The sequence below is a fragment of the Haematobia irritans genome, chromosome 1, assembly GCF_050003625.1.
Source record: "Haematobia irritans isolate KBUSLIRL chromosome 1, ASM5000362v1, whole genome shotgun sequence".
NCBI classification, from domain to species: domain Eukaryota; kingdom Metazoa; phylum Arthropoda; class Insecta; order Diptera; family Muscidae; genus Haematobia; species Haematobia irritans.
Window position 1 is genome coordinate 66,383,182 of NC_134397.1, and position 144,179 is coordinate 66,527,360.

At 33.9% G+C, this 144,179-nt stretch overlaps 3 protein-coding genes and 2 long non-coding RNA genes across 5 annotated transcripts; 2 read left to right on the forward strand and 3 right to left on the reverse strand.

Moving 5' to 3' along the window:
- Positions 1 to 6,106: 6,106 nt before the first annotated feature.
- On the reverse strand, positions 6,107 to 35,771 carry Ubc6 (ubiquitin conjugating enzyme 6). Its single transcript, XM_075290665.1, has 3 exons — positions 35,503 to 35,771; positions 6,495 to 6,780; positions 6,107 to 6,407 (listed from the first exon to the last, which is right to left on the reverse strand). The coding sequence occupies exons 1-3, from the start codon at positions 35,544 to 35,546 to the stop codon at positions 6,282 to 6,284; spliced, it is 456 nt and encodes a 151-aa protein (XP_075146780.1). The 5' UTR covers positions 35,547 to 35,771; the 3' UTR covers positions 6,107 to 6,281.
- Positions 35,772 to 40,883: 5,112 nt separating this feature from the next.
- Positions 40,884 to 41,371, reverse strand: LOC142221114 (uncharacterized). Its single transcript, XR_012717953.1, has 2 exons — positions 41,222 to 41,371; positions 40,884 to 41,157 (listed from the first exon to the last, which is right to left on the reverse strand). It is a non-coding gene; the product is annotated as an uncharacterized LOC142221114 (long non-coding RNA).
- A 2,590-nt stretch (positions 41,372 to 43,961) lies between these two features.
- LOC142221115 (uncharacterized) lies at positions 43,962 to 44,454 on the forward strand. Its single transcript, XR_012717954.1, has 2 exons — positions 43,962 to 44,183; positions 44,241 to 44,454. It is a non-coding gene; the product is annotated as an uncharacterized LOC142221115 (long non-coding RNA).
- A 1,950-nt stretch (positions 44,455 to 46,404) lies between these two features.
- Positions 46,405 to 50,176, forward strand: pasi1 (septate junction component pasiflora 1). The gene is made up of 6 exons (XM_075310640.1): positions 46,405 to 46,566; positions 46,930 to 47,047; positions 47,112 to 47,272; positions 49,461 to 49,560; positions 49,636 to 49,686; positions 49,747 to 50,176. Exons 2-6 carry the CDS (start codon positions 46,934 to 46,936, stop codon positions 49,828 to 49,830), a joined length of 510 nt encoding a protein of 169 aa, XP_075166755.1. The 5' UTR covers positions 46,405 to 46,566; positions 46,930 to 46,933; the 3' UTR covers positions 49,831 to 50,176.
- Positions 50,177 to 117,038: 66,862 nt separating this feature from the next.
- LOC142225579 (uncharacterized) lies at positions 117,039 to 122,309 on the reverse strand. The gene has a single exon (XM_075295367.1). The coding sequence runs from the start codon at positions 122,307 to 122,309 to the stop codon at positions 117,039 to 117,041; it is 5,271 nt and encodes a 1,756-aa protein (XP_075151482.1).
- Between the last annotated feature and the right edge of the window lie 21,870 nt (positions 122,310 to 144,179).

Below are 144,179 nucleotides of genomic sequence, written 5' to 3' on the forward strand. Positions count from 1 at the left end.
TCCATTTGAACGCCTCCTTCGTCAGCCGAAATCGTCCATCGTGACTTTCTAACAGTGCACACCATTTCAAACCCATGTACTTACACCAATAACAATGTGCACTTTTATTCCTTATTTGTCGCCGAATTCTTTTATATTCATCTCATCCTCCAATTAGGAAGGAATTCGGACGAATGTAAAAAGAGATATGGGTCCATAACATATAATGCAATACAATTTACTTTTTACTATGAAATCTTCAAAAATATGTGTTTTTCTAAATTCTATTTTGTGCGGCTAACTTAATTTTGTCATTTCATTTGTTCTGCTTCGTTTTTTGCTGTTGGCAATACTAGAGAAATTGCATCAAATTTCGATCGAATGCCATGATCCAAACTTTTAATCGTATCGACAATTTTTTCGATACGATTATGAATTCGATATCGTCGATATCTTGGCGTCGTTCTAAATTGATCTAATAAAGCACCTAATTATTGCAATGATGAGAAACTTTTTTGTAGTAACTTGGCGTCGAACAACTTCTCAATAGTGACGGCGCTTTTCCAACGAGTTTTTGATGTCGTATACGATTGTTTTCGACGTGGTGGGGATTCTCAGTAGTGCCGTCAAATTCAAAAAATGTTGCCAGGCATATCTCTTTTTACATTCTTCCGAATTCCTTCCTAATTGGAGGATGAGATGGATATAAAATAATTCGGCGACAAATAAGGAATAAAAGTGCACATTTGCCAAGCTAGGATGCTCGCTCCCAAACTCGACTATGACCAATTTTTGTTTAACTTTTATTGGAGTTGCATTAGTCCAAGTATTCAAAATATGTTCATTGTATGTAAATTTACTACAAATTACAACAACCCAGGAAAAAAGCGTCGCCATAAAAGTAGTGAAAATGTTCTTTTTGTATCCGGAATTGGTGAAAAATTGGCGCAGAATCGATGAATTTAACATGGGCCTGTCATAGGACAGATTAATCATTCAACCGTCGAACGGAAATGACGTGTTTTTTTAATAGCGGATAAAATCATCGTAATAAGTACCTACTACGAATTTCAAGTGTGGTGGGATATTAGGCCACCATGCAAAGAAATTCAAAGACATCCACTGGGTTGCTAACTTCAGGGCCCAGTGGACGGGTATCGACTGGAGTTATAAATTTGGGCAATGACCAAGAGTTAGGCCCAATTAGTCGACCTGTAGACGGGTCGACAGGTGGCGACACTTTGACAAGTCGAACCTTTTCCAACGGGTAACGGCATCAAAAGGAGGTAATCCCTCACGAAAGAGATTCAAGGAACGCAGAAATGCTTTGTTTATCCTAAAGAAATTAGGATCAGTCGACCCAAACACGTTGTCGGCTAAACAAAGCGATTCCTTAAAATGGGCTCAAGGAATTCTTGAGGCTGGAAAAAGGGAACGATCACCGGATGAGCTGCCATCCTCTAAAATGGATCAACGATCGTTTGCCTCAGTTGCTAAAGACAGTCTTTTGATGGCTATCATTAATAAAGGAGCATTGGACGGTATGGTTCCAAAGCAAAAATGGGGGGAAATTGAGAATGCTTTGTCTGGCGTCTACTCACAGGTGCTGGAAAAGTTTCCCAGCCCAGATCCTCGACACCAAGAGGCTGGTTGGTATCAAGGACGATTTAAGCTAGTCGCATTTGAGGGCAAGAGGTCTATAGAATGTTTTAAAGCCGCTCTGATACTAATTGGTGAAGTTTGGGAAGGAGCTGCTCTAGAGTTAGTCGAGAAGAAAGACCGGCTAGACCTAGAGCACATGCGTGTATACCTGCAAACCCTCCTGACCCTGAATCTATTTTAAATAGACAGAAACAATGCAATCCAGATCTTCCAACAGCTGATTGGAAGGTTGGCCGTTTGGATGAAGTGGATGGACCAAGACGGCATGCAGTGTTTATATTGAACACTCAGTCTTTGCTACATCTAGCAAAGTCTCAGGGCCGTGTATGTTATGGCTTTCATTATATACAAATGAAGGTATATAAAAACGATCAGCTAATGGATTCGGAAATCGACAAGCCTCTGTCTGAATCAGAAATAAGCGGATCCTCTTGCGAAGTCGAGGGAGATACCAAAGATGCAGGTTTGGATAGTCACCGTATGCAAGAGGAGGCTTCTATTGCCTCAAAACTCACCAAACTTGAACCTATGGTTATTGCGAGAGTCACCGAGATCTCTGAAGAGGATATTCTTGATGACTCGATTGAAACGGCTGATGTGACGGTTGTTGAAAATCTCGATGGTCCTACGGATCCTCCAGATAAATCTTCACCATTGTAAGGCTGCATGTGCTGTCTTAAAAGTTCTCCTGATGAAAGGGGACATAGATATAGTTCTTATTCAAGAACCATATGTTTATAGAAACAAAATATGTGAATTAAGTACTCCGGGGTTCAAACTATTGCAGTATACTGGTAATGATGTAAATCGAGCCTGTATAATTGCTAAAAACGAGCTCAACTTGTTTCTGCTTTCTTCAATGTACAATACAGACACGGTCGTTGCCAGTTTAGAAATAGCCAAATGCAAATATTGGATATCTTCGGTCTACATGGGACATGATAGGGAGGTGCCTCCATGTGCCGTTAACACCTTAGTTGAGGAGTTATTGAAAACAAAGACAAAACTCATTATGGGATGCGATGCAAATGCACATCATAGTGTATGGGGAAGTGGTGACATTAATACAAAAGGAGAGTCACTCCTAGAGTTTATTTTGCATACTAATTTGGTAGTTTGCAATAAAGGAGATGCCCCAACCTTTCTTACTAAAAACAGGCAATTGTAATGGAGAATTGTAAGGGTTGTAACGACACCAAGCAAATATGGCCCCATTTAAACTTAAACCGCACTCTAGATATCCTAGTGTTCTCGAGACGCCAGATATCACTCCTGATATCTGCTATAACGGATCGCTGCCTGATAGCCGATTTTGCAAAAACTATTGACGCGAAGTATAATGACTATTGTATGAGCTGTCATGATGCGGAGGAAAAGGAATCAATAAAACACCTCTTGTGTGAGTGCCCTGCATTTTGTGTAAGGTGTTTAGGGGCATATAGCTTGAGATTACTGGCGGACCTGGAAAACGTTAACTTAAGCAGTCTGCTAATGTTTTTGGAACAATCTGGTTGGTTCAACAGAAGAAAATAATCGAGAAGGTTCAACGGTTAAAACTAGAAGTGCCCATATGTAATAGGTACTTTTAGTTAATGTGGTATCACAATGGACTGAATAGTCTAAGTGAGCCTGAATCTTAATCGGGCTGCCACTTTAACCTAAACTAACCTATAGGACAGATGTCCACCATTTTAACAGCCGTTGCACTGAATTTGCATCGCTTCTTAAGGTGTGATGCGAATTCAGTGTTTTGGTTGTGAATTAAGAAATATAATGATATTATGATAAATAAATCACCCTTCTTCCTGAAGTCACCCTCGCCGTCGCTTTTAGTCTGTCGCCACTAATTGGTATTCCGTTCGTCTGTGCAGCTAAAATAAAGAACTTCTTTGGGATGACATCTTTGGAAGTGCAATTAAAGTTGTGCTTTTAGAAGAACTTCCAAATTGTTTTGCTGGGAATTCGAACTAAAACTAATATATTTACTATTCGAAGTGAAAAAGGTTTTACGATTGCAATTTACCAATCGAAAAAATTGTCGATCAAACAAACTCGATATCGACTCCCGTGATCCGAAAAATTTAGATTTCGATCAAGTTGTTTGGATCGACAATTTTTTCGATTGGTAAATTGCAATCGTAAAACATTTTCACTTGTTTTTTTACATTGTTTTCGCCATATATTAATAGTAAATATATTAGTTGTAGTTCGAATTGTTGCTAATTTGTAGTAAATTTACATAAAATGAACATATTTTGAATATTTAGGACTAATGCAACTCCAATAAAAGTTAATCAAAAATTGGTCATAGTCGAGTTCGGGAGTGAGCATCCTAGCTTGGCAAACAACCATATATAAAGTGCATATGCTAGATCGATATCCAAGAGATTGTGATCAACCAAATACCGTACCATTCCGTGACAACATAACGCTTCTGGACCACCTTGTAAGAATAGTGAATTATGAAGGCTTCCACTCGCAAAAATTGTAAGACGGCAGACAATTGTAAAGTGATAGAATTGACGTTGACATGCCACCAAAAATTATTTTCCATTTGAACGCCTCCTTAGTCAGCCGAAATCGTCCATTGAGCCTGCAAAAGGTGACTTTCTAACAGTGCACACCATTTCAAACCCATGTACTTACACCAATAACAATGTGCACTTTTATTCCTTATTTGTCGCCGAATTAGTCATCTCATCCTCCAATTAGGAAGAAATTCGGAGGAATGTATGGGTCCATAAGATATAATGCAATACAATTTACTTTTTACTTTGAAACCTCCAAAAACATGTTTTTTTTTTCTACATTCTATTTTGTGACGCTAACTTAATTTTGTCATTTCATTTTGTTCTGCTTCGTTTTTTGCTGTTGGCAACGCTTAAGAAATTGCACCAAATTTCGATCGAATCCCGTGATCCAAACTTTTAATCGTATCGACAATTTTTTCGATACGATTATGAATTCGATATCGAATGCCGTGATTAGCCCCCAGGTCTGTGACGGTGTAAATTGTAGTGCGGAACACTTCTTAAGTGTAACACTTCACGAAAGCGATACATGTGTGTACACCAACGTCATTTATTGGAAAAATCACGTTATTTATATTCATTCTTTCCAATAAACCCACAATAAAAACGCAAGATATTCTATTCTTTACCATATACTTTAATAATGATGATTTGATTCAGATTTTATTTTATTACTTCTTTTTTTTAATTACATTTATAATAGTAATAATTATAAATTTACTTTAACATAACTCTAAAAATAAGATTGAGAATAATTTAAAAAAACAAAAAATATATAAAGAAATAGAAATATAGGCAAATATTTCATTGCGAGAATTGAGGTTCTAAAACCAGGGAAAACATCATAATACAAAAAATTAAGTGTAGATGCTAGAAGATAAACAAAAGATTTTAGGGTAGAACGAGATAAATTATAAAAAAAAAAAAAAAAAACAATAATAGGGGGGCAGAAAATAGAGAATTCAGTAGGCAAAAGAACAATGTTTTTTAAACTTTTCTAAAATAATATGTATACTATATCAAATAAAAAAAAGATAAACGACAAAGTTTTACAACTAAAGCTAAGAAATAATGAACAAAGTTTATTATTGTTTTCCTTTTTTGTTTTGTTTGTAATTTAAATATTTATATATATAGATTGAATTGATTTTGTTGTTGCTTTATTTTTTTTTTTAATTTAATTCTTCTTCATCAATATATTTAAACATTAATATTTTATGTTTTAATGTAAGTTTATAAAGAGTGAATGTGGGTAAGGATAGAGGAGGGGTGTATTTGAATGTATGTCTTATAAGACTGTTCATTGTTTTTCGTGTTTTTCACTCATTTATGGTAGGGAGTAGGGACATTTATGATTTTGTTTCACATACTGTTTTCTTTTCCTGTTGCCATTTCGCAATTTCGCATATGTATATCCTTCCTTTGAATATATGATTTAAGATTTATTTTTATTAAAATAAAAGGCGAGTATTCACATCTCTCTTCCCTCCATTAGTAAGTATTGCTATTTAATAATTGCCTTTTTAGGGTGGGGGAGGACTGAGGAATTTTTGAGGTAAACCAAGAAGAGTTCTCATAAAATCAAAAAGAAAAACCAAAACTATAGATAACTAGGTATAGTAGTAATCGTAGTTATAAGCTGCTTATTTTTTTAAAAATTTTATCCATTTGTGTATTGTGTTAAAATGTTCCTTTTTTCCTTATTTTGTTTGTTTTTTTTTTTCTTTGTTTGCTTTTAAAGTATTCGATATTTTTGCTTTTATAATTAATTTGGATTTTCAACATTTGTTTGTTTTTGTTGTGGGTGAAACGACGACTACGAATAAAACTGTATACTTATATATTTCCTCTTTGGGCTCCTATATATATATATCTATATATTCTGTACTGTACTGTCTGCGCGGAAGGGACGCGAGCGAGAGTGAAAGGAGGGATTGGTTTTTGGTTTATTTATTGTTTGATAATTAGCATTTTTTATAAAACTGAATGGATTGTGAAAATGAACTCCAGGTGAAAATGTTTTTGCTGTTGTTGTTGTTGTTGTGGTTGTTCTTTAAGATTAATTTTCATTAAATTAAAGGCTTTAATAACGGCGGCAACGGCGAATGGCTAATCGATGAAACTTTGTTCTACACAAGCTTTCACTCGTTTCTCGTATTCCCGACGATTTTCCTTATAAAGTTGGGCAGCTGTCGAATTAGCTGGAGAATTAGGATTTGGATCACTCAATAAAGACTGTAAATGTGGAAAAAATAAGAATAAAATAAAATAAATAACACTTGGCTCTTTGATTACTATTTTTTTTTTGTTTTTTCATTATACCTGTATTGAAGTTAATATAGCTGATACATCATATGTGGGACTCCATCTGTTTTGTAAAATATCCAAACAAATGCCTCCATCAGCATAAACATTGGGATGAAATACTTTTGATACAAATCTAACCGTTGGCGGTTTATTGGGATATTCTTCGGTGAATTCTATTGTTAATTTGAATGTACCATCTTCGAAGGGTGTGTCATGTGGACCAAAAATCACAGCATTCCATATCATAATATTATTATCTGTGGGCGCTCCAGAAACACCAGTTGGTGGATCTTCTTGAAGTCTGAAATTCATACAAAAAAAAAATTGAAAAATTAGAATTTTGGTATTTTCTTTATGTTATTATCTAAAGGCCGAGCACAATTTATATTATAACAAAGGCAAAAGACTAAAGTAAAATTATGACAGTATAAGACTTGCTGCTAATAACTAGTTCACATGAAACACTTAGGGCGATTTCGTCTCTGTGAAAAAAACTGTGACTTTAGTGTTACACTACTTTTTCCCCCACTATCAGATTCGAAAATGCTTAGGGAATTTTGTGCTTGAATTTCTGAATTAGGAATTTTAATGAGAATTAAAAAATTAATATTTATGATTTAGAAATAATCGACTTTGCGAACTTTTCCATTTTGCCAGGCCGAATCTTATGTACACTCCACCATGGATTGCGTAGAAACTTCTACTAAAGACTGTCATCTACAATCGAATTACTGGGGTTGCGGTAACATTTGCCGATGACAAGGTATCTTAAAACTTCTTAACACCGTCTTCTAAATTCCCTACGGGAAATTGGTGCAAATTGGCGGACCCATCACAGAACTGGTTCCGATGCTCCAGTTAGTTGCAATTTTTAAATAGTCGTATTTATTGATTTCCGTAGTCACTTGATATTAAAATCTTTTTGGATCTACACATTTGGTGAAATAAAATTATCAGAATAACCTTTTGTTCGACATATTTCAAATGTTTTCAAATGTTCGAATGCGATTCGGATGTCCAAACTGAAACAGATTTCTAAGAGCCACCGTGAGCCACCGTGGTGCAATGGTTAGCATGCCCGCCTTGCATACACAAGGTCGTTGGTTCGATTCCTGCTACGACCGAACACCAAAAAGTTTTTCAGCGGTGGATTATCCCACCTCAGCAATGCTGGTGACATTTCTGAGGGTTTCAAAGCTTCTCTAAGTGGTTTCACTGGAATGTGGAACGCCGTTCGGACTCGGCTATAAAAGGAGGTCCCTTGTCATTGAGCTTAACATGGAATCGGGCAGCACTCAGTGATAAGAGAGAAGTTCACCACTGTGGTATCACAATGGACTGAATAGTCTAAGTGAGCCTGATACATCGGGCTGCCACATAACCTAACCTAACCTATCCTAAGAGTTTGTCCGAGTGTGAGTCCTGAGGACCTGTCTATGGTGTGCTCCTGCTAAATTGTCCCAGGACGTGTCCTTTGGAATGAGTCCAAGACGTGTCCTAAAGTGTAAATTTACGCCGTCAATGACAAACCCATGTTAAAGTGACCGATCCCTTCCATACATTTTGACCAGAACTGGGACTGGTCCATACAAACCAGGGACTAGTCCTGTACCGGTCCTGTGGTTGTTCCATTTCCCGTAGGGTTGTAAGTTAGTCCATGCGGGGTATATATTAAACAAAAAAAGGCCGATTAAATACGTATATAATTCAGTTTGACAAAATTTTCTAGAGAAATAAAATTTTGACAAAATTTTCTATAGAAATAAAATTTTGACAAAATTTTCTATAGAAATAAAATTTTGACAAAATTTTCTATAGAAATAAAATTTTGACAAAATTTTCTATAGAAATAAAATTTTGACAAAATTTTTTATTTTGACAAAATTTTCTATGGGAATAAAATTTTGACAAAATTTTCTATAGAAATAAAATTTTGACAAAATTTTCTATAGAAATAAAATTTTGACAAAATTTTTTATAGAAATAAAATTTTGACAAAATTTTCTATAGGAATAAAATTTTGACAAAATTTTCTATAAAAATAAAATTTTGACACAACTTTCTACAGTAATAAAATTTTGACAAAATTTTCTATAGAAATAAAATTTTGATAGATTATTTTTGGCGATTTGGACCAATGTGATTGATCCAACGTGATGTGATTGGCCATCGGCTATATATAACTATAGACCGATATGGACTAGTTTTTGCATGGTTGTTAGTGGCCCTGTACTAGCACTGGGTATCGATTTATATGGGGGCTATATATAATTATGAACTGATATGGACCAATTATTGCCTGAAATTTCAATCACTGAATTTGACTGAAATTTCAATCACACTCACGCACATTCACGAAACAAAATGTTTATTCACGCACGATACGTTTGGTAACCACTCACGCACATTCACGAAATGAAAATCAGTCACGCACGAACTACTTTTAAAGAATCACGTTCACGCACGATTCAAGACGATTCTCGTGATTCACTAGCCTCACGACATTTTCCAAACGTAAATCAGCAAAGGTAATAAAATTCAAAAATAGAATATACGAGTAGTTCGAGGGCTAAATTAATTTCAGTTAACATACGAGTATGTATTAAATCTTGATTTTTTTCGTGAGCGTGATTTTGCAGACATTTTATTCACGCACATTTCCGAACCGATTTTATGTATCACGCACGACTCATTCACGCACATTCACGAGACTTGCTTTGGATTTTGGTCACGACTCACGTGATTCACGTGTGAATCACGCGTGTCACGAGAATTTCGTGTCACGGGCATACCTCTACTCTGGAGGTCAGATCTGGGGATGGGTTTATATGGGTGCTATATATAATTATGAACCGATGTGGACCAATTTTTGGATGGTTGTTAGAGACAATATACCAACACCACGTACCAAATTTCAACCGAATCGAAAGAAATATTCTCCTCTTAGAGGCTCCGCAAGCCACATCTGGGGATCGGTTTATATGGGGGCTATAAATAATTATGTACTGATGTGCATCAATTTTTGCATGGTTGTTAGAGACCATATACCAACACCATGTACCAAATTTCAGCCAGATCGGATGAAATATGCTTCTCTTAGAGGCTCCGCAAGCCAAATCTAGGAATCCGTTTATATGGGGGCTATACGTAAAAGTGAACCGATATAGCCAATTTACAATACCATCCGACCTACATCAATAACAACTACTTGTGCCATGATTCAAGTCGATAGCTTTTTTCGTTCGGAAGTTAGCGTGATTTCAACAGACGGACGGAAATGCTTAGATCGACTCAGAATTTCACCACGACCCAGAATATATATGTAGTTTATGGGATCTTAGAGCAATATTTCGATGTGTTACAAACGAATTGACAAAGTTAATATACCCCCCATCCTACGGTGGAGGGTATAAAAAAAGTGATGATTTTTTAAATTTTTAATTGAAAATGTATTTCAAACAATTAATTGTTAATCAAACTAAAAAGCCAATTCAGAAAGTAATTGAAAATAGTTACCGTTTTTAATTAAAAAATTAATTGAGTTTTGCAATCAACATCAATTAAAGTTTTAATTGAATCAATTAACAAATTAATTGAAATTTTCTAATGGAATCAATTAATTTTTTAATCAATAATTTTTTATATGCACAATTAAAACTGTGATTGATCACCTATCATTTTCGTGATTGAAGACATTTCAATTAAAAAATTAATTGGATCACCCAGCAAAAAAAGCGTCTCCAAAAAAGTAATGAAAATGTTCTTTTTGGATCCGGAAGTGGTGCAAAATTGACGTAGAAGCAATGAATTTAACATGGGCTTGTCATAGGACGGAAGTCCTCCCTTTCAACAGTCGTTGCACTGAATTTGCATCACTTTTTAAGGTGTGATCCGAATTCAATGTTGTGGATGTAAATAAACAAATTTTGTTACATTTTGTCAAATAAATAATTTTTATAATTTTTTTATAATTTTAAAGGATTCTAACGCTTGTCGGAAACGTTTGACTACAAATATTTTCAAAAATTCACAATTTTTTCAGATTGGAATTCGAATTTTTTCGACAAAATTTAAATGATTTCTACCATTTTATGAATTCTTACTCTGTTTTTAACCTATTTGAAACAAAAAATTTTAAAATTAACCATTAAAGGTATGAAAAAACCAAGTTATAAAAAATTGAACTAAAAGAACTTTCTGGTTAGTTAAAATAAAGAACATCACTGGGAGTGCATCTCCTGGAAGTGCTTTTACCCAGCAAAAACTAGGTAACCACATCTAATTACAATTGACATTACCAGAAGTAAAGCTGTCATTACACGTTGCATTACATTGCGGCGAGTTATAATGACTAACTTGTAATGACAATAATAAATACTTCTCGGTAATTTTCGAATTGTTATTCTCAAATCTTAGGCAGTTGTAGTTAACGAATTAATAAAATAGAATAAATGATGGTACCATTAGGTATAATTATTCACATAATCCAGCACTTACATAAAAAATCAAAAAGAATATGTAATGTAACGGTAATTCTGAAAATTTTTCCGTTAAGAAATTTTTACCACAAATATTTCATAATAATTGTGTTTAATGACATTATCATATTATGTTTTAAATAAATGCTTTCTTATACCTCATTCACATTACACTTCCAAAATGCGCTTAAACTAAATTTCAAATGCCATTTGCCTTATAAAAAAGAGACTTAAAATCCACTTTTAGTAGATTTCGAACCTTATGTGAATTGGCTATTGGATATATTATAACGTAATTCACCCATACAACTCCCTTAAACAACCTACATTTATTTCTATTTTAAGTGTGAATATAATTTTTGTGTAATCTTATTTAGATTATTTATTAGATTTTTTGTTTATTTATACAATATTCGTTTCTATTCATTCGCCCTATTTGGATCCATTGTAATCGGCGATAGAAACCAATATTTTCGAGATTTGGTTGCCTGAGACAATAAGTGGCTATTTTGCAAGCTTTGGTGTATCTACGAATAAGTCATTACATATTAGGTGATTATATGCTTTAAATGCACTACTTATTTTATCGCCGAAAGTATGCCTGGGGAGAAGTACTTTCCTTCTAGGACATGCGTATGTAAATGTAATCCGAAGCGATGCCAATTAATAAGTGGTTATTAATTTTTAAATAGGCTTACCTACAGGATTACCGGGTAATGAGAGTTTTTGCTGTGTAAAGTTGTGCCTTTGGAAAAACTTCCAAATTTTTTTGCTGGGGAGTTATAAAAAATTGACTCAAATGAACTTCCTCTGCAGTTAAAATAAAGAACATTTTTGGAAGTGCTTCTAAAGTTGTGCCTTTAGAAGAACTTCCAATTTTTTTTTGCTGGGCAATTAATTTCGTGATTGAATCAGAAAATTTTTTTATGTACATGTAAATATTTCACAACTAGACTGACACATCATTTTGCATATTAGTAAACTGACTTAATAATCAATAAAAATCATTCAACTGCATCGAATGATAATGATTCAGAATCTCAGATAGTCATACTATAAACTTAAATTAAATTGTTATGTTATTTTCTTAACAAAAAGAAGTCATCATCATCATCATAAAATTAATGCGTCATTTTTTTAATTTTAATTTTATTTTTTTTTTTTTTAGTATTTTTGCGTCATTTTAATAGTTCTGACAAATTTGGAAATTGTTAAATGTTTACCGCTTTCGCTACCGGGTATTGCTTAATGTGGTGGTTATTGTTGTAACAACAACAACAACAAAGCAATAATGAAAACTACGATAATAGTAACAAGAAAGCTTAAAAAGAAATTGCTTTTTGTTGCCACCACTTGAATTAAAAAAAAAAAAAAAAAAAAACAAAAAACGATTGCATCAGGTGCTTACTTTTTCGTTAGTTTTGTTTGTTGCCTTTATTATTTATCTTGAGAATGGAAGCGCATAGTGAAACCAAATGGTGGAGAGGTTGTATAGTGTTTAGGAATTGGTTTTTATTTTTTTTGTATTTGTTGATGGTTGATTGGCTAAAGGCCAGACATTATTTTTCTACTTTTTCACTTTTGTTTTTGCCATCTCAAAACGTTGAACTTGTTATTAAATGAATTTGCCACGACAATGTGGCTAGAAGCTATTAACGTAGAAGCAGAGTACAAGAATTCTCTATATATGTGATTTGGATTTGAATAAATCATAATGCTCAGGGTGGGTTTAATTTATTGATGGTAAACAATGGCCAATAATTTATGACCGAATTATAATAATCCATAATTCCAACACTTCGATTGGATTTATAACCACCTTCTTTGCACAGGACGTTAAACATTTCCAGCTTACTAAGTTAAAGTAAACAAGTAAGTAAAGTCGGGCGGGGCCGACTATATTATACCCTTCACCACTTTGTAGACCAAAATTTGTGTTACCATCTCAACTCCTTCATGAAAGTTTATATTCCCATATACAAATATTTATATCTTAACCGATTTGTGGGTATTTTGACCTAAATCGGAAAAAACATATATATGGAAGCTATATCGAAATCTGAACCGATTTCAATAAAATTTCACATGCATAGTTACTATGTTAATTTTACTCCCTCTGAAAATTTTCACGTAAATCAGAGTAAAACTTTTGCCCCTGTGGTCATATTAGTCCAAATCGGGCGAATGATATATATGGGAGCTACACATGTGGTCAAAATAATAAGTACAAGTTGGCATTTTTTCTTTTTTGTCCTAACTCTAACATATTGTTTAATTTGGTGTTGTATCTACGTCATGTCACTAAAGTTCAATATTGGCAGCACTGATTCAATAAGAAAATTATACCCTGTACCACAGTAGTGGTGAAGGGTATAAAAACGCAAAAATTTCATTATTTTTGTTTCCTGTATTATCTTGTGATGAAGCGCTTTATTTGGTTGGTCAAAAAATAAGTACATTATGCGTTTTTATATGAAAATGTTTAAATTTTGTAAAAACTTTGTTATTGTGTTTTTAGTGGCGATGAATTGAATGCAAATAATAAAAAATTAATAAAAATTCGTTACTAGATAAACCGAAAAAGTCATTGTAGTAGAAAAGAAAATACTGGGGTTAGCTCTAAGATTTGAGGGAAAATCTCTTTGAACGACCGTCAAATCTTTTAAGAGATCGTTACTTTGTGTTCAAAAAGACCTACAGAAAAGAAGTTCTGCGAAAACACGTGGAAAACCAAGCAAGACACTTCGAAAAACAGATAATCTTTTTGTCACTCTTCCAAAAAAAAGACCCTTTCAAATCATCCAGACAAGTTTCTGCTGAAATAGGCAATGCGATATCTGCACGATCTATTTGGCAGCGATTAGTGCATGCGAAATTACCCATCCGAACAGTCAGAAATCTTCCTACGCTACGGAAAAAAAATTTTTAAGATGAGACTATGCCTCATCAGAAAACATTATAGGTGGTCAGGAACGGTAGGTGAGAGAAAACGGCGCAATATCCTGTGGAGCGATGACACTAAAAAAAATATTCCGATATGGTACTAGTCGTAATGTTCGTCGAACCCAAGGAAAAGAATTTCATATGTGCTTCACAAAAATGACGGTCAAACATGTGAGCGGGAACATAGTGATATGGAGCTGTTTTTTTCTGGTATGGCCTAGGTCGAATTTATCGCATTACTTATAAAATGACCCTGTTCGAATATAGAAATATATTGGAGAATACAATGCTGCCTGCCGTACGCAGAAGAAAACATACCTCTAAGGTGGGTGTTTCAACAAGACAAAAATCCTAAACTCACTTCTCGCTTTATTAAAAATTGATTCCAAGACAATGACATAACCCTTCTATATTGGCCTACTCAGTCACCAGACCCTAAACCCATTGAAAACCTTTGGGGAGAGTTAAAACACAGAATTGGGAATGAAACATTCAAAAATAAACAACAACTTTGGAATTTTGTGAAGATTACATGGTAATGACAACTTAGATGAAACCAGTCGGAAGCTTGTAAGCAGTATGTCAAAGTGAGTATAAAATGTTATCAAAATAAAGTTGGATACACTGGTTATTGATAATGTAACAAAATTATGTTCAATTTAAACCAAAAAAATTTCCCGCTTTTTGGAAAATGTACTTATTATTTTGTCCATTCATTTTTGACTCTTACTTTGCCTTATTTGGATTAGCTTTTCATTTCACTTGTCTTTCCCAGAAAATTATTTACTTTTAAGTTAAATGTACGTCATTAATATGAATATTATAGACATTATTTTGCTTTTTTTGCTATATTTCTTAAATTTACCATGGAACATAAAAAAAAACTCTACTGTACTTATTATTTTGGCCACATGCGTATATCTAAGTTTGAACCGATTTCAATAAAATTTACCACACATAGTGAAACATTTTAAGCAAATCAGGACAAACCTCTGGCTTTTGAGGCCATATAAGAAAGATATATATGGGAGCTAAAGGGTGATACGGTCAAAATTTGGTCAAGGGAAAACGCGTGTAAATCGGTGAAATCATTTATTTAAAAAAATCAAATTAAATTTCTTTTTCAAGTTCAATAAATATAGTATAAAATTCAGGAAAAATATTCAGTTAGGCTTTCGCTTTTCCAAATCCGAATTGCCGGGCCTCACGCTTGGCACCTGCCATCAGATTTTGTACAGCAACCTTGTCCACCTTTTTCGCCGCAGAAAGCCAGTTTGCCTTGAACTGCTGCTCGTCCTTAGCAGTTTTTTTGGTCTTCTTTAGGTTCCGCTTGACAATAGCCCAGTATTTCTCAATTGGGCGGAGCTCTGGCGTGTTGGGTGGGTTCTTGTCCTTGGGAACCACCTGCACGTTGTTGGCGGCGTACCACTCCATGGCCTTTTTACCGTAATGGCAAGATGCCAAATCCGGCCAAAACAGTACGGAACAACCGTGTTTCTTCAGGAAAGGCAGCAGACGTTTATTCAAACACTCTTTCACGTAAATTTCTTGGTTGACAGTCCCGGAAGCTATGAAAATGCTGCTTTTCAAGCCACAGGTACAGATGGCTTGCCAAACCAGATATTTCTTTGCGAACTTTGACAGTTTTATGTGCTTGAAAATATCTGCTACCTTTCCCCTTCCTTATGCCGTATAAAACTCCTGTCCCGGAAGCTGCTTGTAGTCGGCTTTGACGTAGGTATCGTCGTCCATTACCACGCTGTCAAACTTCGTCAGCATCGTCGTGTACAGCCTCCGGGATCGCGCTTTGGCCGTCGTATTTTGTTTATCATCGCGATTTGGAGTCACTACCTTCTTGTAAGTCGATAGTCCGGCTCGTTTTTTGGCTCGATGCACGGTTGTAGACGATACACCCAGCTTATTTGCGGCATCTCGGAGAGAGAGGTTAGGATTTCGCTTGAAACTACCGGCAACTCTCTTTGTCGTCTCAGCGGCTTCCGGTTTTCGATTTCCCCCGATCCAGACTTCCTGGCTGTCGACAAACGTTCCCCAAATACTTTAATTACATTTGTAACGCTTGATTTGGGAACTTTTAGCGATTTTGCCAGTTTTGCGTGTGAGTAGCTCGAATTTTCGCGATGCGCGAGCAAAATTTTGATACGCTGCTCTTCTTGCTTGGACGGCATTTTGACAACTGAAGAGTGAATTCCAAAATCAAAATAGGAGCAACATTCTACACACACACACCTTCAAAATGAGGGTTGTTCAGGTTTTTTAAATGCAAAATTGAAAGAAATACGTCAAGTTTATATTGACCAAATTTTGACCGTATCACCCTTTACTAAATCGGAACTGATTTTAATCAAATTTGGCACACTTAACGATACTATTAAACGCAATTCTTGTGCAAAATTTTAAGCAAATCCGGACAGAACTCTGGCTTTTGTGGCCATATAAGTGCAAATCGGACAAAAGATATATATGGGAGCTATATCTAAATATGAACCGATTTGGCTGATATTTTGCATATTTTACGAGAGCCGCAAACCATATGGCTGTACGAAATTTTAAGAAAATACGTTGATAAATACGTCAATTATGGCCAGATCGGTGATAAATATATATGACAGCTATATCTAAATCTGAACCGATTTTTTCAAAATCAATAGCGATTGTCTTTGAGCCAAAGTAAAACTCTGTGCCAAATTTGAGGACGATCGGACTTAAACTGCGACCTATACTTTGCACACAAAATTACATATACAGACAGACAGACGGACATCGCTAAATCGAATCAGAATTTAATTCTAAGCCCACCAGCAGTATACTAAAAGGTGGGTCTATGACTAATATTTCTTGGTATTACATACAAATGCACAAACTTATTATACCATGTACCACAGTAGTGGTGAAGGGTATACATATTGTGGCATTATATCGCCAACTATAAATTGCTAGTTAGAAGATTTATAGGCATTTTTCCATTATTTCCATAAAGTTTGGACTTCTAGTTTTCTCCCCATACCCTTCAGTTCTTGGGACTGGTCCCAAACCGGTCGATTCACCTGTCCTTTATAGCCGGTACAGGTCCTTTAACTGGTTAGGTGACCGGTGAAATTAACATGGGGTTGTCATAGGAAGGGTCAATTGACCCCCACATAGATACCTACAAACCAATCCTTTAACCGGTTGTTTTCAACCCACCAATTAACCAGTTCAAATAGACATGTTAGAGAGACAGCTCTAAAAAAAACAAATTTTTCCACCAATGTTACTTCTTATTTCTATCAATGTTTTTTTATTTGTCTTATGTTATTTTATCTAATTTTTACAATTTGAAAAACTTTTTCGCTCCGGCCAGGTTTTGAACCTGGGTTTACTGGCAGCATAACAAAACGCCTTAACGCATTCAGCCACAAACGCCATTGAACACCCAGCGTTGAAACGTCAATTTAAATGTTTGTGATATTGGTAGAAAATGAACAAATGTAGGGAAAATATAACTGAAAAAAAAATCTAAAAATAGAACTGTCCCTGTTATAGATGCAAAAGGGCCAGAAATGTGTTAATTAACCCTGTGATAGAGACATTTGAACCGGTTAGGGGATGGGTTCATTGTGATCTAGAGACAAATTCATGAAGTGGCTACCAATTGGCTAAATACAACCAGTCCCATGACCGGTATAAAATTCCAATTGCTTGGAAAAAGGGGTCAATTGGCACCAAAAAAACTGAAGGGTAATGAATGACAACAAACACACACGCACATTATACATATCTGTCTGTCCATCTGGTAAAATAGAAAATGAAAAAAAAAAATAGTAGAAGAAAACCTTACCATTGGCAATGAACAATGAAAAAGTATTATTCATTGCATTAAATGAGAACGTAATTATTTCACTTTTGTTAGTCTACCATACAGTCTACATATATACATATTGTACAAACATACATACATATATCTATTGTAGCATCTAATTATAATTTACATTTTTTGTGTATAGAAAAATCGAAATGAACACAGGAAATACTTCTGCAATACACAATGCAAAATATTTTCAAAATTGTCATTATTTGTTGTGTGAACACACATCACACATTCAGTAAAGATTTATGATCATTCTTCTATTGTGATGAGAGGAATGAACTGTAAATGGAGGATCTCAGTTCAATATTGAAGCAACAAAAACAAGGAAAAAGCATAACAACAATATTTGCGTTTTAGCAAATAAGTTTATTGGGAAATTTCTTTGAGCATCAACCAAACAAAGAAAATCTATGGGAAAACGATTTTCAAAAACAAATTTCAAATTTCATTCCTTATTTTAAAATATAGTAAACTATTTTGAGGCAGAAATTAAAAGATGTTCCATGTGCCTCAAAGAGATGCTCTATCAGAGATTTTTCCATTTTCTATGACTGGATTAGTGCCCGGTTCAAAGCCCGGACATTTATGGGGAATTATAAAAAGAACAGTTTTCGGCCAGAAACCCTGAAATTGAAGCATCATTATGGAAAATAAGAAAGTTTGAATGGTACAAAATCACCCTTGACCAATTTGTCTCTCTTGTTCATTCAATGGGTAGGTTAGGCTAAAGTGGCAGCCCGATTAAGATTCAGGCTCACTTAGATTATTCAGTCCATTGTGATACCACATTAACTAAAAGTACCTATTACATATGGGCACTTCTAGTTTTAACCGCTGAACCTTCTCGATTATTTTCATCTGTTGAACGAACCAGATTGTTCCAAAAACATTAGCAGACTGCTTGCCCACGGGAGCCACCGTGGTGCAATGGTTAGCATGCCCGCCTTGCATACACAAGGTCGTGGGTTCGATTCCTGCTTCGACCGAACACCAAAAAAGTTTTCCAGCGATGGATTATCCCACCTCAGTAATGCTGGTGACGTTTCTGAGGGTTTCAAAGCTTCTCTAAGTGGTTTCACTGCAAGGTGGAACGCCGTTCGGACTCGGCTATAAAAAGGAGGTCCCTTGTCATTGAGCTTAACATGGAATCGGGCAGCACTCAGTGATAAGAGAGAAGTTCACCAATGTGGTATTACAATGGACTGAATAGTCTAATGGCGATTTCGATTGGGAAAAAAGGTGCAACATTCTCGAAAGTGATTGCTATATACGAAAGACACTGTCATAGATTTTGGATCCCGTATCCCTCACAATATTATGAATTAACAATAACTTTGGAATGATACTATCATTTGGGCGAAAATACAATGAGGGAAAAAGTAGTGTCAACATATTTTTTGCGAATCGAAAACGCCCTAAGTGAGCCTGATACATCGGGCTGCCACCTAATCTAACCTAACCTAAGTTAACGTTTTCCAGATCCGCCAGTAATCTGAAGCTATATGCTCCTAAAAGTTGCTTGCGCTTTACACAAAATGCAGGACACTCACACAAGAGGTGTTTAATTGATTCCTTTTTCCTCCGCATCATGACAGCTCATACGTCATTATACTTCCCGTCAATAGTTTTTGCCTATCAGGCAGCGACCCATTATAGCAGATATCAGGAGTGATATCTGAAGTCTCGAGAACACTAGCATATCTAGTGTGCGGTTTAAGTTTAAATGGACCATATTTGCTTGGTGTCGTTACAACCCTTGCAATACTCCCATCGAACAATTGCCATCATAGGTTAGGTTACGTGGCAGCCCGATGTATCAGGCTCACTTAGACTATTCAGTCCATTGTGATACCACATTGGTGAAATTCTCTCTTATCACTGAGTGCTGCCCGATTCCATGTTAAGCTCAATGACAAGGGGCCTGCTTTTTATAGCCGAGTCGGAACGGCGTTCCACATTCCAGTGAAACCACTTAGAGAAGCTTTGAAACCCTCAGAAATGTCACCAGCATTACTGAGGTGGGGTAATCCACCGCTGAAAAACTTTTTGGTGTTCGGTCGAAGCAGGAATCTAACCCACGACCTTGTGTATGCAAGGCGGGCATGCTAACCATTGCACCACGGTGGCTCGTAACAGGCTTCTCACGCTGTATGAGCTTACAGGTAGCCAGGGACATACCAACAGATTCTAGGTCCCCTAGAATATGTAAGGTAGTCCCTAGCCTTGCCAACTCATCCGCTTCGCAGTTCCCCGGTATGTTCCTATGGCCTGGCACCCATATTAGATGAATATTGTACTGCTCAGCCATCTCATTGAGAGATTTGCGGCAGTCGATTACCGTTTTCGAGTTAAGGAACACAGAGTCAAGGATTTTATTGCAGGTTGACTGTCTGAGTATATATTAATGCCAACATATTTTGGAACATTATTTCTCAGCCAATTCGCCACCTCTCTTATTGCTAATATTTCAGCCTGAAAAACACTACAGTGATTAAGTAATCTTTTTGCTATTCCAAGTTCCAGATCTTTAGAATATACTCCGAAACCCACTTGTCCATCCAATTTGGAGCCATCATTGTAGAAATCTATATATCGTTTATTCCCCGGGGCCTGTGTGCACCACGCCTCACTGTTGGGAATTAGAGTTTCAAACTTTTTGTCGAAAAGTGGTCTCACCAAAGTATAATCCACTACGTTACGCACATCTGGCATTATTTTGGGGAACGATCTGTGACAGTAACTTTTTTCCGACCACAGCGATAGCTCGCGCAACCGCACAGCCGTTGTTGCAACTGACTGTTTGGCCAATATGTCTAAAGGCAATTGATGCAGCATGACATTAAGGGAATTAGTTCCTGTCTTGCTGAATGCGTCTGAGATGCAAAAGCACGCCATACGCTGAACTTTGTCTAAACTTGTCGGCTGGTGAAGTGCCGGCCACCAGACTACAACATCATATAGCATTATAGGTCTAACCACACCACAGCCGTGTATAGCCAATGTACAATTTTTGGTTTTAGTCCCCACTTTTTTCCTATTGCCTTTTTGCACGAGTACAAAGCTACCGTTGCTTTCCTCGCCTTTTCTTCAATATTACGCTTAAAGTTCAGCTTCCTGTCCAACATAACGCCAAGGTATTTTGCACACTCACCAAAGAGAATTTCAATACCCCCTAAGGAAATGGGCCTAACATTAGAACACCTCGAATAGGAATCCTCAAAATATACAATCGGTGTACGGCACTCCAGATGGATTATCCCACCTCAGTAATGCCGGTGACATTTCTGAGGTTCTCAAAGCTTCTCTAAGTGGTTTCACTGCAATGTGGAACGCCGTTCGGACTCGGCTATAAAAAGGAGGTCCCTTGTCATTGAGCTTAACATGGAATCGGGCAGCACTCAGGGATAAGGGAGAAGTTCACCAATGTGGTATCACAATGGACTGAATAGTCTAAGTGAGCCTGATACATCGGGCTGCCACCTAACCTAACCTAGTTCAAAATACAACTGATCGAAAAACGGAAAAAATTGGTGGTTTTGAGCATTAAGCTGAAAATTTTCCGACTTAATATATTCAGCATTTTTGTTGGCCGAGTCTACAACGTTGCTGAAGACAACGTTGCTGCAAAAAAATCACCGCATTTTTCGAGCTATGGCCATGCGAAAAATATAAAGAAAAAAGAAAGAAAAAACTATATAGGCTCATACGAAAGGCAACCAATGTAGCAAACTCCAGAAATTACTTTTCTCCTCTCATCGAGTCCTTCCGGCTGGGATAACTGATTTTTTGACTGGAGTCAAAAAGTTGAATATTGCGCCACCGGGCCTTTAAATTGACTCAAAATACTCCGCGTAACAGTGTGCAATGGACTTGGTCCCCAAAGAAGTCGACAAAATCCCTTCGGATCTTCGATGGTCTAGTTGAAGACTTACGTTTCATCCTAACAATGTAGTAAAATGATCTTGGTGACGTCTATAGCAAGCCCTTGACCAGAGAATGAAGCCGACCCATTTTTGTCGGCGGCGGCTGACACTAAATTTTTGCCTCCGGCTTGACGGCTAAGCCGATAAAAAATTGTCTATTCGGCGGGGCAAAATTATCTATTATAAAATCAATTTGAAGTTTTCCGAATTGTAATGAGACTAGTTGTACAACCAATCTTACAATCAAATTTACATTTCATTTAATTTTTTTTAGCTAAATTTTTGTAAAACTATTATAGCAACTTGATACTAATTGATTGAAGGTGGTGAAGTTCAAAACTTTGGCAAAAACTATAACAAATATTATTAAATTTTTCTGATATAAATCAATATTTTAGATTAATTGGCGGCTAAATTTGAGTCGAGAGGAGTTGACCATACGTTATATAGAGAACTAGCGACAGAGTTACGAGTATAATCGAAATCACTAGTCTAGAGATAAAGGGATAAAGTTTGAAATTTCAAAACTATGTTCTGATGGCCAGAATTTTAATCTGAAAGAAATTTAAAGAAATACATGCGAACGGTTCAATACAAATCCACCATATAGTCCTGAGATGGCACCGAATGACATTTTTTATTCCCGTACGTGAAAAATAAAATAAAGAGTCTACGTTTTTCAACACCTGAAGAAGCGATCGATACGTTTAGAATGCATGTTTTGGAGATACCTCAATCAGAAGGGCAAAAGTGTAGACCTTAACAATTTTGAAAAAACAAAAAACAAGTATATACCGCCGTAAGTTCGGCCAGGCCGAATCTTATGTACCCTGCACCATGGATTGCGTAGAAACTTCATCCACAATCGAATTACTTGGGTTGTTGTATCTTAAAACTTCTTAACATCGTTTTCTAAATTGTGAGTTAGTCCATACGTGGTAGAGAGCCAGAATTGAAATATGGAGGTCGCTTATATGGGGGCTATATACAATTATGAACGTGATATGGACCAATTTTTGTGTGATTGTGGATCGATTTATCTGAGGTCTATATATAACTATAGACCGATAAGGACCTAGTTACGCATGGTTGTAACGGCCATATACTAGCACAATGTACCAAATTTCAACTGACACGGATGAAATTTGCTCCTCCAAGAGGCCCCAAAACCAAATCGCGGGATCGGTTTATGGGGGCTATATATGATTATGAACTGATATAGACCACTTTTGGCATGGCTGTTAAATATCATATACTACCACCACGTACCAAATTTCAACCAGATCGGATGAATTTTGCTTCTCCAAAAGGCACCGGAGGTCAGATCTGGGGATCGGTTTATATGGGGGCTATATATAATTATGGACCGATTTCGACCAATTTTTGCATGGGTGTTTGAGGCCATATATTAACATCACGTACCAAATTTCAACCGAATCGGTTGAATTTTGCTATTCCAAGGGGCTCCGGAGGTCAAATCTGGTGATCGGTTTATATGGGGGCTATATAATTCTGGACCGACGTGGACCATTTCAGTAGAGACCATATACTAGCACCATGTCTCTTAGAGGCTCCGCAAGCCAAATCGGGGGATCGGTTTTATGGGGGCTATATATAATTATTGACCGATGTGATCCAATTTTTTCAAGGTTGTTAGAGAACATATACTTACACCATGTACCAAATTTCAGCCGGATCGGATGAAATTTGCTTCTCTTAGAGGCTCCGCAAGCCAAATCGGGTGATCGGTTTATATGGGGGCTATATATAATTATGGACCGATGTGGACCAATTTTTACATATTTGTTAGAGATCATATGCTGACACCATGTACCAAATTTCAGCCGGATCGGATGAAATTTGCTTCTCTTAGAGCAATCGCAAGCCAAATTTGGGGGTCCGTTTATATGGGGGCTATACGTAAAAGTGGACCGATATGGCCCATTTGCCATACCATCCTACATCAATAACAACTACTTGTGCCAAGTTTCAAGTCGATAGCTTGTTTCGTTCGGAAGTTAGCGTGATTTCAACAGACGGACGGACGGACATGCTCAGATCGACTCAGAATTTCACCACGACCCAGAATATATATACTTTATGGGGTCTTAGAGCAATATTTCGATGTGTTACAAACGGAATGACAAAGTTAATATACCCCCATCCTATGGTGGAGGGTATAAAAATAATAATAATAATAAAGCGATTTTCGATGACTAATACTTGTTGTCCTATAATCCCGAAATATAAAGGAATATGTGAAATTGTACTTTTCCTAATAGTATCCCAGCAAAACAGAGAAAAAAAGTCGCCAAAAAGCAGTGGAAATGTTCTTTTTGGATCCGAAAGTGATGGAAAATTGGCGCAGAAGCGACGGATTAAACATGTTCTTATCATAGGACGGATGTCCAACATTTTAGCAGCCTTTGCACTGCATTTGCATCACTTCTTATGTGATGCATGATTTTTAACACATTCTAACGCTTGCCTGCCTGAAACGTTTGACCTCAAATATTTTCAAAAATTCGCAACTTTTATTTTTATTTATTTTATTTTATTTCCATTTATTTAAACAATTCAAAGCCTTTAAAGGACCAATTTAACGAATTAAAATGTACTACTCTAATTCTAGATTGGATTTAGCATTTTGTTCGACAAAGTTTAATAATTTGTACCATTTTATTATTTATTACTCTGTTTTTAATCTATTCGAAACAAAAAAAGTTAAAATTACCCATTAAAAATATGAAAAAACGAGTTATAAAAATCGAATTAAAATAACTTCCTATGTAATTGAAATAAAGAACATCTTTGGGAGAACATGTTAAGAAGTGCTTTTAAAGTTGCTCCATAAGAAGAACTTCCAAAATTTATGCTGGGTAATTTAGGACGTAATACATTCATCCTGCACGACTTAAGTATTCCATGGGTTGCCTTCAACTAAACCTCAACTTCACTGACATTTTTATGATCCTATACATAGTCTGAATAACATATATCTCAATTTATATGAATGATTCTATTCACTTTATTTGTATGTTATGTATGTTCTATCTTTTACAAAGAATTCTACTCCACACCTGACGCAATTTCTATCAATTTGATTATTACATTTCTTTTGCGATGATTTGATGACCTTTTTCTGATAAAAAAACTATTTTACTCAAAATATCTATTTAGATAGATGTATTTACGTGAAGATGTCCGTGTGCTTCACACTTGGGAATGTCGTTTATTTTAGTGTATCATCGTCAACGATATCGTCGTCGTCATCAATGTGGTGTATGAAAATGTTCTTATATAAATTGCGTGTTTGTCTTTTATAAAACAAAACAAAAAGATGGAAGTGAAAAGAACGAAAAAATAACAAACGTACAATATTTGCAAACAAAAATAAAAGGAAATCGATAAATTATATTATGGTTTGTTTATAAGAAGAAGCTCATCTAAAATAATGGTATGAAACATGAAACAAAAACTTTCTGAGAGCGCTTTAAGAGTTTCCAAGTTAATAAGTAAGTTTTTAAATTAACATATTATTAGAATGTCTTAAATTGTTGTTATATTTTCACCCTTTAAGGAAAGAGTTTAGCTACTATTTTCTATAGAAATAAAATTTTGACAAAATTTTCTATAGAAATAAAATTTTGACAAAATTTTCTATAGAAATAAAATTTTGACAAAATTTTCTATAGAAATAAAATTTTCTATAGAAATATAATTTTGCCAAAATTTTCTATAGAAATAAAATTTTGACAAAATTTTCTATAGAAATAAAATTTTGACAAAATTTTCTATAGAAATAAAATGTTGACAAAATTTTCTATAGAAATAAAATTTTGACAAAATTTTCTATAGAAATAAAATTTTCACAAAATTTTCTATAGAAATAAAATTTGGACAAAATTAAAATTTTTACAAAATTTTCTACATAAATAAAATTTTGACAAAATTTTCTATAGGAATAAAATTTTGACAAAATTTTCTAAAGAAATAAAATTTCGACAAAATTTTCTATAGGAATAAAATTTTGACAAAATTTTCTATAGAAATAAAATTTTTACAAAATTTTCTATAAAAATAAAATTTTTACAAAATTTTCTATAGAAATAAAATTTTGACAAAATTTTCTATAGAAATAAAATTTTGACAAAATTTTCTATAGAAATAAAATTTTGACAAAATTTTCTATAGAAATAAAATTTTAACAAAATTTTCTATAGAAATAAAATTTTGACAAAGTTTTCTATAGAAATAAAATTTTGACAAAATTTTCGATAGAAATAAAATTTTGACAAAATTTTCTATAGAAATAAAATTTTGACAAAATTTTTTATAGAAATAAAATTTTGACAAAATTTTCCATAGAAATAAAATTTTGACAAAATTTTCTAAAGAAATAAAATTTTGACAAAATTTTCTATAAGAATAAAATTTTGACAAAATTTTCTATAGAAATAAAATTTTGACAAAATTTTCTATAGAAATAAAATTTTGACAAAATGTTCTATAGAAATAAAATTTTGACAAAATTTTCTATAGAAATAAAAATTTGACAAAATTTTCTGTAGAAATAAAAATTTGACAAAATTTTCAATAGAAATAAAATATAATTCTAGTTTTTATTATGACTCTCGGCTAATTGTTATAGCTTGCAAGTACAAATTAGTATGGAACTCTCGTTGCATTAAAAATGTCTCTTTAATATCTGATAGAATATAATAAATGAATTCTCAGTGGATTAAAGCGCAGATAAAGTCCATACTTCCTGAATTGCTTTAAAAAAAGTAGAACCACACATGATTGCCATCAAATGACTAATGCGAGGCATTAGTGTAATATGAGATGTAACCAAATTCGCCGCTGGGGTATGTCATCGCTTTAAATCTTTTGTAATTATAATCAGAATAGTACATGCTAATACATACAAATTTATATATCGCCTAACTCAAATTGAATATACTACAGTATGTATCCATGTACTAAAGGAATCTTATATCTTTAGCTGCTTCCTTTTCCTTAAGCTTGTTTACAAAGATATACATTTCCTTGTTTACGCACCTCTTTTGCTATTCACAGTCGCTTTTGCATGCCCCTGTAAATGTAGATGATGTTCCCTTTATGCTTTGCAAATGAAATTGTATTTGATGCTTTGTGTTTTCTACGAAAAAAATTGAGGTTAGTAAACATCATACGTTCAAACTTGTACTACAAACAAATGTAAAAGTGAGCGGTGTTACACATAATCGTCAATGACAATATGATTTATTTGAAATGTTCTGAATGAATTTGATTTGAATGAGTTATATTTGTCTTGACATAAAGAGAGTGAATTTGGCTAAAAGAAAACAATTGTACATTCCTTTGGAAAAGTGTATTACTCATGTTCCAAAGGAAAATGATAAGCATATTAAGCCAATGTTGTGAAATTACTATACTAATTTGAATGAGTAGCCGTTTTGTTATTGTTTTTGCTTAACATCTTATTACAACCACTCTTATGCGGGTCTGGGTAGATTAATCATCGTACTGGGGGAAATACACTCCTAAAACTCTTATACACTATCCGATGTATGATCATGAAGGCGTAAAGAGAAAATAAACCGGACAATCATATTTACAATACGTTGTGGTCTACGAAAGCAAGTCAAATTTGGACCTTATACTATTTCTCTGCAATTTTTTCTTATTTATTTAATCAATAATATTCAACATAAAAATTATGTTAAAGTCGCAGCCCGATTTGATTCAGGCTCACTTAGACAATTCAGCCCATTGTGATGAGGTTAGGTTGAGCTAAAGTGGCATAAAATAAAAATTACTTCGCACCCGCGAAATATAGAACTTGTATGCAGGGATTATTAAATAATTATTATATACCAATATTAGATATATTATTTAACAAATATAATATTTAGCTATATACAAAATTTTATGTTATTTACATATATTAACAAGTATATACGGCCGTAAGTTCGGCCAGGCCGAAGCTTATGTACCCTCCATCATGGATTGCGTAGAAACTTCTTCTACAGAAATAAAATTTTAACAAAATTTTCTATAGAAATAAAATTTTCACAACATTTTTTATAGAAATAAAAATTTTGACAAAATGTTCTATAGAAAGAAAATTTTGACAAAAATTTCTACAGAAATAAAATTTGAACAAAATTTTCTATAGAAATAAACTTTTGACAAAATTTTCTATAGAAACAAAATTTTGACAATGATGAAAATTTTATTATGAACCGAATAAAATTTTAACACAATTTTCTCTAGAAATAAAATTTTGACAAAATTGTCTATAGAAATAAAATTTTGGTAGATTATTTTTGGCTCTAGTGGCAACCATGATTATGAACCGATATGGACCAATTTGTGTGTGATTGGACCAATTTTGGTATAGTTGTTAGCGACCATATACTAACACCACGTTCCTAATTTGAACCGGATCGGATGAATTTTGCACCTCCAAGAGGCTCCGGAGGTCAAATCTGAAGAACGTTTTATATGGGGGCTATATATAATTATGGACCGATATGGACCAATTCTGGCACGGTTGTTAAAGATCATATACTAACACCATGTTCCAAATTACAACCGGATTGGATGAAATTTGCTTTTCTTGGTGACTTCGCAACCCAAATCTGGGGATCGGTTTATATGGGGGCTATATATAATTATGAACCGATGTGGACCAATTTTTGCATGGTTGTTACAGACCATATACCAATATCATGTACCAAATTTCAGGCGGATCGGATAAAATTTGCTTCTCTTTGAGGCTCCGCAAGCCAAATCTGGGGATCGGTTTATATGGGGGCTATATATAATTATGAATCGATGTGGACCAATTTTTGCACGGTTGTTAGAGACCATATACAAATATCATGTACCAAATTTCAGGCGGATCGGATCAAATTTTCTTCTCTTTGAGGCTCCGCAACCCAAATCTGGGGATCGGTTTATATGGGCGCTATATATAATTATGGACCGATGTGGACCAATTTTTGCACGGTTGTTAGAGACCATATACCAACATCATGTACCAAATTTCAACCGGATCGGATGAAATTTGCTGCTCTTTGAGGCTCCGCAAGCCAAAATCTGGGGATCGGTTTATATGGGGGCTATATATAATTATGGACCAATGTGGACCAATTTTTGCATGATTGTTGGAGACCATATACCAACACCATGTACCAAATTTCAACCGGATCGGATGAAATATGCTTCTCTTAGAGGCTCCACTAGCCAAATCTGGGGATCGGTTTATATGGGGGCTATATATAATTATGGACCGATGGGAACCAATTTTTGCATGGTTGTTAGAGACCATATAGCAACACGATGTACCAAATTTCAGCCGGATCGGATGAAATTTGCTTCTCTTTTAGGCTCCGCAAGCCAAATCTGGGGATCGGTTTATATGGGGGCTATATATAATTATGGACCGATGTGAACCAATTTTTGCATGGTTGTTAGAGACCATATGCTACCACCATATACCAAATTTCAGCCAGATCGGATGAAATATGCTTCTGTTAGAGGCTCCACAAGCCAAATCTGGGGATCGGTTTATATGGGGGCTATATATAATTATGGACCGATGTGGACCAATTTTTGCATGATTGTTAGAGACCATGTACCAACACCATATACCAAATTTCAGCCGGATCGGATGAAATATGCTTCTTTTAGAGGCTCCACAAGCCAAATCTGAGGGTCCCTTTATATGGGGGCTATACGTAAAAGTGGACCGATATGGCCCATTTGCAATACCATCCGACCTACATCGATAGCAACTACTTGTGCCAAGTTTCAAGTCGATAGCTTGTTTCGTTCGGAAGTTAGCGTGATTTCAACAGACGGACGGACGGACGGACGGACGGACGGACGGACGGACGGACGGACATGCTTAGATCGACTCAGAATTTCACCACGACCCAGAATATATATACTTTATGGGGTCTTAGAGCAATATTTCGATGTGTTACAAACGGAATGACAAAGTTAATATACCCCCATCCTATGATGGAGGGTATAAAAACATATATAATTCAGAATTGTATTCATTCATTGCATAGATATTAAATATTCCTTTTTCTTTTTTTCTTCTATAACCGTTCCTTGTCTCGATAATATCTACTGGCATTGAATTGAAAATTCTTGGCAGTTGTACGTTAAGGGAATGCTTTCCGTAAATGCTTCTATAACTTGGTACATGAAATTTCCCAGCTTCTCCTTTTCTTGAATTATACGAATGTTGTATCGGTTGCAGTAATTGATCGTCAAGAAATTCATTCAAAATTGTCGCCTTGTGTAGGTTTTTATACCCTTCACCACTACTGTGGTACAGGGTATAATAAGTTTGTGCATTTGTATGTAACGCCAAGAAGGAAAAGTCTGAGACCCATCGTTTAGTATACCGATCGTCTAAGAATTAAATTCTGAGTCGATTTAGCGATGTCTTTCTGTCTGTCCGTCCGTCTGTCTGTTCATGTATTTTTGTGCGCAAAGTATAGGTCGCAGTTTAAGTCCGATCGTCCTCAAATTTGGCAAAAGGTCGTTTTTTGGAACAAAGACAATCGCTATTGATTTTGGAAAAAATCGGTTCAGATTTAGATATAGCTGATATATATATTTATCCCCGATCTGGTCATAATTGGCGTGTTTATCAACCGATGTTCTTCAAAATCAGTACATCCGAATATTTTATGAGTCTCGAAAAACTTGCAAAATATCAGCTAAATCGGTTCAGATTTAGATATAGCTCCCATATATATCTTTCGTCCGATTTATACTCATATGACCACAGAGGCCAATTTTTTGCTCCGATTTAGTTGAAATTGTGCACAGGGAGTAGAATTAGCATTGTAGCTATGCGTGCCAAATTTGGTTGAAATCGGTTCAGATTTAGATATATCTCCCATATATAGCTTTCGCCCGATTTACACTCATATGACCACAGAGGGCAATTTTTAACTCCGATTTAGTTGAAATTTTGCACAGGGATTAGAATTAGCATTGTAGCTATGCGTGCCAAATTTGGTTGAAATCGGTTCAAATTTAGATATAGCTCCCATATATATGGTTTTCTGATTTCGACAAAAATGGTCAAAATACCAACATTTTCCTTGTAACATCGCCACTGCTTAGTCGAAAAGTTGTAAAAATGACTCTAATTTTCCTAAACTTCTAATACATATATATCGAGCGATAAATCATAAATTAACTTTTGCGAAGTTTCCTTAAAATTGCTTCAGATTTAAATATTTCCCATATTTTTTTACTAACATTGTGTTCCACCCTAGTGCATTAGCCAACTTAAATTTTGTGTCTATAGATTTTGCAAAAGTCTATCAAATTCTGTCCAAATCGAGTGATATTTAAATGTTTGTATTTGGGACAAACCTTTATATATAGCACCCAACACATTTGACGGATGTGATATGGTATCGAAAATTTAGATCTACCAAGTGGTGCAGGGTATAATATAGTCGGCCCCGCCCGACTTTAGACTTTCCTTACTTGTTTTCATATTCAAAGTTTTTTTTTTGGTTTGTAAATCTCTAAGTTTACCCAACTCACCACCAGATCACTCTGGACACGCCCCAGCCAGTTCGAGAGTTTCTTGATATGGATGTAAGCTGATGTACCAAAGTATAAAACAAAAAACTGATGAAATCACAAAAACAACTGTCACAACAACATTTCAATAGGAAAGATGATTCTATAAGCATTGATCTTTATATTCAACTCAACTTCATCATTTGTATGATAGGAGAACAGGGCTTTGGTTTTAGATTTATAGACAAATCATTCTCACAACCCCACCGTCTAACATGCTTAAGGACAAGATTAATATTCATTTCAAGTTGCGCTAGGATTACCATTTATGTGGCGGGATTGGTCAACCCTAGTGCTGCAATCTGCCAAATGATTGGTCTGTCGTAAATCTTGACATTTTTGAGGTTATACACAGAACGTTTGTTTAGAGCAACTTATAAGATTCGTCTCGCCCAAAAATGGAATTAAATTGTGAACATTGTCGTTCGATTATTTTTTTACAACTCTAGACAGTGTTGCCAGTATTTTTCTGGCTCTTGTCCCCAAATTATGATGTTTGCATCCCCAAAAATCTCGCATTTAAATTTAAATTTCTCACAAAAATTCCCAATACATTTTTGACATTTTTTTATTAAAGAAAAGAGGCTCTGCTGTAGAAAATCACTAATAAGCTGCAATAAGATCAATATTTCGAACCACAACACCAAGATACTGCTGATCGTCTTCCAAATGCTGGAGGTATGGTAGTAAAAGTGGGTGGTAGACACGTTGCCAAAGTTGGTAGAATTCTAACAGAAATTGTAGATTTTTGATGTTTTGGTAGATTTTACAAAGAAGTACTTCTTAAATTTTCTATATAGAAATAATTTTCTGTATAAAAATAAAATTTTGAGAAAATTTTTTATAGAAATAAAATTTTGAAAAAATTTTCTATAGAAATAAAATTTTGACAAATTTTTCTATAGAAATAAAATTTGGTCCAAATTTTCTACATAGAAATAAAATTTTGACAAAATTTTCTATATAGAAAAAAAAATGGCAAACTTATTTATATAAATAAAATTTTGACAACATTTTCTATATAAATAAATTTCGACAAAATTTTCTATAGAAATAAAATTTTGGCAAAATTTTTTAGAGAAATAGAATTTGGACAAAATTTTTTAGAGAAATAAAATTTTGGCAAAATTTTTTAGAGAAATAGAATTTTGTTAAAAAAGGATTAAACCGATTTCACGAAAAAATCCCCACAAAAAACCTCAAATTTCACGAAAAAAATCCCCACAAAAATCCCCAAATTTATGGAAATTCCCCACCAAATCATCAAGTTCCCAACTCAAAAAGTTCGTCCCCATTCACGAAAAAATATCCCCAATTTGGGGAAAAATCCCCAATACTGGCAACCCTGACTCTCGACGTGAATTAACTCAACAACAGTGCATCGATTAACTTAAATAAATTTTTGGCGATTACGCTCCTTCAAGGGCCAATGTTTATCGATGGTATGGTGAATTCAACCGAAATCGAGAGATGGTTGTTCGCGTTGGAACCCACACAATTTGTCAACCGTCCCAAAAATGGTCGTTTAGATTGGTCGAAAGAAATGCTCCAAAAATACAAATACAATTTGTCAACCATCCCAAAAAGGGTCGTTTCGATTGGTCGAAAGAAATGCCCCAAAAATACAAACGCGGTGACTCGAAACACGTCTATTACATCGTGGCGGTGAATTTACGAGTATAAGCTCGAAAGTAAACACCACTCGACTCTTCGAAGAGGATGATGCGTTCAGAATGCATGTTTTGGGGATACCTCAATCAGAGTGGTAAAAGTGCATCGACAATTAGTTCAATTGCATGCAAAGGTGTATAGATGTTAAGCAAGATTCGTTTGAAATAGTTTGAAGGCCATCCTCATAAAGTTAACACACTACTGATACTATTTTTCCAAATAAGGAAAATGTATTAAGTCGACATAATTTAAGAAACCTTGTAGATGTTGTTGTTGTAACAGTTTTAATGTGGTTTCATCCATTTTGTTCTATGCATGTGTAGTTCAACTTGTAGCCAGATCAAGGAACTCTGCGACAAGGATGGGGTGTGTCCAGAGTGATCTGGTGGTGAGGCGGATAGGCTTAGCTGGGCAAGCAAAAAGGTGACGAGTGTCATGTGGCCCTTGATTGCAGATGGGACACACGTCAGCTACACTGCTATTAATCACTGATAAGTATGACTTGTATACACTTGTAGATAATTTGTTGTGTCACCTGTTCCATTTTGTTCTAGGGAAAACCAGATTCCAATTTTTAGACAACCTTGATACCCCTCTATAACTGTTCATGTAAAATGGATACACGCATCACTAATCGGCTATACTAAAATCGTGATTAACATAAACTGAATCAAAGAAGGCAGCAATGGATATCACTACTGCTTATAATTTACAGCATCCCTCCTTATTTTCGGGAATCTATCCGATGGCCAATGTTTTAATCGAACCAAGACTTGGGTACCTGTCAATATTGTTTTTCACCGCTTGACTCAAGATGTATATGGAGATCTAGCAAGGAAGTCTCGTGCGCGATAAAAGAACTCAACATACCAAAACGTATCATAAAATATTTTAACGTACATCATTGCATACTAAATGCGTGTGTGAATGAAAATGGGTCTTCCATTTTACAGTCTACTCCAAAACTATTTAGAAAAGCTTTGAGATTCAGAAATGTCACTTGAATTACTGTGATGATGATATGCAGGGTGGACATGATTAGCTCTTCGGATATGTACGACGTTTCTCAACTATCAGATTTTTTAACACGTGACCCACTGAAAATGTCGACTTTTCAACTATCACAAATGTCGAATTTTGTAAAAGTAAACCTTTGCAGAAGTATAATTTCATTTAATTGAGAAGATCAACGATTGCAGAATTGAGCATAGATTTCTTTCAAAAAAATCCATAAGTCGACATTCTTTCCATACTCCGTTTGACACATTGGTCGTACTCGATTATAAGAAGCAGTTCCAGTGTCATAGTGATGAATATAGAATGAGATTACACTCATTGCTATGGCTAAAATTCCCTTAGGTTCTTCTTAGGTATTAAAGGGAAAAATCAACCTTTTTGTACATAGTCACTAACTTCGTTGTCTTGTGTGCTCCAATTGCATTCCAATTGGATTTATAATCACCTCCCATAATATAAATCCTGCACAATCTATACCCTTGTTATAGACATGTGTCTCTCACATGCAAGTCGTAATCATTTCCCATGGGTCGTTTATTCCAAGGCTGATTAATTTTCAATAAGAAAATGTAAAACAAAAATAGCTAAAGCTTGGTATTAGGTATAAATTAATATGTTTAAAAATGTAAACGTACGCCTCAAAACAGAAAATACACAACATTTGCAAATGCATTTCAATGACCTTCACTCTTGAGGTAGTGATGGTGTGGTTGTGATGGCGGCGGTGTTTGTGTTTAATAAACAAAAATCAAAAAGACCACCATCACGACCACCCCAATATAGGGGAACCTAGAGGATGACAAGGTAAGTACTGTAATGTAATTAACATAATATCCTTGACATTTTAAGGATTGGCGAATGCTCATCACCAAAGTTAAAGGAAGTTACCGAAGCTGTGTGTCTACGTGTGTTTGCGCAAGGAAGAGATAAAAAAACACCCGGAAAACAATAGCCAAAGAAAGCAAGTGTACTGGTGGTAGAGTTTATGATGATGATGGACGAACAAAAATAAAATAAACAATAAATGGGGTAAAGCATACCAGAAGCAGGGATGAGTCAACAGTTCTGTGAATGTAAGTGATTTTTTTTGTTTTATTTGCAAAAATATCCAAAGTTTAACCTATTATTATTTGGTTACAAATCCATTTCGCTGCCACTAAGATAACAAATAGAAAATTCGGGAAGTAATATTTTTTAAGAAAACAAGACGCTAACGTTATATATATATGCTACAACAACAACTAAAAACACATAGCATTGAAATTGGAGGTTGTTTTTTCTTCGGTAGCTTGGCAAGCAAGCAAGCAAGAGTTGTCCCGAACATAATCGCCTTCACGTAGTCAAAATCCCACTCCCAATTACTTTAAAGGGCCGTGTGAATTACATTTTAATATTTGCAAGACCGGGATCCCATGGCTTACATTGTTCATAACCACCATGAGGTTCCAACTTTTTCATTTCTCATCCATCATCAATCACTAGAAAGTACGTACCTTTTAAAATCTCTCATTAAACGTCTTCGTGCGGGAGTCGACATTTTTTACACCTCAATTTCACAATAAAAACAGAATTTTCAACGTTATTGCGGGATTGGCTTTACAATTCTATAAACTCCGTTCTTTTTATTTAACAAAGGTAACTTTTAAAATATTCTTATTGCGCACTCGAATGTTTTATTTTTTCAATTTTCTGTATATAATTGGAACTTGCTCTGTCAATTTTGCCCTGCTATTCTGACTGCGGACTATGGGCCAACGACGTTGTATTTTGCATTCGACGACTTTGGGAACAAAAATAAAAGAAATTCACAATGAAAGCGCAACGGCATGATTTGTAACATATATGGCTCTGAAGTAACATATACGATAAATCACAATGGATGAATAGTGTTGATTATTCACAATGGAGTCATTTGCGCATTATGTGCCGTTCAGACTAAAAGTTCATGTGGACGGAATATTTGTGTTTGTAAAGAATCTTTCAATGTGACCGAACGCAATTGGTGTTTTCTCCAAAACAGAGAATGAAGCCGCCGAGTCGCGCCGCCGATTTCAGTCGCCGCCGACGATTTTTGACCAGTCGACGCCGCCGCCGAATATATCGACTAGGGCTGTCGTTCGGGATCGATTTTTAAAAATCCCGGGATTCGGGATTTCAAAATATTGAATCCCGGGATCCCGGGATTTTTCGAGATTTTTTTCGGGATCCCGAAATTTTCGGGATTCTTTAAATATTTTAATTAATAACAATTTACAGCGCCAAAAAATTGTTGTACATTAAACCAATTTATTTAATTAATTCAATTTTATTAACAACAAAAGAACATAAGAGTAAATTTAAAAGCAATTTTAAATTGCTATCATACTTAGCGAAAAAAAAAATAAATGAAAAAAGCCATTTCTTATCGCAATCTTACTCAGCAAACATTTTAAGGATTAGGTAAGATTAGGCGTATTTTCGTATACTTGTGATAATCCTTTTGTACTTCGATTTAAGTAAAAATATCGCAGCATCCAAATTTTTGTCAGATAATCGCGATCTTGTCATATTTTCGACGGACCTTTTATCATTGCTTTTTATTTTATGTGGCACGAATTCCATTTCACATGAACTCATTATTCAAAGGTCCTTCTCGTTCATTTCGATTTTTGATGAAATTGTGCTCTTTAGTATACCTCATGTATAATAAATTCTTACTCAAGATGTTTATTAACTCAATTTGTCGGTTATGAAATCTAAGGGCCGTTTACACTGAGTGAAGACTCCAATTTATTAATAAACAATCTTAAAAAACCACAATTTTATCACATTGGTATTATTTTTTCGGGATCCCGAAAAATCCCGGGATTCAAAATAAAAAATCCCGGGATTCGGGATAAATCCCGTCCCGAAAATCCCGGGATTTCGGGACGGGATTTATCCCGAGTGACAGCCCTAATATCGACTCATCTCGACTCAAATTTAGCCGCCAATTAATCAAAAATATCGATTTAAATCAGAAAAATGTATTACTAATTGTCGTATTTTATTCCAAAATGTTGAAACTTCCACCCACAATCAATCTATTTCACACTGCTATAATAACTTTGCAAAAAAATTTGCTCAGAAAATTTGAAGTCAATGTAAATTTGATTGTAAGATTGGTTGTACAACCAATCTCATTACCATTCGAATAACTTCAAATTGATTTTATAATGGATAATTGTCCACCGCCGAATGGAAAAATCTATATCGGCTTAGCCGTCAAGCCGCCGCCGCCGGAGACAAAAATTTAGTGTCAGCCGCCGCCGACAAAAATGGGTCGGCTTCATTCTCTGCTCCAAAATCGTCCCGAGATGAATCGTTTGTCTATAGTGAAACTAAAATAACATTACTTTGCCAAATAACAGGTTGGCTGATAAGTCCCCGGTCTAATGCGCTTTACAGATTATCAGTTATTCCGGACGGAATGTCGGTGTTTGTAAAGAATCTATCCAACGACTGGAATGCATAGACACAGCTGATTTCTGGTTATAAATTCAGCTGTTTGTTTCGATTTCAGTCGATCGATTGAGCTCGTTCGACATACAGAAACAGGCTGTTACGGTGTGTCGAATCGATACGACTTGTCGGCGATGACTAAATAATCGGTAAATGTGTTATCGATCCCATAAACATGCAGCAGTATCGATTAGGCCTTCGGACTTCACTTATAATGTGCACAATATATGGGATATGTTCGACACGAGCACTGTCGTCCGGAATAACTGATAGTCTGTAAAGCGCATAACAAAGGAAAACAATATATTTTGTCAAAATTCGTTTTTATTATTCAACATAGTTCCCTTCAAGAGAGATAAAACTATTATAACGACCTTCCAATTTTTTGATACCATTTTGGTAGTACTCCTTCGGGTTTGCCTCAAAATAGGCCTCAGTTTCGGCGATCACCTCTTTATTGCAGCCAAACTTTTTCCCTGCGAGCATTCTTTTGAGGTCTGAGAACAAGAAAAAGTCGCTGGGTGCCAGATCTGGAGAATACGGTGGGTGGGGAAGCAATTCGAAGCCCAATTCATGAATTTTTGCCATCGTTCTCAATGACTTGTGGCCCGGTGCGTTGTCTTGGTGGAACAACACTTTTTTCTTCATCATATGGGGCCGTTTTGCCGCGATTTCGACATTCAAACGCTCCAATAACGCCATGTAGTGGTCACTGTTGATAGTTTTTCCCTTCCCAAGATAATCGATAAAAATTATTCCATGCGCATCCCAAAAAACAGAGGCTATTACTTTGCCAGCGGTTTTTCCACGCTTCGGAGACGGTTCACCGGTCGCTGTCCACTCAGCCGACTGTCGATTGGACTCAGGAGTGTAGTGATGGAGCCATGTTTCATCCATTGTCACATCTCGACGGAAAAACTCGGGTGTATTACGAGTTAACAGCTGCAAACACCGCTCAGAATCATCAACATGTTATTGTTTTTGGTCAAATGTGAGCTCGCGCGGCACCCATTTTGCAGAGAGCTTCCGCATATCCAAATATTGATGAATGATATGACCAACACGTTCCTTTGATATCTTTAAGGCCTCTGCTATCTCGATCAACTTCATTTTACGGTTATTCAAAATCATTTTGTGGATTTTTTTCCCTGGGGCCCCTGCCAGCATTTCAAAGTTCCATTTCATCCAGTGCTGCCGCTAGTGAAAAATTGAGTGAAGTAGATTTTGGAAAAAAGTGGAGTAGATTGAATAAAATTGAAGTAGCATACATTTTTGAAAACAAAACAATAGAATTCATTTTATTATATCCTCCACCATAGGACGGGGGTATATTAACTTTGTCATTCCGTTTGTAACACATCGAAATATTGCTCTAAGACCCCATAAAGTATATATATTCTGGGTCGTGGTGAAATTCTGAGTCGATCTGAGCATGTGCGTCCGTCTGTTGAAATCACGCTAACTTCCGAATGAAAGAAGCTATCGACTTGAAACTTGGCACAAGTAGTTGTTATTGATGTAGGTCGGATGGTATTGCAAATGGGCCATATCGGTCCACTTTTACGTATAGCCCCCATATAAACGGACCCCCAAATTTGGTTTGCGGGGACTCTAAGAGAAGCAAATTTCAGACGATCCAGCTGAAATTTGGTACATGGTTTCAGCATATGATCTCTAACTACCATGCAAATTGGTCCACATCGGTCCATAATTATATATAGCCCCCATATAAACTGATCCCCCGATTTGGCTTGCGGAGCCTCTAAGAGAACCAAATTTCATCCGATCCGGCTGAAATTTGGTACATGGTGTAAGTATATGGCCTCTAACCACTATGCAAACATTGGTCCACATCGGTAACAATTCAATGATTAAAACCGATATGTTCATCGTAATTAAAGGAATAGGAAAAACAATTAGGTAATATGGGGAAAAATTTAAAAATTTGAAGCAGAACAAAAAGTGAAGCAGATTTTTAGAAGAAGGAGTGACGAAGTAAATTTTGTGAAAATGAAGCAAAATACTTCGATTGAAGTAGTAGCGGCAGCACTGATTTCATCCTCATCGCTACCACAGACTCGTAAATGTCACCACAACCTTCGCTAACTGTGATGGGGGAAGCATATCAAAAAGTACAATATGTACATGAAAGTATTTTGCCATCACTACTGTTAGAAGAGCCATTTTATTTTTTGTGAAACGCCAAGCGCAACCAGCTTTTTATATTTTATTTAAATAAAAACGAAAATAAAGTTCTGAAAACATAGATATTACGCTTAAAATTGTGAAAGGTATATGGTGAACAATTTTCGACTTTCCAAATAGAATAGAGTGATCGTTTTTCAAATATTTTTCCAGACACGCTGCCTCCATTGGGAATAAAAGCGCTGGCTGATAGACGCTATAACATGTAACTTGCAACTTGTAACTTAACGTTAAATGTTATATTGTTACGAATTTGATAATTATAGATATAAGTTTATTTAAATTAGTTTCCGTTAATTTAAAACTTCAAATTGTAACGATAAAATTTCGCTATCACTTGTTGGAATCATCTATTCATTTTCTAGTATTTTCCTGAATTTCTTTTATGTTCTTTTGTTTGCTTACCGAAGTGTTAGTTCTTGCTCTCTCATAGAATAGCAGCCCCTTTGCTTTGTTGTTCTGCATTCTCATTTCATCTCATTGTCTATTGTCATTGTTGTTGTAGTAATGCGGGCATATATCTGTGTGGGTGTGTATGTGTTTGGCAGCCACCAGACGAATAACTTAATGATCGTAGATCCTTCTAGCATTGTCTAAGAATGTTCTGGCGTTGCCAGAATATTGTAGTGCTACCAGAACCCAATAAACACAAACGTTTGAAAAATACTAAAATTCAATAATTTTTCAAACATTTTTTCAAAGGATTAGGGTAATATTCAAGTTGAGAAATTGTTGAGAAAATCGCGTTCTCAACAAAAAACAGACATTACCCTCAACAGTAAAATTCAACACAATAGCAATAATTTCTCAATTGTAATCCTCAAATTGAAATGCATCGCTACTCAATAATTTCTCAAACAGTTTTCAATGTGAGAAAAATAAAAAATTACCATTGTTGCGAATACTTTCAAGCCACAATTTGTATGAAAATCAATCCTAGTTCTAACTGAAAGTCAATACTAAATTTCTAGGGATTTTGAAAATTTTATTATTTTTTTCGTTAACAAATATAATAATCTTAGAAATAACATTAATAATATATAAAAATAATAATATAATACCAATCAAAATGTAATTATCTTATTAAACGTATTAATAAATAAAACTATGAATACAACTTTAAATATCTTAAACATTTTTACATGTATAATTCCATTTCCTCCATAATGTTGGTGTCATTAATATGCTGGCAATTTGAAATAATTACTATCGAGGAACTTGCTGGCTTGTGTGTTAGAATAGATTCCAGCAAGAGGAAATCACAAAATATCAAACTGATGACGGGATGTAAATTGATGTAATGCACATTTTCATCCAGAAGTTCTTGATATAGGAATTGTTGCACTTTGGTTTAATTGATTGCACTTTGTAAGTTTTCTGAAAACTTTTCTTTGTTGTTCCCTTCATCGGTTTTTCATCGGCCAACATCTTCCAAGAATATACCATCCAATGATTTTAGTTTTCTGCAAAACAATCGAGTTTTGTGATTTCCATTATGTTTTCATTTCACTTTTTATTTTGACTTACCAATTTGTATTTCTTCCAACTGACCACGTACTTCGTGATTTCCTCAAGAACGTTGGTGTTACAAAATTGTTATTAAAATACTGGCAATTTTCAGGAACTTGATGACCAGATAATTGGAATAAATTTCCAGCAATTTCAATTCACAAAATAACAAATTATGCGATATAAATTAAACTATTTCACATCGATAGTTTAATTTATATCGCATCATCGGTTTAATTTGTTATTTTGTGAATTGCGAATTATCATCCAGTAGTTGTTGATATGGAAAAGCATAAATACCAAGTTTTTTGGTTGCACTTTGATTTATGGAAACTTTCTCTTCTCGATAAGCCACTACCATTTTTCATCGGCCAGCCTCTTAATGTGTCCAAGAATCAGCATCCAAATATTTTAGTTGTCTGCAAAGAGATTTGAGTTTAGTGACTTCCTTAAAGTTTTCATTTCGTGTTTTAGTTTTACTTACCAATTATTATAAGCAATTTAAATTGATTATTAAAAAATTTCCACATTTTTTTATTTCTTCCACGAACTTTGTTGTCCAAAGTAGTCCCAATAAACACAGGATGAGCGTTTTTCAAATGCAACAACTTTTCAGTTTGAGGGTAAATATAATTTTCAACATAAATTCAACTTGACCTGAAATAGCTCATCTTCAATACATCTTCAAATTGTTTGCGAATTACTTCCAATTTGCCAAAATGTTGACGAAATCTTTGAAAAGGTGTTGAAGGTAATATGAGAAAACTTTGACAAAACACTACCCTAAAATGCAACGAAAAAAACATGTGGTTTTCAATACTTATTTGTGCAACGAAGTTCGTGGTCAATTGCAAGAAATAAAAAAATGGAAAATTTTAGACAAATAACCAAATAGTTTATAAAAATAGGTAAGTGAAAATAAAAAATGAAATAAAACTTTAAGGAAGTCACTAAATGTATATCTCTTTGCAGAAAACTAAAATTATGGATTCTACGTTCTTGAAAATATTAAAAAGCTGACCGATGAAAAAATGGTGGACAATTAACTGGAACTGCTTCAAATAGTTTATAATAATTGGTACGTCAATATGAAAAATTAAATTTAAATCTCTTTGCAGAAAACTAAAATCTTTGGATGCTACATTCTTGCAAACAATAAGAAGCCGACCAATGAAAAATGAGTGGCTTATCGACAAGAAAAAGTTTCCAGAAACATTACAAGTGCAACCAATTAAAATTGTTAAAAACAACAAATTGTTGAAATCAACAACTTCTGGGTGAAAATGTGCATCACATCGTCAGTTTAATTCATATGCTATTATCAGTTTAAAATGGATATTTTGTGAATTCCTTCTGCTGGAAATCAATTCTAACACGCGGTCCAGTACGTTCCTAATTTCAAATTGCCCGCATGTTAATAAAAGGAAGGAACCAAAAGGAAGGAAATCGAATTATCAATGCAAAAGTGTTTACTAATAATGTTTAAGATATTTAAAGTTTTTTTTTTTTCTTATTTGTTGATATGTTTAATAAGATTATTATTTATCAATTGGTATTGTAGTGTATTATGTAGTGTAGCGTATTATTATATATTTTATTTTGATGAAAATGAATAAATTATACAAAATTCTTAGAATTTTGGCTTTGACTTTCAATTTGAAGTGGGGATATCGTTCATACAAATTTAGGTTGAAAAGTATTTGCAACGATGTTAATTTTGAATTTGACTCGCATCGAAAATTGTTTGACAAATTATTGAGTAGAGATGCATTTCAATTTGAGGATAACACTTGAGATATTATTGCTAATGTGTTGAATTTCACTGTTGAGGGTAATGTCTGTTTTTTGTTGAGAACGCGATTTTCTCAACAATTTCTCAACTTGAATATTACCCTAATCCTTTGAAAAAATGTTTGAAAAATTGTTGAAATTTAGCATTTTTCAAACGTTTGTGTTTATTGGGGTATTGAAAACCATGTGGTTTTTTCGTTGCATTTCAGGGTAGTGTTTTGTCAAAGTTTTCTCCAATTATCTACAACACATTTTCAAAGTTTTCGTCAACATTTTGCCAAATTGGTTGTAATTCGCAAACAATTTGAAGATGAATTGAAGATGAGCTTTTTCAAGTCAAGTTGAATTTATATTGAAAATGATATTTACCCTCAAACTGAAGAGGTGTTGCATTTGAAAAACGCTCATCCTGTGTTTATTGGGAATGTTCTCGTATTGCCACACCGTCATATATAAAAGCGCTCGCATGCTGCTAACGAGTCAGTCTTAATTAAAGCGTCAAACGAATAACTTCAGTGTGAACGAATTGTAAAGTGTGAAGTCATAGTAAATAAATTGTAGATTGTCGTTATTTAAAAGAACTGTGTTTTAATTGTCGGGTAATTAAAACGCCTAAATAAAAAACGTAACAATATTTATGAGAATTTATAAATGTTTAATAAAATTAATAAACATCTATAAAATCGTGTTTTATTTGACCACAATGATTCTTTTACAACTACAACAACACTTTCTCTGATTGTTTGAAGGGGCTCTTATTGGCGCCCTTATAAATGTATCCAGAAGGGCACCTAATAATTGCACTCATGCGATACTTTGGTACAACTTCTCAATAGTGACGGCGCTTTTCCGAGGAGTTTTGGATATCGTATACGACTGTTTTCGACGTAGTGGGGATTCTCAGAAGCGCCCCCATAATCAAAAAATGTTGGCAGGGTCCTTATAATGGACCCTGCCAGCATTTCAAAGTTCGATTTCAACCTCATCGTTACCACAGACTCGTAAATGTCACTTCAACCATCATGAAAAGGTACATCAAAAAGTACATGCAAGTAATTTGCCATCCCTACTGTTAAAAAAGCCATTTTTTTTGTGAAACGCCAAGCGCAACCAGCTTCTTATATTTTAATTAAATAAAAACGAAAATAAAGTTCTGAAAACATAGATTATACGCTTAAAATTGTGAAAGGTATATTGGTGAACAATTTGGTGATTTTCCAAATGGAATAAAGTGATTGTTTTTCAGATATTTTACAGACACGCTGCCTCCATGGAATAAAAACACTGGTTGATAGACGCAGCAACATGTAACTAGCTTTTTGTAACTCAACATCATCATTAATGCCAAAAATTATGTTAAATGTAATGTGATAGTGGTATAAATGTTATATTTTTACGAATTTGTAAATAATTAATCAAATTAATAAATATCTAAACAAACGTGTTTTACTCGACCACAATGATTCTTTTACAACTATCTTAAAATGCACTTTTTCTGATTGTTTGGAGGGTCCCTTATTGGCGTCGTTCTAAATTGATCTATAAAGGCACCTAATAATTGCACTCATGCGAAACATTTTTGTAGTAACTTGGCGTGGTACAACTTCTCAATAGTGACGGCGCTTTTCCGACGAGTTTTTGATGTCGTATATGATTGTTTTCGACGTAGTGGGGATTCTCAAAAGACTCCCCAAATTCAAAAAATGTTGGCAGGGGGATTGTTAGAGAAAAGTAATCATGAAAAATGGGGATTTTAGCGGCTAAACTCTAACTTAATACTCACCTTTACTATCGAAAACCGAAACAATTATGATTCAACGCGTGATTTTTGACGTTTCGTTCGTCTCGAGGCGAACGAAAATACCATGAACAGGCAGTATGTCTCCGAACATAACTTATAGTGTGGCCAATATCTGGGATATGTTTGATACGAGCACTGTCGTCCGGATAAACTTATTCTATTTGCAAAGTCGAAAATTGTTCACCAATATCCAGACTATAAGTTTATCCAGACTATAGTTTATCCGGACGACAGTGTTCGTGTCGCATATATCCCAAATGTTGGATACACTATAAGTTATGTTCGAAGACATAATCGATATCGCTGCTTGTTTATAGGATCGATAACACATTTAGCGATATTTTACTTACGTTCGACAATTCTTAGCGTTCGGCCACACAGTAAGATTAGTTACAAACACAGACATTCCGTCCATGCGTCAATCCGTGCGTTGATGAAAGGGTTGATTTTTTCTGTTTGCGGCAGACTATTCGAGCTTTTGATTTCAAAGAGAAATTTCAACTCTTCAATAATCAGACGCATTGAAAGCATGGTACGTAATTCTACCTATAATCTGGACGGGGCATAAAGAAAAGTAATCAAACCTTTTTGCCTGCGCATGACAACCAGTGGTGCCAACTGTTTTGGGCTGAAAATCGTCAATTTTAAAAATATTTTTCGTCAAAATCGTCAATTCATCCCAAAGAATTCGTCAAAAAATCGTCACTCATAAAACAGTTGAAAAAAAAGATTTAGGAACAAAATAAAAATTTTATTCAAACATCTGAGGCATCCATATATTGTATACACAATAAAGCTGTTATTAAAAAGGGGGTTTATTCATTTTAGTTACATGAATAATGCCATTTAAATCTCTAAGTAAGTCATATAGTTTCCAGTTTTTTAAACGACGATTAATTGAAATAAATTTTTAATTAATTTAAATTAATATATCTGATTGTGACCATATGTACTACATTGTTTAACAAAATTTTCTTGACAGAAAAATTTCCTATTCTCCAAGCGAATTTAAATCCTTATTACTTGCTCATGTATAATTTTTTTTATTATTACTATTATCGGTAATGAATAAATAAATAAATTGAATTTAACTAAACTGGCTCCATAGCAATCAAAATTATTTCGCTTTAAATAGTTTATAGACAAAAGAATACCTTGCAATGTTTAAGTTTCAAAGGGATTTCGAATTTTAGGTTTATTTATATTGATTGCTTTGAAATTTCTTTCTACATTGGAGACGGCTGGGAGCAAGCTACATATAAATTGTCATATTATTGAGATCCAAAATAACATGTTTTCATTACAACTTATGAAAATCGTCAACTTATAACTACATCTCTTTGAAAAATCGTCAAAAACCCTTAAAAGGAAACACTTGAGTCGAGCATTTTAAAAAATCGTCATCTCATAACTAAGTTGTTTAAAATCGTCGTCAAATCGTCAGAGGCCAAATTTACCATCAAAAATCGTCAAAATGACGAAAAATCGTCAGAGTTGGCACCGCTGATGACAACACTGCTTGCCACAGGGTGTTATTGACATTTCGACAACACATACGTTCCACTCTTGATAGCTGTCATTTACGAATCCAATAAGAGAGAGAAAAGAGAGGCTTCACATCTAAATTAGTTTGTTTACATTCGTGCAATAACACCATCGAGCCAAGAAAGAAAATTATAAAAATAAACTAAAAGTATTTGCTTAAAGCAGCTATATCAAAAAAATATTGATAGAAGTAAAATAGATTGCTACAAGAAAATAATAAATTTAGGTAAGTAATATATATTTCTTGCTTAATGAAGGCGAAAGAAATCCAAGCTTGGGAAATGATCAGGGCGTGACTGTAAAAGCAACAACAACGAGAAAAATGCTACCTCAATTAGAAATTGAGGAATAAATGTGAGACAGCTTCACTATTTTGCTTTTATTATGCTGAGTTAGCATATTTGTTTTAATGAAAACTTAAAATTTTTCTAAAGATGTTCATATTTTGTGTTTGTTACAATACATTTCTCTAGATCTGGGAGGCGTTGCCTTTTAGGGATTCCACATTAGATCGAAATATCCCATGTTTGATTAACCCATTGGGGGGTTATCTTACACCTTACGCTAACGATTTCATTTGTATTTTCAGCATCATGACAGTCTTAAGCTCTTGTTGGTCTCCTATTATTTGGTCGAATGATGTGAAAACTGGAAGTTATGCCGTTGCTGGCTATACGGCAGCCCTCTCCGTCGTGTTCATAACATTGGTAAAACCCGTGAAAAGACATTTTCGTTTTTCACAACATATAAATATTATGTTTATATTTTTAGATTTCATATATGTTGGCTGGTGGAGATTCTTCTCAATTGTATTCACCATTATTCGAAACTGACATTCGAACTTCCATGCCCATTGTTGGAGGATTTTTCATATTTTATTTTATATTGCTAATTATGGCTTCGTATATGGTTTACTATGGGATAAAAATCAGGTAAAGTATTGAGTACCATTTAAAGTACTTTCATTATTCTATATAATGCATTCAGTTTTAAAAATACCTTCCATTTAAAGAAAAAAAAAATCTTAAGGAAACAAAATATACCTTGAAAGTAAAAAAGATAACACCGGAAACAAAAATGTGACATTAGAAACTCAACCATATCTTAAAAGTGGCCTCGATTATACCTCTAATGTCCAATACCGCTTTTAGGCGGGCTTCATTTAATAAGGAAGCTTTTAGTAAAACACACCTTAAGACAACAAAAATGGGTGAAATAATATAAAAACTTAGCTGAAACTGTCCATGAGGCTTTGTAGCATATACTGAATTTTACCGTATACATTTTTCTTGTTTAGTTTTCTTGCTTTTGTGTCGTTAACATTGAAAATTTAATCAGCTGGCAAAAAAATTGAGAAATTGTTGGAAATTCTGCGTATATCTTCATTTTTCTAACATTCCTTCGTAGAATCATAAAACATTCTTTCGCAGAATCATAAGCTTTACATTAGCGAATGTAAAGCTATTGTTCCGTCATAATTCACGGTAAAATTCGTAGATATAATATCCCTAATGATATAGTCACACTTTAACGTTTTCTGAAACTATTTATGAAAAAGATATGTCAAAGAACATTTTTAGCGTGTGCATTTCAAATGAAAACTTTTATAATTCAAATTAAACCTTTTTTACTTCAAATGAAATCTTTTACAATTGAAATTGGTTTGAAAGCTTTTCATTTGTGTTGAAAAAGTCGAGATTTTGTATCAGATTTGATGGAATATGGAGTTCCCTTGATTATATATTTTGATTATTTAGAAATAGCAATTTAAGCAATCCGAATTAATTTGCTTTTAATATTAAAAAAAAAACACTGTCTTATTGAAAACACGGTTGCCACACGTGCCATAAATAATCTACCAAAATTTTAAGAAAATTTTACCAAAAAAAAAAAAAAACATTAAACAAACTGTATTTTGAAGTTTGCCGAAACCTCTATAGAAAGTTTTGTCAGAAATTTATTTCTACCTAAAATTTTGTAAAAATTTTATTTCTATCGACAGTTTTGTTAAATTTTTATTTCTATCGAAATTTTGTCAACATTTTATTACTATCGAAAATTTTGTCAAAATTTTATTTCTATAGAAAATTTTGACAAAATTTTATTTCGTTGTTTCTTTATTGCAGCTTAAAACCATACATTGACTAAACTACAAGTGTAGCTTAACCAACAGAGGAAAAGAATGTTTGTCAAATTTATTTGGGCAAAGCCCACAATTAGGACATCAACAAAAGTCGCCAAACACGTTATGTTTTTCTTAAACCAATAAAATTCCTAATGTTCTTCCGTTATGGCTGATGTGACTGATATTTTGCACATTTAAATGATATTAAACGCGATTAGTTGCAAGGGTATTATGGGAATAATGCTATATTCAATTATCCCCGAAACGAAGGTTTGTAAAATATTGCAACTTTTAACAAAACGAAGGACGAACATCCAGCATATGACAGCCCGATTTATTTCAGGCTCAATTAGACTATTCAGTCTATTGTGGTATACATTAACTAAAAGTACCTACTACATATAAGCACTTCTAGTTTTCACCATTGAACCCTCCCGATTATTTCCTTCTATTGAACCAACCATATTGGTCCAAAAACAATATACATAAGATCGATAGAGGTGTAGAGTGTTCAAACCGGTTGGAAAAAAACGGGTGGACCGGTTTCTCTTCTTACATCGATTTTCGTGAAAAATCTCATTTTCTTTGAATCGGTAGAACCGGTGTTTTCAAAGTCTCAAAAGCCGGCTATCGGTTTTTATATTTTCCCTGTCAAATTTCCAACTTAATGTCAAATTTAGGCAAATACAGATATTTCAATAAATTGCAATGAGAATACTTCAAAATAATTGTAACGTAACTAACATCAATTAAAAATGTAATTGAATCAATTAAAAAATTAATTGAAATTTGCTAATTTTTTAATTTTTTAATCAAGTATTTTTTCTGATGCTCAATTAAAACTGTGATTGATGCTATCATTTTCGTGATTGAAGACTTTTCAATTAAAAAATTAATTGGACCAATTAATTTTGTGATTGAATTTGAAAAACATTTTTTTTGTGTAGTTTTTATATGATTACGAGATTTTGACCAATTTGAATTAATATTTTCAGTACTCGAGGATGGCTTTTGCCTTGGTTAATTTTAGTGGCGTTTGGTGTTCTATTCCAACTGATCTTTGGTTTATGGCTTATTGGTGGCTATTATATCTATGTGAGTAACATACAATGTGGATATATGAAATTTATCAATAGTAATCTAAATTATGTTTGTTTGTAACATAAATAGCTGGAGCAAACATTTTCGGCCCTAATGATATTCCTGTGGATGGCCTATAATGTAAGTTTTTGTATTAAACAATTCAACATTCAATATAATGATCAATGTCTATTTTTACAGTTCTATTGCTGGCTTTGTGTTTTCTCACAATACCAAATCTTTTTGGAAATACAAAATCCCAACATTGAGCTTTTGATGCCATAGAAAGGACTAACCTATATATACATATGCCTATATTATATGTTAGATAAATGATAAATAATGTATGCATTTTTATTTTAATTCCAATTTATTTACACAAACTTCATTCATATCCATTTTTTATAGAGTGTAGAGTTTTCAAAAAAATATGTTCAAAATATTTTTAAGCAAAGAATGAGACTAAAGTTTTTATTCCGTCCATTTTAATAAATAATAACTCAGTTTACCACTTTTGCCTTATATATACACCTATACAGATAATATGTATTATCAACGATATTGTAGTAATGTCTAGAACATGACAGCTTTTTTTAACGAATAAATATAAGTATTTAAATAAAGTACAAAACATTTTAATGTTTTAAATTTGACATGAAACAGGTATGTACGGAAATCATATACGACGGACGGTTTTGATATGGGACTAATTTTTGTATGGCTGCTTAAGGTTATATACCTAGGAAAAAAATTTGGAAGTTCTTCCAAAGGCACAACTTTAAATTTAATTATTTTTTTGTTTTGTTTCAGATAGATTAAAAACAGAGTAAGAATAATAAAAATGAAACAAATTATTCAAATTTTGTCGCTAAAAATGCTAAATCCATTCTAAAAAAATTGCGAATTTTTAAAAATTTGAAGTCAAACGTTTCAGACAAGCATTAGAATGCATTAAAAATCGTAAAAAAATTATAAAAATTATTTATTATGCGAAATATAACAAAATTGTTTAATTCACTTCCAAAACACTGAATTCAGATCACACCCTAAAAAGTGATTCAAATTCAGTGCAACGGCTGTTGAAATGGTGGACATCCGTCCTATGACAAGCCCATGTTAAATTCATCGCTTCCGCACCACTTCCGGATCCAAAAAGAACATTTTCATTACATTTTTGGCGACGCTTTTTTTGCTGTGCCAGCAAGGACGGAAGTCCTCCATTTTAACAGCCGTTGCACTGAATTTGCATCACTTCTTGTTTTGGATGTAAATTCAAAAAATTCTGTGATTTTTTGTCAAATAATTTTTATAATTTTTAATGGATTCTAACGCTTGTCTGAAACGTTTGACCTCAAACATTTTCAAAAATTCACAATTTTTTCAGATTTGGTTTAGAATTTTTTCCAACAAAATTTAAATGATTTGTACCATTTTATGAATTCTTACTCTGTTTGTAACCTATTTGAAACAAAAAAGTTAAAATTACCCATTAAAAGTATGAAAAAAGCATGTTATAAACAATTGAATGAAAAGAACTTGCTGGGTAGTTGAAATAAAGAACATCATTGGGAGTGCATCCTCTGGAAGTGCTTTTAATGTTGTGCCTTTGGAAGAACTTCCAAATTTGTTTGCTGGGGGTAGTGGCATTACCTACCGAATTTGAGACGGTTGAGAAATACAATCTCAGGATATTAAGAACTAAAATCAGAGGGATGACCTATATTGGAGCTATATACATTTATGAACCGATATGGGTCGAGTTTTATGCGATTGCTTGGGGTATCCTCAATCCTATGGTGGTGGGTATGAAAATATTTTGTGTATACATCGAAAAAACCAATCTTAACTTATATTACATTTAGCTTATTTTTTGCAAATAATTATTTGGTTTTATTTTAATTTAATTATTTGAAAATTTCGACAACCAAATCGATTTTTCATATCGTACGCAGGGTTGGCCTGCACAAACTGTGACTTTTGCGACATACATTTGCGACGGTATAATACGTATGTCGCAAAAGTCGTAAACCTACTGTAGAAAACCAAATTTTGAATAGAAGAAATCCTTTTTTAGGCGGTATCGAAATTTCCGTTGGTGAATGTGCAAAATACCTTGGGGTTATATTGGACAGGAGACTGAACTTGAAAGCTAAGAAAGGACGAGAAAATCCACGGTTACCCTGTACTCGTGCAAAAGGCAATAGGGAAAATGTGGGGACTAAAACCGAAAATTGTGAACATTCCTAAGAATTGAAACTTCTTCGCACATACCATCGTCTTGGATATCATCGCATTCGCTGCCTAGCTGACGCGACTAAAGTATTTTCAGTTTGCGACTTTTGTTACTTTTTCTACATTTTATGTGACGTTTACAACTTTGCGACAGTCGCAAACCTAAAAAAGTCTGATACAGACCGTCTCTGATCGCACGAATGTTTTAAATATTTTACGCCAAAAACGTGGGTATGAAATTGAAAGTCCGTAGAAATAAGTTCAATGTTAACTAAATTAGAAGAACATCTTCGTTCCTAAAGACATTAAGAATGAACATATACACGGTTGATATGGTCGTCATTTGGCACCAATTTTTGTTTTTCTTTGCCTGCCCCGTTCACCTATCTCATGAAAGATTTTTTGCGTATTTCAAACGAAAGAAAAATGGAGCAGACATTTGCTTTCTGCTAAAAAGTTACTGCAGAGAGACTAAAGAAAATCGATTTTGTTTCTTCTATTTCCAAAACTAAATTAATTGAAGTAATTCTTACCAATCGGTGTGCTTCGTTAAGATATATCAAAAAGGAGAAAAACAAATTCATGTAGATGCAAAGAACACAGAATATTTATTGCAAGAATATATAATCGTGTTTGAAGAAATTCTACATGGTATTTAGTAGGGAGAGACGACAAACCCACAAGACTCCTCTAGCTACTGCAATGTCATCAATAAAATACATTTGAATATAGCAAACTACTTACTAACTATCAAAGTATTGGCAGTAATTAAAAAATTGTAATCAACTGATACATTGAAAATACCGTCCTAAATATTCCCTGTTATAACCCTGATCAAGACAATGTATCTGAAATGAATGTTTTGATGTGTTACAAATGGAATGACAAACCTGTTAAATGCTTCATCCTATGGTGGTGGGTACTAAAATGTTAAATCTTGCGATTAATATAAACCAGTGGAATAGACAAACAAACAAGGTATAATTATTCGGAAGTACTTCTCCGAATTTTTTGAAGGTCCACTTTTGTTTTGGAAGACAGTTGTGGAAGTTCTTAGAACTCCCCTGCAATCATATAACAAGTTTTTTATTTCAAACTGCACATGTCTGTTAACCCCGGAAAAAGAGGAAGTGATATTAGATTGCACAAAGTTGAGAAATTTAATTCAACACAAGCAGACAACAAGTTATCGGAATCAAATTGGTGGTTGTAGATTGGATCTTTTAAATGCTGCTCATAAATTGAGTTTGAATTTCTTTGTTTGCACCAATAGCAATGAGACTCACCCTTGTCATTCTTTTTCTAACTAAACTTTAAAGGCGCAATTGGTTTCCGCCTTTTTCCATTTTCCATCATAGTCCAAAATACATATTAGATAGGTGTAAAGTCGATCGATATATAACTACATACTTGAAAAGCTACATATATCCAAATCGGATCGAATAATTTCGAAGACTAATTTCGTCTTTCCGCGAAGAACCCAAATTGGATAAAAGCTGGAACATTTGGAATTTATAAATTAAATAACTTCTAGTAACACTAACACTTCTTGCTTAAGTCGATTCTCTTTATTGGCAATGTTCTCTTTAAGCCAAAATAGATTTATACTTTTGTGTTCTCTTTAGGATGACGTTCATATAGGGATGCCATAATTGAACAATATAGGTGATTTATTTATTTTGTCTACAACTTATTTTTACATTGCTGTAAACATAGGGTAAGAAGAAAGTGGAAGCGAAAGAGAATTTCAAAATAAGTTTTTCGGATGAAAATATGTTATTTCTGAGAAATTTATATTGTTTTTTTTTTGTTTTCCTCGTCTTCGGATTCAGAGGATGAGTACAAAGTGGTATTAGTAAGGAAACATAATCGTAACAAACGCAGTCCTTTAGCATTGCCTGAAGTAGAGTAAGTGATTTTATTTTGAAGTGAGTGTTTTTAACTAATTGTATTTTTCACATCGATAGATTAAAAATACGTTTTCGTCTGTCAAAAGATGCTTTTAAATATGTTCTTGAAAAAATACGTTTTTTTTATGCGGCTACTGTACATTTCTTTCTTTGATCCGTTTCCCTAAATGCAACTAATATTATATTTTCTTAAAGTATTTTACCAAAATAGAATAATACTTACATTTGCACCAACTTATTTCTTTTTGCTTACCTTTTTTCTGCTCAAACATCACTACATACTTCGTTTTCGATAGCATGCTACCTATCGTGTTCAACTTCGAGTAGAAACAATTCGATAACGATGCGGTGATCCGCGTAAAATACATAGCGGTGATTTGGCCCCTGAATCACCTCCTGAGTCGATCTAGCGCTTGGTGTCCGTCCGTCCGTCCAAAATCGGTCGCAGTTATTAACCGTTTTGATGAAATTTGGTGTATGGCATTTTTTGGTACAAGGACGAACGCTATTAAATTTGGATCAAATTTAGATATGGCTCCCACACCCTCAAAAAAAAATAGCTTCTTTAACATATGTTCCAAACATATTTTGCAGGAAGCACATATATTATTGGATACTGCCGAAACATTAATATGTTTGTTTTATGTGAACATATTATATGTTTGGAAGCATTTTGAGCCCAAAAATATTATATGCTTGGAAGAATTTTTCCCAAAGAAGATTGTGCTCATTATTAACATACTCGTTATTTTCACTTCCACGAAATATTTTAATTCTTGGCACCTTTATCTGTAATACAAATAATGTTGAAGAAATTATTCACTTTTATAATTTTTTTAAATTTTACCTTTCGCCTGCACGGAGAATCGAACCGAGGACCATACAGTTTGTAAGCCAACACACTATCCACTGGGCTACGTAGCTGTTATGGTCACCAGCAGATAATTATCGTTATAAGTTACATTTATATAGCATAGTTTGCAGCGCCCACGAGCCCATGTAAACATAATATTATTTAACAGAAACATACATTTGTTTGCCACGTGGAGCAGTGGTTAGCATGTCTGCCTTGAATGCAAAGGGTCGTGGGTTCAATCCCTTCTCCGACCAAACACTTTTTTTTTTAATTTAGACATTTATATTTATACTATATAAATTTTTTATAATGAAACTTCGAAATGTGGGTTATTAAAGATTTATAGTCATTAACAGTGCTTGATATAAACGAAATTGATTTTGATTGATTGAAGGTGTCCGTCTTTTATATTTGAAGGTGTCCGTCAACTCCTCTTGGACTACTTATTAATGAAGAGGAACTAAACTTTGTTTTTATACATTTTACTGTGTAATTTTTCACTATTTCCTCCTTATTTCATTTTACTGTCCCAACTCTAAAAAGAGAATAGTGCCCTTTCGTTATTTTTATGAAGACCCCTGATTTCTTTTAACGCACCAAGAAAAAAATTGTTCCCATAATGCCAAAATGATAAACAAAACACATGTTCACACATACATAAAATGCTGCTCTCAAGGCGAAAACACATGCTTTTTTTCAAATGTCTATTCTCTTGGTTCCGAATGTCCATTCTCTTTATTCAAATTAAATAATTTTTAGACTTAAGCATATCAAATTTTTGGCCTTATCATAAAACAGTTTTCCGAAACAACATACAAGCAGTTTCACAAAATTTTCTCTCTTTAGATTCTTTCGCTGTGTTATGTTGATATCTTTCGTCAACTCTCCCGGTTTCCATCTCTATTTCTTTCTCTATACTCTCTCTGTCGCTTTGGATAAAATATCACAACATATGTATGTTTAGTCGAAATTTGTAAATTTACATATGTTTGCATTCACACATATGATTTTTATGAAACATTTATGCCCCAAACATAATATATTTTAACATATTAACATAGATGTCCCAAAAATTTAGTGTTAGTTTAGGAACATTACATGTTTGCACTTAAATATATTGTGTTTTAAAATTGTGCCCGAAACACACTTTGTTTATATCGGAACATATGAAAAACATATTTTTCTAAGAGTGCATATATATGTATCGCCCGATTTCGATAAATGGGGTTACGTTGCCCTTTTTTACTAACCGATTATTGGCACAACGTAATCTTTTTCATCACCCTTCAGGTGTGCAAAATTTCATCGAAATCGGTTGAGATTTAGATATAGCTCCCATATATATGTATCGCCCGATACCGATAATTAGGGTCAGATTGTGTTCATTTACTAATCGATCGGCGTCAACGTCATAAAAACTTTATTTATTAACCTATCTTAAATTTAAATCTCAAATTTAGCACAAAGTAACCATCTGTTGTAATAACCAAACCTGCAAAATATAATCCAAATTGGTTCAGATTTCGATACAGCTCCCATATATCTGCATCGCTCGAGTTTCAAAAATTTGCCTTTTTTACTAACCGATCATAGTCCGTTTTGGCACAAAGTAATCTTTTTCATCACTCTCCAAGTCTGCAAAATTTCATCGAAATCGGTTCAGATTTAGATATAGCTCTCATATACATATATGTATCGCCGGAATTTACCAAATTTTAACGTAAAACCTTTATTTATCAACCGATCTTACTCAAAGTTGGCTTACTCTAATCTTCTATAGTACTGACTATATATGCTAAATATCATCCATATCGGATCAGATTTACATATAGCTCCCATACATATGTAACGCGCGATTTTCCAAAATGTGTTCATATTAGCCTTATTTATTAGCCGATCTTATTGTAATTTAGCACAAGGTAACTTTCTGTGGTATCAACCAAATTTGAAAAATATCATCCAAATCGGTTCAGATTTAGATACAGCTCCCATATATATGTAGCGTCAGATTTTGAGAAATCTTCCCTACACCCTCAAAAAAAAACATATTTTGCTTCAAGCATATACATTTTTGGGTATTGCCCAAACATTTATATGTTTGATTTCTTCCAATATATAATATGTTTGAAAGCAAATTGGTCTAAACAATATAATATGTTTGGGTAGTCTAAGTTCCAAACATTTTGTATTTTTCCATCCAAATTCAATAATGTTGTCTTCCAAAAAACTATATGTTATTATGTGAACATATAATATGTTTGGACCCAAAAATATTATATGCTGAGAAGAATTTTCTCCCAAAGAATATTGTGCTCAAATTTTTTTTCTGCCTAATTGTATATTGTCTCACATTTTTATACCCTTCACCACTACTGTGGTACAGGGTATAATAAGTTTGTGCATTTGTATGTAACGCCAAGAAGGAGTAATCATAGACCAACCTTTTAGTATACGGATCGGCTTAGAATTAAATTCTGAGTCGATTTAGCGATGTCTGTCTGTCTGTCTGTCCGTCTGTCTGTCCGTCTGTCTGTCCGTCTGTCTGTCTGTCTGTCTGTTTATGTATTTTTGTGTGCAAAGTACAGCTCGCAGTTTTAGTCCGATTGTCCTAAAATTTAGTACAGGGTCCTGTTTCGGCTCAAAGAGGATCCCTATTGATTTTGGTCATAATTGGCGTGTATATCAACCGATCTTCCTCAAATTCCGTACATCCGAATATTTTATGAGTCTCGAAAAACTTGCAAAATATCAGCAAAATCGGTTCAGATTTAGATATAGCTCCCACTCCCCCCCGATTACACTCCCCGATTTACACTCATATGACCACAGAGGCCAATTTTTAACTCCGATTTAGTTGAAATTTTGCACAGGGAGTAGAATTAGCATTGTAGCCATGCGTGCCAAATTTGGTTGAAATCGGTTCAGATTTGGATATATCTCCCATATATAGCTTTCGCCCGATTTACACTCATATGACCACAGAGGCCAATTTTTAACTCCGATTTAGTTGAAATTTTGCACAGGGAGTAGATTTAGCATTGTAGCTATGCGTGCCAAATTTGGTTGAAATCGGTTCAGATTTAGATATATCTCCCATATATAGCTTTCGCCCGATTTACACTCATATGTCCACAGAGGCCAATTTTTAACTCCGATTTAGTTGAAATTTTGTACAGGGAGTAGAATTAGCATTGTTGCTATGCGTGCCAAATTTGGTTGCAATCGGTTCAGATTTAGATATATCTCCCATATATAGCTTTCGCCCGATTTACACTCATATGTCCACAGAGGCCAATTTTTAACTCCGATTTAGTTGAAATTTTGCACAGGGGGGAGAATAAGCATTGTTGCTATGCGTGCCAAATTTGGTTGAAATCGGTTCAGATTTAGATATAGCTTCCATATATATGTTTTTCTGATTTTGACAAAAATGGTCAAAATACCAACATTTTCCTTGTAAAATCGCCACTGCTTAGTCGAAAGGTTGTAAAAATGACTCTAATTTTCCTAAACTTCTAATACATTTATATCGAGCGATAAATCATAAATAAACTTTTTTGACGTTTCCTTAAAATTGCTTCAGATTTAAACGTTTCCCATATTTTTTTTACTAACATTGTGTTCCACCCTAGTGCATTAGCCGAGTTAAATGTTGAGTCTATAGATTTTGTAGAAGTCTATCAAATTCTTCCAGATCGAGTGATATTTAAATGTATGTATTTGGGACAAACCTTTATATATAGCCCCCAACACATTTGACGGATGTGATATGGTATCGAAAATTTAGATCTACAAAGTGGTGCAGGGTATAATATAGTCGGCCCCGCCCGACTTTAGACTTTCCTTACTGGTTTTTACTAACATTGTGTTCCACCCTAGTGCATTAGCCGAGTTAAATGTTGAGTCTATAGATTTTGTAGAAGTCTATCAAATTCTTCCAGATCGAGTGATATTTAAATGTATGTATTTGGGACAAACCTTTATATATAGCCCCCAACACATTTGACGGATGTGATATGGTATCGAAAATTTAGATCTACAAAGTGGTGCAGGGTATAATATAGTCGGCCCCGCCCGACTTTAGACTTTCCTTACTGGTTTTCACTTCCATGAGTTTTTTTAGTTCTTAGCACCTTTTTCTGTAATACAAACATTGTAGAAGAAATTATAAAATTTTATAATTTTTTTTCAATTTTACCTTTTGCCGGGCGGGGATTCGAACAGCGGACCACACAGTTTATAAGCCAGCACACTAACCACTGGGCTACGTAGCTGTTATTGTCATCAAGAGATAATTATCGTTATAAGTTATATTTATATAGCATAGCTTGCGGCGCCCACGAGCCGATACAAACATAACATTGTTTAACAACATAACATTGTTAGACTTACATTTGTTGGCGACGTGGATCAGTGGTTGGTACGTCCGCCTTGCATGCCAAGGGTCCTTGATTCGATCCCTGCTTCGACCGACACCAATTTTTTTAGTTTAATTTTTTTACATATATTTTTTTTACATATATTCCAGATACGTTCGGAATATCCCGAAAAGGTGTTCAACATTACATACTACTATATTAAATTTTTACTACGAAACTGTAAAGTGTGTCTTATAAAAGACTTAAAGTAAGAAAAGAACAGTGTTTGATATAAACGAAATGGACTGAGTTCAAATCATATATTATTTTTTTTGTTGCAAAAATAAAAATTTTGGAACAAAAAAAGTTTTTGTATACAAGTTTGAAATTTTCGAAGAAATTCAAAAACTCTTACAAAAGAAGAACGTGAAGTCCAGTATATATATAAATATTTTTCCATCGAATCCTAAGGTTAACGATAACCATTCAAAAGCACATTATATTTATATTCTAAACAGTAATTTTACAACCAGCACATACATTTATTTTGGTGTGAACAATTGTTTGCTGGCATGTAGCACCATTAATTTAGAAATACAAATAAATATGAATTTGTACTAACGAATAATTTTGAACTTAATTTAATTCTTAAGGGCGGTATAAAGTTGGCATTATCGCGTTAAAATGTCCATGTTTACCCTTTTACTTTTCTTTAATAATTTATTTTAAAGAAAATAAACTTATTCAATTGTTGCTTCGGATCATTCCCCACCATGTTATTATACAATTTATCGAAAAAAGTTATAATGTTATTCTGGTTTCGAGTTTTGTCGCTACATGTTTTTCAACACTTTATTTTAAAGACGTTTTTACTTGAAACATTGTTGCCGCATCCATTTAATGCTTATCTAGAGTATGTAATTGTCGCGAAAACCATGTATTTTGTCTTTGTAAAAATATACGTTGGCAATAAGCATTTAAATGGTTCTCAAATGCCGCAAACATGTGCCATTATTTAAATGATAGAATTTGAGACCATTACATGGTCGGGAAAATCATGTACCTAATCATTAATTTTTTTACTTTTTTGCAGGAAAAAAGTATTTTTATAGGTTACGTATAGACATGTCTAAAACCATTACATGGCCATAAAGATCATGTACATAGTTTTCGTGACCATTTACTTTTTTAATTTTTTGCAGAAAAAAGAAATTTATAAAAACATTGAGCAGGTACGCACGATTTTCATTCTGCGCGTCAGTCCATAAATCTGATATCGGCTCAAAAGTGTCTACACAAAAGGTACTAAACCATTCGCGGGGGTACTATGGTACTGACCAAGGTGAAATAGTATTGAAAAAAGGACTATAGTACTGCATTTCCATCCCTGGTTCATATATAGATACAAATAGAATATCACCTAAAATTGCGTTCTTTCCCGCCTTCTCTAAGCGAAAATAAATATCCAGTTTACAACACCTTATTAAGATCAAAATCGACAACCCTAAACTTAATTATCATTACGAACAGCAGCAGCCATAGTCAGCAACAGCAGCGTACAGATAGACTACAGAGTGCTGTTCAGGTTGATCATTCATTAAACAACAACGTATCGAAGCGTGCGGATGTGTTTCTTTTAAATACGAACGACGACGACGGGACGGCAATATTTACGTTAAAACCAAACAGTTGTTAACGGTCAAATACGACAACGAATCGAATTTCGATTTTCATATGTGGATTTAATTTTGAGTGTGTGCCTGAAAACAAAATAAAAAAGAGTTCAAGAAAATATGCAATAAAAAAAATAAAAACTTCATAAGAAAACAAAATAATATTCAATATTATTTACACACATGCATGAATGTTGAGATAGGTGAGACAGACACTACACTTTTCACCTTTCAACCAACCACTTGCTATGTGGGAGAATATAACTCCCACTAGAAAATAAAATTATGTTATAATTAATTATGATAAAACAAAAGAATAACCACACATTAAGTTAACCTTATATACAATAAATAAAACAAACAGAGAACGGGAATTCAAACGGCCTAGAGATACTTCTACCACTTGAAATAGAAAAGTAAAATAAATTTCCATTTCTTCTGAAGAAAAAACAATAGAGTACAAATAAAGTTTGAACCAACAAAAAAATATAAATAAACTAACGCGAACACAAGTTAAAGATAAAACAAATAAAATAATTTGAAAACTTTTCATATTTTCTCAAAATATTATTTTCTTTGAGTTTTATTATTATTTTAAATTGGATGGTTCCATTTCATATGATTTGTCAGTTGAGCTAAATGAGAGTGATCGGCAAGTGTTTTGTGTGTGTGTATGTGTGTAGGTGAGAGTTAATGTTCTAAAGAAGATGAAATTCATTTGCACCCAGCAAAAGTATCATTAGTGTACGTGTGTGTGTCGTGTGTTTCAATGAAGGAGATGGTGACAGATGAAACCCCGACCAAGAGTTATTATTGAGAATAAGATGACAAAAAAATCCACATAAAGATAACACGATTTTGTTTACTTAACCGAAAAAAAGATAAAATAAAATATTCACCAATGTTCTCATATACAACGGAAAATTGTAATTTTTGCACTTGAAATTCCTCAAGTTTTTTTTTTCTTTTGAAAAAAGTGAATAAGTGTTTTTTGAGTTGAATTTCTCTTAATATTTTATTTTTTTTTTATTAAAAAAAGCTTTGAGTTGTTAGTAAGTTCATCAAATAAATTTGTAAAGAATAGTGACATAAAGAAATTACATCTGAATTTTTTGTAATACATCTAATTGAAACAATATACACAGAGATCAATCCAGATATTAACAGCAATAAACATATTGGTAAGTACATAATTTATTTCTTATTGCATGGACTGTTATCCCGAGCGAACGATAAATAATTTTTGGTTAACGCTAAACTAAAATTCGGCCAATGCAAATGTTCTTTGTTTAAAGTTTTTTGAATTTTTGAATCAGATTTTTAAGAAATTTCGGTGGAACGAAGTTCTTATATCCCAAATTATGGACTTAAATGATAAAACTTTGTTGTACAATGTAATTAATAATTGGAATATGAATATTTTGATTTCGAATTTGGTTCGTTGGATGAGGAGTGCGGAATTACGTAGTCTCAACTTCGTAGTCTATTTGCGGAATCATGTAGTCTACTTTACATAAAATTTCTTATATCCCAAATTAATTCTTCCGTTGGACTTGAATGGAGTTTATAAAGAAAAATTAATTGTTTTTAATCGAAGGAAGGGGTCGTTTTTTACATTATTGGCATTTGCAGAAGTGTAATTGAAACCTGCAGTTTTGGTTAAAAATATCGTGTTGGTTTTTTATCACTCGACCCACTTCGCTGCACCTTCCTGATTTTTATACCCTCCACCATAGGATGGGGGGTATATTAACTTTGTCATTCCGTTTGTAACACATCGAAATATTGCTCTAAGACCCCATAAAGTATATATATTCTGGGTCGTGGTGAAATTCAGAGTAGATCTAAGCATGTCCGTCCGTCCGTCTGTTGAAATCACGCTATCTTCCGAACGAAACAAGCTATCGACTTAAAACTTGGCACAAGTAGTTGTTATTGATGTAGGTCGGTTGGTATTGCAAATAAACCGACGCTCAGATTTGGCTTGCGGAACCTCTTGGAGGAGCAAAATTCATCCGATCCGGCTGAAATTTGGTACATGGTGTTAGTATATAATCTCTGACAACCATGCAGGAATTGGTCCATATCGGTCCATAATTATATATAGCCATATAAACCGATCCCCAGATTTGGCTTGCGGAGCCTCTAAGAGAAACAAATTTCATCCGATGCGGCTGAAATTTGGTACATGATGTTAGTATATGGTCTCTAACAACCGTGCAAAAATTGGTCCACATCGGTTCATACACCCTCACAAAAAATCGCTTCTGTAACATATACTCCCAAACATATTTTGCTTCAAGCATATACATTTGTGGGTATTGCCCAAACATTTATATGTTTGATCTCTTCCAATATATAATATGTTTGAAAGCATATTGGTCTAAACAATATATGTTTGGGTAGTCTAAGTTCCAAACATTTTGTATTTTTGCATCCAAATTCAATAATGTTGTCTTCCAAAAAACAATATGTTATTATGTGAACATATAATATGTTTGGAAGCACTTTGCACCCAAAAATATTATATGCTTAAAAAAATTCTCCCAAACAATATTGTGCTCAAAATTTTATTTATTTATTTATATATTTACAATCATAATGAATTACGAAAATAAACAGGTAATATAGGTGCTAACAACATAGGTTTTTGACCTGAATGCTCAAAATTTTGTTTCTGCCTAATTGTATATTCCCCCACATCTTTCTCACTTCCACGAGATTTTTTAGTTCTTAGCACCTTTTTTCTGTAATACAAACATTGTAGAAGAAATTATTCAATTTTATGATTTTTTTTTATTTTAATTTTACCTTTTGCCAGACGGGGATTCGAACAGCGGACCACACAGTTTGTAAGGATCAAAGAAGTAGCTGATCAATTGCCCAAGGAAAAATAAAATGTTAATTTTGTAATAACAAGCAACAACCACCAACTTAATTCAATATCGCTCCCTGTTAAATAGCGCTCCAAGCTACTAAACACATATATGTTTATAGGCTATTTCTAAATTAATATATGTTTGCATCCAAGCATATTATATTTACAAACATTTTATGTCTCAAACATAATATGTTCTAACATATTAACATATATGTCCCAAACATGTTATGCTAGTTTATGAACATTATATGCTTGCACTCAAAAATATTGTGTTTAAAAATTTGTGTTCCACACATATAATGTTTATAGCCAAACATATGAAAAACAGTCTTTTTCATCCGTGTAATTATATATAGCCCCCATATAAACCGATCCCCCGATTTGGCTTGCGGAGCCTCTAATCCGGCTGAAATTTGGTACATGGTGTTAGAATATTGGCTCAACAACCACGCAAAAATTGGTCCACATCGATCTATAATTATATATAGCCCCCATATAAACCGATCCCTAGATTTGACCTCCGGAGTCCCTTGGAAGAGCAAAATTCACCCGATCCGGTTGAAATTTGGTACGTGGTGTTAGAACATGGGCTCTAACAACCATGCAAAAATTGGTCCATAACGGTCTATAATTATATACAGCCATATAAACCGATCCCCAGATTTGGCTTGCGGAGCCTCTACGTTAAGAGAAGCAAATTTCATCCGATCCGGCTTAAATTTGGTACATGGTGTAAAAATATGGTCTGTAACAACTACGTAAAAAGTGGTCCACATCGGCCCATAATTATATATAGCCCCCATATAAACCGATCCCCCGATTTGGCTTGCGGAGCCTCTAAGAGAAGCAAATTTCATCCGATCCGACTGAAATTTGGTACATGGTGTTAGAATATGGGCTCTAACAATCATGCAAAAATTGGTCCACATCGGTCTATAATTATATATAGCCCCCATATAAACCGATCCCTAGATTTGACCTCCGGAGCCCTTTGGAAGAGAAAAATTCACCCGATCCGGTTGAAATTCGGTACGTGGAGTTAGTATGTGGGCTCTAACAACCAAGCAAAAATTGGTCCACATCGGTCTATAATTATATATAACCCCCATTTAAACCTATCCCCAGATTTGACCTCCGGAGCTCTTGGAGGACCAAAATTCATCGGATCCGGTTAAAATTTGGTACGTGATGAAATTTTGTACATTGTTCTAGTATATGACAGCTAACAACCATGCCAAAATTGGTCCATATCGCTCTATAGTTATATATAGCCGATCCCCAAAAGTAATCTACCTAAATTTTATTTCTATAGAAAATTTTGTCAAAATTTTATTACTATGGAAAATTTTGTCAAAATTTTATTACTATGGCAAATTTTGTCAAGATTTTATTTCTATAGAAAATTTTGTCAAGATTTTATTACTATAGAAAACTTTGTCAAAATTTTATTTTTATAGAAAAATTTGTCAAAATTTTATTTCTATAGAAAATTTTGTCAAACTGAATTATATAGGTATTTAATCGGCCTTGTTTTAATATATACCCCGTATGGACTAACTTACAATTGAGTAGACTGTGTTAAGAAGTTTTAAGATACCTTGCCATCGGCAAGTGTTACCGCAGCCCAAGTAATTCGATTGTGGATGACAGTCTTTAGTACAAGTTTCTATGCAATCCATGGTGGAGGGTACATATGATTCGGCCTGGCCGAACTTACGGCCGTTTTTACTGAAATTTACTCCTCCAAGAGGCTCCGGAGGTCAAATCTGGGATCGGTTTATATGGGAGCTATATATAATTATGGATCAATTTTGACATGGATGTTAGAGACCATATATTAACACCACGTACCAAATTTCAACCAGATCGAATGAAATTTGCTCCTCCAAGAGGCTCCGGAGGTCAAATCTGGGGATCGGTTTATATGGGGCCTATATAGTTGTCCGATATGGCCCATTTGCAATACCATCCGACCTACATCAATAAGAACTACTTGTGCCAAGTTCCAAGTCGACAGCTTGTTTCTTTCGGAAGTTAGCGTGATTTCAACAGACGTACGGACGTGGCTAAATTGACTCAGAATTTCACCACAGCCCAGAATATACATATATACTTTATGGGGTCTTAGAGCAATATTTTGATGTGTTACAAACGGAATGATAAAGTTAATATACCCCCATCGTATTGTGGAGGGTATAATAAATCAAATTATCTAATAAATCGGGAAACGCAAAATAAAATTATAACTTTCTTTTGGGAAATTTGATTACAGCTCGAAATGGAATCATATAAAATAACATTTATAAAAGGCTGTTTTTTTTAAATAAATTATTAAAGAAAAATAACCGTGAAAACTTGACAGTTTAGAGCGATAATGCGAACAATTCAATCACGAAATTAATTGAACAAATTATTTTTGAAAAAAATGATAGAATCTAATATAGAACTAATTAGAAATAAAAAATTACTTTATTAAAAAAGTAAATGATTTATTTGATTAATTCAATTAACTTTTTAAATGGTTGAGTTATTTAATTTAATTGATTTTATTCGCAAAACTCAATAAATTTTTCAATTGAAGTAATCAATTACTTATTGCATTATTATTTCATATTTTTTCGTGTAATTTTTATAGGAGTTAAAATATTTTTATTATTAGTTTATTTAAAATCATAATAAATTATGAAAATAAATACAAAAAAATTAAGGCACTAACAACTAAGGTTTTCGACCTAAAGGAGTTAAAATAAATTTTCCAAAAATAATTATAGTTGCATTTTTATACCCTGCTCCACACTGTGGAACAGGGTATTATAAGTTAGTGCATATGTTTGCAACACCCAGAAGGAGACGAGATAGACACGTGGTGTCTTTGGCAAAAATGCTCAGGGTGGGCTCTTGAGTCGATATACCGATGTCCGTCTGTCCGTCTGTCCGTGAACACATTTTTGTAATCAAAGTCTAGGTCGCAGTTTTAGTCCAATCGACTTCAAATTTGGCACAAGTATGTGTTTTGGCTCAGAATAGATCCCTATTGATTTTTGAAGAAATCGGTTCAGATTTAGATATAGCTCGCATATATATATTTCACCCGATATGGACTTATATGGCCCCAGAAGCCAGAGTTTTACCCTAATTTACTTAAAATTTTGCACAAGAAGAACAATTAGTACTATAGTCAAGTGTGCCAAATTTTGTTCAAATCGGTTCAGATTTAGATATAGCTCCCATATATATCTTTCGCCCGATATGGAGTAATACGGTCCCAGAAGCCAGAGTTTTACCACAATTTGGTTGAAATTTTGCACAGGGAGTAGAATTAGCATTGTGGCTATGCCTGCTAAATTTGGTTTAAATCGGTTCAGATTTGGATATAGCTCCCACATATAGCTTTCGCCCGATTTACACTCATATGACCACAGAGGCCAATATTTTGCTCCGATTTAGTTGAAATTTTGCACAGGGAGTAGAATTAGCATTGTAGCTATGCGTGCCAAATTTGGTTGAAATCAGTTCAGATTTAGATATAGCTCCAATATATAGCTTTCGGCCGATTTACACTCATATGACCGCAGAGGCCAATTTTTTGGTCCGATTTAGTTGAAATTTTGCACAGGGAGTAGAATTAGCATTGTTGCTATGCGTGCCAAATTTGGATGAAATCAGTTCAGATTTAGATATAGCTCCAATATATAGCTTTCGGCCGATTTACACTCATATGACCACAGAGGCCAATTTTTTGGTCAGATTTAGTTGAAATTTGGCACAGGGAGTAGAATTAGCATTGTTGCTATGCGCGCCAAATTTGGTTGAAATCGGTTCAGATGTAGATTTAGCTCCCATATATATGTTTTTCTGATTTCGACAAAAATGGTCAAAATACCAACATTTTCCTTGTAAAATCGCCACTGCTTAGTCTAAAAGTTGTAAAAATGACTCTAATTTTCCTAAACTTCTAATACATATATATCGAGCGATAAATCATAAATAAACTTTTTCGAAGTTTCCTTAAAATTGCTTCAGATTTAAATGTTTCCCATTAGCCGACTTAAATTTTGAGTCTATAGAAGTCTATCAAATTTTGAGTCTATAGAAGTCTATTAAATTCTGTCCAGATCGAGTGATAATTAAAAGTATGTATTTGGGACAAACCTTTATATATAGCCCCCAACTCATTTGACGGATGTGATATGGTATCGAAAATTTTGATCTACAAAGTGGTGCAGGGTATAATATAGTCGGCCCCGCCCGACTTTAGACTTTCCTTACTTGTTCTTTAATGAGCCTTCATTGGAATGGTACTCTGTATAGAAACTAATTATTCCCGAAAAAATCGTTTAAATACAAATTAAAATTTTTATATATTAATTGTGATCATTTAATTTGATTACAAAGTTAATTGTATCAATTAATTTTTTAATTGATTACGATTTCAACTTTAATCAATTTTTTAATTGGATATATGTTGGTGATATTTTGTTCTGTGCGGCCTTCAAGTAGAATTAGCGAGTATTTATTTTTAAGAGAGAGTACACTCATGGAAGTGTTTTGATGTATTGTGTATTTAAATTTCTCCGACCGATATTTGATAATATTTTGATACAAATTTTAATACATTTTGATATAATGTGAATTCGGATATCCAAATTAAATTGATTTCGATAATGTCTTATCCAGTTTTTATCTTAGAGTCACATTCAATGAAAATTTCAACTTTCTTGACTCCAACAGTAAAATATCGCCTGCTCGTGAAGTTAAGTTATCAAACCAAAACATAAACCTTAGAATTCTTTTAAAGAGTAGTGTCAGGGAAGCCCCCTAAAAATGAAGTACTCCTTTTTCACCCCTCACAGTTTTCCACACATGTGTCCTTTATATTTCAAACAAACCGTCAAAATAGCTTTTTTGAAAAGGTTTTGTCGAGGAGAGGGTTGCCCCTGGCGAACAAATACTAAAATTATATTCTGTTTCGAAATCGTTGACCATCCTCCACATTTGCTGTGAGCGTGGTTTGTCAAGGGGAGGTATCGGTTTCCTCAACATACCGGAATATTTAGCATACCATTTCAACTGCATAAAACAACTATTTTTTCTGTCAAATAAATTAGAGAAAGTAAATATTCTTAAAAACTTCAGCATAATACATTTTTCCAAAATGTGGGGGCAGAAGATGCCATTAATTTAAATTTAAGGTTTTTACTTTAAAAAGTCACCGTGCCAATATTAAAAGATTAAGTACCAAGTACACATTGAGTGGCCACGATATACCTTCATGGCAAATTTTAAGAAAATCGGTGGATTTTTCATGTTCCAAAATTTCCGGCAAGGTGTTAGTCCTCAAATGGGGACTAAAACTAAAGTAACGGATTTTTGTTTAGTGGCCATCCAACCTTCCCTGTGCAAATCCGAAAACTGAAGCCCAATTTTGAAAAGCCGGGCAGGGGGAGGTCCTCCCGCCAGTCAAAATATCAAAAAATCTAGGGGAGATCCCCCTCCCGTTCAGATATTAAAGAGTGAGGTACCCTATTTTCACAACATGATCACCCCCTGCGTTCTCTTAAAACTTAAAGTAAATCGGTTCAGTCATTACAGAACGTTGGTTGTCGATTGATGGCTATATCGATAGTTGTATGTTCATGACAATAAGAGCTACATGACCCAGTGGATAGCGTGTTTGCGGACAAAACGTATGGTCCGCGGTTATATTCTACGTGTGGACCAATGGGAGTCACCGTGGATCAAAGGTTAGCTTGCAAGTCTTGCACCAAAATGACCCAGTGAATAGCGTGTTTGCGGACAAAACGTATGGTCCGCGGTTAGATTCTACGTATGGACCAAAGCGAGTCGCCGTGCATCAAAGGTTAGCATGCAAGCCTTGCAACCAGACTGCCAATTATGTCGATTTATCGGCTTTTGACGATTTTTTACCGAAAAAATAGCAAATGCCGATTTTTGCCCCAAAAATTAGCTCCGTTCAAAAATTTTGACTAGAAGCATTTCGTTTAGAGCCAGCAAAAGAGAAAATGCAGTTGTTAGATAGGGAAATTGCAAGTTTTTGCTAGAGATTTCATATATGTAGGAGCTATACCTCATATTACAACTACACGAAAAAAATAATTCTTTCCTCCCAAACGAAATTTTAGACAAACAAAGTTCGTTTCTCATTTGCTTTTCGCTGTAAGGAAGTGTATTTGGAAGAAAAGTATATACTTTTTTTGTGATAAACGTTTGTTCTTTTCCAGTATGTAAAAACGATTTCATAAAGACAAACTAAAAAAACACTGTTTTCTTGCTAATTGCATTTTCCCTCACATCTTTCTCACATCCACGAGGTTTTTTAGTTCCTTTTCCTGTAATACCAACAATGTAGAAGAAATTATACGATTTTATAAATTTTTAAATTTTTTTTACCTTTCGAGTGGACGGAGAATCGAACCGCGGACCACACAGTTTGTAAGCCACCACACTAACCACTGGGCTACGTAGCTGTTATGGTCATCAATAGATAATTATCTATATAAGTTATATTTATATAGCATAGCTTGTGGCGCCCGCAAACCGAATAAACAAAGTTTATTTAACAGAAACAAACATTTAGTTTGGCACCGTGGAGCAGTGGTTGCTACGTCCGACTTGCATGCCAAGGGTCGTGGGTTCGATCCCTGCTTCGACCAACGTTTTTTTTGAACATATTTTCCAGGTATGTTCGGAAGATTCCGAAAAAGTGTTCAACATTACATTGTAGTATATTGATTTTTGAACTGTAAAATGTGTAAATTAAAGACCTAAAGTCAGAAAAGAACAGTGTTTGATATAAACGAAATGGATTGTGTTGTTGTTTCAAAAATAACTTTTTTTTATTGAAAAAATAAAAATTTTGTAACAAACGAATTTTTTTGGTGATAAAAGTTTAAAATTTTCGAAGCAATTCAAAAAACTCTAACAAAAGAAAAACGTTTTCGGTACACGTTTTCCAAACGTTTTTTTCTTTGCGTGTACAGTATTAGTATCACGGTTTCCACTCGTGCCAAAAATAATCCACCAAAATTTGAAGAAAATTTTACCAAAAATCTACCAAATTAAAAAAAATATATGTATTTTGAATTTGTTGATCAAATTTTTTTGATAGTATATACAAAAATGTTGTTTTATTCGAAAGAAATGTTTTAATTTGAATACATAAAAAATTTTGTTAAAATTTTATTTTTACAGAAAAAGTTGTCAAAATTGTATTTATATTTTGTCAAAATTTTATTTCTTTCGAAAATTTGTCAAAATTTTATTTCTACAGAAAATTTTGTCAAAATTTTATTTCTATAGAAAATTTTGTCAAAATTTTATTTCTATAGAAAATTTTGAAAAATTTCTATAGAATATTTTGTCAAAATTTTATTTCTATAGAAAATTTTGTCAAAATTTTATTTTTATAGAAAATTTTATCAATATTTTGTTTCTGCAGAAAGTTTTATCAAAATTTTATTTCTATAGAAAATTTATTCAAATTTTATTTCATTTTGTTGTTTTTAATTTCAGCTTTAGGTGGTTAGGTGGCAGCCCGATGTATCAGGCTCAATTAGATTATTCAGTCCATTGTGATAATTGTGATTTCAGCTTAAAACCATGCATTGGCTAAACTACAAGTGTAGTTTATTTCTATAGAAAATTTCGTTAAAATTTTATTTTTATAGAAAAATTCGTCAAAATTTTATTTCTATAGAAAAATATGCTTTTTGAATTTGTTGAACAAATTTTTTTGATAGTATATACAAAAATGTTGTTTTATTCGAAAGAAATATTTTAATTTGAATATATAAACAATTTTGTTAAAATTTTATTTTCACAGAAAAAGTTGTCAAAATTGTATTTATATTTTGTCAAAATTTTATTTCTATAGAAAATTTTGTCAAAATTTTAGTTCTATAGAAAATTTCGTCAAAATTTAATTTCTATAGAAAATATCCTCAAATATTTTATTTCTGTAGAAAATTTTGTCAAAATTTAATTTCTAGAGAAAATTCTGTCAAAATTTTATTTCTCAAGAAAATTTCGTCAAAATTTTATTTCTATAGAAAAATTCGTCAAAATTTTCTTTCTATAGAAAATTTCGTCAAAATTTTATTTCTATAGAAAATTTAGTCAAATTTTATTTCATTTTGTTGTTCTTGATTTCAGCTTAAAACCATGCATTGACTAAACTACAAGTGTAGCTTATTTCTATAGAAAATTTCGTCAAAATTTAACTTTTATAGAAAAAGTTGTCAAAATTGTATTTATATAGAAAATTTCGTCAAAAATTTATTTCAATAGAAAATGTCCTCAAAATTTTATTTCTATAGAAATTTTTGTCAAAATTTTAGTTCTATAGAAAATTTTGTCAAAATTTTAGTTCTATAGAAAATTTTGTCAAAATTTTATTTCTGCAGAATATTTGAACAAAATTTTATTTCTATAGAAAATTTCGTCAAAATTTAATTCTACAGAAAATTTTGTCAAAATTTTAGTTCTATAGAAAATTTTGTCAAAATTTTATTTCTGCAGAATATTTGAACAAAATTTTATTTCTATAGAAAATTTCGTCAAAATTTAATTTCTATAGAAAATGTCCTCAAATATTTTATTTCTGTAGAAAATTTTGTCAAAATTTTAGTTCTATAGAAAATTTTGTCAAAATTTTAGTTCTATAGAAAATTTTGTCAAAATTTAATTTCTATAGAAAATTTTGTCAAAATTTTATTTCTTAAGAAAATTTCGTCAAAATTTTATTTCTATAGAAAAATTCGTCAATATTTTATTTCTGTAGAAAATTTTTCAAAATTTTAGTTCTATAGAAAATTTTGTCAAAATTTTAGTTCTATAGAAAATTTTGTCAAAATTTAATTTCTATAGAAAATTTTGTCAAAATTTAATTTCTATAGAAAATTTTGTCAAAATTTTATTTCTTAAGAAAATTTCGTCAAAATTTTAGTTCTATAGAAAATTTTGTCAAAATTTAATTTCTATAGAAAATTTTGTCAAAATTTAATTTCTATAGAAAATTTTGTCAAAATTTTATTTCTTAAGAAAATTTCGTCAAAATTTAATTTCTATAGAAAATTTTGTCAAAATTTTAGTTCTATAGAAAATTTTGTCAAAAATTTATTTCTGCAGAATATTTGAACAAAATTTTATTTCTATAGAAAATTTTGTCAAAATTTAATTTCTATAGAAAATGTCCTCAAATATTTTATTTCTGTAGAAAATTTTGTCAAAATTTTAGTTCTATAGAAAATTTTGTCAACATTTTAGTTCTATAGAAAATTTTGTCAAAATTTTAGTTCTATAGAAAATTTTGTAAAAATTTAATTTCTATAGAAAATTTTGTCAAAATTTTATTTCTTAAGAAAATTTCGTCAAAATGTTATTTCTATAGAAAAATTCGTCAAAATTTTCTTTCTATAGAAAATTTTGTCGAAAATTTATTTCTGTAGAAAACTTTGTCAAAATTTTAGTTCTATAGAAAATTTTGTCAAAATTTTATTTCTGCAGAATATTTTAACAAAATTTTATTTCTATAGAAAATTTCGTCAACATTTAATTTCTATAGAAAATATCCTCAAATATTTTATTTCTGTAGAAAATTTTGTCAAAATTTTAGTTCTATAGAAAATTATGTGAAAATTTTAGTTCTATAGAAAATTTTGTCAAAATTTAATTTCTATAGAAAATTTTGTCAAAATTTTATTTCTTAAGAAAATTTCGTCAAAATTTTATTTCTATAGAAAAATTCGTCAATATTTTATTTCTGTAGAAAATTTTTCAAAATTTTAGTTATATAGAAAATTTTGTCAAAATTTTAGTTCTATAGAAAATTTTGTCAAAATTTAATTTCTATAGAATATTTTGTCAAAATTTTATTTCTTAAGAAAATTTCGTCAAAATTTTAGTTCTATAGAAAATTTTGTCAACATTTTTGTTTTATAGAAAATTTTGTCAAAATTTTATTTCTATAGAAAACTTTCTCGAAACTTTATATCTGTAGAAAATGTTTGCACATTTTTATTTCTATAGAACATTCTTGCAAAAATGTATTTCTACAAAACATTTTGGGCAATTTTTTTCTATAGTAAATTCTTGTAAAACATTATTTCTATGAAAATTTTTGCAAAATTTTATTTCCAAGCAATTTTTTGTAAAATTTCATTTCTATAGAAAATTTGGTCAAAATTTTATTTCTATTGAAGATTTTGTTAAAATTTTATTTCTATAGAAAATTGTACCTCTTAATTGGAGAGTCAATCAATAAGAGTTTTATGGTCTGGAAAATCGGGCAACATACACGCAAAAAATAATGAAAATCTTACTGAATTAGTAACTATATATAAAAAAAAAATAATTTTTATATTATTTTTTGAATTGCATAGCATAATATAGCATAAACATTTTATTTTTATACAAAACTGAAACGCATAGTTTTGTTGTTGAAATGCATAGTTATGTATGTTATGTATGTTTTTAATCAAAAAATTAGTTTGTTTTTAATATTATTTACATTGCAGATTTTTTTAAGAATTTTAAAATTTTTAACATTTTCTTCGGAAAAAAGTGACGATTCTTCTTGAAATTTTATTGGCAGCCCTGCTTGCAACATAGGGTAATGGGATCATTCCTAGTTTTGATCATAACATCAGTTTTTCACCGTTGGATTATTCCCTTCCCGTAATGCTGGTCACATTTCTGAGTATTTCAAAGCTTACATAAGTTCTTCAAACGTAGTGAGAAACGCTGTTCGAACTTGGCTCTAAGAAGGAGGTCCCTCGTCATTGAGGTCCCTTGTCATTGCCATCGGATAGCACTCATTGAAAAGATAGAAGTTCACCATTTGTGGTATTACAAAGGACTGACTGCCTCTATACCTTAGCTAAAGAGAAAATTCAAAAAATTTTAAATCTTAAATTCTACATAAAAACTGATTCTATATTGTTTCTTAAAATTCTTCAAGAAGTTTTGAAGGGGTATACAGAGATATTGAAATTGATTAAAAGATCCCACCTTTTCGTTCTGTGTTCCATAGGAAACCCCTTACTATTTGCTGCGCTATATTGCATTCATTTGAATGTGGAAAGATAACTCTATACGAAAATAGCCTGTTTGTGTCCCCAAAATGTAATGTGCGACTTTTACTTTACTGCATTTAGTTTTATTTTTATTTTTATTTTTATTTTTGAAAAATAGAGATGCGTAGGCATCTTTTGTGAATTTTGCAAATTTTTTTATAGCGCTTCTGAAAACAAAAACGCGGGACCATCATCACCTCGAGTAAAATAAACGTGCACAAATGTCCGTCCGAATCTATTTGCTTGGCTGTTGAAAAGTCAATTGCAGCATTTGTTGTTACAGCACTCATCCATCCATCCATCCAACCAACCGCAGACTGCATTCAGTCAGTCAGTCAGTTAGTTTCCATTTCGACAACGTCATAATCATTACCTGTAAGACTAACATAAGTCCAACAGTAGCAACATCATTAACATCTTCGACAACTCTACAGCAATGGTAACATTATCATTTTTTTAATGCTGCAGCTTCATAATCCTCATCATTATCATCATCATCGTTTTAACATCAACATTTCTTCATCGACATCAAGCATCAGCAAACATTTCAACTTGAACAGCGGCATCAGCAGCATCATCATCTTCATCAGCACTACTTCACCATCACTTTCGACGATCCATCCATAATAAATAATAAAAAAAATTACTTGGAAAGAAGTACGTTTAAATGTTTGTGATTGCAAATTATAGAGTGCTGATACACACTGTATTGGTTTGAACTACTTTGATTTATACATCAGTTTGTCCGTTTTTTTTTGGACAAAATTTCGTTTTGTATCAGGGTTTGGATGAGTGCCATTCACTTTAAGCTGCATATGTGAGACTCGTCCAAGGGTGGATGGGAGTATTTCCCATTTTGAAGTAGCTTTTTATACCCTGCGCCACACTGTGGAACAGGGTATTATAAGTTAGTGCATATGTTTGCAACACCCAGAAGGAGACGAGATAGACACATGGTGTCTTTGGCAAAAATGCTCAGGGTGGGCTCCTGAGTCGATATAGCCATATCCGTCTGTCCGTGAACACATTTTTGTAATCAAAGTCTAGGTCGCAATTTTAGTCCAATCGACTTCAAATTTGCTACAAGAATGTGTTTTGGCTCAGAATAGATCCCTATTGATTTTGGAAGAAATCGGTTCAGATTTAGATATAGCTCCCATATATATATTTCGCCCGATATGGACTTATATGGCCCCAGAAGCCAGAGTTTTACCCTAATTTGCTTAAAATTTTGCACAAGAAGAACAATTAGTACTATAGTCAAGTGTGCCAAATTTTATTGAAATCGGTTCAGATTTAGATATAGCTCCCATATATATCTTTCGCCCCATATGGACTAATACGGTCCCACAAGCCAGAGTTTTACCTCAATTTGGTTGAAATTTTGCACTAGGAGTACAATTAGTAGTGTAGTCAAGTGTGCCAAATTTTATTGAAATCGGTTCAGATTTAGATATAGCTCCCATATATAGCTTTCGCCCGATTTACACTCATATGACCACAGAGGCCAATTTGTTGCTCCGATTTAGTTGAAATTTTGCACAGGGAGTAGAATTAGCATTGTAGCTATGCGTGCCAAATTTGGTTGAAATCGGTTCAGATTTAGATATAGCTTCCATATATATCGTTCGTCCGAGTTACACTCATATGACCACAGAGGCCAATTTTTTGCTCCGATTTAGTTGAAATTTAGCATTGTAGCTATGCGTGCCAAATTTGGTTGAAATCGGTTCAGATTTAGATATAGCTCCCATATATATGTGTTTCTGATTTCGACAAAAATGGTCAAAATACCAACATTTCCCTTGTAAAATCGCCACTGCTTAGTCGAAAAGTTGTAAAAATGACTCTAATTTTCCTAAATTTCTAATACATATATATCGAGCGAAAAATCATAAATAAACTTTTGCGAAATTTCCTTAAAATTGCTTCAGATTTAAATGTTTCCCACATTTTTTTTACTAACATTGTGTTCCACCCTAGTGCATTAGCCGACTTAAATTTTGAGTCTATAGATTTTGTAGAAGTCTATCAAATTCTGTTCAGATCGAGTGATATTTAAATGTATGTATTTGGGACAAACCTTTATATATGTTATAGCACCCAACACATTTGACGGTTGTGATATGGTATCGAAAATTTAGATCTACAAAGCGGTGCAGGGTATTATATAGTCGGCCCCGCCCGACTTTAGACTTTCCTTACTTGTTTATTATTCTCGTAGTGGTGACATTGTATGAGATCTTATGAACCCTCCAACCAGCGATAAATGGAACCTCTCTCATATTGATGAGTTCCCAATTCCAAAGAGTTTATCATTCGAACCAAAGCATAATCGGAGAATTGCACAAGTGACGAAAATCACTGTTAAATTTAAAAAAAAGTAAACTGTTTTATAACAAGAATTAACTACGTCGTGCGAAAATTTAACTAAAATATACTCCATATTTTGAGATTTCCACAAACCGTTGTTAAAAAAAAAACACGAAAATTAAAAACAAAACACGAAAATTTAATGTCTAGTGTACTTTTTAACTACAACTCACGAAACTACTCCTTCTCATAAAACAAAAAATTAATTAAAATTAAAGAAAAATCATTGGAGCCAAAATCATTTTAACCATACTGTGGTTCATACTTACTATTTTTGGGAATATTACGAAATTTTTCTACTGCTTTAGTTCATAATAAACTTATATACGACTTTATATAAGTCGCAAAAATAGCTCCTATCATATTATTTTGCTCTTCGAATATGATTGTGACAATCATGTTTCTTCTTTGCGTGCATTTAGTCCAACGCTTTTCTAGCAATTCTATCCCTTGATTAAAATAGTTTTCCTCAAGGTCTTCAAAATAGTGGTTTACAACTGTAATTGCATCTTCATTTGAGGTAAAACGCTTGTCAGCAAGGAATTTTTTAGATTTGGGAACAAGTAAAAGTCACTGGGAGCTAAATCAGGAGAATAAGGTGGGTGGTCAAGCAACTCGTACTTTAATTCGTTGATTTTAGCCATTGTTAAAACACTCTTGTGCGCTGGTGCGTTGTCTTGATGAAAATTTTTTTTTGTGTTGTAAGTTAGAACGTTTTTATCGAATTTGTACATTTAATTGATTCAAAAGGTTGCAATAGTACTCTGAATTTATTGTTTTACCCTTTTGCAGATAGTCAATCAATAAAATACATTTGAAGTCCCAAAAAACCGTTGTCATAACCTTACCAGCCGATTGAATTGTTTTTGCCTTCTTTGGGGCACTTCCTCCAGCTTCAGTCCATTGTTTGGATTGTTCTTTTGTCTCTGGAGTATAGTGGTGGATCCATGTCTAATCAACAGTTATGAAACGACGCTTAAAATCCATTTTATTTCGTTTAAAACGATCCAAACAAGCTTGAGAAATGTTCATTATTATGCGTTTTTGATCGACTGTTAACAAATGCGGCTCCCATCTTGCAGAAAGCCTTTTCATCTGTAGTTCTTCATGCAAAATTAAATGGACTCGATCATTTGAGATGCCCATGATATTAGCAATTTCACGCACTTTTATTCGTCGATCATTTAATACCATATCATGCACTTTATCTACAATTTCTATTGTTGTTGCTGTTTTTGGACGTCCACTACGTGGTTTATTTTCAATGCTTGTACGACCACGTTTAAATTCAACAACCCAGTTTTTTTACTGTTGCATATGAAGGAGCGCTTTCACCTAACACATTCACCACATCATTATGAATTTCTTGTCCAGATAAACCTTTTTTATGTAAATATTTAATGACAGCACGCATTTCTAATTTTTCCATTGTAGAAAAATTGCGGATGCGTCTTTTTTGAACACCTGTTTCTATATGAAGGAGTTGCCAGATCGAAACAAAATTTAACATGTGTTCGTACTCGTAACAGAGATGGAAGTTTCCAAAACACTTAATTTTTTTCTGTTTATACCGCGCTTTTTGTACTAGGCTAAGAAGTTTCCGAACTGCCCTCGTATATACCTATTTAATTGGCTTTTTAATACCCATCACCATAGAATGGTGGCGGGGGTATAATAAGTTTGTCATTCCGTTTGTAACACAACCAAATATCGATTTCCGACTATATAAAGTATATATATTCTTGATCAGGGAGAAATTCTAAGACGATATAACAATGTCCGTCTGTCTGGCTGTCTGTCTGTTGTAATCACGCTACAGTCTTCAATAATGAAGCAATCGTGCTGAAATTTTGCACAAACTCGTCTTTTGTCTGCAGGCAGGTCAAGTTCGAAGATGGGCTATATCGGTCCAGGTTTTGGTACAGTCCCCATATAAACCGACCTCCCGATTTGGGGCCTTGAGCTTATAGAAACCGTAGTTTTTATCCAATTCGTCTGAAAGTGGAAATCTAGAGGTATTTTAGGACTATAAAGAGGTGTGCCAAAAATGGTGAGTATCGGTCCAAGTTTTGGTATAGCCCCCATATAGACCGATCTCCCGATATTACTTCTTGGCGTCTAGAAACTGTATTTTCTATCCGATTTGCTTGAAATTTAAAATCTAGAGGTATTTTAAGACCGCAAATAGTGATGTTTTGGTATAGCCCCCATATAGACCTACCTCCCGGATTTAGTTCTTAGGCTGCTAGAATCTGTATTTTTTATCCACTTTACCTGAAAATATAAATATACTGGAATTTTTACCCTCAAAAATTTGTATCGCATTTATTTCTACCGGTCCATTATGTAAGACATTTATCGACCGATGTCACTTCTTGAGGGTATAGAAGGATCATATCAATTGCTTGAAACTAAAAGTAAAATTTCCAGATTTTACTCCTCGTTATCATTTAAATAATGGCGGTAAAAATCTACGAATTTAAGATTTCAAATCAAGGCTTTTTTCATCATTTAAACGATATGCTTATGATTTCTCTAAAATTCAAACAAAATTGGTTCTTATAAATCCAGAATCTGATCTGGTATTCATAGGTAGAATCTTTAAATTTATCATCGGGAAGTGTACTGGTTGAATTGATCTGCTTGGGACAATATCTGTCATCAAACCTCCTTAAATCCTACATATATTATCAAGATACCCGCACCGACGAAGAGTTTTCAAAGGAAACTATTACATTTGATTCATGGTGGTGGGTATTTAAGATTCGGCCCGGCCGAACTTACTACTGTATATACTTCCCAGCAAAAACTCTCATTACCCGGTAATCTTGTAGGTAAGCCTATTTAAAAATTAATAACCACTTATTATTTGGCATCGCTTCGGATTACATTTACATACGCATGTCCTAGGAGGAAAGTACTTCTCCCCAGGCATACTTTCGGCCATAAAATAAGTAGTGCATTTAAAGCATATAATCACCTAATATGTAATGACTTATTCGTAGATACACCAAAGCTAGCAAAATAGCCACTTATTGTCTCAGGAAACCAAATCTCGAAAATATTGATTTCTATCGCCGATTACAATGGATCAAAGTATGGCGAGTGGTGCTGTAATAGGAGAACTACTTGAATAGAAATAGAATATTTATAAATAAACAAAAAATCTAATAAATAATCTAAATAAGATTACACTCAAATTAATGTCGCACTTAAAATAGAAATAAATGTAGGTTGTTTAAGGGAGTTGGATTCGTGAATTACTTTATAATATATCCAATAGCCAGTTCACATAAGGTTCGAAATCTACTAAAAGTGGATTTTAAGTCTCTTTTTTATAAGGCAAATGGCATTTGAAATTTAGTTTAATCGCATTTTGGAAGTGTAATGTCAATGAGGTATAAGAAAGCATTTATTTAAAACATAATATGATAATGTCATTAAACATTATGTTGAAATTATTATGAAATATTTGTGATAAAAAATTCTTAACGGAAAAATTTTCAGAATTACCGTTACATTACATATTCTTTTTGATTTTTTATGTAAGTGCTCGATTATGTGAATAATTATATTAACTACAACTGCCTAAAAATTTGAGAATAACAATTCGAAAATTACCGAGAAGTATTTATTTTTGTCATTTCAAGTTATTTATTATAACTCGCCGCAATGTAATGCAACGTGTAATGACAGCTTTACTCCTGGTAATGTCAATTGTAATGAGATGTGGTTACCTAGTTTTTACTGGGTTGTTATACCCTCCACCATAGGATGGGGGTATATTAACTTTGTCATTCCGTTTGTAACACATCGAAATATTGCTCTAAGACCCCATAAAGTATATATATTCAGGGTCGTGGTGAAATTCTGAGTCGATCTGAGCATGTCCGACCGTCCGTCTGTTGAAATCACGCTAACTTCCGAACGAAACAAGCTATCGACTTGAAACTTGGCACAAGTAGTTGTTATTGATGTAGGTCGGATGGTATTGCAAATGGGCCATATAGGTCCACTTTTACGTATAGCCCCCATATAAACGGATCCCCAAATTTGGCTTGCGATTGCTCTAAGAGAAGCAAATTTCATCCGATCCGGCTGAAATTTGGTACATGGTGTTAGTATATGGTCTCTAACAACCATGCGGAAATTGGTCCATATCGGTCCATAATTACATATAGCCCCCATATAAATTGATCCCCCGATTTGGCTTGTGGAGCCTCTAACAGAACCAAATTTCATCCGATCCGGCTGAAATTTGGTACATGGTGTTGGTATAGGTTCTCTAATGACCATGCAAACATTGGTCCACATCGGTTAATAATTCAATGATTAAAACCGCTATGTTCATCGTAATTAAAGGAATAGGAAAAACAATTAGGTAATATGGGGAAAAATTTAAAAATTTGAAGCAGAACAAAAAGTGAAGCAGATTTTTGGAAGAAGGAGTGACGAAGTAAATTTTGTGAAAATGAAGCAAAATACTTCGATTGAAGTAGTAGCGGCAGCACTGTTTCGAGAGACCAACACTCATACTAACAAACACCGACAGTCGTCGGTTGCATTGGATATTGGTGATTGAATTTTTTTTTACCAATTGGTGTTTTAAGATTGCAAATGTTGGTGTTTACTAAATACACTGGCCGGTTGCGGTAGATCGAAGCCGCCACCAACGCACAAGCATTGCATGAAATCAAGCAGTTATATTTATAGACCAAATTGTTGGACACACACGCCAATGTATAGACAAACCCGTCTAGTAGGTTCCTTTCTTACAAACGAAATTCAAAATACAACATTTTAAAATGGAATTCAAAATAAATTTACAATCCTGTGATTAGCGATAAAAGTTTTCCAAAATTTTTTTTTGCGTGTAAGTCACCATTAAATGCATAAGCATCAATGAGATTTAAAATATCATAAAAGTCAATGAAATCCTCTATCAAAGCGTTGATCTAGTTTAGATATACAATATACTTAATTTTATAAGTGATATTCTGATTAAATATGTTTTACAACAGCTGATGGCCTTAGCAGACAATGCTACTTTTCTCTTTTTATCATACATTTACTGTATGATTAAAATAAATAATAAATAATATGTTTTACAACAATGAGGAATCATACTTAGCTAATATGAACATCCATCTCAACCAATCTTCTCACGTTCATCAACAATCATTATATGCGGTAACAATGTTCCCTGTATAACATGACTTATCAATAACCAGATCAATCACTGGCAACTAGAATCGTATTTGCTTACAATGATTTTTCCTTTATAAAAACAAAAACATGCTGTTTCAAGCTTCCAATATTAACCAGCACAAATCCAATCACTGCTCTATCATTACAAACCTTTCGCCGAAAAAGAACAAATAAAAACGTAACGAAAAACTCTCATTAAGGAAATTATTAGCGAAGTGAATTGAATTAAAATACAGACAGTTGTCTCGATAAGATACCCAAGAACGGTATGCGAAAAGACCCCATCTAGTGTTGCCAGTATTTTTCTGCCTCTTGTCCCCAAAAATCGCCAATTTAAATTAAAATTTCTCATAAAAATTTCCCATTAACTGTTTTACAAGTATTTGTGAACAAATTAAAGAAATAGGTTCCGCTGTAGAAAAAATCAGTAATAATTTATAAAATTTTTGTCATACCACATCAAGCCTTCGAAACACAATATCAGGAAACCGGTGATCCTCATCCCCATGCTCGAGAAATGAAAATGGGAGTTTGGTAGATCAATATGAAGGTGAACTATCTTCATCTCTTCTATATTGTAGGATATATTGTCTTCCTCATCAGTGTTCATGAGTGAACATTTAGACCCTATTCCTCATGAAATAATTTTACAAAAGTAGAAAAATGTCTTAGCCAAGCTAAGTAAAATTATAAATTATAGATTAAGTCCGGCAACCTTTTGTATGCCGTGGAATAAGGAGGAACAAGGATAGACTATTCAGTCCTATGTGAACTTTTCTCTTATCATTGAGTGCTGCCCGATTCTATGTTTTAGAATGACAAGGGACCTCTTTTTTAAAGCCGAACGGTGTTCCATAGTTTTATTTTCATAGAATATTTTGTCAAAATTTTATTTTCATAGAATATTTTGTCAAAATTATATTTCTATAGAAAATTTTGTCAAAATTTTATTTCTTTAGAATCTTTTTGTCAGGTTTTTATTCTATAGATATTTTGTCAAAATTTTATTTCTATAGAAAATTTTGTCAAAATTTTATTTCTATGGAAAATTTTGTCAAAATTTTATTTCTATAGAAAATTTTGTCAAAATTTTATTTCTATAGAATTTTTTTCTATAGAAAATTTGGCCAAAATTTTATTTCTATAGATTTTTTTGTCAACATTTTATTTTCATAGAAAATTTTGTCAAAAATTTATTTCTATAGAAAATTTTGTCAGAGGTTTATTTCTATAGAAAATTTTTCAAAATTATATTTCTATAGAAAATGTAGTCAAAATTTCATTTCTATAGAAAATTTTGTCAAAATTTTATTTCTATGGAAAATTTTGTCAAAATTTTATTTCTATAGAAAATTTTGTCAAAATTTTATTCCTATAGAAAATTTTGTCAAAATTTTATTTCTATAGAATTTTTTTGTCAAAATTTTATTTCTATAAAAATTTTGTCAAAATTTTATTTCTATAGAATTTTTTTTTCAAAATTTTATTTCTATAGAAAATTTGGTCAAAATTGTATGTCTAAGAAAATTTTATCAAAATTTTATTTCTATAGAAAATTTTGTCAAAATTTTATTTCTTTAGAATCTTTTTGTCATGATTTTATTCTATAGATACTTTGTCAAAATTTTATTTCTATAGAAAATTTTGTCAAAATTTTATTTCTATAGAATATTTTGTCAAAATTTTATTTCTATAGAATTTTTTTGTCAAAATTTTATTTCTATAGAAAATTTCGTCAAAATTTTATTTCTATAGAAAATTTTGTCAAAATTTTATTTCTTTAGAATCTTTTTGTCAGGATTTTATTGCTAAAGATATTTTGTCAAAATTTTATTTATATAAAAAATTTGGTCAAAATTTTATGTCTCTAGAAAATTTTGTCAAAATGTTATTTTTATAGAAAATTTTGTCAAAATTTAACTTCATAGAAAATTTTGTCAAAATTTATTTCTATAGAATCTTTTTGTCAAGATTTTATTGCTATAGACATTTTGGCAAAATTTGATTTTTATAGCAAATTTTGTCAAAATTTCATTTCTTTAGAAAATTGTGTCAAAATTGTATTTCTATGGAAAATTTACTCAAAATTTTATTTCTAGAGAAAATTTAGTCAAAATTTGATTTTTATAGCAAATTTTGTCAAAATTTCATTTCTTTAGAAAATTTTGTCAAAATTTTATTTCTAAAGAAAATTTTCCCAAAATTTTATTTCTATAGAAAATTTTATTTTTATAGAAAATTTTGTCATAATTTTATTTCTATAGAAAATTTTGTCAAAATTTTATTTTTATAGGAAATGTTGTCAAAATTTTATTTCTATAGAAAATTTTGTCAACATTTTATTTCTATAGATTTTTTTTGTCAAAATTTAATTTCATAGAAAGTTTTGTCAATATTTTATTTCTAGAGAAAATTTTGTCAAATTTTTTTCTCTAGAGAAAATTTTGTCAAAATTTTTTCTCTATTGAAAATTTTGTCAAAATTTTTTTTCTATAGAAAATTTGGCCAAAATTTTATGTCTATTGAAAATTTTGTCAAAAATTTTATTTCTATAGATTTTTTTGTCAAAATTTTATTTCATAGAAAGTTTTGTCAAAAATTTATTTCTATAGAAAATTTTGTCAAAGGTTTATTTCTATAGAAAATTTTTCAAAATTTTATTTCTATAGAAAATTTTGTCAACATTTTTTTTTCTATAGAAAATTTTGTCAAATTTTTTTTTCTATACAAAATTTGGTCAACATTTTATGTCTATAGAAAATTTTGTCAAAAATTTTATTTCTATAGAAAATTTTGTTAAAATTTTATTTCTTTAGAAAATTTTGTCAAAAATTTTATTTCTATAGAAAATTTTGTTAAAATTTTATTTCTTTAGAAAATTTTGTCAAAATTTTATCTTCATAGAAAATTATGTCAACATTTTATTTCTTTAGAAAATTTTGTCAAAATTTTTTTTCTATAGAAAATTTTGTCAAAATTTTGTATCCATAGAAAATTTTGTCAAAATTTTATTTCTATGGAAAATTTTGTCAAAATATTATTTCTAGAGAAAATTTAGTAAAAATTTGATATCTATGGAATTTTTTGTCAAAAATGTATTTCTATGGAAAATTTTGTCAAAATGTTATTTCTATGAAAAATTTTGTCAACATTTTATTTCTATGGAAAATTTTGTCAAAATTTTTTCTCTAGAGAAAATTTAGTCAAAATTTTGTTTTTATAGAAAATTTTGTTAAAATTTTATTTCTATAAGTACCTCTTGGACAGGAGTATTGTGCAAAATGTACTGGCAACACTGGCCCCCAATTCAAGAGAACAAAACCCAAGCCAAAAGATCATCAATTCTTTTCCATTTCTTTGACCCACTATGTATGGCACATTCATCCAAGCATCGATTCATTCATCTCATACATCCTACGTTGATATTGTGGCTCGATGCTTTCTAGAGTTGGGATAAGTTCCTATAATTAGATGATGCTTTGTTTTTTTGCTTTCGTTTCGTCTGATTTTTTTTATTGGTTTAAATTTTTTGGCGAAACAAATTAAGGTAAAATGTGTAGTGAGTGAGTGAGTAAGTGAGTGCGTGTGTGCATGTGCGAATAAATGTAGTGTTTTTGATTCAATTACCATCATGGCCAAAAAGAAGACCACAAAAACAATCAAACTCAAAGATCTCTCCCTCTGTCCGTCTGTCTCTCTACCTATCATTGTAATTGTCTTATGGCTGAGATGCTGGGTGTAGTTTTTGTTTTTTTTTTTTGTTCATTTGTGGACCTGAGTAATGGTAACTTTTCTTACATACGGCAGTAATTTGTTTATGAACAAGTGAAGCTATTCCCATTTCCAAGTGCTGTTTATCTCATTTATTTTATCTCAGTTTGTGTACACTTCATTAGCCTAAAGAGTTATTCATTTTGTTTGTCGTTGCCTTTGTAACGTTGACTATGGCGCACAAATTTTTCGTCAGATTCTAAAGGGGTCTTCACTAAAAAAAAAAAAAACAAATTGAAGAACATTTAATAAAAATAATAATAATCCTGTCTTTTAAGAAAATTTCATATTTTGAAAGAAAAAAGTGATGAAAAACATTTTTAAACATACAAAGTTTAAGAAAGATACAATTTAAGTAAAATCTGTTCCTTTTAGAAAATCATGAATACAATTTAAGTAAGTTTTACTCATTAAGGTAAATATGAACTATTTTTTGATAATTTTAAATTTAATAAAATTGTGTACTTGATTTAAAGAACATTTTTTTTATAAAACCAATTTAACTTTATTTTATTTCATGGCAATTATTATGTTTTAGTTAAAATTTCTCCAGAGCCAAATTTCAACCGCATCAGATGAAATTTGTTCAGCCATGAGAAACCAGAAATCAAATTTAGGGATCGCTTTGTATCGGGGGCTATATATAATTATGAACCTATATGGAAAAATTTTGCACGGCTGTTAGATGGCATATACTAACATTACGTACCAAATATTAACCAGATCGGATGAGATTTGCTCTTCCAGAAGTCTCAGTAAGGCATATCTGGGGATTTGTTTAAATGGGGTCTATTTATAATTATGGATCGATATGAAGCAATTTTTGCATAGTTGTTAGAGGGAGTATACTATCATCACGTACGAAATTTCAACCGGTTGGGGCTATACCTAACATTGGTTCAATTACAATACCATGCGACCTACGTCAATGAAAACTACTTCGGAAGTTAGCGTGATTTCCATAGACGGACGGACAGCTCAGAATTTCACCACGACCCAGAATATATATATATATATATATATATATATATATATATATATATATATATATATATATATATATATATATATATATATATATATATATATATATATATATATATATATATATATATATATATATATATATATATATATATATATATATATATATATATATATATATATATATATATATATATATATATATATATATATATATATATATATATATATATATATATATATATATATATATATATATATATATATAAATAACCAAAATGTTCCTTCTTGGTGGGTTCACCATTTATACCCTTCACCACTACTGTGGTAAAGGGTATAATAAGTTTGTGCATTTGTATGTAACGCCAAGAAATAGTGGTCATAGACCCATCTTTTAGTATACCGATCGGCTTAGAGTTAAATTCTGAGTCGATTTAGCGATGTCCGTCCGTCTGTCTGTCCGTCCTCAAATTTGGCATAGGGCCGTTTCTTGGGACGGAGACAATCGCTATTGGTTTTGGAAAAAATCGGTTCAGATTTAGATATAGCTGCCATATATATTTATCCCCGATTTGGTTATAGTTAGCGTGTTTATCAACCGATTTTCTTGAAATACCGTACATCCAAATATTTTATGAATCTCGAAAATCTTGCAAAATATCAGGTAAATCGGTTCAGATTTAGATATAGCTCCCATATATATCTTTCGTCCGATTTAGACTCATATGACCATAGAGGCCAAGGTTTACTACCGATCTTCGTGAAATTTTGCACAGGGGGTAGAATTGATATTCCACCAATGCTTGGTATATTTGATTGAAATCGGTTCAAATTTAGATATAGCTCCCATATCTTTCGTCCGATTTGAACTTATATGGCCACAAAAGCCAGAGTTTTGCCGTGATTTGCTTCAAATTTTGCACAAGCGGTATTTTTAACGATACTATTGTATGTACCAAATATGGTCAAAATCGATTCAGATTTAGATATAGCTCCCATATATATCTTTCGTCCGATTTGAACTTATATGGCCTCAAAATCCAGGGTTTTGCCGTGATTTGCTTCAAATTTCGCACAAGGAGTACATTTAGTAGTATCGGTAATTGTGCCAAATTTGGTTGAAATCGGTTCAGATTTAGATATGGCTCCCATATATATCTTCCGTCCGATTTGCACTGATATGACCGGGGGGGTCAAAGTTATACTCCCATTTACTTGAAATTTCGCATAGATAGCAGAATTATTATTCTAACTTTGGTTAGATTAGGTTATGTGGCAGCCCGATGTATCAGACTCACTTAGACTATTCAGTCCATTGTGATACCACAGTGTACATGCCAAATTTAGTCAAAATCAGGTTCAGATTGTATATACCTCCCATATATACGTACACCAGTGTTGGGGAAATATGGTATACTGTTACACATTTTAGACCCATTTTCAATGGAAGTTTCCTCCAATTAACTGGATAGCGTTAGCCGATTTAAATTTTAAATCTAGAGATTTTGTAGAAGTAAAAAAATGGTCTCCTTTATATAGCTTCCAGCAAATGTGAAGTAGTTGAGATGGTAACATAAATTTTGGCCTACATAGTGGTGAAGGGTATAGTCGGCCCCGCCCGAATCTAGACTTTACTTACTTGTTTTAGAGTGCATATGAGTGTAAATCGAGCGAAAGATATATATGAGAGATATATTTAAATCTGATCTGATTTCTTCCAAACTCAATAGGGTTGTAGAATGACCCAAAATAGGTACTTGTGCCAAATTAGAAAACGATTGCACTAGAACTGCGACCTAGACTTTGAAAAAAAAATGTTATTACAGACGGACAGACAGACATAGTTAGATCGACTCAGGGGCTGGCGCAGAGCAATATTGCCAAAGACACCATGGTATCTTCTTCTGGGTAATGCAAACATATGCTCTTATAATACCCAGGGGTTCAGGGTATAAATACCCAGGAAAAAAATTGGAAGTTCTTCCACAAACATTTCTTTTAAAGCGCATCCCGGAATCCCCCATTAATTTTTTTCCACTTCCGATGCAGTCCTTTTGGACTAGTCCACAAACATTTATTTTAAAGCGCATCCCGGGATCCCCTATCGATTTTTTTTACACTTCCGATGCAGTCCTTTTGGATAAGCCTTAGAAAGTACGGAATTAGGCCGTTTTAAGTGAAAATTTAAGTTTTCGACAATTCGATTTCGCAAAAAAGAATAGAAAAACAATAAAAAAGTAAAAGAAAAAAATAAAATAATAAAAAAAAAATAAAATAAAATAAATCCTTCGCCGCAGAGATTTGAACCTGTGCCGTTTGACTTTTTCACTTCTATGGAAGTTCTTTTGGGAAGGTTTTGCAAATTGCGATAATTTTTTTTTTTATTTTAATGGAAAAATATAAATATATGCCGAAAAAAAAACAAAATAAAAACGATGTATAACATAAAAAAATAATTTTTTAGAAAAATATTTAATTAAAACTTGCCACTGGTGAGATTTGAACCAGCGTTCTTTATTGTTTTTCATTCATAATAGTGAAGAACATCTCAGGAAGTAATTAGAGTGTCATGCCGTGTTGTCATATTAGGTTCATATCGCAAACATTTGTATAGACGGTTTGCTTCATCGTATTTAGTAACGTTTGTGCCTGAGTGTGCTAAGGCCCCCGGTGGAAGCGAATAAGTCTTTCAATTTGAAAAAATTAAATAATAAGAAAATAAAAGTGTAACAAAAAATACTGATAATAATAAAAGTGAAATTGAAAAAAAATTAGTTTTTTTTAATTTTTTTAAATTTCTTCATCCAAATGAACTTCCAAGGCCCAACTTCTAAATCAATGCAAAGGATCCACAAATGGGGTACTTCTATCCCATGACAAGCCCATGTAAAATTCATTGGAGATGATCGCAGTTTGCATTACATCCGGATCACAAATTGGGGATCCAAATTAACAAAAAATTAAAAATTGTCGTAATTTGCAAAACTTTTTCAAAAGAATTTCCATGGAAGTTGGGAGCCACCGTGGTGCAATGGTTAGCATGCCCGCCTTGCATACACAAGGTCGTGGGTTCGATTCCTGCTACGACCGAACACAAAAAAGTTTTTCAGCGGTGGATTATCCCACCTCAGTAATGCTGGTGAAATTTCTGAGGGTTTCAAAGCTTCTCTAAGTGGTTTCACTGGAATGTGGAACGCCGTTCGGACTCGACTATAAAAAGGAGGTCCCTTGTCATTGAGCTTAACATGGAATCGGGCAGCACTCAGTGATAAGAGAGAAGTTCACCACTGTGGTATCACAATGGACTGAATAGTCTAAGTGAGCCTGATACATCGGGCTGCCACATAACCTAACCTAACCTAAGTGAAAAAGTCAAACGGCACAGGTTCAAATCCCAGCGGGGATCAGTTTTTCATTTATTATGTTTATTACTTGTTAACGTTTTAATTGATTTTTTATTATTTTTTGCGACATTTAATTATCCAAAACTTAAATTTTCACTTAAAACGGCCTAATTCCGTAGTTACTAAGACTTGTCTAAAAGGATTGTATCGAAAGTGAAAACAATCGATAGGGGATTCCAGGATGCGCTTTAAAAGAAATGTTTAGGGACTTGTCCAAAAGGAATGCATCAGATGTGGAAACAAATTGCTGGGATGCGCTTTAAAAGAAATGTTTGTGGAACAACTTCCATTTTTTTGCTGGGATCTTAAATGAGTAGCACTATTTGCTCTCACTGGGATACGTTGCTTTCTTTCGTAGTCTATCACTATCGCCATCTTTATCATTATTCTATATGGCTTCATCTGACGTTTCTAAATTAATATATGTTTTCATCCAGACACATTATATTTAGGTTAGGTTAGGTTAAAGTGGCAGCCCGATTAAGATTCAGGCTCACTTAGACCATTCAGTCCATTGTGATACCACATTAACTAAAAGTACCTATTACATATGGGCACTTCTAGTTTTAACCGCTGAACCTTCTCGATTATTTTCTTCTGTTGAACCAACCAGATTGTTCCAAAAACATTAGAAGACTGCTTAAGTTAACGTTTTCCAGGTCCGCCAGTAATCTGAAGCTATATGCCCCTAAAATTTGCTTACGCCTTACACAAAATGCAGGACACTCACACAAGAGGTGTTTTATTGATTCCTTTTCCTCCGCATCATGACAGCTCATACAATAGTCATTATACCTCGCACCAATAGTTTTTGCAAAATCGCCTATCAGGCAGCGACCCGTTATATCAGATATCAGGAGTGATATCTGGCATCTCGAGAACACTAGCATATCTAGTGTGCGGCCAGGCACCCATATTAGGTGAATATTGTGCTGCTCAGCCATCTCATTGAGAGATTTGCCGCAGTCGATGGCCGTTTTCGAGTTGAGGAACACAGAGTCCAAGGATTTTATTGCAGGTTGACTGTTTGAGTATATATTAATGCCAATATTGCTTGGAGCATTACTTCTCAGCCAATTAACCACTTCTCTTATTGCTAATATTTCAGCGTGAAAAACACTACAGTGATCAGGTAATCTTTTCGCTATTCGAAGTTCCAGATCTTTAGAATATACTCCGAAACCCACTTGGCCATCAAATTTGGAGCCATCAGTGTGGAAATCTATATATCTTTTATTCCCCAGGGTCCGTGTACACCACGCCTCACTGTTGGGAATTAGAGTCTCAAACTTTTTTTCGAAAAGAGGACTCGCCAAAGTGTAGTCCACTACGTTAGGCACATCAGGCATTATTTTGAGGACCGAACTGTGACCGTAATTTTTTTCCGACCACAGCGATAGCTCGCGAAACCACACAGCCGTTGTTGCAGCTGACTGTTTGGCCAAAATGTCTAAAGGCGATTCATAGAATGAGATGTCCCAACCATAATACGTTCTAATATATTAACATATTAGTTACAAACATATTATACTAGTTTATGAACATTATATCTTTGCACTTAAAAAAAATGTGTTAAAAATTTGAGTTCCAAACATACAATTTTTACACCGAAACATATGAAAAACTGTCTTTTTCGTCCGTGTGAATGCATAGCATGGAGGTAATGTGAGCACCTCAAACATGTTTCAAGAGCAAAATGTTATTTTTGGATGGGGAACATAGAACATTTTTGCAACAAAGAATTTGTTTTCCCGATATCAGATATTTAAATTCCGAGAAAATAACATGGTTTCGGGAAACATCTTACATGTTCCTCATCCAAAAATATCATTTTGCTCTTGAAACATGTTTCGAGTTAAATCATATACCTTCTCTGGCTGTAGGGATAATGTTTAGTCGGCAACAACCGACTTTCTTCCCTTTCTGTCTTGTGTTACTCCAAATTTTGGTTCATACGAAATTTAATTCTGAATTGCGTAATCGCCTTTCTTCTTGATTTATCTCCGATATGGAAATGATAACCTTTTGTTAATGAACAAAGGTAGTACAAGGTAGCGATTATTCAAGATTCGCCCTAACTCATCGTAATGCTTTTTCGTGCGTTCTCTCTCTCTCTCTCTCTCTCATGGATGCGTCTGTTTTGTTATTACTGCTGTTCACCTGTACTGATAAAGTACCCAATGTGGTTGGTTTTTGGGCGATTTTTTTGCGGTTATTGTTGGGGTACTGGTTCCAATGATATTTGCCTTTTCGTTTCATTATTTTTGCGTTTTTGGGCCTTTTGCGTTTAACGTTTTTTTGCCTGTTTTGTTTTACATACGGAGGCAGCTAAATAACTGTGGGCTGATCTTAGGCACAAGTGAAGAAACAGATCGTGAGATGTCTTGTTTTGTGTTTTTTTTGTTTCTATGGATTTTGATTCGATTTGTGTTTTGTTTCCACCGGTTCGTTATGTGTGAGTGGTGGAACTGATACAATTTTTTTCCGGGGGCCTATAGCTGATTTGGTGTTTTCTTTTTGTGTCGTTGTTTGTTTGGGACTTGCAGAGATAAGTCTTGCAAATACCAGGGAATTGTACACAAAATCCATATGAGGAAAAGATACTCAAAACTCACATTACCAACAAACATCTACTAGCTCTACATACAGTCGGCCATACAGTCAGCACTATAGCGGAGGTGATCCCATGAAAAAAAATTTACCCAAAATGTTGCTGCTCCTCCAAACCGTTATGTTTTGCTTATATTTTAATTCTTATATCATTTCGACCTATATTCAATATGTTCACCATCATGATGATGATGATGACGATGACGATGGTACTTTGGTGGGGCTACGTGTTTCTGATGATGACGAAAACATACCGAAGATCATCGCCTTTATTATCATCGGCCAAAACATCCTCAAAAGTTTAACAACAACAAAAAAACGTGGTATGTAATAAGCCAATGAATATGGCTAAGAAAAAAAACGCCATCATACTGCCACATACTCTCTCTCTCCGTTGAATTTCAGCAGCTAAAGAGCATGGAAAAATGTATGCCATTCATTTGGCGAAAAGGCAATTTAAGTGCTTTCCTCTTTCACTACCCTTACGCTTGACACTAACGCATCTCCCAAAACAATCTAGGTTGGATTATCCCATTTGGTAAGGCCATAGAGGCTAAACATTTTTTAAAGGCCTTTATCCAAAAGTGGGGAATGTATGGGATCCATGAACTATGCCTCAAAAATAAAAATCCCCCCAACAATTTCACACAAAATTTGGAAAAGTATTCGTATACGAGTACAATTTTTGGGGTTATAGTATTTTGAGGAATATTACATTGGTAATTTTTCGAATGTATGAAAATGGGTTCGTGTAAAATGATTCCAAAAGGCACATGAAAATGTAATCCAGTGGTGTGCTGCAGAGACATCCTGTCACAGTTTCAAGGGCAGTGTTCTGGCAGCTCTGTATGTTATTCCACTGCGTATCACTTGTCTGAGATGTCCACACTAGCGCTACATAGTTTACCACTGATCGGCCAATTGCCTTGTGGTAGTTAACAAGGTCTATTCGTCCGCATCCCAAGTGCTGCCGGCAAATGACTTGAAGACCTTGTTTCCGAAGATGAGCTTATAACAAATTCCAGTGGCATTGGCAGACGACTTGAAAAGGCTGTCGAATGTGACCTTGAGCATCTTGAGATAATTTACGGTCGGAATCGTTTCGCCATCGAAACTACTATTCAACTGCTTGCGTACTTCTGCCGTCCATGTAGTGAATAGTGTGGGCGAGGATTTGGTGGAAGATAGCTTCAAATTTCTAGCTGTGAAATTATTGGTAAGATCAGCAAGGTAGACGTTTAATCAATCGCTGATGTCTTCAATAATGGACAGCATGCCATGAGCTGCGGTCCGCATGTCATGGTTTGCGTATACAGGGTAGGTAGAAGTTAAAAAGATATCATCCCACCTTGGGGAACTCCCTGTTTCACTCTACGGGGTCTTGACTTCCTATCCCTAAATTCCACATACGACTGGCGACCACACAGATAATTAGTAACCCATCGCTCGATTCCTGGCCGTAGGGATGTATTCTCGATGTCTCCGAATAGTCTGGCATGGTTCACCATATCGGATGCTTTCGATAGGTCAAGCGCCACGAGGACCGTTCTATGGCACGGCTTGGGCTGATTGGGTTCCATATTTATGTATGCTGAAAGGACATGGAAAGCCGTGATTGTGCTATGTACTGTGCGGAATCCATGTTGATAATTGACGGCTGGTAAAATTCTCCACAAGCCTGGGGAAGAGTAGTGCCTCAAGTGTCTTGGCTACTGGCGAGAGAAGGGAAATCGGTCGTGTCTTCAGTAGTGGAATTTTCCAGACATAGGGTATAATAAGCGATTCCAGGGACAAATTGAGGAGTCTTCTCAAGAACTCAGGTCCCAATATTCCCTGATGCTTCAGCATTATCGGAAAGATTCCAACGGGATTCAGCGCCTTGGATGGATTCGCGCTATGGTAAATTGTCGGCACGGAGACTACGGATGCGACGAATGGCTCTCCTTTTCGCTCTATCACTCTCGGGATGTCCGACAATCTTTCGGTAGAAGAACCTGGTGCAGCTCTTCGGCGGCAAGTTCTATGCACCGAATTGATGGGTCCTACTCATAGGCTGTCACATCAGTTTACGTATTATTTCATCCGTCTTTTTGTGTTGGTGGAGGTGTATCTCGGGGAGCCTTCTGCGCTTGCTTTTTGTCCAAGCCGGGATAGAGAGAACCCCCGGACCATGGTACTGTGCAGTCTGCCGATACCTAATACATCACCGTTCAGTTTCGTTGAGATGTAACCTGTGCCTGAAGTGAGTGCACTTCCGGAATTGCTCCGGGATAACATCGATGCGGGAGTATAATCATACTGACTACGCGGCAGGATGCTGTGCCAAAAACAGCAGCAATGGGCCATCAGACTACATGACCCTTCCGACATCTCCCGCGCAAAAAATATACTTCGCTGCAGAATCTTACACCCAATAATGATGTACCGGTTTCGAAAAGTGCATCGGTTTAACAATTTAATTGCAACAGGTTCCAAGGAAAGATTAGTGAGATTGTAGACTTTATGAATTGGAATAGAATCAGGGTCGCGGCGATCCAAGAGACGAAGCTGAACGACACCACAATGTGCTACATAAAGATTGCACAAGAAGTGGAGGTGGTTGCTTGGCTTTCATAATACATCATTCCGTGCAGTACAGACCTATCTCGCTTATGGCAGACACTAGTGACCCTTACATGGAAAGTATGGGGGTAGCAGCCAGGTCTGGGGCTCCCGCGATAGGCGGTATATACAACGTGTATATACCGCCGGTCTGGGGTACAGCTACCAAGCTGGGACTTTATGGGCTCGAGTAAATATGAGTTTAGATGCGTGGATAATATGGAAGTGCTGGCGGTTTCATGGATATAAAATCCACCTAAATAGATATTGATGGCATGGATCCTAGATTCATAAAGATCCTTCTAGCCCAAATCATCATTATGTTACGTATATATTCAATACCGTCCTGACTACCAATCACTTTTCAAGTGCATGAAAATATGCCAAAGTTATTCCTACTCCAATGAGTATGGTCCTATTGCGTTATTACCATATTTATCAAAGGTCCTTGAGAAAATTATGCATAGGCAGATGGTTAAGTACCTAAACATAACATCTAGACATTCTGGTTTTCGTTTTGGTCACAGCTGTCTTACCGCTCTAACAGATGTTTGCGAACATCTAAAATATGAAACAGGATGGAATGTTTAGCTACTTGGTATTGCTTGAATATTCGAAAGCTTTCGACACAGCGAATTATTCTCTTTTATCCATCCGTTTGTTGCAATCATATCTTTCGAATCGATCACAATCCGTTCATAGGAATCAGAGGAAGGGGTACCACAGGGATCTATTTTGGAGCCTATACTATTTACCACATATATTAATGATCTTCCTCAATTCCTACACCACTGTGGAAAACGGATGTATGCTGATGATGTGCAGATATACTTGAGTAGTGCAAGAGATTCACATAGAGAGTGTATTGCTGATCTTAATAGTGACCTGTCAAATATTCAGAGCTGGGTTACTGCGAACGGTTTATTTTTGAATCCGAGGTGTTCGTCCCCCATCTTTTGTTGATATTTTACTAAACGATCAGAGGATAGAGATAGTTCGTCCGGCTAGAAAAATCTTGGGTTGACTGTCGGGCGGACATATTCAAAATTAAGGTCGCTCTGGTCAACTAGACATTTAACTCCACGCAATATTCGTATACTACTGGCAAAATATGTTTTGGTCCCCGGTCTTTTGTTTGGCTATGACCTCTTTTCTAAATATGACTCGGCAAGTCAATAGAACATGAATGTACTCTATAATAATATAGTGCGATACGTATATGGTCTCAATCGTTTGGAGAACATTTCTCGTTACCACAATCTTCTGTATGTGGAATTTCTTTCGAGAAACTGTTGGTTTGCAGAACATTTTTGTTCCTTCATAAGATTATTTATACGCAAAGGCCATCATATCTTTATGAGAAGTTGAGATTTGCGACATCGGTTAGAGGTAGAGTACTATGGGATCAAAATGACACTGTTTCGACAATTAAGTGCGTCTTTGGAACTCTCTTCCACGCAGCTTACAAATTAACAGTAACACAAAGAATTTCAAAAGGCAACTAAAAAATATGCATCAATGCTCAATCATATGAAGACTTCGTTGAGTATTTAACTATTTGGAGTAGTTCCATTATTTTCTATAATATTATATTTTTTTTTCTTCTTTTGTTGAACTTTATGTCACATTTCAAATGTTATTTGCTCTTAATTAATTTTTATACCCTCCACCATAGGATGGGGGTATATTAACTTTGTCATTCCGTTTGTAACACATCGAAATATTGCTCTAAGACCCCATAAAGTATATATATTCTGGGTCGTGGTGAAATTCTGAATCGATCTAAGCATGTCCGTCCGTCCGTCTGTTGAAATCACGCTAACTTCCGAATGAAACAAGCTATCGATTTGAAACTTGGCACAAGTAGTTGTTATTGATGTAGGTCAGACGATATTGCAAATGGGCCATAGTGGTCCACTTTTACGTATAGCCCCCATATAAACCGACCCTAAGATTTGGCTTGCGGATCCTCTAAGAGAAGCAAATTTCATCCGATCCGGCTGAAACTTGCTACATGATGTTATTATATGGTCTATAACAACCATGCAAAAATTGGTCCACATCGGTCCATAATTATATATAGCCCCCATATAAACCGATCCTCAAATTTGGCTTGCAGAGCCCCTAAGAGAAGAAAATTTCATCCCATGCGGCTGAAATTTGGTACACGGTGTTAGTATTTGGTCTCTGACAACCATGCAAAAATTGGTCCACATCGGTCCAAAATTATATATAGCCCCCATAGAAACCGATCACCAGATTTGGCTTGCGGAGCCTCTAAGAGAAACAAATTTCATCCGATCCTGCTGAAATTTGGTGCATGGTGTTAGTATTTGGTCTCTGAAAACCAAGCAAAAATTGGTCCACATCGGTCCATAATTATATATATAGCCCCCATATAAACCGATCCTCAGATTTGACCTCCGGAGCCTTGTGGAGGAGGAAATTTTATCCGAGTCAGTTGAAATTTGGTACATTGTACTAGTATATGGCCGTTAACAACCATGTTTAAGTATTACCAGAACCCAAGTAATTCGATTGTGGATGACAGTCTTTCGTAGAAGTTACTACGCAATCCATGGTGGAGGGTACATAAGATTCGGCCTGGCCGAACTTACTGCCGTATAGACTTGTTATTCTTTTGTTCTAATTTATGTCACATTTCAAATGTTAATTGCTCTTAATTAATTTTTATACCCTCCACAATAGGATGGGGTACATTTACTTTGTCATTACGTTTGTAACACTTCGAAATATTGCTCTAAGACCCCATAAAGTATATATATTCTGGGTCGTGGTGAAATTCTGAGTCCGTCCGTCTGTTGGAATTACGCTAACTTCCAAACGAAAAAAGTTATCGATTTTAAACGTGGCACAAGTAGTTGTTATTGATGTAGGTTAGATGGTATTGCAAATGGGCCATATCGGTCCACTTTTACGTATAGCCCCCATATAAACCGACCCCCAGATTTGACTTGCGTATCCTCCAAGATAAGCAAATTTCATCCGATCCGGCTGAAATTTGGTACATGGTGTTAGTATATGGTTATTAAAACCATGCAAAAATTGGTCCACATCGGTCCATAATTATATATAGCCCCCATATAAACAGATCCCCAGATATGACCTCCGGAGACTCCTGGAAGACCAAAATTCATCTGATTCAGTTGAAATTAGGTACGTGGTGTCAATATATGGTATCCAACAAATGGTCCATATTAGTCCATAGTCATATATAGCCCCCATATAAACCGATCCGGAGATTTGTTTATGGAGGAGCAAATTTCATCCGAGTCAGTTAAAATTTGGTACATTGTGCTAGTATATGACCGTTAACAACCATGCCTAACTATACGTCGGTCTATAGTTATATATAGCCCTCAGATAAATCGATCCCCAATCACACACAAATTGGTCCATATCAAGTTCATAATTGTATATAGCCCCCATATAAGCGACCCCCATATTTCAATTCTGGCTCTTTACGTACCGTGTAAAAGTCCATATCGATTCGTAATTATTTGTAGACTTACCGATACATACTTTTTTGTCTAATATATACAACGTATGGACTAACTCACAATTTAGAAAACGATGTTAAGAAGTTTTAAGATACCACAACCCAAGTAATTCGATTGTGGATGACAGTCTTTCGTAGAAGTTTCTATGCAATCCATGGTGGAGGGTACATAAGATTCGGCCTGGCCGAACTTATCCATGTAGCATTTTTTAGGAACATTCCATTGGGCCATTTTTCATATAAAAATCTTTGTAGAATTCCAAAAATGAAAAACTACCCAATGCATTTACAGAGAAACGTGTCAGATTTTCCTTAAGGCCCTTTCAAAATTTCTTCGTCAAAAATTACCTTCTATCCCATACACATATTTACCGACACTTGCGGAAGAAACTAAAACAAATACTCGAACAACAAACTGAAATAGCGGAAAAAAATGTTACGGAAACCCCACCAAATTGACCAAAAATACTGTAAAGCAAACATAGATCATGCATTTAGCTTTAGCGACTATTATCGCATCATCCATAGTCCACACCAGCTAGTGTCCAACTATAAGTACAAGTGAATATCAAGTACATATTGGATATCTATCGGCCTGCACTGGATATTGGTGTTGGGAACTAGTGTCGCTGGTCCCAACTTTATGTGACTGCGAGTGTGTAGTGTTTGGCTAGACCACATCTTTGAGATATTTGCTAGGTGGCTAGTGTGGTGTTGCTGACGCTGTTATTGGTTCTTAACTTCAACTTGTGGTGTTGCTCGTTGATTTTTCGATTTTTTTTTACTTTAAATAGAGACCAGCGAGTTGGACAAAAAAAATCAAAAGTCCCAAAATAAATATCTTTTGCATTCGTATGCAAATAAGTCCAAATACTCCAACAACAACAACAACACCAATAAAGAATTACCATAGCAACAACAAAAATTTTGTTTTCTTATTTAACAACTTTTTGCAACGACAATTTTCTTCTCATTTAGATACGCGCCAAAACTAGCCGGCATTGTTGAGTAAACATTTCATGCATTTGCTGCACAGTGGTTTATAATAGGATTTGATGAAGAAGAAAAAGTTCCGATTGAAACAGCTGACAGTCAGCTGATTGACATTGAAAGTTGACATCTGATGTGTGTAAATATAATCATAGCGTTAGGCGAAGAATTGTCTACTTGTAGTTTTTGTGCGAAGCCCAAAATTCGTGCCCAATTAAAATATATTTTAATTCTTTGCCAAAAAATGTGATAGTGTTGCCATTGCTCACCTAATTGTTTAACTCATTACCCGGCATTATTGTTAACTGGCCACGTGGAAATTCTTTCATCTTCAAATGAATCAACAAATGATAAGATATTACATGTTTTTATTCAATTTCAGTGTTGAATATTTAAAAAAAATATCACAAAAAAATTATCGAAAACAAAAAAAGAAGAGATTTTTGCCGACAAGCTTATTGTATTGCATATTATAGCAGCGAGCTGCCGTGCTGTATGCGTCCAGAGTCTCAAAACTCGAACCCAATAGACCTGGCCACATTTCAGTCATACATGTTGACTTGCTGAGTTCAGCTGTGAGAGGTAACAATTTAGGTACCTATGATAGCTTAGGTCTAGTTGCAGTCCGTTATTTTAGGCTCACAAGTGGTGATTTTGATTCATTCAGAGGGTGACATGGTTCTGGTGGTTCACCGCAGTACACGTTACCAGGAAAGCAGTTTTCATAAACCAAGTGGACATGCAGATGCTTTAGCGTTGTCTCCACCTGGAGATGGAATATGACCACATAAAAATGTTTCAATCATGTTATTTTCTCAGAAATTATATAACGGATTTCGGGAAGTATGTTTGGTGTGAGAACAATATTTTTGCGATCAAAATGTTCCATGTTCCCCATGTAATAATAACATTATGCTCTTGAAACATTTTTGAGGTGATCATATTCCGTCTCTGGGAGCCACCGTGGTGCAATGGTTAGCATGCCCGCCTTGCATACACAAGGTCGTGGGTTCGATTCCTGCTTCGACTGAACACCAAAAAGTTTTCAGCGGTGGATTATCCCACCTCAGTAATGTTGGTGACATTTCTGAGGGTTTCAAAGCTTCTCTAAGTGGTTTCACTGCAATGTGGAACGCCGTTCGGACTCGGCTATAAAAAGGAGGTCCCTTGTCATTGAGCTTAACATGGAATCGGGCAGCACTCAGTGATAAGAGAGAAGTTCACCAATGTGGTATCACAATGGACTGAATAGTCTACGTGAGCCTGATACATCAGGCTGCCACCTAACCTAACCTATTCCGTCTCTGCTTATTAGGCAGAGTATAGTGGCAGACGACTAAAGTAAATTACAGCAGTGTTGATCTTATCTGTTATCAACGAGTGCTGCCCGATTACATGTTTAGCTCAATGATAATGGACATTTAAATCATTTAGAGAAGTTAATCCTCCCAGCAAAAAAATGGAAGTTGTTCCACAAACATTTCTTTTAAAGCGCATCTCGGAATCCCCATCGATTTTTTGGACAAGTATTAAAAAGTACCCAATCAGGCTATTTTAAATGAAAATTTAAATTTAACAAGTATATACGGCCGTAAGTTCGGCCAGGCCGAATCTTATGTACCCTCCACCATGGATTGCGTAGAAACTTGTACTAAAGACTGTCATCCACATTCGAATTACACTCCATCATGGATTGCGTAGAAACTTCTTCTAAACACTGCCATCCACAATCGAATTACTTAAGTTGCGGTAACGCTTGCCGATGGCAAGGTATCTTAAAACCTCCTAACACCATCTTCTAAATTGTATGTAAGTCCATACGTGGTATATATTAAATCAAAAAAGATCGATCCAATACGTATATAATTCAGTTTGACAAAGTAGACATAAAATTTTGACAAAATTTTCTACAGAAATAAAATTTTAACAAAATTTTCTCTAGAAATAAAATTTTTACAAAATTTTCTATAGAAATAAAATTTTGGTATACTATTTTTGGCTCTAGTGGCAACCATGATTATGAACCGATATGGACCAATTTTTGTGTGATTGGACCAATTTTGGTATGGTTGTTAGCGACCATATACTAACACCACGTTCCTAATTTGAACCGGATCGGATGAATTTTGCTCCTCCAAGAGGCTCCGGAGGTCAAATCTGGAAAACGTTTTATATGGGGGCTATATATAATTATGGACCGATATGGACCAGTTCTGGCACGCTTGTTATAGATCATATACTAACACCATGTTCCAAATTACAACCGGATTGGATGAAATTTGCTTCTCTTGGAGACTTCGCAAGCCAAATCTGGGGATCGGTTTATATGGGGGCTATATATAATTATGAACCGATGTGGACCAATTTTTGCATGGTTGTTAGAGACCATATACCAATATCATGTACCAAATTTCAGGCGGATCGGATGAAATTTGCTTCTCTTTGAGGCTCCGGACCCCAAATCTGGGGATCGGTTTATATGGGCGCTGTATATAAATATGGACCGATGTGGACCAATTTTTGCACGGTTGTTAGAGACCATATACCAACACCATGTACCAAATTTCAGCCGGATCGGATGCAATTTGTTTCTCTTTGAGGCTTCGCAAGCCAAATCTGGAGATCGGTTTATATGGGGTCTATATATAATTATGGATCGATGTGGACCAATTTTTGCATGGTTGTTAGAGACCATATACCAACATCATGTACAAAATTTCAGCCGGATCGGATGCAATTTGCTTCACTTTGAGGCTTCGCAAGCTAAATCTGGAGATCGGTTTATATGGGGGCTATATATAATTATGGACCGATGTGGACCAATTTTTGCATGATTGTTAGAGACCATATACCAACACAATGTACCAAATTTCAGCCGGATCGGATGAAATATGCTTCTCTTAGAGGCTCCACAAGCCAAATCTGGGGATCGGTTTATATGGGGGCTATATATAATTAAGGACCGATATGGACCAATTTTTGCATGGTTGTTAGAGACCATATACCAACACCATGTACCAAATTTCAGCCGGATCGGATGAAATATGCTTCTGTTAGAGGCTCCACAAGCCAAATCTGAGGGTTCCTTTATCCGCGTAAAAGTGGACCGATATGACCCATTTTCAATACCATCCGACCTACATCGATAACAACTACTTGTGCCAAGTTTCAAGTCGATAGCTTGTTTCGTTCGGAAGTTAGCGTGATTTCAACAGACGGACGGACGGACGGACGGACGGACGGACATGCTTAGATCGACTCAGAATTTCACCACGACCCAGAATATATATACTTTATGGGGTCTTAGAGCAATATTTCGATGTGTTACAAACGGAATGACAAAGTTAATATACCCCCAACCCCCATCCTATGATGGAGGGTATAATAAAGATTAAGGGTCTTGTAAGTTATATGAAATGATGATGTACAGTGGGAGAAGAGATGATTCAATTTGTAAGAGGAACATTCCCAAATGTTTTCTCCATAAGGAGTTAGCATAAAGGGCCCAAAATTGAGTTATCTCTCCCAGCCAGTTCTATACTAAAGGCTGTGGAAAGGTTCATTCGCCCGAACCGAAACATGTACAGTCCAGGCGTGTATAGATTTGTAACTGGCGTTTTCTTTTCAATGGCTCTATTAACCATGTTCCTTAATCTATATCTGTCCATAAAGGTCGAAAAATAATTGTATAATTAGATATAATGCATTTGGACGTCAATTGCCTGTTTTCGGTATCAGGCTAACATGAAATATAGTTATAAAATTTTGACAAAATTTTGTATAGAAATAAAATTTTGACAAAATTTTCTATAGAAATAAAATGTTGACAAAATTTTCTATAGAAATAAAGTTTTGACAAAATTTTCTATAGAAATAAAATTTTGACAAAATTTTCTATAGAAACAAAATTTGGACAAAATTTTCTATAGAAATAAAATTTGGACAAAATTTTCTATAGAACTAAAATTTTGACAAAATTTTCTATAGAAATAAAATTTTGACAAATTTTTCTATAGAAATAAAATTTTGACAAAATTTTCTATAGAAATAAAATGTTGACAAAATTTTCTATAGAAATAAAGTTTTGACAGAATTTTCTATAGAAATAAAGTTTTGACAAAATTTTCTATAGAAATAAAATTTTGACAAAATTTTCTATAGAAATAAAATTTGGACAAAATTTTCTATAGAACTAAAATTTTGACAAAATTTTCAATAGAAATAAAATTTTGACAAAATTTTCTATAGAAATAAAATTTTGACAATTTTTTCTATAGAAATAAAATTTTGACAAAATTTTCTAAAGATATAAAATTTTGACAAAATTTTCTATAGAAAAAAAAAATTTGAACAAAATTTTCTATAGAGATAAAATTTTGACAAAATTTTCTATAGAAATAAAATTTTGACACAACTTTCTACAGTAATAAAATTTTGACAAAATTTTCTGTAGAAATAAAATTTTGGTAGACTATTTTTGGCGAATTGGAGCAATTACTAAATTTCAACAGAATCGGATGGGATTTGAATCTGTGCCGTTTGACTTTTTCACTTCCACGGAAGTTCTTTTGTTTGCAAATTACGAAAATTTTTAATTTCTTGTTGGTTTTTAATTGGAAAAATATATTTATACAAAAATATATGCCGAAAATAACAAAATAATATTTTTTATTTGATACAAAAAAAAAATTGGCACTGGTGAGATTTGAACCAGCGTTCTTTATTTTTCATTAATAATAATAAAGAACATCTCCGGAAGTAGTTAGAATGTCATGCCGTGGTGTCATATGGGGTTCATATCACAAACATTTGAATAGACGTTTTGATGCATCGTGTTCAATGGCGTTTGTGGCTGAGTGTGCATTCTGTTATAGTGCCAACAGACCCATGTTCAGCCCGCGGTGGAAAGCGAAGAAGTTTTTCAATTTGTAATAATTGGATAATAAGAAAATAAAAATGTAACAAAAAATACTGATAAAAATAAAAAGCGAAATTTGAAAAACAGATTTTTGTTTTTTTAAATTATTTTCTTCCAAACGAACTTCCAAGGCACTAAAGCTATGCAAAAATAGAGTACTTCCGTCCTATGACAAGTCCATGTAAAGTTCATTGGAGATGATCAAAGTTTGCACTATTCCGGATCACAAATTTGGGATCCAAACTACTTTATTGGAAGCTATTTTTTTTGCTGGGCTGAGGTGGACTGATCTCTACGATTTGTTTTCTTGTTCATTTACTAAATCGAACTGCCATTTATTTAGGATGATTATTGTCATTAACATTTGATAGCCGACGTCACTGTGCATTTGCTTGCGCTGTTGCAACCAAATCGAATAATAATAATCCTCGCAATAAGAAGTATCTTCTGAGTGTTCTTTAACATGTAAATGAAATTAAGTACACAAAATCACAGACACTTTTAGTCATTCAGCTTAGGAGGTTTTTTTTTTGTATTGACATATGAGTCATTACATGATTTAGGCCAATAATCTTATATATGGTTCATATAAAGAAATTAAATAGAGAGAACTATATATTCCGGTTTCTCGATTTAAATTCTTGAGCGGATAGAACATAGACTTATCTTTCAAATTGGCCAGAAATAGAATAGAAATATTCCGATTGTACTTCACGAGTAATTGGGATAAAATCTACACAATTTAGATATAAAATCATATGAAACGATTTTCTTTAGAACGAGAAGACTAAGATTCCTCTGAAACTTACACTAAAATGGTTTTTAAACCAACAACAACAAAACAAAACGAATGCAGTAAATGGAAGAACGCTCAAAATAAACCCATCTAACTGAACTCAAATCGATGATTTGAAATTGACAAAGGAAACGAGAGATGTTTATACAAAGATTTATTTCGCCAAAAGGCGACTATCATAAACCTTTTTTCGGAAGGCTCAAGTGTGGTTCACTTTGGGTTTAGTGAATCACCAGAATTTATTCTGATAATTGGTTGATAGTTTTGCTGCAAGTAGAGGATGCTGATGTGGAATGTGGTAATTCTGAAACGTGCGTCCATCCAACCATCTTGCAGTCTATAGGGCTTTGCCCAAATAAATTTGACAAATATTATTTTCCTCTATTGGTTAAGCTGCACTTGTAGTTTAGTTAATGCATGGTTTTAAGCTGAAATCAAAAACAACAACAATGATAGTAAATTTGGTCAACATTTTATTTCTATATAAAAATTTGGTCAAAATTTTATTTCTATAGAAAATTTTGTCCAAATTTTATTTCTATAGAAAATTTTGTCAAAATTTTATTTCTATGGAAAATTATGTCAAAATTTTATTTCTATAGAAAATTTTTAAAAATTTTATTTCTATAGAAAATTTTGTCAAAATTTTATTTCTATAGAAAATTTTGTCAAAATTTTATTTCTATAGAAAATTTTGTCAAAATTTTATTTCTATAGAAAATTTTTCAAAAATTTATTTCTATAGAAAATTTTGTCAAAATTTTATTTCTATAGAACATTTTGTCAAAATTTTATTTCTATAGAAAGTTATGTCAAAATTTTATGTCTTTAGAACATTTTGTCAAAATTTTATTTCTATAGTAAATTTTTCAAAATTTGATTTCTACAGAAAATTTTTCAAAATTTTATTTCTATAGAAAATTTTGTCAAAATTTTATTTCTATAGAAAATTTTTCAAAATTTTATTTCTATAGAAAATTTTGTAAAAATTTTATTTCTATAGAAAGTTATGTCAAAATTTTATTTCTTTAGAACATTTTGTCAAAGATTTATTTCTATTAAAGTTTTGTCAAAATTTTATTTCTATTAAAATTTTGTCAAAATTTTATTTCTATAGAAAATTTTGTCAAAATTTTATTTCTATAGAAAATTTAGTCAAAATTTGATTTCTATAGAAAATTTTGTCAAAATTTTATTTCTATAGAAAATTTCGTCGGAATTTTATTTCTATAGAGAATTTTGGCAAAATTTTATTTCTATGGAAATTTTTGTCAAAGTTTTATTTCTATAGAAAATTTTGTTAAAATTTTATTTCTATAGAAAATTTTGTCAAAATTTTATTTCTATAGAAATTTTTGTCAAAGTTTTATTTCTATAGAAAATTTTGTTAAAATTTTATTTCTATAGAAAATGTTGTCAAAATTTTATGTCTTTAGAACATTTTGTCGAAATTTTATTTCTATAGAAAATTTTTCAAAATTGTATTTGAATAGAAAATTTTGTCAAAATTTTATTTCTATAGAAAATTTTTCAAAATGTTATTTCTGTAGAAAATTTTTCAAAATTTTATTTCTATAGAAAAATTTTTATTTCTATTGAAAAATTTTCAAAATTTTATTTCCATAGAGAATTTTAGCAAAAATTTATTTTTTTGGAAAATTTTGTCAAAATTTTATTTCTATAGAAAATTTTGTCAAAATATTATTTCTATAGAAAATTTTTTCAAAATTTTATTTTCATGGAAAATTTTGTCAAAATTTTATGTCTATAAATCCTCTATATACCCACTATACTTTACCCGCTTTTGTGATGATTTCCTCATATTTTAGTCATTTCCTATAACACTGCACAGAATAATTAAAATTTGGTTAAGGCTCCGTTTAAATGTCGCCGATTTGTCCAAATATTGTCTAAAAACTAAAAAGTAGCCACCTATCTTGGCGAGATCTTGACCATATTCTTGTAAAATCGCCACTGGTAAGGAGCAAAAATTTGAAAAATACCTTAAATTGTCCTATAACTATACCTCTAAGACGTATGTATCGGTGTTTCATCCCAGTATGTTAGCCAATTTAAATTTTATGTCTAGAGGTTTTTTAGAAGAGTAAAAAATGTTGTCCAAATCGGTTCAGATTTAAATATATGTATATGGGAATATAAATCTTCATATAGCTTCCAAAAATTTGAAGGATTTGAAAAATAAAAATTCGATGAAACTTTGACAAAATTTTCAATAGAAATAAAATGTTCACAAAATTTTATTTCTATTAAAATTGTGTCAAAATTTTATTCCTATAGAAAATTGTGTCAAAATTTAATTTCTATAGAAAATTTTGTCAAACTTTTATTTCTATAGAAAATTTTGTCAAAATTTTATTTCTATAGAAAATTTTTCAAAATTTTATTTCTATAGAAAATTTTGTCAAAATTTTATTTCTATTGAAAAATTTGTCAAAATTTTATTTCCAAAATATTTCCAATTAAAAAGTGGATTGAAGTTACAAAATGTTTCAATTAATAAAATAATTGACTTTTTCAGTTTGACAAAATTTTCTATAGAAATAAAAATTTGACAAAATGTTCTATAGAAATAAAATTTTCAAAAAATGTTCTATAGAAATAAAATGTTGACAAAATTTTCTATAGAAATAAAATTTGGACAAAATTTTCAATAGAAATAAAAGTTGACAAAATTTTCTATAGAAATAAAATCTTGACAAAACTTTCTATAGAAATAAACTTTTGAAAACTTTTCTATAGAAATACAATTTTGGAAAATTTTCTATACAAGCAAAATTTTGAAAAATTTTCTATAGAAATAAAATGTTGATAAAATTTTCTATAGAAATAAAATTGTGAAAAATTTTCTGTAGAAATAAAATTTTGACAAAATTTTCTATAGAAATAAAATCTTGACAAAATTTCCTATAGAAATAAAATTTTGACAACATTTTCTATAGAAATAAAATTTTGACAACATTTTCTATAGAAATAAAATTTTGACAAAATTTTCTATAGAAATAAAAGTTTGATGATTAAATATGAACCGATATGGACCAATTTTTGTGTGATTGGGGAATGGCTATATATAACTACAGACCGATACGGACCAATTTTGGCATGGTTGTTAGCGGCCATATACTAGCGCAATGTACCAAATTTCAACCGAATAGGATGAATTTTACTCCTCCAAAAGGTTCCGGAGGTCCGCGATAGATTTTTATGGGTCTTATATATAATTATGGACCGATATGGACCAATTTTTGCATGGTTGTTAGAAACCATGTACTAACACCACGTACCAAATTTCAACCGGATCGGGTGAATTGTGCTCCTGCAAGAGGCTCCGGAGTTCAAATCTGGGAGTCGGTTTATAAGGGGGCTATACGTAAAAGTGGTCCAATATGGCCCATTTGCAATACCTTTCGATCTACATCAATAACAACTACTTGTGCCAAGTTTCAAGTCGATAGCTTGTTTCGTTCGGAAGTTAGCGTGTCCGTCTGTCTGTTGAGGACATGCTTAGATCGACCCAGAATTTCACCACGACCCAGAATATATATAATTTATGGGGTCTTAGGACAATATTTCGATGTGTTATAAACGGAATGACAAAGTTTATATCCTATGGTGGAGGGTATAAAAAGTGAAGCAATTTGTTTTTAACTTATAAATAAAAATTTATTTCAAACAATCAATTTTTTAATCAAATTTAAAACAAAAAGTCATTCAAATTCAAAAAAATTAATTGAGTTTTGCAAACAACATCAATTAAATTTTTAATTGAATCCATTAAAAAATTTGTTGAAATTTTCAAATCAAATCAATTAATTTTTTAATCAAATATTTTGCCCAATTAAAACTGTAATTGATACTATCATTTTCGAGATTGAAGACATTTCAATTAAAAAATTAATTGGATCAATTAATTTCGTAATTGAATCAGAAAATTTTTCGTGTGTAAAAATTGAAATGTATTTGCGATTATAACATTGGATTGGAAAAGTTTATCTCGGCTTGGCCTTCAAAAATCGGCTGTCTTTATTCTCTGGCCACCATGGATTTGCCCATATACTCCGTGATTATAATGTGGAAAAAAAAACAAAGCTAAAAATAAATCCTGGCCATAAATGTTCCTTGCATATGCGCTCACACATTGAATGATGGTGTTTCTGCTGCGCGTCCATTTAATGACCGTTAGGCGATCTCAAGTAATTCGTTTAATTTTTTTCCCTGGATATTTTCGTTTCGTTTTGTTTTTCGTTTCCTTCTTGCCAAACTCTTTGGGATACTTGTTGCTGATTCTTAAGTATTCCTGGTTGTTGTTGTTGTTATGGTCATATTCATTTTTATTCTTATTCAATGTTTGTTTTTAACTTAAGTTCTGAGGCATTTTATGTCATGGTGTTTGCAGTCAGCCTTAACAGAGATGAGATGACGATCAGCTTAATCCGCAAATAAACTGGCATCATCTTCATCATTGGTATCATCAGTGTAATGACCATAATGCACACAGGCACTACTACTCGCACCTACTAGTCCTAAAGATAATGATGATGATTACGCTGATGATGATTACGATAATCATCATAATGCTGATAATGATGATGTTACTTTGTGTTGGCCATTGTCCCAAAATCTGTGTGCGTTATGATGAAGAGGATTATTATACCACATAGCTAGCGTTGGATTTGGTGTAAATTAAACATGAAAAGGAGTGATTTTGTTAAGAAAATTAAAAGAAACAAAAAAAATATATATGGAATATAAATCTCTTTTAGGATAGCCATGGTAGTGGAATTATGAGAAATTAAGGGATTGGAGTTATGTGGGCTAACGGTATCTGGGGTGGCATACATTTGGTTTTTGTGCAATGCTCTTTTTTTTTGTTTAGTAAGATTAAGTGGAAGGTGACTCCTTGTAAGGAATTTTTGAAAGAACCAAAAAAAAAAAAAATTATCAATGCCTCGAAAACTGCAAACCAGAATTTATTGCCAACATTAAAAGGTACTAATACAAGCTAATTTTTATACCCAACACCATAGGATGGTGATGGAGTTTGCCATTCCTTTTGCAACACATCGAAATATCGATTTCTCACTATATAAAGTATATTCAGTGAAACCTCTCAAACTTGGACGCTCTGAAACCTCCCAAACGTGGACATTTGTCTGGGCACGTTCGCTATCCCAGCAAAAAAACCATTGCCAAAAAAATAATGAAAATGTTCTTTTTGGATCCGGCAGTGGTGCAAAATTAACGCCGAAGCGATGAATTTAACATGGGCTTGTCATAGGACGGAAGTCCTCCATTTCAACAGCCGTTGTACTGAATTTGCATCACTTCTTTAGGTGTGATACGAATTCAATGTTTTGGATGTAAATTAAAAAATTCTGTGATGTTTTGTCAATTAAATAATTTTCATAATTTTTTATAATTTTTAATGGATCTTCCCAGAAAAAAAAGCGTCGCCAAAAAAGTAGTGAAAATGTTCTTTTTGGATCCGGAAGTGGTGCAAAATCGACGCAGAAGCGATGAATTTAACATGGGCTTGTCATAGGACGGATGTCCACCGTTTCAACAGCCGCTGCACTGAATTTGCATCACTTCTTAAGGTGTAAGGCGAATTCAGTGTTTTGGATGTGAATTAAGAAATTTTATGATATTTTGACAAATAAATATTTTTTAAAAATTTTTTATGATTTTTAATTCATTATAACGCTTGTCTGGAACTTTTGTGATCAAATATTTTCAAAAATACGAAATTTTGCTACAAAGCATTTAGCATTATTTCGGCTAAATTTAAATAATTTGTACCATTTTATTAATTCTTAATCTGTTTTTAACCTATTTGAAACACACAAAAAATAAAATCTCATTAAAAAATCTCTTTGATCACACATTTTTGTGATCAAAGTCTAGGTCGCAGTTTAAGTCCAATCGCCTTCAAATTTGGCACAAGTTCCTGTTTTGGGTCAGAATAGAACCCTATTGATTTTGGAAGAAATCGGTTCAGATTTAGATATAGCTCCCATATATATATTTCGCCCGATATGCACTTATACGGACCCAGAAGCCAGAGTTTTACCCAGATTTGCTTGAAATTTGTCACCAGGAGAACAATGAGTTCTATAGTTAGGTGTGCCAAATTTGATTGAAATCGGTTCAGATTGAGATATAGCTCTCATATACATCTTTCGCCCGATATAGACTTCTATGGCCCCAGAAGCCAGAGTTTTAGCCCAATTTGGTTGAAATTTTGCACTAGGAGTACAATTAGTAGTGTAGTCAAGTGTGCTAAATTTTATTGAAATCGGTTCAGCTATATCTAACTCCCATATATCTTTCGCCAGATTTTCCGTCATATGACCACAGAGTTCAAAGTTGTAGTCCGATTTACGTGAAATTTGAACAGGGAGTAGAATTAAAATACTAAGTATGCATGTCAAATTTGGTTGAAATCGGTTCAGATTTCTATATAGTTTCCACTGCTAAGTCGAAAACTTGTAAAAGTGACTCAAATTTTCCTTTATTTCTAATACATATCTATCGACCGATAAAGCAAAAAATACACTTTTGCGAAGTTGCCTCAAAATTGGTTCAGACTAAAATGTTTCCCATATTTTTATACCCTGCACCACACTGTGGAACAGGGTATTATAAGTTTGTGCATATGTTTGCAATACCCAGAAGGAGACGAGATAGACACATGGTGTCTGTGGCAAAATTTTATATACAAATAAATTTTTCACATAATTTTCCATAGAAAAACAAGTAAGTAAAGTCTAGATTCGGGCGGGGCCGACTATATTATACCCTTCACCACTATGTAGGCCAAAATTTATGTTACCATCTCAACTACTTCACATTTGCTGGAAGCTATATAAAGGTGACAATTTTTTTACTTCTACAAAATCTCTAGATTTAAAATTTAAATCGGCTAACGCTATCTAGTTAATTGGAGGAAACTTCCATTGAAAATGGATCTAAAATGTGTAACAGTATACATTTCTATAACAGTATATATTTCCCCAACACTGGTGTACGTATATATGGGAGCTATATACAATCTGAACCTGATTTTGACTGAATTTGGCATGTACACTGTGGTATCACAATGGACTGAATAGTCTAAGTGAGCCTGATACATCGGGCTGCCACATAACCTAACCTAACCAAAGTTAGAATAATAATTCTGCTATCTATGCGAAATTTCAAGTAAATGGGAGTATAACTTTGACCCCCCCCTGGTCATATGAGTGAAAATCGGACGGAAGATATATATGGGAGCCATATCTAAATCTGAACCGATTTCAACCAAATTTGGCATAATTACCGATACTACTAAATGTACTCCTTGTGCGAAATTTGAAGCAAATCACGGCAAAACCCTGGATTTTGAGGCCATATAAGTTCAAATCAGACGAAAGATATATATGGGAGCTATATCTAAATCTGAATCGATTTTGACCATATTTAGTACATACAATAGTATCGTTAAAAATACCGCTTGTGCAAAATTTGAAGTGAGTCAGGGCAAAACTCTGGCTTTTGAGACCATATAAGTCCAAATCGGGCGAAAGATATATATGTGAGCTATATCTAAATCTGAACCGATTTTAACAAAATTTGACACACTTAACGATACTATTAAACGTACCTCTTGTGCAAAATTTGAAGCAAATCACGGCAAAACTCTGGCTTTTGTGGCCATATAAGTTCAAATCGGACGAAAGATATGGGAGCTATATCTAAATTTGAACAGATTTCAATCAAATATACGATGCATTGGTAGAATGTCAATTCTACCCCCTGTGCAAAATTTCACGAAGATCGGTAGTAAACCTTGGCCTCTGTGGTCATATGAGTCTAAATCGGACGAAAGCTATATATGGGGGCTATATATAAATCTGAACCGATTTGGCTGATATTTTGCAAGATTTTTGAGATTCATAAAATATTTCGATGTACGGTATTTCAAGAATATCGGTTGATAAACACGCTAACTATGACCAAATCGAGGATAAATATATATGGCAGCTATATCTAAATCTGAACCGATTTTTTCCAAAACCAATAGCGATTGTCTCTGTCCCAAGAAACGGTCCTATGCCAAATTTGAGGACGATCGGACTTAAATTGCGAGCTGTACTTTGTGCACAAAATTACATATACAGACAGACGGACGGTCAGACAGGCAGACGGACATCGCTAAATCGACTCAGAATTTAATTCTAAAGGGTGATACGGTCAAAATTTGGTCAATATAAACTAGACGTATTTCTTTCAATTTTGCATTTAAAAAACCTGAACACCCCTCATTTTGAAGATGTGTGTGTAGAATGTTGCTCTTATTTTGATTTTGGAACTCACTCTTCAGTTGTCAAAATGCCGTCCAAGCAAGAAGAGCAGTGTATCAAAATTTTGCTCGCGCATCGCGAAAATCCGAGCTACTCGCACGCAAAGCTTGCAAAATCGCTAAAAGTTGCCAAATCAACCATTACAAATGTAATTAAAGTGTTTGGGGAAATCGAAAACCGGAAGCCGCTGAGACGACAAAGAGAGTTGCCGGTAGTTTCAAGCGAAACCCTAACCTCTCTCTCCGAGATGCCGCAAATAAGCTGGGTGTATCGTCTACAACCGTGCATCGAGGCAAAAAACGAGCCGGACTATCGACTTACAAGAAGGTAGTGACTCCAAATCGCGATGATAAACAACATACGACGGCCAAAGCGCGATCCCGGAGGCTGTACACGACGATGCTGACGAAGTTTGACTGCGTGGTAATGGACGACGAAACCTACGTCAAAGCCGACTACAAGCAGCTTCCGGGACAGGAGTTTTATACGGCAAAAGGAAGGGGAAAGGTAGCAGATATTTTCAAGCACATAAAACTGTCAAAGTTCGCAAAGAAATATCTGGTTTGGCAAGCCATCTGTAGCTGTGGCTTGAAAAGCAGCATTTTCATAGCTTCCGGGACTGTCAACCAAGAAATTTACGTGAAAGAGTGTTTTAATAAATGTCTGCTGCCTTTCCTGAAGAAACACGGTTGTTCCGTACTATTTTGGCCGGATTTGGCATCTTGCCATTACGGTAAAAAGGCCATGGAGTGGTACGCCGCCAACAACGTGCAGGTGGTTCCCAAGGACAAGAACCCTCCCAACACGCCAGAGCTCCGCCCAATTGCGAAATACTGGGCTATTGTCAAGCGGAACCTAAAGAAGACCAAGAAAACTGCTAAGCACGAGCAGCAGTTCAAGGCAAACTGGCTTTCTGCGGCGAAGAAGGTGGACAAGGTGGCTGTACAAAATCTGATGACAGGTGTCAAGCGTGAGGCCCGGCAATTCGGATTTGGAAAAGCGAAAGCCCAACTGAATATTTTTCCTGAATTTTATACTAATTGAACTTGAAAAAGAAATTTAATGTGATTTTTTAAATAAACGATTTCACCGATTTACACGCGTTTTCCCTTGACCAAATTTTGACCGTATCACCCTTTAAGCCGATCGGTATACTAAACCACTATTTCTTGGCGTTACATACATGTTAGTGTGTATGGGTAAAAAGATCAACCTGTGGAATGTAGAATCTCTTGAGCCGAAACAAAGTCAACTATTTTGGGAGAATAGTCGGCTTTGTACTCCAGATGATATGATTTGGAAGAAACAAACCAATATGGATGCAATGGAACGAAAGAAAACAAGAAAACAAATTGATTTCAGATCGATGGAATACAATTGGATTTATTTCTTCAACTTTGACGTCTTACCAGTATGGTCGATAAATTCAAACAGAAAGGATATACTTATTTTTCTACGGAAATAAGACCTGAGATATGGTTTGACATTGTGGTGAATTTACTTTGACATTTACAAAATAATTTATCGATCGCAGTGAAAAGTATCTATCGACTATTTGGGTATTTGTAAATCCCATAAAGGGATTCAGTAGTGAAAAAATTAATTTTAGTCGGGAAGTGTTCTTAAGTGTTTATGCGGCATAAACATTAGCGCCCGCCTTGCAGGACGCCTGCAAACCAAACAAAGATTGATTTTCAAACCATATCTTAAGTGTTCATGTAAATATGCATTAATGATTTTTAATTTTTCTTTTCTAATTACTAGAAGTAATTTTCATGCTTAATTTACAATATGGAATATATATTATTAATACGGAAAAATAATTCAAGTTGTTTTTTTTTTTTTTTTTAAATATATATGTATATAAATGTAATCAATGGAAAATGTGATGGGCAGTTCACGTTTTCATTTATTCTCTAAGAATTAGTGCATTCTTCAGTGGGTTTTCATTTGACAAAAAATTAAAAATAAATTATAAAAAAAGAACTAATTAACTGGAGCAGGTACCGTAAAGAGACCAACCATAAATAGTGTTTTGGGCTGTTGGCAACCCAGCTCTATGTATGAAACCCTCGCTTATTATGCGTGCGTACACATCTACACCCAATATAATAGAAATTGGACCGGACTTGTAAAATTCCTTATCCGCCAACAGAAGATTCGAAAAATGCTTAGTACATGATGACGAAATTGTTTTACTTGGTGTATGAACCGATATGCGATTATTGACTTTTAACACGGTTTCAATATAGATATCGGAGTCGTAGGTAGACATCAGCGAAAGTGGACAAATTGTTTCTTCGTCTAAAGATAATGTGGTTAATCCAAGTTTGTCTACAACCTTTGAAGATATGCAACTAGATTTCGATCCGGAATCTAAAAGGCATCTTAGAGTATTATTTCCATTTTTAGTGGCAACACATACCAAAACAGTCGGGAGCAATGTAACTGAATTTTGCTTTAATATTGCCGATAGCGATGTACTTGCTGAATTGGATGATGTCGGTGCACTTGCTGCTATTTGAGGTTTTTTGGCAAGAGTTGGGCTGGAAGAAGACGATTCTGGTGCTGATTTGCGTTGCTTTCGCTGGGTTTCCCTTAGTCTTGTATGTGTGTGTAGCAATGTGTGGTGAGCTTTTGTGCAATAATGGCACCCAGTTGTCGTAAAACAGGTATTCCCTGAATGTTCATGTGCCAAACAGTTTTTGCAGTATCCATATTTATTTACGATCTCAAGGCGCTTGACGGTGTTCATATTCAAAAACCGTTTGCATTTTCGCAATGGATGGGGACATCTACATAAGCGGCATATATATGAATTGGTCTTCTTCTTTCCATGATTATTTGTGTTGCTGTTCTGAGTTTTCTTAGTGGCACGCATTGTCGGACTATAAGCAGATCGGAATTCTTACGGTTGAAATGGGTTTATGGTCGCAGTGATATGAGGAGTGCTATTTAGGGTGTATTGTCAAACGGAAGGATGACGAGCTTCGTGATTGGGCGGGTTACCATGCCCTTTTGCGTAACGACTTCCGCAACTCTGACCCGATTGTCGGTTCCTGTATAGACCTTCTTGACTCTCCCCAAACGCCAACAATTTGGAGGTAGATTTTCCTCTCGAATAACTACCATAGTATTTTCTTGTAGATTTTCTGTTGGCCGTTTCCATTTATTCCGCTTGTGCAGTTCTTTAAGGTATTCTTCTTTCCAGCGAAGGCAGAAGTGCTGGTGGATTACCTTAAGTCGTTGCCAGCGGTTAACTATGGACATTGGATTTTCATGAGTAGATGGATCGATGGGAACTAAAAGTGGTGACCCTATTAAAAAGTGTCCAGGAGTCAGAGCGGACAGATCTGTTGGTTCCTGGGAGCAAGGAGAAATAGGACGCGAATTTAGACATGCCTCAATTCTTGCCAGGAGGGTTTGAAATTCTTCAAAAGTATGTTTGAAATTCGCTGCCCCTTTTTTGAGATGAGCTTTAAAGCTTTTCACCCCAGCCTCCCACAGCCCACCCATGTGCGGGGCACCTGGAGGAATGAAGTGCCACGTAACATTCTGGTAGGCATAATTCGAAGTGATAAGACGATTGGATGTTGGGAGAAAATCTTTTGCAAGAGTTTTGGATGCTCCTACAAAATTTGTCCCATTATCGGAATACAAATGTAGAGGACATCCACGGCGAGAAACGAACCTACTAAAAGCGCCTAAAAATGCAGCCGTTGAGAGTTCGGATGTAGCTTCCAAGTGGATCGCCTTTGTGGAAAAACATACAAAGACACAAGTATAACCTTTCGAAATGCGACATGCTCGACCGGAATATGACTTAATGTCAAAAGGACCCGCAAAGTCTATGCCGGTGTGAGTGAAAGGACGTGAGTATTCTGCTCGTTGAGGCGGCAGAGCGGACATTAATTGGGTTTGGCATTTGTGTTTATAAAGTGTACATGGCTTACACTTATTTATCGTAGTTTTTATGAGATTTTTTGCTTTAGGTATCCAATACTGTGCTCTGATCAGTTTTAGCATTAATTGGTTGCCTCCATGAAGAGAAATTTCGTGGATGAAGCGAACCAGTAGCCGGGAATACTGGCAGTTATAGGGAATTATAATTGGATGTCTTTCATTGTATGTTAGAGCTGGCGAATTTGATAGTCGACCACACACGCGCATTAGGCCCTCATTGTCCACAAATGGATTCAAACTAAGAAGGGTACTAGAAGTTGCAATACGCTTCTTGGCGGAAAGTGCCTGGTACTCATTGGGATAGTATGCCTTTTGGCAAATAATTTGCAAGCGCTTCTGTACAGTAACAACTTCAAAGGTGGAAACATCCTTAGTTGGCTTATGAAAGTTGGATTTAAACTTGGGATGTGTTCGATAAAAGAATCGATAAATGTATGCAATCACTCTAATCGCTCTTGATAGTGAAGAAAACTTGTCCAGGAGATCATTAAACTCAGTGAAATATGAAAAATTTACTTTTATTGCTTTTCTTTCCAAGTCGATATCTGGCGTGATTAAGTGATTAAAAATTGGCCAACAATCATCGGAATTTCTAAGAAATTCTGGTCCTTGCCACCAAAGTTCATTTTCAATGAGGTCTTGTGGGAGTAAACCTCGACTAGCAAGGTCAGATGGATTGAGTTCAGATACAACGTGATGCCATTTGTGTGGTGGAACAATTTGAATTATTTTGGATACCCTATTGGCAACAAAAGTAGCCCAAAAACAAGGAGGCTTTGACAACCACGAAAGAACTATTGTTGAGTCGGTCCAACAATCTACTGAAAATTCATTTAAATTAAGTTGAGGAATAATATGGTCTATCATTTCGGCGAGCAATGTCGCGCCACATAACTCCAGTCTTGGAATCGACAGAGTTTTTATTGGGGCAACTTTGGTCTTGGAAGCAACCAAATGAGTGGATATGGAATTTCGGTTTTTTATTCGGATGTACAATGCCGCAGCGTATGCTTTTTCTGACGCATCGCTGAAACCATGGAATTGTACCTTACTCTCAGGGCAATAATCGAACCATCTTGGAATTTTAATGGAATTAATATAAGGATAATTGATTTGAAAAGTATTCCACTTTTTCAAGGACTCGTCCGTTATCCTTTCGTCCCATCCCGTGCCATCAATCCATACTTGTTGCATAATAATTTTAGCCACAATAATGCATGGTGACAGCCACCCAACGGGATCAAATAATTTCGAAATCTGTGATAATATTTCTCTTTTGGTGTATGTCGAGGAAGAAGGAAAATTTTGGACAAAAAAGAATGAGTCGGATAGAGCATTCCAACGGATGCCAAGAGTTTTGGCAGTACTGGAGTCATCGAATTCTAAAAAGTCCGCATTTAGTAAATCGGATGGTGGAATGTCGTATAAGATAGCCTTGGAATTAGATGTCCATTTTCGCATTTCAAAACCAGCTGATTTCAAAGCCAAAATCAGTTGGTTTCTAGATTCAATAGCTTCTGGAATTGAATGTGAGCCGGCCAATGCGTCGTCAACATACATGCAATTGCGAAGGATTTCACTAGCCTTTGGATATTGAGATTGGACATCATCAGCCAACTGTATCATTGTACGTATGGCCAAGTAAGGCGCACAATTTACACCAAAGGTGACAGTTTTAAGTTCAAAATCTTCTAAAGGATTTTGGGGATTTGTCCTAAAAAGGATACGTTGGAAGCTTGTTTGATTCGGATCCACCAGAATCTGGCGATACATTTTGGTTATATCACCATTGAATACATATCGGAAGAATCGCCAATTGAGGATAAGTGTGATAAGTTCGTTTTGTAAAATTGGGCCTGTATAAAGTAAGTCATTCAAGCTTACTCCATTCGAAGTTGGAGCCGAAGCATTGAAAACGACTCGGACCTTAGTGGTCACACTTTCAGGTCTTATTACCGCATGATGCGGTAGGTAATAATTCTTGGAATCCTCATATAAATTAGAAGGGAAAACTTTAGACATATGCTTCAGTGAAATATATTCTGTAAGGACATTGTCATATTCATCCTTAAAGGCAGGAGTACGAATAAGACGGGCCTCATTTCGAAAATACTGGGCCATTGCAATTCTCCTAGATTGAGCAATGTCAATATCCTTTGGATACGCTTCTTTAAAAGGAAGTGATACAATATATCGTCCCTCTTCGTTTCTTCTTGTTGTGTGGACATATAAGCTTTCACAAAATTGGTCAGATGATGAAGTAAATTTCTTCCTGGGAAGATCTTCCACCTCCCAAAAACGTGAAATCTCCTTATCCAGTGAGATTTCACAAAAATAGGATAAAATCGTGGGAGAAAAATTTGTGGAAGGATTTGGAATAGGCCCTGTCAAAACCCATCCGAATACAGTTTCTTGGGCCATTAGTGACCCGCAAATTTGCAGCTTTAGGCCTGGAAGAATTATTGATGGCAAAATGTCCCCCCCTAAAAGGATATCGATTTTGGAGCTTTCAAAGAATTTTGGATCAGCAAGAGGAATATTTGGAAGAGCTGAAAGTGTGCCAATGTCGAAAGTACTCGACGGAAGATTTCCTGAGAGATGAGGAACCACAAGTGCTGAGGCAAAAATTTCTATGGTGTCATCAGTGTTAGAGCATAGTAGGAATGAACATTCCTTTTGTACTGACGCTGATATTGTATGATTTAATCCCGAAATCTTAGCATTGGTATGTTTGAATGGAAGTTTAAGTAAATTAAAAAGTCTCTGCGAGATAAAAGTTCCCTCTGATCCCGAGTCAACTAAAGCCCTTGCAGTGTATGTTAGGTCATTGTGCTTAATTCTGACTAAAGCAGTTCCCAGTAAAACACCACGAGAACTAGTCGAAAAACAAGCATTAATTATCCCACTTCCTGATGCAGTAGTGGACTGTAATACTGTTGATGTAGAAGGATGTGGGCATGTATTTGAATCAGAATTTAGACCAGTATTAGATTGGCCACTCTGTGGTTTATGGAGAAGAGAATTATGTTTCTTATGGCATACACGACAGGAATATTTGCTCTTGCAGTCTTTGACTGTGTGGGATGAAGAAAAACAGTTTATACACAAGTTCTTGGATTTAATCTCTGTAAATCTTTGGTTTGGATCAAATTTGAGGAACTTTGGGCACAGACGAATTACGTGAGCCTCTTTTGGGCATAGGAAACATTTTGGTTCCGACACCTTGGTCTGAAACGACTTTACATTTGAGGAATTTGCTCGATTGTGGGGTTTTCCCATTAGAGATTTGGATTTAGTAGTAGAATTCGACTCCTGTTTCCGAATCTCCGATACAGACTCTAAGGTCTTATGGCGATTCGTCAGGAAGTCATCTAATTCGGCCCACTTCGGAATGACTGTTTTATCTGAGAGCGTTTGCTCCCATAAAGTTAAAGTGGAGTCTGGAAGTCGATTGGAGCATATAAATGTAAAAATAGGGTCCCACGTATCGACTTGGATATTATATTGTTTGAGAAGGGAGATGCATGTATTCATGTCCCTTTGAAGTTTTTTCAATGCTGTTCCAGATTCCGAAGTGATAGGTGGAAGGCCAAACAAATTCTTCAGCTGAATGTTCACAAGAACTCTCTGGTTCTCATAACGAGCAGAAAGATTATTCCATGCAATTTCGAAGTTATCGTTAGTAAGAGGGAATTTGCTCACGATATCGTGGGCCTCCCCCCTCGTTCTCTGATTGAGATGGAACAATTTCTCAACAGAGCTTAGCCTCGGATTATTCAGACATACTGCCTTAAATATGTCCCTAAATGTTGGCCATGCTGAGAAATCCCCTGTGAAAGTTGGAATCTCACACGGGGGTAACTTGAAGCCATTCGGGGCTTCGGGAACGTGAATGTGATGGGAAGTCGTGGACTGAGGAACTGGACTTGCATTGGGAGGAGACTGGTCTAATAAAATTTCACGTAGGCGTGCACTACATCGACAATAAGATGCATATGTACTTCTATACTTCGCCTTAACCGTTTCCAACTCGGAAGCCCTCTTATCATCGCCCGATGTATCCCCCTGCTCACCACTTGTCCTCGCTTCAATATCTTGGAGACATTTATCATACGAATGCTTGACCTTTTCCCACAACGGCTTCAATTCTTCCATATGGGCTTCTATGAGAAAAGATGACGACAATGGAGTATTCTTGTCGTTAAGGTTGGCTTCGAAGTCCACCAACCTATCTGAATCACGGATGAACTTATTGAGGGACATTGTAACAAATTATAAGATATATACAATCAACGAAAATAAAAATTCGACACTATTTTGGACGAACTTTTCGAATAAAACGAATACCGTTGAAAATATTTAAAAAAAATCAACCAAAAGAAATGGAACACAGATTCTCTATACCAATTTACGATTTATGACTCAAATTTGAAATACCATTAAAATCCCACAAACCGTATGTGATGCTCGCGGAATAAATGGATAGAAAAAATAAAATATAGCAAAATAAATATATTTTCAAAACCCAATAGGAAGTTATTAATAAATCGAAGAAAATAAAACAATATTAATAAGTAGCATGCGATAAAAAAAAAAAAAAAATTAAATTAAAAAACGTAAGGAAAATTTTACGACTACGACTAATACGATTTTCCCTTTCAGAAATTGTAAAAACGTAAGTTGCGACAACCCTACAAATTTACCATCGAAAAGAAAAAATAAAAGGAGATATTATGTATTTAATAGATACAAGATTGAAAAGATTCGTAAATGTCGCGATATCAGCTGTTTAAGAATCACAACAAAATGTAAAAATATAAGGCCGTTGAAAAAATGGAATTTCCAGTTTGCCTTCTCCTACTTCCAGAAGAGTTCCACAATAGTGGATCTTAAGAGAACGAGAGAGTGGATGGGGCCTGCGCAGTAAGAAAACTGTAGGTATGGTTGAGTGTGTTGGTGATGAAAAAGAAATGGGAACACTAGGAGAGAGGGTTCTTAAAGCTGCGCTATAGATATGAAGACAGATGGAGAATACGAAAAGAATTAAATTCACAAAGCGTGGGCTAACTACGGAGCTGCCTCCTCAACTGCGACTGATTTATTTTGAAAACAAACAATGAGTTGTAATGGATAGCAACATATGATACTAAATCACAAACCTTTCCCAGATTAACCATTAGCAAAAATCGCTCAATAGCTTTCAACTACTCACAAAAAAATAAGTAAATTGAAATCGAATATAAAATTATTGATATTGGGCACAATTTCATATAAAATCAGAGCGATTACTTGTTTCGTGAATAATTTATTTAATAGAAAAAAAATATATATATTATGCTCAATAATAAATATTTTATAATAATTAAAGTATTTAAAATATTTAAGCAATACTATCAACTAAATCAAAAAAATGTGCTGTAAAATGTATTATACGGGGAATTAGTGGGATCACTGTAACTATGTTTATAATAGTCTCACAAAGCTGAGAGACTTGTAGACTAGTAGAAACGGGTGAGAAGGAGGGAAGGGGTAGGCAATTGTGATGGAGACAGAGTGAACAAAATATGGGCAATGAATATTTTAGTGTCTACTGTTGGTGAAGCCTAAGGAATGTGTAGCGGGGGTGTGATGTTAAATAGCGGCAAAGGCGAAATCAAAGTGAGAGAGTATTATAGTTGTTGGGCAGTGAGGAGAAATAGGGGGATATGGATCACTGTAAAGGAAAAATGGAACATAGTCATAGCATTATAACAGAGCCGTGTATAGATCTACAGCAGGCGTCTGTTATGAACATGTGCTGTTAGGGAATTTTACAGAGCACGTTTTTCGGATCACAGAATACGACTTACGCTTCAATCAAAGTTCCTTTACGAATGCTACAAGCCAATTTTCCTTTCTCTACTTCAGTTCTTTTTAGCGGATGATATGCAGTGTCTCATTTACCTTTAAGCTTTTTAATTCTTCTCCCAGAATATGTATTTGCGTCACTTGTTAACACAAGGAGAGCAGTATTTATTTCCTTTTCTTCGATTGATTTATAGTGATTTTAGTTCGCATGCACTTTTAGGTTTTAAATGGTTATCATTTTATACGTTTTACTTTTTTTTTTTTTTAACAATAACTTCTTTTTACTCAATATTTTAATAAATTTTCTAAATTTAATTACGGAGCTCGTAACCACACTGAATAGCACTAGCAGAATGAATTGAAGAATAAATGGAAAACGTCAACTAACCTGTTTGATGTTTGGTGATGACGATGATGATGAGAATATCTGGTATGTGGAGTCGATTTCTCAGAGAGCAATTATTACAAGAGTCGATGGAATCCACGGGAGCGAATCCGTCTCGAACTGGACCAAAAATGTTAGTGTGTATGGGTAAAAAGATCAACCTGTGGAATGTAGAATCTCTTGAGCCGAAACAAAGTCAACTATTTTGGGAGAATAGTCGGCTTTGTACTCCAGATGATATGATTTGGAAGAAACAAACCAATATGGATGCAATGGAACGAAAGAAAACAAGAAAACAAATTGATTTCAGATCGATGGAATACAATTGGATTTATTTCTTCAACTTTGACGTCTTACCAGTATGGTCGATAAATTCAAACAGAAAGGATATACTTATTTTTCTACGGAAATAAGACCTGAGATATGGTTTGACATTGTGGTGAATTTACTTTGACATTTACAAAATAATTTATCGATCGCAGTGAAAAGTATCTATCGACTATTTGGGTATTTGTAAATCCCATAAAGGGATTCAGTAGTGAAAAAATTAATTTTAGTCGGGAAGTGTTCTTAAGTGTTTATGCGGCATAAACAATACAAATGCACAAACTTATTATACCCTGTACCACAGTAGTGGTGAAGGGTATAAAAAGTTTAAATTACCCATTAAAAGTAGGAAAAAACCAAGTTATAAAAAATTAATTAAAAGAACTTCCTGGGTAGTTAAAATAAAGAACATCATTGGGAGTGCATATTTTTGCTGGGTTATTATAGCCCCAACATCATTCTGTGGTGCTGGGTATAAAAAGAACTGTCACTGGAATAAACCTACCGGCTGTCAAACGATTATATAGCAACCTGAAATTGGTTGCAACACATGTTAGCCACCCTGTGTATGTGATTAATTTTGTAATTTAATCAGAGTAGATGTTTTTCTATCATTAAATTTTATTATACCTTATAATATAAGAGTATTAAAATAATACGCTCAGTACGACGAAATGCAATTGGCATAAACTGCATTAATTATTGCTAAAATTATGTTCCATATTTCTCCTGATCCCCCAATATATAGGTCGATATATATAGTAGACAATCACAAAATCATATTATTATTACATATCTGTATTAATAAGTTTCCATTTTACAACATCGTAAAAACAATCTCACATTCACATAACACATATGCCCACAACACTGGCTATAAAGTACTTTTAATTTCCATCCCATTCCATGTTCAATGTGTTCACAAGAGGAGTGACTAGTAGTTTACCCCCAAAACGAAAGAAAAATGAAACAAAAATCTAAAAAAAACATCAGAACTACCTACCTACCTTAGTGCAAGCCTTTTGAAATTAAAGATACGTTCAAGGAAGCGAACACTAAATGATGCTGAAACCATTGAAAAAAGGGTCATTAAATGCATATTCATCCATTTGCAGAGGCCAAGTACTTCTGTTCGCAGTATGTTCGCATGTTCCTAGAGCTCAATGTTGCCTTTGCAGTTATATTCATTTCAATGCTCAATGGAAATCCCAAAATCGTTAAGGAAGACCATCTCTTATTTCTGCTACTCTATTCCTTTCGAAGACATTGAATTCAAATGTGGCAAAACTGACAATGATGATGCTACGCAATGCTACTGTTTGCAGGTTGGCTGGTTACTTGCTAGTTGATGGTTATTCGAGTCATTTCATCTTAGATGAGAGTTTTTCCTCTTCCATGGCCAAGGCATTCGGGGAGCTTTTCCTATGGACTTTTGTTCTATGGTGTCTCTGCATGTTTTTGGCGTTGTTCAATCGAATTTACGGTGATGTACACAATGCACACAATATCATCAAATGTGTCTTCTGTGAGATATCACCCATGAGTGGGGGCATGGTGTATGCGTATGGATGTGTGCGTATGTGTTTGTAGGAAAGAACAATTCCACTTGCACTGGTCCCATTCAAGAACTAAACAAGGAATAGACCAGGTACGTCTACAAGTAATCTTACTCAACAAATCTGTGTTACAGTACAAAATACGAAGTACGATGATAATGACAGGGAATTTACAGAGAGGTACGGTGAACAAAGAAAACATACGAATTAACCCTCTAATGCCCCATTTTTTTGCGCCAGCTTATTAAATATTCAATGTTAACGACACAAAAGCAATAAAACTAAAAAAGAAAAATTTATAGGGTAAAATTCAGTGCAAAGTCTCTTGAACAGTTTTAACTAAATTTTCTTTTTATTTTACACATTTTTGTTATCTTAAGGTGTGTTTTACTAAAAGATTCCCGATTTAACGAAGCCCGCCTAAAGGCGGTATTGGGCATTAGAGGGTTAATTGGATTTTATACGGTTTTATTTTTTGGATACCCTCCGTTTGTAACACATCGAAATATTAATCTCGGACCCCAAAAAAATATATGTATTCTGGGTCGTAGTGAAATTCTGAATTGTTCTAGCGATGTCCGTCCGTCTGCATGGTATTGAAAATAAGCCATATCGGACGAATCTTAGTCCAAATTTCAACAGCATCGAATGAAACTTGTTCCTCCATAAGGCTTCAAATCTTGGGGATCGATGTATAAGGGGGCTATATATAAGTATGGACCGATATGGACCAATTTTTTCACGGTTCTTAGAGAGCATATATTTAAATTACGTACCAATTTTCAACCCGAGCAGACAGCGCACAGTTGTTCCAAATCGCTTTTTTTGGAAATAATTCTGCAACTTTTGGACGGATTTGACCTGCGGGGCATCTTGGAGGGGGTGTCCAAAACCGACACCGGTTAACCGGATTCAGTTACACAAACCGGTTAACCGCAAAAACCGGGTTTGGACCATCGGTTAACCGGTTTTCTGTATTTCAACAAAATTTTTTTCTAGTTTTCATATATTTCTCCCAAAAGTGGAACTTTTTGCAGAGGTATATTGGAAGTGAGAAAAAAATGACTACCCTATGGGAAATTAGTGCAAATTGCCACTAATAGACCCATTACAGGACTGGTTCCTTTATCCGTTTATCAACATTTTTAATTATCATATAATTTATTGATTTCTATACTCACTTGATATCAACATTTTTTTGAATCCACACTTTTAATACAATACTACTATCAGAATTATTTATTGTTCAACATATTCTTTTCTGGTGCGATACGGATGAAAAGTTTGTCCCAGATTGTTTCATGACCAGTTGTCTATGGGGTATTCCTACTATGTTAAGTTGTTCCAGGACGTGTCCTTTGGGATGAGTCCAAGTCGTGTCCCAAAGTGTAAATTTTCCCAGTCAATGACACATCCATGTTAAAGTGACCGGTCCATTCCATACGCTTGGACCTGTCCTGGGGTTGATCCATTTCCCGCAGGGAACTTACAACACAGGTTCACTAAGTAAATGAAAAATTTTGTTTGGTCAAACGACATTCCACTTAGTTGTAAAGTCCTTTCTTTGAGCACAAATAAAGCCAAATTTATTAGAAGCCTTTTGACATTGCCTCAATTTTTTTAATTGCGTGTAAAGACAATGTTGTTTGTCTAAAATGTCGGTCCTCAGAAAAGAAAAAAAATATTTTAGAAAACTTGTAGTTGGATATGTACAATCAGTCAACGAGTATTTTCAGCGCAAAAGGAGCACTTTAACGGCTTTCAATTTTCCTATCAATGTTTTATTTATTTTTTTAATAAAATGAGTATTTAAAAATCATTTTCACTAATTTTTATAGTTTCGGTTTTAACCGGTTAACCGGGTTTGAGCAAAATAAAAAACCGAAAACCGGGTTTTAAAACATTGGGATTTTCGGATAAACCGAAAACCGTCTTTTCAAAAAACCCGGTTATTTGGACCCGCTAATCTTGGAGGAGGAAAATTCACCCGATCCGGTTGAAATTTGGTTCGTGGTGTTAATATATGGTCTCGAACAATCATGCCAAATATACAAGATTTTGTCAAAATTTTATTTCTATAGAAAATTTTATCAAAATTTTATTTCTATAGAAAATTTTATCAAAATTTTATTTCTATAGAAAATTTTGTCAAAATTTTATTTCTATAGAACATTTTATCAAAATTTTATTTCTATAGAAAATTTTGTCAAAATTTTGTTTTTATAGAACATTTTATCAAAATTTTATTTCTATAGAACATTTCATCAAAATTTTATTTCTATAGAAAATTTTGTCAACATTTTATTTCTATAGAAAATTTTGTTAAAATTTTATTTCTATAGAAAATTTTATCAAAATTTTATTTCTATAGAAAATTTTGTCAAAATTTCATTTCTATAGAAAATTATGTCAAAATTTTATTTCTATAGAAAATTTTGTTCCTATAGAAAATTTTATCAAAATTTTATTTCTGTAGAAAATTTTGTCAAAATTTTATTTCTATAGAAAATTTTGTTAAAATTTTATTTCTATAGAAAATTTTATCATAATTTTATTTCTATAGAAAATTTTGTAAAAATTTTATTTCTATAGAAAATTTTATCATAATTTTATTTCTATAGAAAATTTTGTAAAAATTTTATTTCTATAGAAAATTTTGTAAAAATTTTATTTCTATAGAAAATTTTGTGAAAATTTTATTTCTATAGAAAATTTTGTGAAAATTTTATTTCTATAGAAAATTTTGTCAAAATTTTATTTCTATAGAAAATTTTGTCAAAATTTTATTTCTATAGAAAATTTTGTCAACATTTTATTTCTATAGAAATTTTTATCAGAATTTTATTTCTAAAGAAAATTTTGTCAAAATTTTATTTCTATAGAAAATTTTGTCAAAATTTTATTTCTGAAGAACATTTTGTCAAAATTTTATTTCTATAAAAAATTTTGTCAAAATTTTATTTCTATAGAAAGTTTTGTCAAAATTTTATTTCTATAGAAAATTTTGTCAAAATTTTATTTCTATGGAAAATTTTGTCAAAATTTTATTTCTATAGAAAATTTTATCAAAATTTTATTTCTATAGAAAATTTTGTAAAAATTTTATTTCTATAGAAGAGTTTGTGAAAATTTTATTTCTATAGAAAATTTTGTCAAAATTTTATTTCTGTAGAAAATGTTGTCAAAATTTTATTTCTATAGAAAATTTTGTCAAAATTTTATTTCTATAGAAAATTTTGTCAAAATTTTATTTCTATAGAAAGTTTTGCCAAAATTTTATTTCTGTAGAAAATTTTGTCAACATTTTATTTCTATAGAAAATTTTGTCAAACTGAATTATATACGAATTTTTGTTTGTTATTTCTATAGAAAATTTTGTAAAAATTTTATTTCTATAGAAAATTTTGTAAAAATTTTATTTCTATAGAAAATTTTGTCAAAATTTTATTTCTGAAGAACATTTTGTCAAAATTTTATTTCTATAAAAAATTTTGTCAAAATTTTATTTCTATAGAAAGTTTTGTCAAAATTTTATTTCTATAGAAAATTTTGTCAAAATTTTATTTCTATGGAAAATTTTGTCAAAATTTTATTTCTATAGAAAATTTTATCAAAATTTTATTTCTATAGAAAATTTTGTAAAAATTTTATTTCTATAGAAGAGTTTGTGAAAATTTTATTTCTATAGAAAATTTTGTCAAAATTTTATTTCTGTAGAAAATGTTGTCAAAATTTTATTTCTATAGAAAATTTTGTCAAAATTTTATTTCTATAGAAAATTTTGTCAAAATTTTATTTCTATAGAAAGTTTTGCCAAAATTTTATTTCTGTAGAAAATTTTGTCAACATTTTATTTCTATAGAAAATTTTGTCAAACTGAATTATATACGAATTTTTGTTTGTTTATGGACTAACTTACACTTTAGAAGACGGTGTTAAGAAGTTTTAAGATACCTTGCCATCGGCAAGTGTTAACGTCCAAGTAATTCGATTGTGGATGACAGTATGTAGTAGAAGTTTCTACGCAATCCATGGTGGAGGGTACATAACATTCGGCCTGGCTGAACTTATGGCCGTACGTATATACTTGTTTTTCAAAACATAAAAAAAAATTCACCTCTTCTCAAGTGAACATTTTCAGTGTAAACTGGAGTTATTGGTGATACTTTTTCTGAAATTCTCTAACCACCAGTGTATGGTATATCAAAAATTTTCCCTATCATTTATTAAGAATTTCAGCCACCAAAATATATCGTAGACGTTTTTCCAGAACAAGCAGAGTAAAAGCGCGTGTGCTAAATTTTTTTGTAGATTTGTGATTTTATTGTTGTTGCTGTCACTATTTTTGTTGTTGGTGGTGGTGGTGCTAGTGTTACTACTTTCTTGTTACGTTAGTCTTGACGCAACAACATACCTGGCCATGTAACATGAACATTGTTTCGTACTACTATCACCAGCATCATCCTCATTCTCAATATTGAGCAACCAGATCCCAGACACGAGACATTTTAGAGCACATAACAAACAAATGTTTTTAACCACAAGCACAAAAACAAACACGCAAACAGAAAGACGGACAGACAGACAGATGGACAGACAATAGTCGTAATGGACAGACATGTGAACATACGAAATATTTCGAGCAAAAACCAAACATCATTTCCCATTGATTTCCTCCAAATAGTAGATGCAAACGAATGTTTTGTGGTGATAAACAAGGTTTTCTTCCTTCCTTGCAACAACAATGGAGTAAGTGCATCCAATGCAAACAAACAGCCTCGGCACCTCCACCACATTGCGGTTATAGCAACACCATCATCCAACCATGGTGATGGTGTGTGGTGGTGCATTGGCATGATTTTTGTTTTGTGGGCAACAATGTAATCGCCCGGCCGCCAACCGGCCGGTTGGTTAGTCGGTCTATTTGACCGTAAGTTAGTTAGTGGCATAGACGGTGGCGATTATGTTGGCCTCGCAATGAGATCATATATAACACCTTAATGCCAAAAGTAGTACAGTGGAATGTTGCATGCTCGTTTGGATGATAGTTAGAGGGCGTATACTTCCATCGTATAACAAATTTCAACAGGATCGTATTTCTTCCTCCATGAATTTGAAGCTCTATATGTTATTCTGGACCGATATGGACCAATTTATGCAAGGTTGTTAAACGACATATACTAACATCATATTCCAAAATTTTAACAGGTTTGCATGAATAGTAAATCGTTTTTTTCCTTTTTTATAACCTCCACCATAGGATAGGGGTATACTAAGATATCGAGGTAATGGTCTCAGGTCCATATATATATATATATATATATATTGGGTCGTGGTGAAATTCTTTGTCTATCTAACGATTTCCGCTCATCCGTCCGTTGACATGACGCTAACTTCCGAACGAAACAAGCTATTGGCTTGAAATTTGGCACAGGTGGATGTTAATAATGTAGGTCGGATGGTATTGCAAATGGGCCATATCGGACCACTTTTAGGTATAGCCCCCAAATAAATCGACCACAAGATTCTAATGCGTCTGAAATTTGGCACGTTATGTAAATATGTGTCATCTAACAATAGTGCAAAAAATGCTCCATAATTATATATAGCCACCACCATTAAAACCGATCCCGATAAATGCGGATGCTCGGGAAGCGGAAACTTTCATCCGATCCGGCTGAAATTCGGTATGTGAAGTTATATATACCCTTAAACTGCCCCCACCCACCAATCTGCTTCATGGAGGAGTAAATTTCACCCGATCCGTTTGAAATTTACTATATGCTGTTAGTATATACGCCCTAACAACCATGCAAAAATTGGTTCATATCGGTTCATAATTATATATAGTAGCACCCATATAAACCGATCCCCGGATTTGGCCTCCGGAGCCTTGTAAAGGATCAAATAGTGACATCACAAAGCAAATTGAAATTTAGTACGTGATGAGTTTTGCAACCGTGATCGATAAATTACAACAAACGAAGAAAAGTTGGTGCACTGAAAAAAATATTGACCTAATATGGAAGATTATGCAACTTAACTTTTAGGTCTCGAAATTTACGCAATGTTAAGGGCAAAACTCTTTAAAATAATGACATTTTAATTAAAAGAAAGTTTATAATCCTTGCTTCAAAAAATTTTTTTTTCATTAAATTTAGGACACAAATCTTGAAATTTTGCGTCTCTCTTTAAAGTAAGGCAAATGTTCCTTAAAATAAAGAAAAACATTTTTAATTTAAAGAAATCGTCTTTAACTCAACTGACATATTGAATTTTTAAATTTAAGATAAAAATGCTTCAAATATAGGCTAAAACTTATTTTAAGGATTAGCATCTTTGGTTTAAAGTTTTTTTTAGCATTAAGAAAACAGTTTTTACTTTGAAGTACTTGGCATAATTTGGATTTTGAAACTGGAATTTGTTTGAACATGAATACCATTATTAATATATCGCAAACAGAGAATAAAAATTCGATGAATGAGATCTGTATCCAATTTTAATTTTTATCGATCCTAGATTTAAAGCCAGGGAGGTCCCTAAAAAATGTCTTTATTTTAAAAAAGCCGCATCTTTGGCTCGGAATCAATACCAAAATCCTTAAAGGGAGGTCAAAATCTTTGGATCCAAGTAAACTTTTTTTTGAGTGTGTGGCAAAAATGGTAAAACGTTTTATGTTTTGTGTGCACTAATTGAACAATCCAATGGCGGGAAAACCAGAATGGACTATAAGGTCAGCCGCCACCAGCGTAGATAGGATGAGACACGTAAGCACAAATATTCCATGCTTAAAATACGAACCTAAAAATTTTTAACATGACCTAAAGTCGGTCATCTTATTATTAACCCTTTCACCACCGAAATAAACCTAATGGTAACTCTAATTTTTCTTCTGCTCTTAGTACTTTTACTAAGAGCGTGTAGAACAAAAATTGCCATTTTGAAAACCTACTTCAATTACTTCAAGAGCTATATGAGCTTGTTCTGAAACTTGATTCTTGAATTGTGACCAAATGGCAATACCCAAAATGGCCTATAATATCCTTCAAAGTGTGAGAAAAAATACAAAAAAGAACCCCAATAACTATACCTGTCATTTACTAGAAACAGTAGAAAAATTGTCTCAAATTTTCGATTTTTTCGTTTATTGCTAAAGAAGTTTATAAAAATATATTTTAGACTTCACCAATATGGAAAATATTTATAGCGTATTTATGTAAAAGCCTCTAATTTAAAATAACATCGAGAAATAAATCGAAACTAAGTGGAAAAATAGAATTTGGTGTCTTTTTCGAATGTACTTCTAAGTGGACATCGGTAGTGAAAGGGTTAAAGGCGTTTTGTCCTTAGAATTAAAGAATCCGACTCTAAAAAAGAAGAGTTTTCTTTCCTGAGGAACGAAATTTTAGAGTAGAAAAGTTTTCTTGCAAAGCGAATAAAAAACATTGGAGATGATCGTTGCAAAACTTCTCATAAATTCGTATTTATTTGCTGTCAAGGAAAATATTTTATAACAAAGGGGAATTTTGGTTATCAAAAATTTCGTTCCGGAGGAAAATATACATTCCCTGGGTATGTCGACTAGAGGTATGCACGTGACACAAATTGTATGAAAATTTGTCAAAATTTTATTTCTATAGAAGTTTTGTCAAAATTTTATTTCTATAGAAGATGTCAAAATTTAATTTCTATAAAAAAAAATTTGGCAAAATTTCGTTTCTATAGAAAATTATTCTATATCCATTTTTGCTAAATTTTACTGCTAAGGAAAATCTTATCAAAATTTTATTTTTGTTGAAAATTTTGTCAAAATTTTATTGTTATAGAAAATTTTGTCAAAATTGCATTTCTTTAGAAAATTTTGTCAAAACTTTATTTGTATAGAAAATTTTGTCAAAATTTTATTTCTATAGAAAATTTTGTGAAAATTTTATTTGTATAGAAAATTTTGTCAAAACTTTATTTGTATAGAAAATTTTGTCAAATTTTTATTTCTATGGAAAATTTTGTGAAAATGTTATTTGTATAGAAAACTAGCGTAACCCGGCCCGCTTCGCTGCGCCTTCCGAAGCGTATTTGGAGGAACATTTTGCGTTAACTTAGTCAACTATATCCTTCGTGCTGAAAACAAATTCGAAAAGATTTCAATTCTTTTAAACAAAACGGACTACTTGATTTTTCGTTTATAGGTACAAATACGGCGGGAGAGGGTGTGCCCTTTCCTCCAAATTTTTTTAATAATGTTCTGTATTCAAGTAGTTGGACAATCTTGTATATTTCTTGTGAATTTTAAGTGTGGTTTGTCAAGGAAAGGTATCCTTCTCCTCAACATATCTGAAAATTAAGCACTCTATTATAACATACAAAGAATTACTGTGTCCCATCCAATAAATCGGAAAAAGCAAAAGTAGTAAAAAATTTTACCACATTAACATTTGCTAAAATGTTGGAAAATGATGCACCCTATACGTTGCCAATTTCATGTAAATTTAAGTTCTTTACTAAAAAGAAGTCTGGCAGAAGCCTGTGCAAAAATCATAAAATTATGTACCGAGTTCCCATTTACGGACAACCCTCTACTTTCAACTTAAGAAAAAAAAAAACAACGGACAAAAGGGAACCCACTCTTTACTAAAAAGAAGTCTGGCAGAAGCCTGTGCAAAAATCAAAAATTATGTACCGAGTTCCCATTTTCGGACAACCCTCTACTTTCAATTTAAGAAAAAAAAAAACGGACAAAAGGGAACCCTCCCCCCACCTTCGCTCCACTCCGACCTGATATCGGACTATCACGTACCCTATATTAATTTCGCAACTACTCAATGGTTCCTATAAATTCTATCGAAGTAAATCGACAAAGTTTATTTCAATTTTCCCCTTCCCTAACCAGATATCGAAAAATCATATACTAATTTAAAAATCATGTATAAATTTAATCACCTCCTCCCACGTTCCCTGTAAATTTCAAGTAAATCGGCGATGTTTAAATTTTGCTCTATTGTTTTAAAGGGACGTCACTTTCCCCGATACAATATCGACAAACACCGTAGTGAATAGCACCCCTAACCTTCCCTGAAAATTCTTGAAACTTTCCTTCAAGTGTGGGGCAAGGAAGGTTCCCCTTCGTTCATAACCTTCCCCCACTGCCTTTGTAAATTTCAAGAAAACTTAAGAATTTTTGTTTTTGTTTTGTTTTTTTTTTTTTGCAGTTTTAGAGGACCTCCTCGCGATCAAATATCGAGAAATGATGTAGTGTATCTTTTGTAAACGTCTCAGAAAATGTCAAGCAAAATATAAGCCTAAAGGGACGGCCTCTCTTCCGTCCAAATATCACAAAATCAGGTATCAACTATTGATATCGTAACCTCTCCCCAGTCCTGTGTAAAATTCAAGTCACTCGGTAAAGTTTAATTGTTTCTCTGTATGTACTTAAGAAAAGCGGATGTCTCCATATGCCCTTTTATTTTTATTAAAAAATCAGGAACCTGATATAAATTTCATAAACTCACCCATTTTTTCCGTAAAATTACAGTCGGGGGAGTTTAGTTTTGTTTTCACTGTACTTTAAAAAAAGTCGGGCAAAGGGGTGGTCCCCCTCCCCGCCCAAATATCGAAAAATAATGTAGCGGAGTTTTGTCTAGATGGCAACCCCAACATTCAATGAAAATTTCAAGCAAATCGCATAATTTTGTTCCAAGTTTCAAAAAGTAGGGCAAGGGGGAGGTCCCCGTCCACATATGAAATCATCAGGTACCCCATATTAATTCCATAACCTCACCGCATGTTCTCTGTAAATCTCAAATAATTTAGAGAATTTTAGTTTTTTCACTGTACATTAAAAAAAGTCGAACAAACGGGAGATCCCCCTCCGCCAGCAAATATCGAAATATAAAGTATCGGATCTTTATCTAGATGCCAACCCCAACCTTCAATGAAAATTTCAAGCAAATCGGTCAACTTTGGTTCAATTTTCAAAAAGTCCGACAAAGGGGAGGTCCCCCTCCGCGACCAGGTGTCCAAAAATGAGGTACCCTATTTTCACCACATGAACGCCCCCTACGATATTTGAAAGTTTCAAGTAAATCGGTTCAGCCGTTTCGGAGCCAATTCGGAACATACAAACAAACAAATAAACAAACATAGATTGAATTTTATATATATAGATTTGTGAAGTAACTCTTAGTTGGAAAGCTATCGCTGTGGTCGGAAAAAAGTTACAGTCACAGTTCGGTCCTCAAAATAATGCCAGATGTGCCTAACGTAGTGGACCACTTTTCGACAAAAAGTTTGAGACTCTAATTCCCAACAGTGAGGCGCGGACCCCGGGAATAAAAGATATATAGATTTCTACACTGATGGCTCCAAATTGGATGGCCAAGTGGGTTTCGGAGTATATTCTAAAGATCTGGAAATTCGAATAGCGAAAAGATTACCTATCACTGTAGTGTTTTTCAGGCTGAAATATTGGCAATAAGAGAGGTGGTGAATTGGCTGAGAAGTAATGTTCCAACAAATATTGGCATTAATATATACTCAGACAGTCAACCTGCAATAAAATCCTTGGACTCTGTGTTCCTTAACTCGAAAACTGCCGCATAGACTGCCGCAAATCTCTCAACGAGATGGCTGAGCAGTACAATATTCACCTATGGGTGCCTGGCCATAGGAACATACCGGAGAACTGCGAAGCAGATGTGTTAGCAAGGCTAGGAACTACCTTACATATTCCAGGGGAACTAGAATCTGTTGGTATGCCTCTGGCCACCTGCAAGCTCTTACTGCGTGAGAAGGCTGTCATGATGGCAAATGTTCGATGGGAGAATTGCAAGGGTTGTAACGACACCAAGCAAATATGGCCCCATTTAAACTTAAACCGCACACTAGATATGCTAGTGTTCTCGAGACGCGAGATATCTGCTATAACGGGTCGCTGCCTGATAGGCGATTTTGCAAAAACTATTGGTGCGGAGTATAATGACTATTGTATGAGCTGTCATGATGCGGAGGAAATGGAATCAATAAAACACCTCTTGTGTGAGTGTCCTGTATTTTGTGTAAGGCGTAAGCAAATTTTAGGGGCATATAGCTTCAGATTACTGGCGGACCTGGAAAACGTTAACTTAAGCAGTTTGCTAATGTTTTTTGAACAATCTGGTTGGTTCAACAGAAGAAAATGATCGAGAAAGTTCAGCGGTTAAAACTAGAAGTGCCCATATGCAATAGGTACTTTTAGTTAATGTGGTATCACAATGGATGGATAGTCTAAGCGAGCCTGAATCTAAATCGGGCTGCCACTTTAATCTAACCTAACCTAACCTAGTTGGAGAGGAATATTTGACAAAATCTACCAAAACATCAAAAATTCTAGCAATCTACCAAACAGTAAAAAATCTACAATTTTTGGTAGATTTGTACCAACTGTGGCAACCGTGATTACAATCCCCCGCTTGGTGTTTGGCCTAAACTGGGATTGAACCCACGATCCTTTGTGTGTAAGGCGGGCATGCTAATCATTGCACCACGGTGATTTCCAGGCAATCACTTTATAACAAAAGGGAATTTCGTTTGTCTAAAATTTGGTTCCGGAGGAAAGTATTTTTTCTTTGGATGTGTCAACATAACTTCAATATATCAGACCGACCCACAATTCGATTTGATTTTTTGGCTCGTTTACTCTCTATGAGCCACTGTATAGATGTATCCAACAAACATTGTATTTTGTCTATGAAGTCCTTACTCTTTGTTGATATACTTGCATGAGTAAATCTCCTCGTGTTGTTGTTGTTATTGCACCTATAGGTGCATATACTTGAATCTCCTATTGCATGCGTATGTTGGTTTTGTTTTTGTACTTTATGGATTTGTGTGGTGAAGTTGTTTCTGTGCTCTGTGCTCTATGTTATCTGTTGGTGTTATTGAATGTTTAATGGGCAAGCGATTGTGTGTGTGTGAGTGTGTGTGAGTGCTCGTGTATGTTTTGTTTATTTATTTAATTGGGTGGATTTTCTCTCCATCTTTGCTCTACTCCCCACCACATTAAATTTTTTTTGTATGTGAAACCTCTTCTGAATTATATATATTTTTTTGTATTTCTATTTTACTATGCAATAGTGGCGTTATTGATGCCGGCTGGTAGTAGGCAGGCAATGTGTCTCGTGCCTCCAATCGTTATGGGAACAAAGTAGGATATTACCATCATCATCATCATCTTCGTCGTCGTCGTCGTCCTCATGCATTGCACAGTAGTTGTGGGATTTTCCGCTTTTTGTCTTGTTTAGGTTTCCGAATCATCGATTGATATGTGCCATAAATTTCCATTCATTGAAAAGTTCAATGACAAACAAATTGGTGGTGAAGACAACAGACACCATGCCATAATGGTACAACCCACCACAACATGGCATTAAAATACGAGCCCATTTATGCCGAACATACCCAAATAGATGTACCAGAATGTTGATGTTAGGATGAATGTTTGGGGTTTTTATAGGCATGCCCCCATGTTTACGATGTCATCTATTGCGGCCAATTGTTTCAAATTCATTTACGAATTTCAGGTTTTGGTTCATTTTTTTCAATTTGAGGAAGGTCATGTTGTATGTATGTAATTGTGAGAGGGGGAGAAAGTCCCCTTTTTACATTATACATGGATTTTCTTTTCAGTCGGAAATAACATATTTGTGATTCACCTATATGCCGATGTTAAGAGTTTAGTTAGTGTGCTCGATTCCACCAAATTTAGCGTCTGTTAGGTAAGGTCAGGCAGAGTGGCAGCAATGCGGATATCTCAAAGTAAAAATATTTTCTTAATTCAAAAAAAAAAAAAAAAATTAAACCAAGGATGCTAAATCCTGAAAATAAATCTTAGTCTTTATTTGGAGTTATTTTCTTTATACCCTCCACCATAGGATGGGGTTATTTTAACTTTGTCATTCCGTTTGTAATACATCGAAGTATTGTTCTAAGACCCCATAAAGTATATATATTCTGGGTCGTGGTGAAATTCTGAGTCGATCTAAGCATGTCCGTCCGTCCGTCTGTTGAAATCACGCTAACTTCCTATCGACTTGAAACTTGACACAAGTAGTTGTTATTGATGTAGGTCGGATGGTATTGCAAGTGGGCCATATCGGATCACTTTTACGTATAGCCCCCATGTAAACGGACTCCCAGGTTTGGCTTGCGGAGCCTTTAAGAGCAGCATATTTCATCCGATCTGGCTGAAATGTGGTACGAGCTGTAAGTATATGATATCTAAGAACCATGCAAAAATTGGTCCACATCGGTCCATAATTATATATTGCCTCCATATAAACCGATCCCCTGATTTGGCTTGCAGAGCCTCAAAGAGAAGCAAATTTCATCCGATCCGGCTAAAATTTGGTACGAGCTGTAAGTATATGGTATCTAAAATCCATGCAAAAATTGGTTCATATCGGTCCATACTTATATACAGCCCCCATATAAACCGATCCCCTGATTTGGCTTGCGGAGTCTCAAAGAGAAGCAAACTTTTTCCGACCCGGCTGAAATTTGGTACATGGTGTTGGTATATGGTCTTTAACAACCATGCAAACATTGGTCCACATCGGTCCATAATTATATATAGCCCCCTTTATAAACCGATCCCCTGATTTGGTTTGCGGAGCCTCAAAGAGAAGCAAATTTCTTCCGATCCGGCTGAAATTTTGTACATGGTGTTTGTATATGGTCTCCAACAACCATGCAAAAATTGGTCCATATCGGTTCATAATTATATATAGACCCATATAAATCGATCCCCAAATTTGACCTCCGGAACCTCTTGGAGTAGCAAAATTCATCCGATGCGGTTGAAATTTCGTACGTGGTGTTTGTATAAGGTCTCCAACAACCATGCAAAAATTGGTCCACATCGGTTCGTAATTATATGTAGTCCCCATATAAACCGATCCCCAAATTTGACCTCCGGAACCTCTTGGAGGAGCAAAACTCATCCGATTCGGTTGAAATTTCGTACGTGGTGTTAGCATATTGTCTCTAACAACCATGCAAAAATTGGTCCACATCGGTTCGTAATTATATGTAGTCCCCATATAAACCGATCCCCCGAAAGCTTTCGGATCGGAGCCTCAAAGATAAGCAAATTTCATCCGATCCGGCTGCAATTTGGTTCGAGCTGTAGGTTAGGTTAGGTGGCAGCCCGATGTATCAGGCTCACTTGGACTATTCAGCCCATTGTGATACCACATTGGTGAACTTCTCTCTTATCACTGAGTACTGCCCGATTCCATGTTAAGCTCAATGACAAGGGACTTCCTATTTATAGCCGAGTCCGAACGGCGTTCCACATTGCAGTGAAACCATTTATAGAAGCTTTGAAACCCTCAGAAATGTCACCAGCATTACTGAGGTGGGATAATCCACCGCTGAAAAACTTTTTGGTGTTCGGTCGAAGCAGGAATCGAACCCACGACCTTGTGTATGCAAGGCGGGCATGCCAACCATTGCACCACGGTGGCTCCCTGGTACGAGCTGTAAGTATATGGTATCTAAAAACCACGCAAAAATTGGTTCATATCGGTCCATAATTATATATAACCCCCATATAAACCGATCCCCAGATTTGAACTCCGGAGCCTGTTGGAATAGCAAATTTCATCCGGTCCGGTTGAAATTTCGTACGTGGTGTTAGCATATGGTCTCTAACAACCATGCAAAAATTGGTTCATATAGGTTCATAATTATATACAGCCCCCATATAAATCGATTGCCATATTTGACCTCCGGAACAACTTGGAGGAGCAAAATTCATCCGATTCGGTTGAAATTAGGTACATTAAGCTAGTATATGACCGCTAACAACCATGCCAAAATTGGTCCATATCGGACTATAGTTATATAAAGCCGAGCCCCAATCACACAAAAATTGGTCCATATGGCCAAAAATAAACTACCAACACTTTATATCTATGGAAATTTTTGACATAATTTTATTACGATACAAAATTTTGTCAAGATTTTATTCCTATAGAAAATTTTGTCAAAATTTTAGTTCTATAGAAAATTTTGTCAAAATTTTATTTCTATAGAAAATTTTGTCAAAACTTTATTTGTATAGAAAATTGTGTCAAAATTTTATTTGTATAGAAAATTTTGTCAAAATTTTATTTCTATAGAAAAATGTTGTCAAAATGTTATTTCTATAGAAAATTTTGTCAAAATTTCATTTCTATAGAAAATTTTGTCAAAACTTTATTTCTATATAAAATTTTGCAAAATTTTATTTCTATAGAAAAATGTTGTCAAAATTTTATTTCTATAGAAAATTTTATCAAATTTTCATTTCTATAGAACATTTTGTCAAAACTTTATTTCTATAGAAAATTTTCTCAAAATTTTATTTCTATAGAAAATTTTCTCAAAATTTCATTTCTATAGAACATTTTGTCAAAACTTTATTTCTATAGAAAATTTTGCAAAATTTTATTTCTATAGAAAATTTGTCAAAATTTTAGTTCTATAGAAAATGTTGTCAACATTTTATTTCTATAGAAAATTTTGTCAAACGGAATTATATACGTATTTAATCGGCCTTTTTATACCCTGCGCCACACTGTGGAACAGGGTATTATAAGTTAGTGCATATGTTTGCAATACCCAGAAGGAGACGAGATAGACATATGGTGCCTTTGGCAAAACTGCTCAGGGTGGTCTCCTGAGTCGATATAGCCATGTCCATCTGTCCGTCTTGGACTAATACGGTCCCAGAAGCCAGAGTTTTACCCCAATTTGGTTGAAATTTTGCACTAGGAGTACAATTAGTAGTGTAGTCAAGTGTGCCAGATTTTATTGAAATCGGTTCAGATTTAGATATAGCTCCCATATATATCGTTCGCCCGATTTACGCTCATACGACCACAGTGGCCAATCTTTTACTCCGATTTAATTGAAATTTTGCACAGGGAGTAGAATAAGCGTTGTAGCTATGAGTGCCAATTTTTGTTGAAATCGGTTCAGATTTAGATATACGTCCCATATATAGCTTTCGCCCGATTTACACTCATATGACCAATTTTTAACTGGTATCGAAAATTTAGATCTACAAAGTGATGCAGGGTATAATATAGTCGGCCCCGCCCGACTTTAGACTTTCCTTACTTGTTTTTGTTTAATATATACCCCGTATGGACTAACGTATAAGTTGGAGGACGGTGTTAAGAAGTTTTAAGTTACCTTGCCATCGGCAAGTGTTACCGCAACTCAATTGATTCGATTGTGGATGACAGTCTGTACTAGAAGTTTCTACGCAATCCATGGTGGAGGGTACATACGAGTAAGATTCGGCCTGGCCGATCTTACGGCCGTTTATACTTGTTTTTATCTTAAATCTAAAGATTCAATATTTCAGTTAATTTAAGGAAGATTTCTTTAAGTCAAAAATGTGTTTCTTTATTTTAAGGAAAATTTTCCTTAGTTAAAAGACATGCGACTTTAACAAAGGACGCAAATTTACAAAATGTGTGTCCTAAATTTAATGAAAAATGTATGTGGTTTAGGGTATACTTACAGAATACCGTCATTCAAAAGCGGATTTCGGAAATTCCACATTTTCCTCTATCCAGATTCGGGTTTTGTAGTCGATTAACCGGTGTCGGTTTTGGGCGCTCGTAGGCCTTAATTTTCACCTATCCAAGACCTTATGGTATGACGCCATGTGATTGAGATAAAAGGCGTGAACGTCATCTTATGACAAAATCTAGGAAGACTTTTTCGAGTATTTAATAAAACTCCCTCTGACAACTTTTGCAATCGGCTTCAAATATTCCTTAATTTTGCAAGTGAGTGGTAGCTATTTTCCATTTTCTATTTTCACGTTTACTGCCATAGATTTTAGTGTTCACATTATGATTAATGTTGTACAATAAATATTCACTATTAGAATGATAATTGGGACTTCAATGATAATTGAGACTTGTTAACTACTCTAGTCTAGCCTAGGGTATCCATAAATATTCCCCCATTGCCTTGGGGGGGGGAATAGGAGAAAAAATCAATCATTATTATTGGGTGCTAATTCATTATGACTAGTTGACGTCTCCAATTCATTTAAATCAAGGCAATTAATATCACCAAAGGCATCTAAGTGATGATTGAAAAGCTAATCGCACAGTAACTTTTCATCAAGTGAAAACGGAGTCCACAGGTTGTTACTGTTCTTTGAGGAATGGTAACATTCATGGTGATAAAGGGTTTTGTTTTAACTAAGTCTTGGAACCAAATTCCTTCTCTTTCCAATTGCAACAAAAGTCCTGAGTGATGTTCTTAAAATAAATGCAAGACATTTTCTACTTTCCAAGTATTTGTAAAGCAATTGTTGATGTCTCAGCTTTGCAGATGAGAACGATGGCAATGATTTGCATTTTTATCCACCTAATGGATGAATTTTTGCCATTTGTATATAACACCAGCCATCATCTTTCGACCAAGCATTAGCGCAATCGTCCTTTCTTTGTCCATCAAGTAAATTTAACTAAACATTCTGACGATATGCTATGAGGCACAAGTATCCACTTCTTCAGACATTCAAGTATACGCTTGAATACCCAGTTGTTTTAACCAGGTACCGGTGGTGGTGGTGATGGAACATCGATCGCTCATATTAGTCCTTACCATCTCCCTCTCTTTCCCTACACAATCATTTCCCTGATATACCAAACAGACTGGACACATTCATCGTCTATTATGAAATTAAAGTTAAAGATGCAAAAATATGATCATTCTAAGACATGTGGCGCACTAAACCACCTTGTTGTCATTGTCGAGTCAAGAAATATGTAACCAAATTGGACGAGAATAGATTTTTCCTTTTTTTGCAGCAATTTATTTAAAATTCTTGAAATGATGGAGACTTTTATGCTTGTCTGGAAGGCTTAAGAACACTGAAAGAAATTAATGTTAATGAGAGTAAGAACATTCAAAACAAATAAGGCTTCAATTCCAAAATCCCTTTTGGTATGGTCACACTCCATTATGGGT

Coding starts and splice junctions, on each gene's coding strand:
- Ubc6 (XM_075290665.1), bottom strand. CDS start 35,546: ATGTCGACTCCCGCACGAAGACGTTTAATGAGAGATTTTAAAAG. Junction 6,781..35,502: donor TTAATGAGAGATTTTAAAAG/GTACGTACTTTC, acceptor TATGAATTTCAG/ACTTCAAGAAGATCCACCAA. Junction 6,408..6,494: donor CTATATTAACTTCAATACAG/GTATAATGAAAA, acceptor CCACATTTACAG/TCTTTATTGAGTGATCCAAA.
- pasi1 (XM_075310640.1), top strand. CDS start 46,934: ATGACAGTCTTAAGCTCTTGTTGGTCTCCTATTATTTGGTCGAATGAT. Junction 47,048..47,111: donor CCGTCGTGTTCATAACATTG/GTAAAACCCGTG, acceptor TTATATTTTTAG/ATTTCATATATGTTGGCTGG. Junction 47,273..49,460: donor TACTATGGGATAAAAATCAG/GTAAAGTATTGA, acceptor TAATATTTTCAG/TACTCGAGGATGGCTTTTGC.
- LOC142225579 (XM_075295367.1), bottom strand. CDS start 122,309: ATGTCCCTCAATAAGTTCATCCGTGATTCAGATAGGTTGGTGGACTTC.